The sequence below is a fragment of the Lagenorhynchus albirostris genome, chromosome 5, assembly GCF_949774975.1.
Source record: "Lagenorhynchus albirostris chromosome 5, mLagAlb1.1, whole genome shotgun sequence".
Classification (NCBI taxonomy): Eukaryota; Metazoa; Chordata; class Mammalia; order Artiodactyla; family Delphinidae; genus Lagenorhynchus; species Lagenorhynchus albirostris.
In genome coordinates this window covers 1,373,178-1,517,356 of record NC_083099.1, presented here as the reverse complement: position 1 = coordinate 1,517,356, position 144,179 = coordinate 1,373,178, and the positions used below count along the sequence as shown (strand labels likewise).

General features: G+C 43.6%; 1 protein-coding gene across 5 annotated transcripts; it reads left to right on the top strand.

Annotated features, from left to right (window-relative positions):
• Positions 1-37,083: 37,083 nt before the first annotated feature.
• On the top strand, positions 37,084-132,940 carry LRRC3B (leucine rich repeat containing 3B). 5 transcript variants are annotated; one of them, XM_060149099.1, is made up of 3 exons: positions 37,084-37,117; positions 63,691-63,941; positions 131,658-132,940. In XM_060149099.1, exon 3 carries the CDS (start codon positions 131,822-131,824, stop codon positions 132,599-132,601), a length of 780 nt encoding a protein of 259 aa, XP_060005082.1. In that variant the 5' UTR covers positions 37,084-37,117; positions 63,691-63,941; positions 131,658-131,821; the 3' UTR covers positions 132,602-132,940. The 5 variants fall into 5 exon arrangements, with proteins under 5 accessions (XP_060005082.1, XP_060005083.1, XP_060005081.1 ...); XM_060149100.1 differs by lacking the exon at positions 37,084-37,117 and adding an exon at positions 38,277-38,772; XM_060149098.1 differs by lacking the exons at positions 37,084-37,117; positions 63,691-63,941 and adding an exon at positions 38,277-38,772.
• Positions 132,941-144,179: the final 11,239 nt, after the last annotated feature.

Genomic DNA, 144,179 nt, shown 5'->3' with positions numbered 1-144,179 from the left:
ATCAACAGAACTTGAATGGCTTGGTTTCTGTTGATTTAGGGTAGCCTCAGAAAGGAAAAGATGTATTTTCCACTTCAAAATAAGGTCCCGTGATCTGAAACTCTGCATAATGTATTCATTCCTTTGGATTAATTTGTTGCTGCATGTGAGACAAACTTATCTGCAGTCATTTACACCATAGTGTGAGCTAGTTCACTAGCCGCTTTCTGATGTGACTGCCAGCTGTTATTTTATTTGGATCAGAGAGATTAAGATGTACAGTGCCATGTCTAGGATAGCAAATTGCTGTGAAGACACCAGCCCCTTGGGGAAAGGGCAGGAATTCCTCTGTAGCAGTTAAAGACTTGTGTCTGAAGCAGCAATGAAATAGGGCAGCCTGGGGCCAAGGAAAATGTTCCTCCAGTAGCACTAACAAATGATCTGAGATGCAAATGCATACCCTTAGCCTCTCTGTCCACACCCCTTAGCTATCAGCTGGAAGAAGAAAAAGGGTGAGCTCCTAAAATCCCCACATAGATCCCTGGGATTCTGTGGGTGAATTCGGAAGGTCCTTTTCCTCCTGGGTTTGTTTCCCTTCGACCAGTTTTCAACTGTTCAATAATCGTGAAGTGGGGAGAGGGCTGTAGAGTGATGGTGTGGGATACTACCCAGCAGGGTGAGGGGTTTGGACCGTGAGCTCTTCCCCGGGTCCTACTGGGGGCATCCTGAAGGTCAGAGCAACCTGAACATCAGCGGAGGAGCCCGGGAGAGGATGAAGAGACATGCTCAGAAGACAGAAGTGGAAACATCACCTGGTGATTTCTCTCTGTCACCGTGGTGCCCTCGTTTTCCCTCTCACCCAAGTTGAACCTCTGTAATTTTTTTTTTTTTTTTTTTTTTTTTTTTTTTTTGCGGTACGCGGGCCTCTCACTGTTGTGGCCACTCCCGTTGCGGAGCACAGGCTCCGGACGCGCAGGCTCAGCGGCCATGGCTCACGGGCCCAGCCGCTCCGCGGCATGTGGGATCTTCCCGGACCGGGGCACGAACCCGTGTCCCCTGCATCGGCAGGCGGACTCTCAACCACTGCGCCACCAGGGAAGCCCAAGTTGAACCCTTGTAAGGCATCTTAGATTCTTTCTTTGCAGTCAGTCACCAAGCACGATCCATCTTCCCTGAATATTCCAACAGTGGCGTCTCTCCTCCACGGCTCCACAGCACTACTCAGACCTGTGTCACCTGACACCTGGGCTGAGTTTTCTTCTACCTGATCTCCTGGCCACCAGCGCCCATCAATCTGCAGCTCACCATATAGCCAGAAAGATGTCCTCCAAGGGTAACTTTTCTTCCCCCCAATCCTTAAAAGATCTCCTTGTCACCCCTAAAGGGTTCCCCTGATTGGGGGACCCTTACCGCTGACAGCTCTGGGGATCCTTTTGGAGACTCGTGGTGACGGCGTCACCTCACAAGATTCCACATCACCAAGCCCGTTCCCTTTCCGTTTCTCTATCCATCTCCATCCTTCTAAGTGAAAAGTTTGCCATATGTGCTTGATGGCGTTCACACTCTTCGAAAACCTACTGATTTCCCTTTTTAGCCAAGAGACAGTAGGCTCAGAGCCTTTGTGGGCAAAAATGTCTAGCAAGAGTTTACTAAAGTATTTTGTTCTCACTTTACTTCTTTCATCATTATATTGATTGCAAATTATACTGGTTATTACTGACCATAGTAATAAAGTTTTTTTTAATAAAGTAAGTTTATTCAAGTTTTTTAAAAACGGTAAATCAATTTAAAGAAAATATTAGCTAAGAGTTACTGCATGACTCAGATCTGGCCAAAATTGTGAAGATGAAACTGACAGAAATTTGGAAAACACTGGCCCCGTGGAATCTAGTCCATCACTTACCATGCCACCCAAGGCCTCCAGTATCTGTATGTCTCCATGCCCCCCTCCAGCCATAACCTGAAAACCACCTCATCCTGGGGCACCGCACCCCTGCCTGGAGTGAGGGCTCTGGCTACTTCTCATCTAGCAATGACTTCTGTGTTCTTTGGGTCTCAGCTCAGTTTTCTGCTTTTCCGAGTCGTTCTCCTGCCATCTCCCCACCCCTCCCAGCTCCTCGTGTCCACCAGGAGAACTGGCCTTTCTGGATTTATTTATTCTTCATCTATTCTATGGCAGCCCCCTGTGTCTGCTCTGCCCCCTTCCCCTAGTGGGGCTGAGACCCTGTGTAAAGGAATGATAGGACGGCAATGTAGTGCAGTAACTACTATGATCAGAGTAGTTAATGTTTATTGAGTGTGTATTATGTGCCAGACATTCTGCTTATATATAATATATCTTAAGTTTTCTTCATAATAAGAGTACGACAAAGGAAGTACTATTAATATGGCCATTTTACAGATGAGAAAACTGAGACCTAAGGAGCTCAAATAACTTTCTCCCGGCCACAGAACTGCAGACAGTAAATAACAGTGCCAGGGAGGCAGTGGCAAGGAAGGGCAAGTTTTGGATGTGTGCTGTTGCTTCGAGACACATTTAAATCTAAATGCACCTGGATGCCACGGGCTCTAACATTTGCTAGGACACAGAGGGACAGCAAGGAGATCAGAGGCCTTGCCCGAAGCAGGAGCCAGCAGTGCCTGCAACGCTTCTCTTCTGCCCTGTATTTGTGAGGGGAACTTAACAGAGAAGCATCAAACAGTGTCTGCGAGCATCCCAACTGGACACATTAGGGCTCGTGATGGTAGAAGCTGATTACACTTCTCTGAGATTCTAAAATGACGTAGTTATCTCTCGCGCAGTCTAAAAGCTAGCAGTGGGTTTTCATGCATAAGTCTCCTTTCTGCTCACACCCACCCTGCCACGTAAATATTAGCCCATTTTACAGTTAAGAAAACTGAGGCCCAGGGAAGGTAAGCCCTTTGTCCCAGATCAAAGAACTGCTTCATGCAAAGAGGTGGGGCTCAAATGTGAATGGTTGGTCACAAAACCAATGCTTCATTTAGTTATTTTTATGGTACCATATCTGCTCCCTTAGTGAAGAGGTAAGAGTTTTGCTTGTTTGGATTCACATTACATCCGAAAATGACATGCCAGCTTGGAGGGGGTGGGGATGATTTCTGGTCTAGGGTGATGTGGGAAAAGAATAGGATTATTAGAAACAAATCCTAGACTTGATATCACAATGAATGTCACCAGCAGGATGATGGTTCCTCAGTTTTTGTCCTCTCAAAGAGGAAGAATTCAACCGAGAGACATAGAGCAGATTTAAGTAGCAACAGTTTTATTAAGCAGTGTGAAAGTACACCCTTGAGAAGGGAGGAGAGTGGGCTGTCTGGGAACCAGAAGCAGCCTCGCTGTGGGGTCGGGTTGGGTTTTTTAGCGTGGTGGTCCCTCCCCCTGTCCTGCGTCATTTGACTGACAAGTTGATTGACAACTTTAGGTTATATCACTTTTCTCCTAGTGTGCAGGTGCTTGCCCATAAGCACCCAAGTGAAACCCACGGGGGTGGGGAGGCAAAACCCTGATGCTAATTTATTATAAATAGGGCATAATGAACCCCGGGTTATTTGGGGTCACCTCTTAGATCTCCATGTGTCTGTGCCAACCTGTGCTGGCGGTTTTATCTTGCTTGGTCCTGATATGGCTGGAAACCTAGCAGTGGTCCTCGACCAGAAAAGAGAGGATCTCTGGGCATGTTCTGGTCACCAGTGTCCAGGTCGGGGAGGGATGAATGAGCCCTTCCCAGATGGGGTGTGACCTGCTCATGTCTGACTAACTACCTAACAAATTCAGTAAAGCACTGGCGCTCTGTGGAATGGTTGCGTCCAGGGTGGCATCGCTGTAGGGCACCATCAGTGTTGCCCACAGAGGCTAGAAGGAATACCTTCCGGGCAGAGCCGGGCACCTTCTCTTCTTCATGATCGGCCAGGCTCAGGCCTGAGGTTCAGCTCGTCACTGGTTCCTCTTCTGCTGCTCTTCTCCCATCCTCAAACCCAGATGGCTGGACCGCTTGCAGTGTCTACAGTTCCGTGAGACTGTTTTCAGACAGGGATGCAGAAACTCAGCATCAACTGTGGGCAAAAGACTGATGGGGGGCTTCCCTGGTGGCGCAGTGGTTGAGAGTCCGCCTGCCGATGCAGGGGACACGGGTTCGTGCCCCGGTCCGGGAAGATCCCACATGCCACGGAGCGGCTGGGCCCGTGAGCCATGGCTGCGGAGCCTGCGTGTCCAGAGCCTGTGCTCTGCAACGGGAGAGGCCACAGCAGTGAGAGGCCCGTGTACAGCAAAAAAAAAAAAAAAAAAAAAAAAAAAAAAGACTGATGGGGTAGCATGTTGCCAGTTCAGAGGTATCATAGGATGTGATCCTATGATATCCTATCCTATCCTCCCTGCCCACCGCCACCCTCTAAAGATGGGCTTGCATTTCCATCAGGTTGAGGATGACCGTTCTTGACCTTGACTCAATCCATCTTTTTGTCCCCAAGCTTTAGCCACACCAGACTCCTCCCCATTTCTCTGGGAGGTTCATGACTCTCATGCCCTCATAACCTTTAGCATTTCTTGATCTAGAATGACCGGCTTTATCTTTTCCGTATGTAAAACCCTGCCCATCCTTAATACTCAGCTCAAATACCCTCTCTATGGGGAAGTGCTCACCATTTCCCCCTCTATCCTTTCTCTGAAATTGCATAACTCCTTAGTTCTGATACCACACATCGCAGTACTTACAAGCTCTTGTTTTAGAGTCATATAGCTCTAGGCCTAAAATCTAGTTCCTCCAATTACTAATAACAACATTGGGAAAGTTATTAATTGCTCTGAATATCTCCAAATTCATCTCAAAGTAGGGATAATAATCGTAGATTGCTCAGGAAGCTGGTTTGGAGCTAAATGACAAGGAATGATACACATATAGCATGATACCAAGATGAAGACAAAATACTATAACAATTAGGGACTTCCCTGGTGGTGCAGTGGTTAAGAATCCGCCTGCCAATGCAGGGATCACGGGTTCGAGCCCTGGTCCGGGAAGATCCCACATGCCGCGGAGCAACTAAGCCCGTGCACCACAACTACCGAGCCTGCCCTCTAGAGCCCACAAGCCACAACTGCTGAGCCTGTGTGCTGCAACTCCTGAAGCCCGCATGCCTAGAGCCTGTGCTCCGCAACAAGAGAAGCCACCGCAATGAGAGGCCCGCGCACCGCAACGAAGAGTAGACCCCGCTCGCCGCAACTAGAGAAAGCCCGCGCACAGCAACAAAGTCCCAACGCAGCCAAAAATAAAATATAAATAAGTTTGTTTTAAAAAAATACTATAACAATTAGTTTTATTTCCTTTGCTACAAATAAAATTTTCCACTCCATCCTTTGTAGAGCAGTTACTGGGATACTGGTGTACACTGATCACAGCCTCAGTTTCCCCAGGGGTGCAGTCTCTGGGGACCGACAGGGAGAGAGTGAGGAAGGCGAAAATGACGAGTACAGGACAGTGAAGACAGCGCAGATTTTATTTGCCGTCTTCTGCCAGGGAGAAGGCTGCCATGGACAAAAAGGTCACCCCTGCTTCTCCAGGTTACAGTCACTTAAGCCAGAACATCTACAGATGGATGGATTTCTACGCACCACAGCTTCCCCTCTGAGATGCCTGGCTCTTGTCATTGCTTCCAGACAAAAGTCTGCAAATCTGGCTTTTCCCAGTGGATAGCAATAAAGATCCCTCACCTCATCTCTTGAAACCCTCTCAACACGTGCATCTTGGACCTCCCCTTTTAAGGACCCTACTTTTAATTCCCAAGACCCAGGAACATAACTGGGAGACTTTCCTGTGCAAAATTTTACTGTCTCTCTCCGTAGATAGAAAGAACTAATCCTCACGTAGAGCTTACTTATGCTAGGTATTCTTTCGAACCCTTTAATTCATTCAGCCATTTAGTTCCCATGATGATCATAGTGAGTAATTTCTATTATTCTCCTCATTTTACAGATGAGGAAATGAGGCAGCAAGAGGCTCACTTACCTAAGGTTACACAGTTAATAAGTGGCAGAGCTGGGATTCACACCAGAGCCTGTGATTGTAACCAGTAAGCAACACCCCTTTAATGGACAGATAGATGGAAAGTCAGTTGTATAGATATGCATCTAAAGATTGACTTAAACTCTCTCTTTGAGGCTCACTTCCCCTTAAACTGAATTAGCTACCCCCTTTTCTCCTTCTTTTATCATTCGGGATCTGCCTCAAGAGAGACAACGTATTTGATTTCTCTTTGCCACACCAGTGTCTATCATAGTGCCTGATACAGAGGTATTTGGTGAATGAACGAATAAGTGTTTGGGGCGATGTCTGTCTATTACATCTATGGGAATCAGTCGATAATATTCCACTTCTGGAAAGTAGGGCTTGTGCTTTAATAGTCTTAATATGCCCCCCAATGCTTAGCAGCTGTCTCATAATAAATGCTACCTAAAAGCTGGTGGAAGGAGTGAAAGAATAAAGCATTTTCTGGAACCCCCTGATGCAATCGGCCCCTGCTCCTTCCTGGGCTCTGAGGTTCGCTTGTCTAATGCTTTAGCCCCCTCAGGCTCCATTTGTGTAGCTTATTCATGTTTAAAAATGAAGATGACATTCTTCTATCCTAGAAATACTCTCAGCTCCAGTAGCTATTTTTAAAAGGACAAGTGCTGTAGTGGTTACAGAGCTATGTGAGGAACAGCGGGAGTTTATCATTCGTTGGTCTGTGGAACCATTCGAACATTTATGGTTCATTTCTCCGTTTCTTTCACCATTGGGTTTTCTTAGTTCCTGAGCTGGATTATGTCCTCCATGTTATGAGAAAAGCTGTACTAAATCTGATAGTGAGTCTGTGTCCAGGGAGTCTGGAAAAGTAAGCTCTCTCTCTCTCTCTTTCTGTCTCTTGTCAAAAATGAGTGTGTGACACAAACGATCTTCTTTACCAAACAGAAACAGACTTACAGATATCAAAAACAAACTTATGGTTACCAAAGGGGAAACATGGGGGAAGGGATAAATTAAGAGCTTGGGATGAACATACACACAAATACTATATATAAAATAAGCATCAAAGACCTACTGTGTAGCACAGGGAACTCTACTCAATATTCTGTGATAACCTATATGAGAAAAAAATCTGAAAAAGAATGAATATATGTATATGTATAACTGAATCACTTTGCCGTACACCCGAAATTAACACCACATTGTAAATCAACTATACTCCAATAAAATTAAAAATAAAAAATAAAGTAATATTGCTGGAAAGGGATTCAAAGTGTTTGAGGGTCAAAAACATTATGCTGAGTGAAAGGAGTCAGATGGAAAAGACTACGTATTATATGACTCCATTTGTTTTCTCCTTTTTTTTTTAAAGTTCTAAAAACTTTAAAAAAGTTTTTAAACTTTCTTAAAGTTTAAAGTTGGTAATTTTATTTAAAAAAATGTTATTGAAGTATAGTTGATTTACAATGTTGTGTTAGTTTCAGGTGTACAACAAAGTGAATCAGTTATACATATACATAGATCCACTTTTTTTTTTTTTAAGATTCTTTTCCCATATAGGCCATTACAGGGTATTGAGTAGAGTTCCCTGTGCTATACAGTAGGTTCTTATTAGTTATCTATTTTGTATATCATAGTGTTTTTATATATAGTAGTGTCATCTATTTGAATGTTAGGAAAAGGCACATCTATAGCAACAGAAAGCAGATCAGGGTTACCCTGGGCTGAGTGTAGGAACAGCATTGACCACAAATGGGCATAAAGATGCTTTTGGAGTTGGGGCAGGCATGGAAGGTTTCTAAAACTGGATTGTAGTGCTGGTTACAAAACTCTGTACATGTAATGATTTGTAAAAACCATTGAATTATACACGTAAAGCGAGTGAGTTTTATGATACATAAATTGTAACTCATAAAGGATCTCAGTAAAATAAAAAAAAGAAATGGGTGCGTGTGTGTGTCCTGAGAAGGGTTAGCTACCCTCAACAGAGCACACCGAGCTCACGCTATCCGAGGCACTGTGAAAGTTGTGAAAGAATGAATTTTAGAAAGTTTTCCTCTTCTGGTCTCCCGGTCTCTTATTAAGGAGAAGATGCCTGGGAAAACCATGCACCACCTTCTCCGTGTTGATATGCAGCTGTACAGACACCTGGAGCCACGGGGACTGTGGGTCCCTTTCATGTGATGACATCAATCTCTGGTAGGTAAGGAAGTCCAACATGCAAGGCAGCCCACAAGCCTGTCCCCCACCCGGGAGTCACAGCTTGCCCAGTGCCCTCATATTCTACCAGGGCTGGCCACTGGGACCAATAGCATCTTATGAAAAGAGTGAATGTCTCTTCTGAGATGCGATTAGACACGCCCTAGAGCTTTCATCTCAGTCAACGGCTCTCTCAGACGGTTCACTCTGACGAAGCCAGCTGTCAGCTTGTCAGCCACCCTTCGGACAGGTCCACACTGTGGGGAACTGGTGCTTTCTGCCGGCACCCACGTGCGTGAGTTTGGATCTTCTAATCCAGTGAAGCAATGGGACAACTGCAGCCCTAGGAAACATCTTGACCACAACTTCTAGAGAGACCTTCCACCAGAACCACCCATCTGACTGCTCCCTGACTCCTAACCCTCAGAAGCTGACATCATTAATCTTTGTTATCTTAAACTGCTAAGTTTGGGGATAATTTTTATGCAGAAATAGTTAACTAGTACAGCTTTGCAGTGAGATCAGGGACTTGATATCAAACAGACTGGGGCTGGAATCACCCCTGTCTGGCTGTGTGACCTCTGTGGGCTCTTTACCTCTCTGAGCCCCAAGTTTCTCATTTAAAATACCAACTTTATCTCATAATTCTGACCTCATAAAGATATGACTAAATGGGGAAAAAAGTATGTGGCACACTTAATGCTGGGATTGCCCAGTGTTAGTGAGAGTTTAGTGCTCATTAATTCATAATTAACTTAAAGAAGTACCAGATATTGATCTAAATATTTTTAAGAACACCTCCTTGGTGCCTTAAAAAACTAAAAATAGAACTACCATACGACCCAGCAATCCCACTACTGGGCATAGACCCTGAGAAAACCATAATTCGAAAAGAGTCATGTACCACAATGTTCATTGCAGCTCTATTTACAATAGCCAGGACATGGAAGCAACCTAAGTGTCCATCATCAGATGAATGGATAAAGAAGATGTGGCACATATATACAATGGAATATTACTCAGCCATAAAAAGAAACGAAATTGAGTTATTTGTAGTGAGTTGGATGGACCTAGAGTCTGTCATACAGAGTGAAGTAAGTCAGAAAGAGAAAAACGAATACCATATGCTAACACATATATATGGAATCCAAAAAAAAAAAAGTTCTGAAAAACCTAGGGGCAGGACAGGAATAAAGATGCAGACGTAGAGAATGGACTTGAGGACACGAGGAGGGGGAAGGGTAAGCTGGGACAAAGTGAGAGAGTGGCATGGACATATATACACTACCAAACGTAAAATAGATAGCTAGTGGGAAGCAGCCGCATAGCACAGGGAGATCAGCTCGGTGCTTTGTGACCATCTAGAGGGGTGGGATAGGGAGGGTAGGAGGGAGATGCAAGAGGGAGGGGATATGAGGATATATGTATATGTATAGCTGATTCACTTTGTTATACAGCAGAAACTAACACACCGTTGTAAAGCAGTTATACTCCAATAAAGATGTTAAAAAAAAACAAAACCCAAAACACCTCCTTAATCTACATTTGGTGTGCAAATAGTTTCTAATGGAAACCATTGGAGAAGACACATTGACTAGTAAGAATCCAATGGGCAGTACAGATAAGATGGATGGGAAACAGGTAAAAATGGTGGATGTCTGGTGACGCAGAAGGGGCCCCCTGGCCTGATTCACTTATGTATTAACATAAATCTCCACAGAGAGATTTTTAGCTTGCCAGCAGGACCTGGAAGGTTTTTGCATGATGGCCTGTATCCTGATGGAACGTCCTGCTCAGGCAGACGTGAGCAGTCTCTTTTCTCCTTCAGGACGTTGTGTTGTAAATTCTTAAAACTTCCTATTTTCCTGGAACTTCATCACTCCCACATTCAGGCTGTGAGAACCTCTCCCAGGTGACCAGGTGCACAGGGGTAGGAAGACTGGTCCCTGCCAGGAGTTCCCTTTCTTGCCCTTCCCTGCTGTGACCTAGTGACAGTCAAATGCAGCAGTGAGATCCCCTCCCGTTGGCTCCCGCCTCCACCCTGAGACCCTGGAAAGGCATTTGCCCCCAGGTCCTCACTCTCTCGGCTTCCCCCCTGTTTGATTGAGTCTGCTCCCTGGTCCTGAGGCAGGGGATAGATGGGCTCCAGGTCAGACATTTACAACCAGCCCCCTGTTTATACTTTGAGATGGAAATAACAACAGAAACAGGATAAACAGCTGCACTTTGTCTCCTGTGGACACTTTAAGATAACAGTTATGGCAGGAACAGAGAGGAGCTAAACGCTGCTTGAGTAAAAGATTGAGAAGTCACATATTTCCCATCCTTAGGGCCAGATAGATCTCGACTGCACATGCACAGAAAGACTCCTCAGGGGTCAAAAAGGGAGGGATGCCAGACCATAATAAGTTTCGCTAACTTCCCAAAGGCCCTTGTGCTGAAATCCATCTTGGCTAGAGGATGTGCACGCACATAGGGGAGCCCTGAGTCAACGAATAAAGCAAGATGATTGGCCAGAGGAAAACAAAGACCCAGAAGACTGCCCCTTATAAATGACTTAACCTTCCCAAAGGCACGACTCTTTCTGAGCTCACCCGTGTATCTGTCTGCATGTACAGTACGTCCCCTACATACAAACGAGTTCCGTTCTGAGAGCACGTTTATAAGTCCAATTTGTTTGTAAGTCCAACAAAGTTAGCCTAGGTACCCAACTAACACAATCGGTTATATAATACTACTGTACTATAATAGGTTTATAGTACTTTTCACAGAAATAATACATAAAAACCACAAATTTTTTTTAAATCTTGCAGTACAGTACCTTGAAAAGTACAGTAGTAACAGCTCCATCACCGCTGCTTTCACACTTGCTTCCAGACATCCTGGGCTTGAAACAAAGATACTGTACTACTGTACTCTGAACACTACTGTACAGTAAAGTACACAAAAGCACAACCACTTGTAGAGGATGCATGCACGTGACAGTGTACACCAGACACATGAACTAACTTAAGTGATTGGACATGCAAACACACATTCACTTCTTTGAAAGTTTGCAACTTGAAGGTTCGTATGTTGTGGGCTTAACTGTATTCTGCTTTTCTAATAAACACCTTACTTTCCTCTCTACCTTCCATCTCCTTGCCAAATTCTTTCTTCAGGGCTGACAAGAACTGGGGCCCAGACTCTAGCCCCTGGCCGTCGTGGTCTGGTGATTAGGATTTTGTACTCACTGCTGTGACCAGGATTTGACCCCTGGTCAAGAAACTAAGATTTTGTTTCAAGCTGCTCACTGCTATCTCTCCCAGACCAGTCCCTCCTCCCACATGGCCCCTGCATGGTATGCTGTGCCCCCTCTCTCGGACCTGTGAGTGTAACGAATGTCTCTCACTTTCTTACACCTCTCTTGTGTTATTTCATGTCTGCGCCTGACTGATTATCAAAAAAAAAAACAAAACCCTGTTTTAAGTAACATAATGATCATTTACAACACAGATGGTTTATCCTCAAGAAAATTTTTACTAGGGATGAGCAAATGGTTTCCCCATTGGACAGAGAGAAACCCTGAAGCCCTCTAGCTGGAGGTGCCTGGCTAGACATGTGTGGGCTGAGAAGTCTCATCCTGCTCTCAGCCTCTGAGTCTCTTATCTCATCTGTGAGATGCAAGGACACAGCCCAGAGCATCTGAGACACCTTCAGCCTCTTATTCTTGCTTCACCAGAAAGCCAAGCATAGCAACGTGTGCCCAACACTCGTTCAGTAGAACCCGGGCCAAAGGCATCACCTGGGACTTCTGCTCAAGGCTCTGCTTCTTGGTCTCCACGTTCGAAATGCAGTCCAGCAGAGGTCGTGCAGACAAACGCTCTGCCTCGAAGTGACCCTCGGGGGTTCCAGAGGTGGTCTCAGGCTGCTCGGTCATTTGGGGTCGCTACTGACATCCTGATGCTCCTGTGCTCTTGGGGACGTGCTGCCCTCCTCATGGCTCTGTGATGCAGCGGGGGCTGCAGAGCTGGGCACGGCTGCACAGCACTGGGGACACTGGCCGCGTCTTGTGGTCAGAAGGAGCTCGCTGGCAAGCACGGCTTCCCTGCGCAGTCAGTACTGGGTGGACTCCAGCCCCCCACACACCTTCTACACGGTGATCACAGCCCTACTAGGAGCTCAAGAGTCTGCAGTGGTAGCAGGTTTTGCAGAATTGGATCTCTCAGCTTGCCAGTTTCATGCAAGCCTTTTCAGTTATTTTCTCAGGTTTCTCAAACTGGGGTTCCACACCAGAGAAACTGTTAGATCGCAAGTCACTTTCGTAAGGGAGGGAACAGTTCTCCTCTGCTCTCTTAGGGTCCCTGGCTGGCTCTGAAAATTAAACTCACAGAGACGGATTAGGAGAAAAGCATACACATTTCCTTGAATGTTTACACGTACATGGGTGCCTTCACAAGAGAATGAGGACCCAAAGGAGTCCCCAGAGCAGGAAATTTCCTGCCTTTTAGACAAAGAAACAATAAATTCGTGAAGAATTGGGAGAGGGTTTGGGCCGTAGGTAGTAAGTGAAGAGGTCACGGGGAGGATAAGGGTGAGTTTAACATGGTTTCCTTGCACGGATTTCTGCCCCGATTCCCTGTCTCAGGTGATGAGACCATCTCCCTTCCGCCTGGTGTAGGGTGCACCTTTCACAGGGGAGATTTATCTCCTGCTTTCTGGGAAGAAGGGCAAGGGATGGGGGTCAGAGAGATATTTTGGCTTCTGCCATTTAAAAATGTCCTTCAGCTGAAGATATTAATATGCTGAGGCTATAATATTTCGGGGAGCGTGTCCTGGACCCAATAAATGACAACAGCATACTCAGAATCGGGGTCAGTTGAGGTCATTTTTCTTTTCGCTGGACTGGGGGACTCTCCTTGTTCCCAAGGTGCACTTGGGCTGGTCACCAGGGCAGCGCTTAGCCATGTGTGTTTCTTGGAAGCCCAGACTGCCTGACCACTTTGAGTTATTCCTTCATGGTCTGCACTCTCACCTCCTCAAGTCTTTACCCAAATGTCACCTTCTCAGTGAGGTCTTTCCTAGCCACTGTATCTAAACCTGCGGCTGTTCCCCCAATATTTCTCTTACCATCTCTTCTTTTCCCCGCAGGACTTAGCACCCCTAACAACCTAAATATTTACTTATTTTCTCTATACTAGGATGTGTGTCGAGAAATTGTTTTATTTACCTCATGTCCTCAGAGCCTAGAACCTTGTCCGGCACCTCGTATGTACTCCATAAATATTTGTTGCATTAATATTGGTAAAATGACAAGAAGGTACACACACCTTGCTTTGCAATGTTGTAATTCCCTATTATATTACAGCATCTTTTTTTAAAAATTTACTTATTAAATTTATTTTATTTTTGGCTGCGTGAGTCTCTGTTGCTGCACGCGGGCTTTCTCTAGTTGTGGTGAGCGGGGGCTACTCTTCATTGCGGGGCACAGGCTTCTCATTGCTGTGGCTTCTCTTGTTGCCGAGCACGGGCTCTAGGCACACGGGCTTCAGTAGTTGTGGCATGTGAGCTCAGTAGTTGTGGCTTGCGGGCTCTAGAACACAGGCTCAGTAGTTGTGGCACGTGGGCCTAGCTGCCCCGCGGCATGGGGGATCTTTCTGGACCAGGACTCGAACCCGTGTCCCCTGCATTGGCAGGCGGATTCTTAACCACTGCGCCACCAGGGAAGTCCTGTTACAGCATCTTAATATTTGCAAAATCTTCCCTACGCATTGCCACATTCTGACCCTCACCTTAGCTTGACATAGCCAGCACTATTGTAGCATAACCAAATTCGGGTCTGCTCCCTCGCGAGGTAAAGCCAGCCAGCCTACTGACACGGGGTTGAGGTGAAGGAAAGTGTGGCGTTTGTTGCAGGAGCTAAGCCATGAGTACAGGTGGCTCATGTTCAAAAGACCCGAACTCCATGATGGTTTTCAGGGAAGGGTTTTTAAAGGCCAGGTGAGGAAGGGGGTGAGATCAGCTCGTGCACAGTTCTCTGATTGGTTGCTGGTGAGGTAACAGGGTGGTGCCACAGGGGTCAACACCATCAATCCACAGGCTCTAGTAGGTCTGGGGGCTACATGCCCATGGTCATTATGCAGTTAACTTCTTCCATTTGGTGGCGGTTTTCGTATCTGTGAAACAACTCAGGAATGTGCATCAGACATTGTTATCCGTGTCCTTCAGGGAGGAACTAAAGATTCTGTAACTGCTACACGGTTGAACTATTGTTTCCGTTGTTACCCGTTCTCCTGGTCCAACTGCTATTTCTTATTATTTTTGGTTACTACACGTTCACATCCTTTCAATCATTAATTTTGAGCCAGCCTTTTGTGAGTCAGGGGAGACCTGGGAGACCACAGCTTTTCTACAAACAAGAGGCAGGCAGAGGGCATGGGGGTCTGTCCCAGGAAGGCCCCCAGAGAGTCCTGTTCAGTTTCACTATTAGGATCCTCACTTTGTGAAAAGTCAGGCTCAGAGTGGTGAAGTGATTTTCCTAAATTCACACAGCTGAGAAGTGTCACGGCATCCCACAGCAGTGTGCTATCACTCTTGAGTGTTTTCTTCTTACAGATGTGGTTAGTGATTTAGGGGAGATGCAGAGAAGAATTCTGAAAACATTTGATGTTTTTCAAAGAAAGCTTTGATATTTCTTAAAGCCCAAGCCTTACTCTTTCTCCCCTTTCTTCTGAAGAACAATAAATTCATCAAACAGCAGTTATTCTGGTAGGATCAACGATCAGATCAGAAACATTTAAAGAAAAATACTGCCTTTTATTCTTGTTAAAGAATTTCACATTTTGGAAAACATCCAGGTGGGAGCATGAGCAGGGTCAGGCTACAGGGTGGCTTGGGGGTTCCTCCTATCCTACCCCACAGGGTTTGTTTCCTTCTCAGCACAGGATTGTGGGGTGAAGTGAAGCTACGTACCACTGGATGGGGTTCCAGACGACATGTCCAACCTTGTTTCTCCAGAGAACCAGGCTGAATGCATTCAGAGACCTCCAGGAGAATTTTGTTAATTATAGCTGGCAAAGTGCAATGGCTGCAGACATACTTGGGTTCTGATCTCTGCCTTGTCACTTACCATCTGTGTGACCTTTGGCAAGTTAACTAACTTGTCTGAACCTTGATTCATACGAAAAATAGCATCGATTCTTGTGCCAGGCTGTCTGGCCTAGAACCCTGGTCCCTCTGCTAACCAGGTGCGTAAACTTGGGCAAGATAGTTAACGTTTTCTGTCTTGCTTTCCTCATCTCTAACAGGGATAATATCAATACCCAGATCTTTATGGTGATGTGAGAATGATATCATCACTATGTCACTGGACTCAGTTGTTTATTATGAGCGCCGAATGAAATATATAGGTTGTCTTGGGTTGGCCTCCCGCGGAAGCAGACGCTGTGGCTATAATTTGGCTGTGGACCGTTTGTCTGGGAGCGGGGTCTCAAGAGGCACTGGAAGGGGGTCAGGAAGCTGCAGAAGGAAGAGAGGCGGCTCCCAGGTGTGCACTGTGGCCAGGTTACCGCTGTGGGCGCAGGAGACGCCGACCTGGGGGCGGGGGGCTTTGGGAAACTGGGTCAGACGTGCCTGAAAGTTGTGTCTCTGAGGGGTGAGGGTTGGCTGCTGCCCGCGCGCTTCGGAGTTGCTTCGCGAACATTCAGTCTGAGCAGGGCTGAAGCAGCCTCCGTGCAGGGGCGAGGGCTGCGGGCAGGCAGACGGCGCGGTTCCAGATTCCAGTCCTGCGCAGGGCGCGCACCGGGCAGAGAACCTGCCTCCTTTTAAGTTTTCAGGGAATGTCTGAAACCTCCCCTCTGCCTTTTTAAAAAGTTTCCATGGCCCGATTCTCTCCTTCAAGTCTACTCTGGCTATATTGGCGATTCCCTCCAAGGAGTGAGACAGAGATGGAGCGCCAGTGGTTTACTTGAGAGGTGACACCACGCAGCAAGGTTAGCGTGGTGCGGGGCGGGGGAGGGGCAGGGAGAAGACAGCCCCCCGCGGAGGCTGCATCATCGTCTACCAGGGTCCCGGGGCGGGCGCCTGGGACTCAGCCCTTCGGGCACTCTGGAGCCTTAACAGGCACCTCAGAACCGTCTCTGCGCGGGGCAGGGATGCTGGGCGGCGTTTATCTACCAAGCCCCTGCCCCGTCACGGGATGATGGCTGCATTCTCTCTCCAGGGTGAGGGAGAACCGTGGCCCGTTATCTCTCTTTCCTATCCTATTTCAGTGCCTGGTTCCTAATAGTTAAAGCGCGGGCACCCAGGGTAAGAACTAGGGGTTAGTGAATTCTGCCAGCTCTCAGCCACGTAGCTTCTGTTGTATCAGAAAACAGTCTGAGCAAGTTCTGGGCTAGGACAGTACCTTTGGGCCATCACCTCACCATCCGCGTTAAGGCAACACCGCACTGGGTCTGTCCCTTCCTGGTGTGGCAAATGGAGACACGGTTGCCTCACCCTGCCTGACCCTGCACTGACACCTATGTCACCCAGACAGAGCATAACCCAGGCTCTCAGGATGTCTGATTTGGTGTCTCCCGTGTGCTGTTTGCACGCCATGTCTGTGTGGCAAGCACATCCCAGAGACTGGAATTGCAGTTGCTGATGCCAAACACATTTCAGAAATACTTGGGGGTTGAGTCAGGCTAGGAGTGATTTCACTGAGTGAAACGTGAAGCTGACATTTCTGGTGGCCCCGCTCTTCCAGGTTGGGTTACCTTTGCTTCATGATGGAAGCAGGACTTACAAGAGCCGGCTCGGCAGCTCCCAGGCTGGGGTGCTTACTGGGATGGGGGCGGGTAGACCACTCGTTCCATCCAACACCATTACTCCCTGGAGACTCTTTATCACAGGATGGTCCTGGCCGCAACTGGTCGGGAAAACTTATGGGGCACCTCAGACTTACATGCTAAGAGCCACAAGACATAGATCATACCTAGAGTTCTTCAAGGAGCTAGAAATCTATTTGAGGTGATAAATATAAACAGATTGGCAAGTACTCAGCAATTCTCTGCAGCGTATAGGTGTGCCAAAAAGACATAAATAAGAAAAATGACTGCAGGGTGCAGAGGAGAAAAAAGATAGAGCCTATCAGCTGATGTGACCAAGGTTAATCACCATTATAAGGTGGAGCCCAAGCAGAGCCTTGAAATTTAGGTAGGTGGGATTTAGGTAGGTCAAGAAGAAGAGGATAAAACACATCCACTCAGAAAGCACCCAGTAGCACAGAGCAAAGCCTGGACTTCTCAGTCTGTCAATTAGGGCCTCTCCTGTCCGTCTGGGTAGCCGTCTTGATCTACAGTCATGCAATCATTGCATCGGAACTTCTCAGCACTTACAGTCTCCCCTCAGTATTCCCGGTGGATTGGGTAAAGAATCTCGACAGAGTCCAAAATTCTGGGATACTCAAGTCCCTTATTTAACCTAGGCATATCTCCCCATATACTTTAAATCATCTTTAGACTGCTTATTATACCTAATCATACAATGCCAACCTATGTAAACTGTTGTCTGTACGTGGCAAATTCAAGTTTTGCTTTTTGGAACTCTGTGGAATTTTTTTCTGAATATCTTTGCTCTGCGGTTGGTTGAATGCACAGATGCAGAACTGGCGGATTTGGATGGCTGACTGTACTCTGCACAGGCGTTATTTTGTGCACTGCAGATACAGCAGTGAACCAGACGGGGTGGGGGGGTATGTGTCCTGGTGGCATAGACAGGTGATGGATATATGAATAGGTAAGAAGCCAAGGCGACGTTAGAGATTGTGGGTAGGGTGGTGTCTTTTCTATAGGTTTGTTGGGAACGGATTCTCTGAAAGAGACATTTGTGTTGAGTCTTGAATGAGGAAAGGGAGGTAACCACTCAGAGAATGAGGGAAGAACTTTGGCCAGAGGAACAGCAAGGGGAAAGCCCAGAGGAGGTAACGGCCTTCCCCTGTTCGAGGGACATAAGAAGGTCATAGGCCTGAGAGGGGAGGTGCGGTTAATGCAGGTGTGTTACGGTGAGGGCAAGATGGGGGAAGTTGTGCACGCCGGAGAAAGGGGTTTAGGGTTTTATAAGACGAACGGGAAACAGCAGAGGGAGGAGATAGCATGATTTCTACCTTGACCAACGTATGGAAAAGCACGCGAGCCAGGCCCTAAGGGTGAACGCAGAAGCAAGGAGGACCCACAGGAGGCCTTTGCAGCATTCCACGTGAGCGATGGATCCTGGGCCAGTTGGTGGACATGAGGACAAACGGGTGAATTCGAATTTCATTTGGAAGTAGAGTGTACAGGACCCACTGACCCCTTACCCTGTACCATTCCATCAGTAATCCATGTCTTATCCCAGCTCCTGCCATCCCATATCCCACACACACTTCAACCACAACAGACAAAGCTCTCCTCTTCCAGCCACATCCAAGCCTCATGATGGCTCTAAAATAGAGTTTACTCATCATAACTACCTCTCAAGTCTACTCTCATCCTTCAGGACGAGTCAGATCTGATCTCTCCAAAGGCCTCCCAAATCCTCCATTAGAACTTTCCTATTCATAGCCATCATGACAATCACTTTAAAGTGATTTATTAATATGATATTTTTTTCAGCTTTGGAGGTACCATTCCACTGAGTATCTCCCTTAATACTGCTTCGGATGCAGTAGACACTCAGTAAGTGTTATATTGCACTGAATTAAAGTGAATGACGTAAAGAGTAAAAGTCCAGTATTTTAGCGTGGGGAAACTCTCCAGGAATGATGATATCCTGATGATGGCAGCGATGATTATGAAGATGATGCTGTTGACAACTATAATGATGATATTGATCACAGCCACTATTCACTGAGCACCTGGGATATACTGGACACTTTGCTAAACACTTCCTACATTTTATTCTCACAGCAATCCTATGATGCAAGATTTATTATTATTGCCATTTTCCGGATGAGGAAACCGTGTGGTAGAAATATAAAGTAAGTCACTCAAGCTCATACAGACAGTGGGGACAGTGCCTTTACTCTTAGAAAGCCTTGCTGTAAGGAAGATCTCTAGGATGCTTGTACAGAAGATCAGGTGTAGGGAGATGGGAATAGAGACAGGAAAACCCGGTGGGAGACTCTTGTGAGAGTCTTGGCAAGAGACAGTGTTTGAACTTGTGCAGTTCCCAAAATGGAGAAGAGAGGATGGATTCTAGACACAGTAGTTGATGACTAATTGGATGTAGGGGGTGAGAGGGAGGTAGGAAGACCCTGTCAGGGTTTCTGTTGAGGCAGTTGGGTAGCTGTTGGCACCAATAGACTCTATGGAGAAAACAAGACTTGCAAAGAAAAATAGCTGGACATACTACGGTGTGATGTGTTGACACTGAGACATCTGTGAGGCAACAGTTCTGCTCTAACACTTATTTTGAAACCTTGAATTGGTTCCAGTGTTATTAACACATTAAGGAACAGTTTGAGAATAACAAAATTTTGTGTCTGCTCATGTGTGATTTCATCCACAAGAAGCACTAGGTGATACAGAAAAGAGAACTGAACTGGACCAAGCCACACAGGAATATCAGAACTCACATACTTCATACACACACAGATACATACTTCACACATCTACCAGCTACCTCAGGTCACCTGTGTTATGAGCCACTCCTACCCACATCTAATACTACACATTTCTTTTCTTTTCTTTTTTTCTGTTAAGCCTTTGACTATATGGAATCTACTCCCCAGTACTTTTTTTTTAATATTTGTTTATTTGGTTGCACCAGGTCTTAGTTGCAGCAGGGAGGCTCCTTAGTTGCGGCTCCAGGGCTCCTTAGTTGTGGCATGCGAACTCTTAGTTGCGGCATGCATGTGGGATCTAGTTCCCCAACCAGGGATCGAACCCCAGCCCCCTGCATTGGAGCGTGGAGTCTTATCCACTGTACCACCAGGGAAGTCCCGTCCCCCGTACTTTGAATTTTCACCAGTGCAGTGATAATTATTGTTAATAATCATACAATTTTGTGTAACTGCAAGTTCAGAAGTATTTCTTAAGTTATCAGAGACAAAATGATTAGATATTATTTATTAAAATGTCACTAGTAAGTGTATTTATCAGTTTTTAAATCTTTTGAAAATGAATACATATACATATAGCGTGTATGAAATTTTAGATGATTAAATAAAATTAAACCAACCAGGACATGATTTTATCCAACCATATTATGTAGTGAAGTGTTTGATATAATATAAATAGAAGAAAGTACTAGGGCTAATATTTTGTATCTACAATTTATATCTAGTTAACTGGAAATTAGAACATATTACTATGCTTCATGCCCCATGAATGCAATAGATATCTGACATGGTAGAGTTAGTTTCTCTGATTGTTCACAGGGAAAATCGTATCCAGCAAATCTGTCCTTTATGTATGGGTGAAACCACGATGAGTGATAATGTTTTGTAGTGCTACATGTTTCTGAATGATTTCACATATCCCTCTTTCCACCACTTCACAATAACTCACAAAGTACAGTGATTCCAAAGCACATTTCTACAGGCAAACTTCAGGTCTTTTTCAAGGTAAAGTGCTGTATTTATTGCAGTATTGTGTACTTCTTAACTGGTTAATATGTACATCGTAACATTGATTTTATTAGGTTTCATCTTTTTTTTTTTTTAATGTGTCATGAATAGAATTCTGGACTGTTGTTCCCCTAACCCTGTTTTTCCCTATAAGCCCTAGTGCTTTTATTGTGTAATTTTGCATAATGTTGCATCATAGCTGGGTCCTTGATCAGAGGTTGACAAACTATGGTCCACAGGCCAAATCTGGACGATTGCTTATTTTTGTGAATAGAATATTATTGGAAAACAGCCACGCCACTTTGTTTATATATTGGCTACGGCTGCTTTTGAACTACAGTGACAGACTTGAGCACCTGTGACAGAGACCCAGTGGCCCATAAAGCCTAATGTATTTACTCTCTGGCCCTTTACAGAAAAAGTCTGGTAATGCCTCACCTAGATCAAAAGGAACATGAAGGATCCAAATGAGGGTGTCTAACCAAAGTTAAGAGAGTGAGGTTAAGTTCTCCAATCCAAGCTCATAAACCCTTCATTCCAAAGTCAAGGTCAACATAACTGATACAAATTAAACACATTTGCAAGAGGATGAAAGTACTCATTTACCAGTACTGCATACCCAACAGACGTAATAAATACTGGGAAAATATTTTTGAAAAAATATGATATTAGATGTTTCCAAAAAATCATCATCATGGGAAAAATTAGAACTTTCTTGGGATTTCTTAAATTTATTTCATATTTTTAGTTGTTTTACTTTGAACTGCATATGGCATGGTTGGGGCGGGGGCGGGGGGCAACTCTTCCATACTTAGGGCCTACAAGGTCTTAATTCAAGGAAGAATTGTGTCTCCAGGACTGGACTTTACAGGCAGGATGACAAAGGGCTGTCAACATTTTGTGGCTATTTCTCTTCCCAAACCACCGTCTTTTTAGTAGCTGACCTGGCTCTTCTACTTTCCAATAGACCACTTCAGTACAAATTCCAGCCCCATCGTTTTCTGTTATTTGGGGGAAATTCGTTAAGTGCTCTCTGCTTCTTAATCTTCGTCTATACCTTGGGGATAGATAGTCGATAATCCATATAAAATGCTTAGAACAGTATCTGGTGCACATTTAGGTGTTCAGAAAATGTTAAATAAATGCCTGTTTAAACTCCCAATATACTTTCCCCCAAGAATGTTTAGTAAAACCTGAAAGGGGAGAAGTAGGTGTGGCATCTTTTCCAATTAGAAGTCTTTTCCCTATCAACCTTAGATCTTTGAAGTTAAACCGTTCTTCCTGTCCTAACTGGTATAAAATGGTCCTTCAGTCACTCTTTTCCCCATAAGAATGCAAACCACTTTTGAAAGTACTTTAGTCCGGAAGGAAAGGAAGAGTGGTGACCCATAAGGGCGGACATGCGAGGTTCTCTACTTAAATCATCACAACTGCACTGCAGGGGTCGCTTTATCCTCACTTCACGAGTGATTCAACCAAGGTTTAGAATAGCTCGTTAGCTCGCTCAAGACACATAGTTTCTTTGGCTTTATTGATGGTTCTCATCCAGGAGCAATTTTGTCCTCTGGGGGGCATTTGGCCATGTGAGGGGATGGAGGTGGGGCAGGGGTGGCACTAACCTCTAGTAGGTAGAGGGCAGGGATGCTGGTAAACATCCTACAATGCCCAGAACAGCCTCCAACTACCTGTCCCAAATGTAAATGGTACCGAGGTTGAGAACCCTGGGTGAGATCACACTGCTTCAGAGGTGTTTTTATTTGTTTTGTTTCAAGAAAATAAGTGAAAAGAAAATACATGCATATAATGAGACAGGCTGGGACCTGGGACCTGGGACCGTTTGCTGCAGGGCTTGCACCTGGACAAATATCTCCTCAAGCTACAAAATACAGAGAAACTATAAGGGACTAAAAATAACCGTGTGGATGCACGGCTGGGGCAAATTATGGACAACAAGATACAAAAAGACCAACTGCCACTTCTGAGGAGCCGGGAGCAAAAGCGGGGGGTCAGGAGAGAAAGCAGGGCACTGCGCATGCCCCCTGCACTCAGCACCACAGAGGGGTGGGCAGACCACCTAAGCCACACCTCTGGCCCCACCCCCTGGCCCCACCCCATATAAGGAACCAGCTCGACCCCCTTGGGGAGTGAGCGAGGGAACCTGTTACTTGTTCTCACTCTCCTCTGCCGCAGCAGGGGCCCCAATAAAGCCTTGCCTGGATTTCTTGTCTCCTCTTATCAATTTCTATTGATCGGGGAAGGCCAAGAAATCTGACTGGTAACAGTAAGATTTCTAAAGAACTTGCTGAAATGGTTTCATTCGATTATTATTCAATGTTGCTGATGAAATGGGACTCTTTTTTTTTTAATCTTTAAATTGGATGATTTAACATCTATTTTTAACCTCTTACACTGCTCTCTGAGACTAGTTAATATGGCTTTTTGTAAAATGCTTGGAACATGTCAAGGAGAGAGGGAGATGCTATTCGACACTGCAAATACCACGTGGACATTGCCCTACATTAGCAGAATTGCCTGAGAAGAAGCTCAAGGGGCCAGACATGATTCTTAAGGCTACTGTGAATTATGCTGTGCTAAGCAGTGATACTTAGAGGAAGAGTTCCGGGGTTTTTTTTTTTTTTTAAGCTGTGATTCACATCCCTTTGGGACTCTGGCAGACAAGAAGCAAATGCTGTTGGTGCCCCATCCCAGTCCGCTTACAAGATAGGGCATCCAGCTACTGTGATTTTTCGCTGCTAAGGACCCATGGCTGCCTCCAGAGAGGTCATGCCCCATCCTACGGAGCAGAGGCCCAAGATGGACTTGTTACTGACCAGGGTTCTCGGCTTTCCCCAATCAATAGAAACTGATCAGAGGCCAGACGTGAAATCCAGGCAAGGCTTTTGGGGGGCTCCTGCTGCAGCAGAGGGGAGTGAGAACAAGTTACATGTTCCCTTGCTGGCTCCCCGCTGGGGAGTGAGCTGATTCCTTATATGGGGTGAGAGTAGGGGCGGGTCCAGGGCTCAGGCCAGAGGCGTGGCTTAGGTGGTCTGCCCGCCCCCTTTGGTGGTGCTGAGTGCAGGGGGCATGCGCAGTGCCCTGCGTTTGCTCCTGACACCCTGCTTTTGCGCCCAGCTCTTCAGAAGTGGCAGTTGGTCTTTTTGGTCTTTTTGTATCTTGTTGTCCATAATTTGCCCCAACTGGACATGCACGCAGCTATTTCTAGTCCCTTATAGTTTCTTTGTATTTCGTTGCTGGAGGAGATGTTTGTCCAGGTGCAAGCCCTGCAGCAAAGGGTCCCAGGTCCCAGGTCCCAGCCTGTCTCAGACTGACAAAGGGCTGTGAAAGGATGGTCACCTGCCTGAAGGAAGACCATCTCCATGGCACACTTCATACTCCAGAGCTCTCCATGTGATCCGGTTGCAGCTGGACGCCAGCTACGATTTTGCTTAGATTTCTTCCCCTGTTCTATTCGATGCCCTACACTCCCTTTCTCCTGAGAGCAGCCCCCGATACATCACTTTCACAAAAGTACCCACTGGGGCTCTGGGTCTATGGAACCTGGCCCCAAAACACGTGGGGTCAGCAAATCCAAACGATGAGTGGTATTCCAGGTCCTTCTTCACGACACACTCTCTTCCCTCCACTACAGCCGGGGGCCCGAAGGAGATGCAGGGGACCCACCGGAACTCAGGCAGGTGTGGTCGGAGAGGATTCCAAGCTCTACCTGAGGAGCAAAGTGTTGCTGGGAGGTTGACTCTCCCAACCCAAACTTTTCCCTGAGAGAGCAATTTGTCTCTTGGGCCTGAAACCAGGCCCCAAGGCAATGGGAGCTTTGCCAGACACCCAGCTCCCATCAAGGTTAATGGGGAGGAATTTTTCTTACTTAACCATTCTTATTCAATTTACACATTTAAGATTATCCACACAAAGTAGTCTGTGAAACTGCATCCCTTAACAATACTATTAATCATGTCTTATGTGAATAGATCTAATTGAATGTTACTCTTTTCTTCCATGATCCCTGAAGTTCTAGAGAAATAGCTTGATCTATTTATACTCCTCCGTTCACAAAGACAGATTATGGTCACCAAATAATTAAAGTGACAATTAGAGCTATTTCCTGATCATAATTCTGCAAACAGTCCTTGGTGAATGCAGGATTTTTTTTTTTTTTTGGTAATGTCAGGTTCTTAAAATACACAGTCATTGAGTTCAAGGGAAATTTATGTTTTTTCTCTTTATTCTGACCCCAATTCCAGATGGACTTTTTTTTCTAAGTGAACACACACATTTATTTATTCATTCCTCACTTGTTAGTCTAATATCACCTGTGGACCGGGCACTGTTCTAGGTACTGAAGATACAAAGATGAGAATAGACAACAGACAGACAAAACCCTGCCCTCCTGCAGCTCACTTTCTAATGGCGAGACAGATAAGAAACAGAATACACTGATAAATATACAGTATATTATGATATCAGGTGTTGATAAATGAAAGGAAGAAACATTTAGCAGAATAACACCTCACCTTAATGCAGGAGATGATAATTTAGATAAAATTGTGACACCGTGTTTCTCGTCAGATGACAATTTCGCCGAGACCTGGATGAAGTGAGAGAGCCAGGCAGATGGGTTTGGGGGGAAGAGCTTTGAGTCAGGGAACAGTTAGTGCTAAATTCCTGAGATGCCAGCATGATTGGCAGGTTCAAGGAGCATCAGGGTTGCTGAGTGCAGCACAGATAGCACGATGGAACATGGGGTCGGCGAGGAGGCTGCTGTGTCTTACCGGAGGCGCCAAATAGCGTGGGCAAGTCAGTTCTTTTTTTAAAAATTTTTATTATTTTTTATTGAAGTAGAGTTGATTTACAATGTTGTGTTAATTACTGCTGTACAGCAAAGTGATTCAGGTATACATACACATATATTCTTCTTTTAATATTCTTTTCCATTATGGTTTATCACAGGATATTGACTATAGTCCCCTGTGCTATACAATAGGACCTTGTTGTTTATCCATCCTGCATATAATAGTTTGCATCTGCTAACCCCAAACTCCCACTCCATCATGTCAGTTCTTCATAATCCCTCCGATTACAGGACAACTGGCTTCCTCTGCCCCCGTTACTAAAGGCTAGTGACACCTTACTTATTATGACAATCAAAAATACGCCCTGCTGATTTCCAGTGGCACACTGGGATGTGGGATTAGTCCCAGTGAAGAACCAAGCTTTCCAACAAGGAAGTGACACGATCAGGTTCACATAGTTGAGGTCACTGTGGTGTCTGCATAGAAGACAGATCGAATGGGTGGAGAGTTGAAGAAGGTCAACCATTTAGATGGTTCTTACGGTGGTCCAGGTGAAAGACAATAATGGCCAGACTACGAGGTATCAGTGGAGGTGGTGAGAAGCAGCTAGTTTCGAGGCAGAATCTGAAAGTGGAGCTGGCGGGATATGCTGACGTTGGAAGTGTCCCGGAAAACGTTAAGGTTTGCTGTTGCCATGACTGTTCTTGTTTTGCTTATCATGTTAGAAATGATGCACATGGCTATTTTATCCTCTTCTGTGTGTCATTTGTGTGTGTGTGTGTGCGCGCGCGCGTGAGCTTGTGTGGAAGCCTTTACATGTGAGTGTCACTTCTATCCCTGGGTTTCCTCGCCTCGACACTACTATGTTGGAGAACTGTTCTGTCAATTGCAGGATGTTTAACATCATCCGTGACCTTTGCACACTGAATGCAAGAGGGCAGTATGTGCACATAGTACATTCCTCCTAGCGTGACAACCAAAAATGCCTCCAGACATTGTGCAATTTTTCTAGGGAGCAAAACTGCCACCAGTGGAGAATCACTGCTCTCAGCAAAGGTGGCACTGAAGCTGTCTCTACTGGAGTGACCTTGGGCAAGTCATTGAGCCTCTCAATTTTTTCCTTTGTGTTTATCATACGTGTGAGTAAGATGTCTGCTAACCCAAGCTGGAAACTGTATAAATTAGTTAACCAACTCTGTCTTTCTAAGGAATTAACTTCCACTAAATTTCAGATGAGCAGTGCCTCAAAAATATCTTAATAAAAACACAAAATTAGTTTTTCTTTTGGGAGTGAAAAAATGTCCCCACCAATTATACAGCTCATTTTCTCAATGTTGGCCAAAATGTGAACAGGGAATATTTGCTAATAGGCATTCCCAGATTCTGAAAAAGCATCTGCAGTTTCCAGGATAATTGAGGACTTATAACCTCAGCTGTCCATGTGTGGTTTTCTGTGGTCCTCATTGGGCAGTTTGGTCCAATAAAGGGTAGCAATGTGTTGACAATATTGAATTATGGCAGACACTGCTAGGGATTATTCTGTTACGTCACATCTGCTTCTTTGCTCAATTAGAGCTGTAGGTAATAATGGTACATTTTCTCTTATCTACCCTGACAGTTGTGATTGAGAGGTGTTCATGATCAAAAGGATGGCACTCATTTGAATAAACTGAGGCTGAGATGGGCTTGTGTCTCTCCTCTAAGCAGCGTGGAGTTGGAACCACAGCCTGGGCCTCTTCCTCTGAGGTCTGGCCTTTGCTGGGCACAACTGCAAGGTCTGCTTTTTTGCCAGATGTTGAGGAAGCAAGTCAGCACACAGATTTACCGTGGGCTATGAAGGTGTATTTACAAAACCATGGATACAACAGAAAGTCAAACCACATTGTTATATATTTGTGTATGTTTCGTAAGATGGCTGAAAGCTATTCTGTGTGTGTGTGTGTGTGTTCTCTATTTGGATGACCTATATGCAGGGTTTCTACTTTATGAAATCTACGGTTGCTTTTGACTAAATGAAAAAGACAAATCAATTTTCCATATGTAATGTCTGCATTCTAGCTTCTCTAAGCTTGGCCACTGCCAGAGATTTTTAAGGAAAGCAGAGTCAGCTGAATGTACCGGCCTCTTTTGGCTTTTCCTGAATTCTAGATGGCCAGGGATTTCTTTCCTGGCCATACTCATTTCTTTTCAGGCCATACTCATAAAGGGTGGATTGATTTGTGACATTGATTAAATTAAGCAGCATATGTACAGAGTGGTCCCAAGAGGACCGTATCTGGTGACTGAGAGGAGAAACCTTGAGATGACTTTCATTATTCTGACAACTAAGCTCTACGGAGACGGCAGTGATGTGGTCCACCGTGAAGAAGGCCCAACATTTATCGAGCATCTGGCCTCTGAAGAGCTCTGTCAATCAGCGTTCTACCTGGAAAAGTGGTTGAATAAGAAAACAGAATACATTTATAACCCAAGGCAGGTCGTCAGCCTACTGGAGAAGCCATTAGGTCTACTTATTGGAAGTTCTAAAAATTTCATTGGCCAGAGGAATTGCAAAGAAATGATTATTCCCTTTATTCTTTCCTTCAACAAATATTTGAACATTTGTTTTCACAGAGCTTAATGCTAGGCAGAAAGGGGAAGACAAACTCAATAGGACATAGGCCTTCCCTTAGGAGTTCATGAAGTCGTATGGTTCAGACTGACAAGGATAGTTCTCACTGGACTCCATACGCATGACAAAATAAAACTCATCCAGTGATAGAGGAGAGGTCACATATGCAAAATAACAGAAAAGAGTACAGTTAGTTCTAGTTATGAAAGGAGATGTGTTTAGTGAGTATCTTAATTTGGGGGCTTCAACCACAACGAACAGAACACTGTACGCAATTAAAAGTGGCTTAAACTGGTGCTGGGGATCTTGTTAACATGCAGATTCTGATTCATTATTTCTGGGGTGTTACCCAGGATTCTGCAGTTTTAACACGTTTGGAGTTATGTTGATATAGTTCGTCCAGTGGCCACCCTTTGAGCAGCATGGACTTTTAAAACAAGATTTTGTATTATCTCACATAACAAAAGTTCGGAGGGAGGTAGGTGATGACAGGGCTGATTTAAAAGCTCAAACAACATTCATAAGGACCCAGGCGCTTTCCATTCTTCTTCTCCCCATCTTCAGCATCATGGCTGTGTCTTCAGGCTTTTCCCTCAAGGTCTCGAGATGGCTGCCAGGGCTCCAGGCATCACACACAGGCATGACAAAGTGCATGAGCAGCAGAAGATGAATAGTGCTCCTCTTGTGATTCTTTTCATAGGAAGAAAGTCCTTTACTAAAAAATTCTTGGCACCAAGCTTCCCCTTAGTTTCCATTGACTGAAATCGTGTCTGATGCCCGTCCTTCACTGCAAAGGCTGCGGGGAAAGTGAGTCTGAAACCGAGCAGGACCCTGTGGGGCTCCTGGGCATGGAAGCCTTTCTGTGTCGCCCAGTTTCTTGTTTGTAGGGAATAGGCTTCAGCCTCCATGATCTTCCCTGAGTTCCAAAGGGCAGGTTCAAACAGTTGCTAATCAGGGAAGGGAGGGGATGCAGAGACAAGGGAGGAGAAGCCAAGACACAATAGCGCAGCCTTGGGGCAGGGCCCTGGTTCCCCCTCAAGGGATATACATCACAATATCTTTGAGCTGTTTTGCAGATACTGAAACCCTTTGAGGTGGGAGAAGTTAAGGTATGCTGCCCACAGGCATGTAAACCCCAGACGAGATGTAACCAGAAGGTTGATGATGCCGACTCCCACTTAGCTCCCCACTAACCAATCAGAAGAATGTCTACCGGCTGATCACATCCTTTTCTTTGAACCATTACTATAAAACTCCTCACTGCCCCTCCAGGTCGAGACACACAGTTTTGGGAGTATTTGCCTGCTGTGGCCCCCTTTGCCTGGCAAAGCAAGAAAGCTATTCTCTTCCACTTCACCCAAAACTCTGTCTCTGAGATTTAATTCAGAACTGGTGCTCAGAGGCTAGACTCCGGTTGCAAATGAGCCGCTACAGTGAGATACGGGCTCTGATGGCAGAATGCTGGGGAGGAGAATGGTCATTCTGTTGGGCAGTCAACTGCATTCATCAGTGGGGCTGGCGTTCTCTTGGCCATGGAAATCTTGCAGGGCTAGGAATACCCCGCTGAGCTGGTACAGGGAAGGGAAGATTGCCATCCATCATATCACGTGTCACTTAGATTACGTCAGAGCCATCTCTCTCTACGGGTGCACGCCTCACCCCCCTTTCTCTTGTCTACATTCAGAACACTAACCTTTCTCACCTAGAGGACTGTAATTGAGTCCTAAATGACCTCACTACCCCATCCCTCCATTTACACCTCTCTCCATCCTGCATAGAGAGTCAGAGACTTCTAGCCCGCAAACGCGACTGTCATATACCTTGTTCAAAATTCTTTAATGGTTCCTCATATCCTTCATGATAAATGTTAATATTAAAATATTAACTCCATAGTATAGTATAGTCTTCAAGTGTCATTGAAATTTCCTGTCTACTACTTGTCCCGCCAGCTCTCCCAACACTCTCCATTAAAGGTCAATGTCTTTGATGTGTGTGTTGGGGGGTTCCCTGGTGGCAGAGTGGTTAGGGTTCTGAGCTTTCATTGCCGTGGTTCAGGTTTAGTCCCTGGTCGGGGAACTGAGATCCCGCAAGCCACGCAGCATAGCTACAAAAAAAAAAAAAAAAAAAAAAGGTCAACATCTTCGACGTTAAAGAGAATACTGATTCTCTTTAGTATTGCTAGAGACCAACAGTTGCTAGGACCAACGATTAAATTCTTTGGGTGTAAAGTCATCTACTTAAGAATTCCTTTCAATATCTCTGCAGATCATGAAAAATGATTATTGGAATTCCCCTGATTTGGAACATCTACATTTTCTGATCTACTCCATGTGCTAGATGCTTAATTATCAAGGTCATCTTCAAATATGCCAGGAGGCTCCTGTGAAGACTCCAGGGTCTTTCCACTCACTGAGGGAGTCAGAGTCATTTGGAGTCAAAGTTCGTATTTCCTTAACATTACCCTTAGTTTGCCTTCCCTTCCATGATTGATTAAGTTCTACCCAAGACTGGAAGACTGTCCAGCTGACCGACTTTTCAATAGGCATGGTTTTTGTTTATTGATGTCTCTGCCCAGCCTCTCATTGCTTTTATTATTCTGCCAGATGTGGCTCATAGACTCCTTCCTTTCCCTTCCTGTCCCTCACAGCCCCTCTCTCCCCTACCAAATCCAACACGGAGCCTGTCCTATCTTAGGCGCCTAGGAAATGCTCTTTCCATTTTCTTTCTTAGGAACTTATTTAACACCTCTTATCAGGCTTGGTGCTAGGGGCTTAAAGACCCAACACATGGCTGCAGACTTTAGGTGATCACACGTGTTCTCCATGGCCATGTCTGATGATTGCCATATTGAAAGCATGTCCACGGAGCACTGACAATGGGGAGGAAATAGTTCTTAGGTCTTCCTGATGGGTTAGGAAAGACAATTTGGGGAGGGTGTTGGTGACAGAAACCTAAAAGCAAGGAGAACCTGGCTGCAGAAGTGGAGATGCCATTTCCCTAATGATTAGTGATATAGAGCATCTTTTCATGTGTTTGTTGGCCATCTGTATGTCTTCTTTGAAGAAATGTTTATTTAGGTCTTCTACCCATTTTTGGATTGGGTTGTTTGTTTTTCTGATATTGAGCCGCATGAGCTGTTTGTATTGTGGACACAGAGTGGGAAGGGGAGGGTGGGATGAATTGAGAGTGTGGCATGGACATATATATACACTACCATGTGTAAAATAGATAGTTAGTGGGAAGCAGCCGCATAGCACAGGGAGATCAGCTTGGTTCTTTGTGACCACCTAGAGGGGTGGGATGTGGAGGGTGGGAGGGAAACGCAAGAGGGAGGGGATATGGGTATATATGTATACGTATAGCTGATTAACTTTGTTCTACAGCAGAAAATAACACACCATTGTAAAGCAATGATAATCTAATAAAGATTATATTAGGAAAAAAAAAAAGTGGAGATGCCAGGCAGGATCCCAGTGAGAGGCACACGGGTGTGGGGCATTTGAAAGAACCGTGAGCCGCTAAGCTTGGCTGGACCTAGAAGAAGCGGGAGTGGTAGAAGGTGAGGCTAATGAAAGAAGCAGCAGATCATGAATTTGGAGGCTGTATGGGAAGTGCAGACTTTTATCATGAACCACTGAAGAATTTTGAGCATGGCATGTCACAGTCACATCTGCAGGCTAGAGGGTCACTCCAGTCGCTGTGCTGAAAGGGAGGGAGGGGGAGAGAGCCTTTCAGGAGGGAGTTCAGAGTTCAAGTGAGAAATGACCACGTTCCGAATCAAGGCAGCAGCAGAGGGCGCCTGATAGCGTGGTGTGGACCATTAGAGAGCTATTTGGGAGGTACACTTGGCTCTGTTAGGTGATGCATATGCAAGAGAAGAATATGCCTTCCAGGTTCCTTCATTCTGAAGAGATCCCCCCTCGCTGGAATTGCTGCATGACTTCTTGGGTACAAAGTTGTGTGCCACACATATCCAGGAGCCTGCAACTGTAACGCAGGCTTGATTCCTGGTCAAACTCTCTAGCACACGCCTCTCCCCGCTGAACTCTTAAGGAATTGAATAGCATCGCTCACAGAAGCAGAACACTGGCCATGTGTGAATATTGCACTTTTCCTCTTGGGTATGATCTCTATTTTTATTGAACAACTGTCAGTAGACCATGCAGCATTGCCAAAAACACACCGAAAATAGAATGAGGCAATTACCTCAGCACAGATTAACACAGAAAGTAAAATTGCACTTATGTAATGCTCATCCTCCAGGTACCGAGACCAGCCTGCCGCTGATTTCTGTGTGTCTGTTTAAGCATCACAACAGCACCATCCCTGACCACGTCGGAGGGACCGACTCTCTCCAGGATTCCCTCTTCCTGTGTTCTCTAAGCCTTTTCTCAGAGCAGACACCGGAACACCAAGTTGCTCTCAGGGATGAGTTCCCATCGAGACGCTGCAAACACAGAGGGATAATAGTAGCTAAGAACATTTCAGCACTCCTCTGGTGTTTGGGAACTACTTGTCAGTGAACTTCAGGAAAATACTTGTTTTTTTGGAGAACGTCAGGCCTGAGAGGAACTTTGCGGATGACTTAGGCCAATCCTCTAGTTTTCCAGAGGAAATCACTGAAGCCTAGGGGATTAAGTGACTTGACTGTGACTTCCTTTGTCCCTTGAGTTTAGAGAGAGGACTGAAACCTCAGCCTCCAACCCAACAAGGGCATTTCCCCTACACCCCTGGCTTCTTGCAAAGAAACAGGGACGATAGGAAAAGCTTCCCTGTCAAATCCCTAACACCCACAGTGGGTGGAGAAAACTTTAATACAAAAGAAGGAAATCAGGACTTCCCTGGTGGCGCAGTGGTTGGGAGTCCGCCTGCCGATGCAGGAGACGCGGGTTCGTGCCCCGGTCCGGGAAGATCCCACATGCCGCGGAGTGGCTGTGCCCGTGAGCCATGGCCGCTGAGCCTGCGCGTCCGGAGCCTGTGCTCCGCAACGGGAGAGGCCACGACAGTGAGAGGCCCACGTACCGCAAAAAAAAAAAAAAAAAAAGAAAGAAAGAAGGAAACCAACCCCATAATTAGATACAGCACCGACTCCAGACCAACTAGCAGATATATTGCGCTGGCTTCCATGAGAGCTACAGAAGGAGAAAAGAAAGCCTGCATCAGCCACTAGAGCCTCACATGTGGGTCTGCTGGAATGATCCCATTTGCATAAAATCCAGCTAATAACAAAGATAGCTACAACTAATTGCTAAGGAGGGCCACTTGGGCGTCTATTGTTAAGGTCACCCTGCTTTTTCCCCCCCAAATCTCTGGCATTGCAAACTGAGCTGGCTCATTGCAGTCTATTAAACTGTAGTCATAAAATGATTAACCTCACCGCTGGAACTCTGACCACACCTTGTCAGGCCGAATCTTATAGCAGAAAAGTAACAGGGGGGCGTGGAAGATAACAGAGATCTTAGGAACAAATGGGATACCTGAGACACCGTGATGATTCTGTCCTATGCACCTAGGTCCCTATTATTTTAGTTAGAGAGAGAGAGGCTGTTTGCCAAATACATTGATGTCATATACACTATCTCTTGATGTCATATACACTATCTCAATTAATTCTTAAAACCGCCACATGAGAGGATTATTAGAAAATGTTGTCCCTTATAAGCAGAGAAACTGAGTCAGAAAGGTTTTGAACCTCCCCGTTTGGACCTTCGCAAGTTTAGACCCACTTAAAAAAACTATTCTGCAATCATTTCATACTTACAGAAGAGTTGCAAGTTTAAGCCAGAGCATTCTCATAGACCTTTTACCCAGCTTCCCCTAATCTTAACATTTAGCATCACCAGGTGGACCTAACTTTGACAGGTTTTTTGAGACGTAACTCACATATCATATAATTCACCCGTTTAAAGTGTACTGTTCAATGGTTTTTTTTAGTACATTAACAGATATGGGTAACCGCCACTAGAGTCAATTTTAGAACATTTTCATGACCTCAAAAAGAAACCCTATACCTTTTTTTTTTTTTTTTTTTTTTTTTGCGGTACGCGGGCCTCCCACCGCTGTGGCCTCTCCCGTTGCGGAGCACAGGCTCTGGACGCGCAGGCTCAGCGGCCGTGGCTCACGGGCCCAGCCGCTCCGCGGCATGTGGGATCTTCCCCGACCGGGGCACGAACCCGTGTCCCCTGCATCGGCAGGCGGACTCTCAACCACTGCGCCACCAGGGAAGTCCAACCCCATACTTTTTAGCTATCACTTTCCTTCCCCATCCTCCACCCCAACCTTAAGCAACCACTAATCTGTTTTATGTCCCTATAGCTCTCCTGGCCATTTCATATGAATATGATTATACAATATGTAGTCTTCTGTGACTGGATTCTTTCACTTACCATAATGTTTTCAAGGCCCATCCGTGCTGTAGCATGTACAAGTACTTTATTTCTTTTAATGGCCAAATAATATTCCACAGTATGGATATAACATATTTTTCTATTTGTCCCTTGATGTATATTTGGGTTGTTTCCACCTTTTGGCTTTTATGAATCACGTGGACCTATTCTAGAATCAAACATAGAATCAAAATGTCTACTGTATTGCTAACAAAGCTGATTGGAGAACATGATTTTAGATCTATAAGGACCTGGAGGGTGTCCTAGTATATCACTCTTGAATTAAATTCACTTATCCATCCAGATGCTAATTAAAGACCTTTCCTTGAGGGCAAGTCCTCAAACACATGGCACAGGGCAGTCCAAACACGCATGGCCTATGGATTTACCATTACCAAAAGGGGGGAATGTAATGGATAATGCTGTTTCTTTCTTCAAATTCATCAAGTCGGTCATTTGACCTGCTCCTCTAGGAATCAGTAGGGGCCAGAGAGATGACTTAGGTTACCCCAGAAGCAGACCCTTGAGATAAAGGTGAGAGTTCAGTTTCTTTGGAAAGTTCTATTAGAGGTCCAGGAAAGTGAAACAAGGAAGCCAATAAAGGCTTCACTTTTGAACTAGTTAGCGTTGCGGATAATTGGGGCACAGTGATGCTGAGGGCCTCTGGGAGACAGTGTGGAACGTGCCTTAGAGTCATAACAGCAGAGGAGCTGTGTGGACTCTCTACCCATCAACTCCCATCAGTCAGTGGGGGAGAGGCAGTCAGACTACCTCTAAACGAGTTAAACTGAAAACACCAGTAAATCATGTTTGCCTCTGTATTTCTGTAGCATTTGTAATAGACACAGGCAAGTTTTACGAAAGCTCCACCTCCGACCCAGAGGGCCCACTATTGTAGATGTGAAGGTCACAGACTCTCATGGCCCTTCAGTGCCAGGCTTTCTTCTCCGATTCACTAATCAAAAGTTACGAATATAGCTTCTGATCCCTTCTCTCTCCTCTGCTTTTTTTATTGGCTCTCAAGATAAGGCAGGGGCAGCAACCAGTCAGCTCTTCACATTAAGCAGCATATTTTGCTGAGCTGGGACTTGACTCCTAGTTGCTACAAAACAAATCTAAGTTTATATGAAAGGTGACAAACTCCATGCCCTGTCATTTATTCTTTTTATAGCATGCGCGATACCAAGAGTCAGCAAGTCTTGTTGATTACGTGAATCGACTAGAGCAGAAAGCATCCTAGTGTAGAGATTTCCTGTGTCCATAGTTAGAAATTGTTTGTTTTAATTAAGAGAAAACTAATTCCACTGCTTCTGATTACTACATACATTTTTACAAAGAAACCCATAATCCCAGTATTAAGAGAGATAAACACAGTTTATCTCTCAATACTGGAGTGCATATTACTCTAGACAGGAGTCTAAATACATATAGATGTAGTAAAAAATGTATTATACTTTAAACTCATTTTTAAACATTTAACGATTGCCAAAGAAAAACATATGGAGATTTTACTATGCCCTAGGCACTGCACTAAGTTCTTCATAAATACTATTTCATTTAAAGTACAACACTATGAGATAAATAACATCAACCCAATTATTGGAGGTCACGGTCACGGCAGGCACGTTGAAATGTCTGACTCTAAACTGAGATCTGTCCATTCCAGATTTTAATTTTCACTATTCTCTCATCCCTGCAGCGGATTTTTTCAATTAAAATTGTATTATAACCATCATTCCTGACAATATTCATCTATCCACTAAAACAACTGTTGAATGTCTAATACTCCATTTATAGTTCTTCAAAATATTTCACCATTTCTCTCTTGTTAAGACATTTGAGTTTGGTTTTGTTTGTTTTGAATTTTCTACTAGTACCAATATAAACAACGGCAATAAATACCCGGTAGGTAAATCTTGTTGCACATCCTTTATTACTTCCTGAGGATGAATTTCTAGAAATAGAGTCATCGGGGCAATGACATACAAACATTTTATGCTTTCAATAGTAAAATTTCCCTTCAGAAAAACTATACCAAATTACACACCTGCCATTTATTGATCTGTGAATTCATTTAAAACAAAACAAAAAAACCCCCGAATAAACAAAACTACAACCTTTCCAATCTCAGTATCATCTTAGAAATAGAAAAGATCTTACGAGTCTTTTTTTTTTTTTTCTAATCTCCTACACATTATGGACCTTTTTCACAGTGCATACCTGGTCTGGGGTATCTGTCCTATAATTCACAGAAAGTGGAGACAGAGAAGAATGATTTAAAATATCCCTAAAGCACAAACAGTCAGCAATGAAATACTGCTCTAACAGTTCAAAAATGCATCCAGAATAGGAGAGACTCATGGGGAAATGAGGAGATCGTGGCGGGATTCCAACATACTTGACACAGGTCACAAAATGATAACGATTTTTCTGGTCCTTCTCCACCTGGAATGGGTTTGCTCTAGGTTTTGGCAGCTGAGTACATACCACTTGCCCTATGCAGTTGGGCAACAGCTCGGTTTTCTTTGCCTTTGGAGATTCCACAAACAGAGGTAGGGTGGTCAGTGGGAGAAGAAGATTGTTTAGAAACAAAAATGAATTAAAGAGTGTTACATTTCTAGGTCATAGGGGCTGTGAGTTTAACTTTTTGTGTCTTCTCTTCCACCCAAACTCTGAAAAATTTCATCGCTGAGTCCCTTTAATTTTAGAGACACTGGGATTTAGCTGTGTTTGAAGGAGAAAGTGACCTTCCGCTGGTTAAGCTTTCCTTGAGTACGTTACCCATTAGATACAAAACATGGCTGGATGTTGCAGTGGAAAAAAAAATAATAATACAGGTCAGTGAAGCAATAGAAATCTATAAAAAAATCTATAAATATGTAAATTCTGCGAATGATTGGCAAATACAACTGTGACAGCAAAGAGGAGGAAAGATTAATTCTACCTGGTGAGGGGATGAGGATAGCGGTGGAAAAGAAGGTTGTATCTGTAGACCGTGGCAAGGCCGGGTCCTATGGACCTTTTTTTTTTTTTTCTTCTTTTGGTGTAGATCTGATAAAGAATTGAAATCATGAAACAGTAACATTATGAATACCAAGAATTTGCTTTAATCGTACACACACTTTCTTCGGGGACATACAGACTCCATTTCGGCTGCACGTTCAAAGTCATCCTGGAAGAGGAAGGAAAAATGGAAATTTCTCACACCTCCTCTGCTTTGGGAAACTGGATTGATTGGGGGTAGGGCTCAGGGTCCAGGACTCAGTCCCAAAACTTTGGGCTTCAGGAGCTGCAAGGGACCATTCCGGGGTCTATCTTGTAGTCTTCGGGGCGGGGGTATCCCACTTTATTCACCCTACCGCAAAATCGCCTAGCGCAATACTTAGCACCCGGTTAAGCAATGGTTTGTCCGAAGGATTTCATGCATCAGCCTTTTTCCCTGTTAGAGGACCATTCCCCTATCAGCACGTTATGCATCCTCTGCCAGCTCGGCTCATCTCCGATCTCCAGAGTTAGAAAAGCAGGGAAAGCATCGGCCCGGAGTACCCTGAGAGTGGAGCTCTGCCGGGGGGCGGGGGGGCCGGGGGAGGGAGGGAGGGCGGCGAAGGCGGCGGGCCGAGCGAACACTCCCACCTCAGCTCCCTCCCCCCGCAGCAATCGCCCAACCCCCGCCCTCTCTCTCCATCCCGGACCACCGCCCGGGAGGCGGGAGAGTGGCGCCCGCGCCGCCGAGGCTGGCTCCGGCGGTCACGTTCGTCCCCTGCAGCTTTTGCAGTCCCCTCCTCCCTCCTCCCCGGCCCGGGTCTGGAGGCGATTCCCCTCTAGCGACTGAGCCGAGCGTTTCTGGGCGAGCGGCGCTTCGCCCCCTCCCGGCTTTGTCTCCTCCTCCGGCGAGGCTCCGGGCCCGGAGCAGGGTCTGCAGCGGCCGCCGCAGCGGCGAGAGCCCAGCGGTGCCTCCCGGCGCGGCCGCCCGGGGCCGCACCCTCTCTCGGCGGAGGCGCCGGAGGACAGCGGCCCAGCCACGCACCGCCCGCGTCCCGCGCACCAACGCCGCAGCCGCCGCGGGAGAACCAGCCCACCCGGCCGGCCGGGTCCGAGGCCGGCAGCCCCGCTGGCAGTCGGGTGGGGACGGCGGCTGCTACGGGTCTGGCAGTGCTCCCCGCGCTGCGAGGATGGAGCAGCCACCCCGGCCGCGGACCGGCGCAAGGTAAGGTGCAGCCGCCTGTTGCTTTTCGCAAAGCGCGGCATCGTCCCCTCGGCCCGGGCGCCTAGGCCATCCCTCCCGGCACCGGTAGAGGACAACTATCACCCCATTTCTGAGCCTTGTCCAACCCCCGCCCCCTCCCGGTTCCCTGGCGCAGATCCTTGGAGAGATTCCCTCCTGGCGAGTTGGGGGCGGGGGTGGGTGGTCTACCCTCTTCGCTCGCGAGCCGCTGGCTGCAGTGCAACAGTCTGCAAACTTTTGTGCCCCCTCCCTGCGTGCTGCTCAGCCAGTGCGGTGCAAGTTGCGTGTCCAGTTCTCGCTTGCGCCCTTCCCCCACTCCTCTCCCCACCCCAACCCCGAACCTCCCCTCGCCCTAGGCATCTGCCTGTTTCTCCGTGCGTTCTTGCCAGTCGACTTTTCGCTCCCTGCAGCTCCCGCTAGAGAGGCGAGGGTTTGGGACCCAGCGGGGCTGATCCTGCCTGTAGGGGTTGAGTGGGAGCGAAGATGGAGAGGTAGTATAGGTGGGACGTGGGGGAAGGCTTCCCCCGCCCCTGGGGCTCCGTCCGGCGCGGCGGGAGTCGGCCCGCTCTTCCATTTGCCACCTCCAGCTCGGGAATGAACCCCCTGGAGTGGCTCGAGGCTGTGCGCCGTGGGAAGGCAAGTGCAGCTGCGGGTGGGTGAAGTAAGTGGTTAGGGGAGGGACAGGGTGCTGGTGAGGCGGGGGGAGGAAGCTGAGGATGGGTACAGATCTGGTTGAGGGTGGACCAAAAGGCTCTGCTAAAGGGGGCGAGGGGCCGGCCCCAGGCCGCCTTCAGACGTGGAGGAAAAGGAATTTGAGCCTTGGGTGGGGGGGCGGGTGCGTACAGACAGATGGCGGAGGGGTTGATACCTGAGAAAAGCAGAGGGGCAGACCCGAGCCCTGGAATGCCGGGCCCCGGAGGCCTTGGGAAGGCAGGCTTCTGGGTGCCTGGGATGGGGCGACCTTTCTCCCCGGGAGAAACAGACCTCCCGATTCTGTGTACGTTGGCATCTTGGGCGGTGACTGAGTGGTCAGATCAGGGACCAGGGGAGCTTTTCCCTGCTCGAAGAGGACCCCCGTGTCCCCTCCTTTCTCCGACACCGGCTTCCACACCCTTCCACTTCCCACGCCCACAGTCCCTGCCCCGCGCCGGGGAGTTAGGGATGTTTCCACGGCCGCAGGGTGGGAAGGGGATTCCGGTACTCCGGCGGCAGGCTTGGGTGGTGGGTTGGGGATAGTCCCAGCGCCTGGCGAGTAGACCTCGGTCCCAACTGGTTGGAGGACAGCGCAGGGGGCGGAGGCTGCAGTGGGAGCCTCTCCCGCCCCTCCCCACCTCGCACCTGGGCGGAGCGAGGGACCCGGGGAGCCCCAGACGCCCGGGAGGCTCGGTAGCGCGGCACGGAAGGGCGTGCGGCGAAACGCAGGGCGCTGGGCTAAGGAGTGTGAGCATCGGGTGAGGGGAGGCCTGGCTCTCAGACCCGGGGCCCCAGGCAGAGGTGCGTCTGCCCAGCTCTCAGCCCCCCAGGTAGATCCTCTGGTTGTTGCAGACGCTTTGGCGGATGCGGAAAGGCGAGGCGCTTTCCTCCTTTGCACCCCAGCAATCTGGAAGGGGGCCTAGACTGCTGTGGCGAGGCAAGGGCAGTTCCTGGGATCCACTGATGCTGGCGGGGAACACCCCGGGCTGTCAAAGGCCTGGAAGCACCTTATTTAACCTTTCTGTCTCTGAGGAGGTGCACGCCCCTCTCAAAGTGGCGCCTTGGGCTGAGAATCCAATTCCCGGCTGGTTCCTCCTGGCTCCATAGGAGGCGAATTTGGAGGTTGCGTAGGTCAGGAGCCCCGTAAATCCCTCTGGTCCTTCCTGTGCAGCTCTCCCACGTGCAGGCTTTGAGGGGCACCACCGGCTCTGCGGTTGCCCTGCGGACATCTTCTGCTCTCCGGACCCGAGCTGGGAGAAAGCAGAGCTCAGCGCAGTCCCCTTTTCTGGGCCCTACGCCCTGGCCAGACCCTTCCGGAAGAGACGTCGACTGGCCAGGGCTCCGGAGGAATCCTGAGTTCGGTCACTCCCATCCGGGCCCCCCCTGCAGCCGCGAGCTCCCCGTCTCCCCACAGCAAGCTCCAGAGTCCCAGGCAGCGGAGCGCAAACTCCACACCCTCCCAGGCCAGGCGTCGAGGGGGATAGAGCGTTGGCCTCCTCCGAATTCCCTGGATAACTGAGGTAGGATCCCAGAATGAAGCCCCTCACTCGGCACCACTGAACTTTGGACACCCGAGGACCTGGTTCTTTCTGGGTGCTTGTCGCCTGGTTTTGTGCTTGGGCCACTTGCTTTGCCTGTAGAAACAGATTGGAACGTGTCCCTTGGCGACTCTTGAAGGAAGACTTAAAATCCACACCAAGGTGGTTTTTTTTTTTCAGATTGCTGAGCTATTCTGGGGAGACAGGTAGTAATAATAACCACCAGCATTCGCATTTACTCTGTACCAGGCTCTAAAGATTTCATTCATGGGCACTAATCCTCACAACAACCCTGGAAGGTAGTTATTACTCCCGTTTTATTGGTGGGGAAACTAAGCCATGGAGAAATTAATTTCTTTGCTCATTGTCACCCAGCCAGTAAGTGGTGGGACTGGGTAGAGAACACTGGTGTGTCCCCTTCTTTGAACCCCATTTGGTACCAAAGAACCTTTGTCCCAGGGAAGCAGGGGTGAGGCCCCCCGTTTTCTACTCAAACCCCAGGCCATGCTGGCAGTGCCATCCTTGCACTGGAGGCCCCTGTAGCTGTGACCCTGGGGAGACGGATGGTGCGTATCCCCCCTCAGAGCCCCACGGGGCGCACCTCCAGAGGATGGGATCCTGGCACCAGAAGCAGATTTAGGGAATTGGCTGCTGGCGCTGGATTTCTTTTCTGAATCTTCTGGAGGACATTCCCTTTGTAAACGTGAGGAGAAATGGAAGGGGGATCCGAATGTGAGCAGGGCTCTGCTCTAGGGACACACGCTGTAGACGCAGTATTCTGCAAATGAGTCCCTTTCTAGTGACTGAATCACAGAACATTAGAGTCGGCTCAGGTATCACCCATCCCAATCCAGAAGCCGGGAGGGGCCTTCTTGATGTGGTCAGGGCCACACGGTGTGTTTCTGGTACCACTAGTACTAGACCCACTGTCTTCTGACCCGTGGTCAAAATAAGCTCTGTTTATGCATGTCTAGATTAGGTTCACTGTGGCTGTTTTCAGCATCTTAGAATTAATTCATGAAAATTTAATTAGGGAAACGCTTGTTTATTTAAAAAGTAGACCCTTTTGCTGATTTCTCATAAATGCCTCCATCTGCATAACCAGAAAAAGCCGCTATCATATAGTGGGTAAGCCACCACAAATGTGTGTCTTTTGCCAAACATTGCAGTATGCTACTGATAAGCCTTCTAATTAAAAAATTAACTAACCATGCAACCCTTTAGATGATTCTAAACAAAATTTAATGGATTCTCAACCATTTTAGCCAAGTCCTTCTGTTAAGTTGAGTGGCTCTTTCCTGCCCCAAACCCAATTATTTGTGAAAATAAGAAAATGTTGGGGCTTCCCTGGTGGCGCAGTGGTTGAGAGTCCGCCTGCCGATGCAGGGGACACGGGTTCGTGCCCCGGTCCGGGAAGATCCAATATGCCGCGGAGCGGCTAGGCCCGTGAGCCATGGCCACTGAGCCTGCGCATCCGGAGCCTGTGCTCCGCAACAGGAGAGGCCACAGCAGTGAGAGGCCCGCGTACCACCAAAAAAAAAAAAAAAAAAAAAAAGAAAATGTTGGACCTCAGAGGGAAAAATCCTTTTGCATGCAATGAGATGATTTGGTGTTATTTCTTCGGGATTTCTGACCATTGCGTTAAACTTTAGGCCGATGTCAATTTGAGGCAAAATCACATCTTTCTAGTGGACATACTTGAGGCTCAGAGAGGGGAAAATAATTCTTTGTCCCTTTCTCACTCCCTGAGTCCCTTTAACAAGGGGACTTTCTCTAGCAGTTTAGGGATTCCATATGCCCCTAGGCATTCTTGTAGGACAGAATTCTGATTTCTAAGAGCATCCTGTGTCTTTTCTCTGTAGCTACAATACTAGGATGTTCTCCCCCTGGAGCTGAACCAACAAAAAGTCAGTAAACAGAGAGGGGAATTGGGAAAGCCTGTTTCTCAGAGTCACATTGTGTGTGTGTGTTTGGGGGGTGGGCGGTAGCTAAGAGTTACAGGTGGAGGGTGGAAATTTGGTGCCTTTTATGTCACCTGAAATAAGATTTCCGTCCCTGATGCTATGCTAAACGAGGACAGAGGCCCTCGGGCAGTGATGAGTAGGTTTGGGGTGAAGGAGGAAGAGGTGAGGATGAGGGGTATGGAAAGGAGGCTTGGCTGATGAAGGGCCTTGGGGTGGCAGAGATGACCCCGGAGAGCCTGCACTGAGAGATGCTGTCCTTCGCCCCTTCCCCTCCTACCCGCCTCCTCAGTCCGCCATCTGTGTTGGGTTGACTGATCTGAATCCCAGCGTCCTCAGTTATCTCAGGGGAAGCGTTCACTTTCTAGAGAATTCATTAGAAACGCATATTGTTTTTATGTAAGGAGGGAAAAATGTGCACAGATGCCTCAGTCCTCAGGGAGAGCCCTGAACCTCAGATCATCCCAGAAGGGTGATCTTCTGAAGGTGGGGATACCGCTTTAGTTGGATTACTGCAGTGTTAGAGAATAAAAGATGTGGCATTGAAATCAGGTGTGACAACGTCCCAGAGAAATGGTTTCTTTTTTGGGAACCTCAGGAAGAAGAATTCTTTTGCACCTGGGCAGACATCCTGGTTTCCAATTCCTAGCTTTTCAGGGGTGTCAGGGAGTGCTGTATCCTTATCCCATGAGTGTGGTCTATACCCCCTCTACTTACTTACTCGTTCCTGTGTGGCCCACATAACACTTCTAATGGGGCAGTTGGTTGGGGGTGTATTTATTTTAATCATATAAACACAAGTTTGTTGACAGAATAACAATTATTATTAAGCAACAGGCTCTGGGAAAAGGTTATTAAAAAAACGAAACCTTTTTATTCAGAACACAATGAATAAATATTTGTATGCAATACACAGTAAGAAGTATTGATAAGAGTTTTGGTTTTGGTGAGATACTTAAAAATAAAAGAGAATCAAGAACCAGAGCATCTGAACTTGACCAATTTTTAATAACAAGAGAAGCCAAATAATAAGGATCTGTGGGATTTGAAGAGGACAGCAGGGGGAAGAAAAGAAAAAGAAAACGTAAGCAAGTAGAACCTGAGAAGCTATTCCCTCATGGATTTTATTTTAAATAAAAACATAATATCTTAATCTATGTTTAGATTTGAATAATCCATAGGATTAATAGCGTTAGTATTTTCTCTTCAGATTGTGGCTTCCATGAGCTTTATTCTACAAGTGACTGGGAGCCATGATGGCAGCCCTTGTACCTGCCATACTAGTATCTACCTACCTGTGCTTTGTAAAAACCTGGTGAATTAATACATCACAACATGACATATGAAATGACCATTTGATATAAGAATGAAGTCTGCAACTGTCTCAAGAGCTGACAGGCCTGGAACATATTTTCCCAAAGTGAATAAGCTAAGAGTAAGGGCTGTATAATTCATTAAAAAAAAAAAAAGAAAAAAAACAAGAATACATATTGAAAAAGAACCACCGGGATAAAAACAAGATTTTTCTCTTTCAGAGGATAAATTAACAGATAAGTTTATAAAATTTTTGGTTTCAATTTCTCCTAAGCTCTCTGAGATGCCTTTTATATTAATACTTGTCCGGTGACAGTTTTTGAAAAAGGATTTAAGACACTTTTTGAAAAAGGATTTATGCCTTTTTAAAAAATTTATTTTATTTATTTATTTTTGGCTGTGCTGGGTCTTTGTTTCTGCGCGCGGGCTTTCTCTAGTTGCGGTGAGCGGGGGCTACTCTTCGTTGCGATGCACGGGCTTCTCATTGCGGTGGCTTCTCCTGTTGCAGAGCACAGGCTCTAGGCACGCGGGCTTCAGTAGTCGTGGCATGTGGGCTCAGTAGTTGTGGCTCGCGGGTTCTAGAGCGCAGGCTCGGTAGTTGTGGAGCACGGGCTTAGTTGCTCTGCATCATGTGGGATCTTCCCGGACCAGGGATGGAACCCGTGTCCCCTGCATTAGCAGGCAGATTCTTAACCACTGCGCCACCAGGGAAGCCGTGTGCCTTTTATTAGAAGTGAAATGGAAAACAAATATAAAAAATAAAATATTGTGAGTCATTCTCAAGCATGGAATAATACAAATTTAGATTGGTTTCCTTCTTTCTTTCTTCTTCTTCCTCTTTTTTTTCTTTTTAGGTCACTGATAGAATTTTCATTCTGCATGTAAATAATCAGTACCTTGCTGGCAGAGACAGCTGGACAAATATTTCCCCTGGTAGCAGCCGGAAGAAGGCACAGGGCACTTGTATATTTGTCCAGAACTAAAGCGCGAAGGTCCTGGCTTCCCCTCTAGTTTTTTAACCTCAGTTCTGGTCTAGGAAAGCAGTCCTTGCATAGGCCTGCATACAGCGGGCTCACCCCGGTAGCAGTGACTAAGCAGTATCCCTTCCTTGGCTACACTGGGAATTTAGGCTCTGAGAAGGATCCTGGTCCAGCTTGCTGACCTTCCCTAGACATCTGGTCATGAGCAATTACCAAGCAGGAATGTTTCCCATCCTTTCTACAGATGATATTTAAGCTTGGGTTGGCAAAGTCGCGTCATTTCCTGCCGTGGAGTGTTTTGTAGTCATTTATTTGGGTGGTCGGTCTGTATTTTAGTTGCTTCTCAAAAACACTTCCTACCAACAAAATTAATACCCTTCCCCAACGAAAGGTATAATGTAGACTCTTGGTGCTCAAAGCATCTGCTACAAAACTCATGAGAGAGGGATGGCTGAGAGCCAGCCGGGTCAGGAGGCCCAGGAGAGAGGCCACAGAGAAGCAGTGGGGGGGGGGGGGTGGGTGGGTAGGAGAGAAAGGGGGTAGGAGGGGCAAACATCAGGGGAAATGGGCCACCCAAAGGAGGGGGGCCCAGCGGTTAATACAGGAAGACTGAGAGATACTTGCTAAAAGCCAAATCCAAAGGATAAGGAAAAAAGGCATAAAAATAAGAGAAGATGAAGAAAGCTAATGGGTGTGATAAAGGCCTGAAGAAGAGGTGTACAAGTTATTAATAATGCACCTAAATAATTCCTTAAGGTCTAGACCAACCCAAAGGCAAGCTGAGACCTCAGCCAGAGGGCAGGCTGTCTTTCCCACACTCCCTGTCCTTGGTAAATGTGGCTTCTCTATCACCAGGCCCAGGGCTCTTAATCTTATTTATGCCATGGCGCCCTTTGGCAGTCTGACACATTTAGGGAGCCTAGAATGATGTGTTTAGATATATAAATGGCAGTACATAAGATTATAACACGAGCCGTGTAAACCATTGTGACCTACTAGTGTACGCACAACAAGATCTGACGGTGGACCCGTGGGATGAGTATAATGCTGCTGTGGGTGACTGCAGACCTGCACCGTGATAGGAGAACATCCCACCTGTATGTTTGGGTGGCAACCTCACCGGTCCCGGTACTGTGCTCAAGGCTTGTGGCCTGCATTTATAATAGAGTGAAACGCTAAATTGTAGTTTAACATTAGTAAGCAAATTCATGACTTTCGTCCCATTCGGGTTCCTGGATTGCTTGAATCCACTTGATAGATGCCTGGAGGTCTGCGACTGGGGTGACCATATCATTCATGACCGGGATACTTTTGAGAGTAAAAGGGAGTATAGTTGTTCCTCGAAGAAGTGGGTGTGAATTGGGACGGGCCTGGGCAAATTGTAGCACAGGGGCCCTCAGCTGTGGAGACCTCCTTGGGGTCTGTCTTCCCAGATGAGTTTTCACTTCTCTGGCCCAAGGAATTGGCATTATCCGCCCTATTCCTAGGGGTCACCCTTGTAGATTCTGATGGGCATTGGGAAGTGGAGAACAGCTCTAGGTGAAAGAAGCCACGTGTCAGGGCCACAGCCGGGCGATGGGATGCCTTTGTGAGAACTGGAAAATGGGCTTCCTTGGAGCAGCTGTGGCTTCTGGCTCCTGGCTGGGTGAACACTGGCCTGCATTTCATTTCCCACTGGCTGTCTTGGCCGCATGTCCTGAAGCCTCGGCCAATTTCTCCTGAAGTGAGGTTGAATTATTAGACTACAGTGCATTTCAGCCCACAGTTTCAACTTCTCCCAACAGTTTTTTTTTTTCAAAGCAGAGCTGCCACAATGGCTTTTCAAGGTTCACTTCCTGTCCCTACCCACTTCTTACTCATCAGGAAGTGGCGTCAGTGTGGGCAGGTGGATGGAGACCCATGGGAAGAGGCCAGGATCTGGAGAATTCTTAAACTGGATCATAAGGCCTCGAGTGACGGAGACGGACCGAGGTCACGGAGTGGTCCCTAAGCACGTGGTTCATGTTGTCCTGTGCTGGGGGAAGATGACAGCAGGTCCCTGAGCCTGGGGATCGCCGTGCGTCTGTCTGTACCGACTGGTGAAGTGGAACCTGCTTAGTAGAAAAGAAGTCTCTTCTAAGAAAGCCTTTGACTCTGCAGGGGGGATGCAGCATCTCAGGAACCTTGTCTTTATGTGCATGTAGAGCATTTGGTCAGGAGCCGGGCAACCAGCTTTGGCCCTAACCAGCTTGGTGGTGATGGGCTGGTTAGGATGACTGCTCTCTGCTCCCTTTCCTCAGACAGAGGACGCTTGCAAGCTAGATGGTTTCTAAAGCCCCTTCCAGTGCGGTGGTCTGCGAGGACATTTTTTAATTTATACTCCATTCGCTGGCCTTCCTCTTTAAGCGGGTCCAGGCTCACTTTCTTGCTTAGAGCTTCCAGACCTTACGTACCACAGATCCAACAATGACAGATGGAGACACTCCGCCATCCTTAGGGTCTGTGACTAGAGTGAGGGGATGGGGGTGGGAAGAGTAGCTGGGAGGCAAAGGGATAGAGTAGGAAAGCAGTGGACCAACTGATAACTTTGCAACAATAATAATCGCTCAGGAGAGATGGAGGGAAGATGAGTTCCTAAAATTTTGACTGTGTGTTCATCTGTGTCTAACTCTTTATAACCATGTAATCATGTCAGTCCCTGCTAAACACTTTTCAGTTCCTCCTGGTCGTCTCCAGGAGGATTACATCCTTACGATGGTTTAATAGGTCCTTCGTCACCCGGTCCTGCCTGTCTCTCCATCTGTCATTTTCCTGGGCACACCTACGCCCTGGTGTGTTCGAGCTGGTGTGTTAGTACTAGTTAGCAGTGACAAGGCTTCTCACTTCTTCTCTGAAACTCTGCCCTTGGTGATGCCACACGGCAGCCTGAAATAGGCTACGGCAGGGGCACCTACACCACAGAAACTGACAGGCATTATAAAGCAGTGCTGTTTTCCCAGAGAGTCCCTTGTTAAAACTTGACTAGCACACACCACTGCCCCTGCCTCGCCCAAAGACTTGCACTTCCTGCCACAAAAGCTTCTCTTTCCCCTCTCTCCATCTGCTCTTCCGGACTGCTGACAGCTCATCTGTCTTTCTTTCCTTCTCTCTTGCTTTCCCTTCTTCTTCCCCCCCCCCCTCCTTCTAAGCGTCCATCCACCTCTCATACAGAGGCTGCCAGACTCTGTTCTCATCCCTCTTCTGCCACTTCACAGTCGAGTTGAGTGAATCTGGCAGAATTTCCTAACTTTTAATGTGCCTCAGTTTCCTCTACGTAAAATGGGTATAATCATTGGTCATTGTGAGGCTTAAATGAGTTAATACGTATAAGGTACTGTGAATAGTACGTGATAAGTACCATTTGAAAGTCTCTCAAGCATTATGGATCGCTTGCTACGTACCCGGCACTGAATATTGCACATAGGAAGAGAGGTTTAACAAAACAAGCACAAGACAAGGTTTAAGAGCCTTGAGCAAAGCCTTCTTCCAGGCATATCAGAATGGACTTCATGGAGTCAGCGGCATTGAAACTGAATCCTGAAAGACTGATGGCAAAAACCCACCAAACTGGCAAGACAGACAGAGGCATCTCAGGAGGAGCAGAGTCACATGAGCACCTGCACACAAGAGGGGACAGCATGGTCTGTTAAGTCTCTGTGTAGCTGAGCGTGAGGGCATGGAGGGAGAGGGGCTCTGATCGTATCTGGGTTATGGTAACATCCACCGGGGAGTCAGCTGCGGTCTCCTCTTATTTCTGCCTTTCTGTTGCCTGCAGCAGTGCGGGTCTGAGCTTCGGATTTGCCCAAAAAATGTCAGACGTCCAGATTTCTATGCGAAAGCTCGTAATGGTAATGGTTAATGGTAGAACGCATTCAATCAAAAAATAAACAAAATTAACAAAACAAAGCCTACCCAGAGGCTATATCCAGTCTCCTCTGGGAGAATGGGACTCTAGGTCCTCAGGCTGTGCCACGATAAGGTCTGCAGTTGAATACCTGAACTTCGAATGTGGTTCTGCGAATGTGGTTCTGCTCGGCGCTGTGTGGCCCACAGGTGAGAGTGCCTCAAGGTCTCAGAGCCCTGGTTTTCTGCCAAACGGCCTCGCCGCCATTGCAAAGAACCTGACACGCGTTAGAATTTTTCCCAGAACCCACGGACTGTGGCAGAGATGTCCACTCAGTAGAGCCCAAGCCTGATCTCAGTCACCCAAAGATACCCGGATAGCCTTACCTGCCTTTTTAATTTTAACAATAGATGGGGGAAGAGAAATGTAGGAGTATTTTTTTTCCCCTTCATTCTGTTAAAAACATCACAAGGAACTTGACATTCCATTTTGGAAGGCTGGCTGTCACAGATCCAGCTGAGAGCGATTGATTGCTTCTGCTTGGATCTAAGATCCTGGGGAAAAGGTGCACTCAGCTTCTATGCGGTGTGTGTTGATTGTTCCTTCGAGGTGGGGGAGATTCTCTGAGCAGCAGTCAGCCGCGCTAGGTGTTAGTCGGGGTCCTGTCAAGATCTGCCCTTACGTTTGTGAAATTTCCTGTCTTTTTTTTTTTTTTTAATTTTATTTATTTATTTATGGCTGTGTTGGGTCTTCGTTTCTGTGCGAGGGCTTTCTCTAGTTGTGGCAAGCGGGGGCCACTCTTTATCGCGGTGCGTGGGCCTCTCACTGTCGCGGGCCTCTCTTGTTGCGGAGCACAGGCTCCAGACGTGCAGGCTCAGTAGTTGTGGCGCATGGGCTTAGTTGTAGTTGTGGCGCACAGGCTTAGCTGCTCCGTGGCATGTGGGATCTTCCCGGACCAGGGCTCGAACCCGTGTTCCCTGCATTGGCAGGCAGATTCTTAACCACTGCGCCACCAGGGAAGCCCGAAATCTCCCCTCTTTTGAGTACTTTCCATTCCAGGCTGGCTTTGATCGAGCAGGTTTTAAGAAAAATGATCAAACTTTAGAAGAGTGGAATTATTTCTAGTTGAGGGAGCTTGGTGGATGCCGGCTTCCGCGAAGTAGAGAGGTGGCTGGGCCACCAGCCTGCTTCATCAGGCCTGATGAAAAGCACTCTGTAATTGCAGCTTCGTGATATAATACATTGAATCCTGGTGGTATTCTGATTTTGTGTTATCCGTATTGGTTTCCTTGTATTGTCTGATTGCACTTGATCACGAGAAGCTTTGGAGTTGCAAGCAGGCCTTGGAGTAAGGACACCTGACTTACAAAAGCACATCAGAGGGCTTCCAAGCCCTAAGCCCCCCCTGGGCCCTCAGGACTGAGGGGTCTGTTGCTGCTGTAGCTCTCACCCGCTGTTGGTGTCTGGGGTCCTGTCCCATACCAACCACTTCAGGAACCAAACCCCAGAGAAACCAAGGTCCTACTCTTCTGAGGTGGATTTGAAACACTTAAGTTTATTGAGTTAACATTATGGGTCAAATAGCACATTTGCTGTGACGGAGGTGTTGGAGGCCTAACCCCTAATGTGATGGTGTTTAGAGATGGGGCCTTTGGGAGGTGATTAGGTTTGGGTGAGGTCAGGAGGGTAGGGCCAGACACCACCGGAGAGCTTCCTTCCTGTTTTCCAGTTACACACACCCAGGAAAGGCCACCTCAGGATACAGCAAGAGCATGGCCTTCTGTAACCCAAGGAGAGGGCCCTCATCAGACCCTGACCATGCTGTCACCTTGATCTTGGACTCCAGTCACTAGAACTGAGAGAAATAAATTCCTGCTGCACCCGGTCTATGGAATTTATAACAAAATTAACAGGCAGCCTGAGATGACTAATATAGGAGGTTACTATAATTTAGCCTGGCACCTAGCCACCTTGTGAAACATATCTGGGCAAAGATGTGCCTTTTTTATACCGTGGTATCTGATGCTTACCACCAGCCTGGCACTTAGTAGGCACTCAGTAACTTCCTGTTGAATGAAAGAATGAGTGAACACTAATGAATGGAGGGGGAAACGTCCAATTTATAAACAAACATTGAGAAAACGGTTAATTTGAGTGTTGGAAATTTCCTGCAACTGTGGTTTGGAGATGAAGGAAACATAAATTCTTTTAGAGAAGAAGCTGTTAACACCTTGAACTTTTTACTAGTTCACCCCACATAGGGTCTCCTGGAGCAGTTCTCCGTAAAGAGACGCTGAGTTGAGCTGCTGGCCTACCAAAAAAAATAATTAACTTAATTTTAGTAAAATAACAAAGAAAAGTCATTTCTTTATAAATGAATCATAGAACCTCAACATTGGAAAGGACTCGTGAGGTCCTTTTTCATTTTAAATACCCAGTGGGCAGGTTGCCATAGAAGGAAGTGATTTTTTTTCTGACAAAATCGTGGCTTTCGGGGTCTTTCTTTTTCCTCTGAGAGATCCTTCAGACACGAGGAGGACTTGCTCCATGGCTTTTGCAATTTGAGAATGGAGATACTGTTTCCTCAAGATGCTATTCATCTTTATTCATATCTGGGTGCAGAGGAGTTAAGAATGTGTGGGTGTGGGATTTGAAGAGTGACGTGCTTAGGTAACAGTTGGCGTGCTAGTTGTATAATGAAGAATAAGTATTGACAGTGTTAAATTGTGGCTGAATCTTGGTTTTGGTGTTTAAAAAAAAACAAACAGAATAAAATTTCTAAAAGCGACAGCGTTGTTTCTATGCCAGGGGTGTTTTCTAAATGTTGGGACAACAGTGCTGAGAAATGTGGACCTCCCATACGTGTCACTTTCTTCTGCCCAGCCTGGTTTTACTACTACCCGCATAACTTTCTTTTTAATTGGCAAGGGTTGTACTGTTTCTAAATACACATTTGTGTTGTACTCGATGGATGGAGGGAAATAGCTTTGGAAATAGGTAGAATCTTAATTCGCTTTTCATATTGAAGGTGGAAGAGCCAACTGGTTTCTCAGGAAAATTAATGGCATTTTATTGAGTTACTAGGTAGTTACTGTTTGCCTCCCAAGCTCCAAAAACTCTGTCGTCATCAGCTTCCAGGGCTTTCTCAGGTGAAGCTGTGCACCATTACTTCTTTAAGAAGCAATGTTCCTTTCTCCACCTTTTCTGTGTGCCGACAAGAATAGAGACAGAAATACAGAGAGACTCACTTGTGGGTGGAGTAGGCAGTGTGAGTGTTACCTGACGGGCGCTAGGTAACGTTGTGGATTCTACTGGATACAGGTGCCTCTAGTTAAAAAACACATGGATATTCAGAGTCCTGGATTAATAATGTAATGCTTAGGTCAGGGGGTTTTAACCATTTATCCTGCTAAGTATCCTTTTGGCAGCCTAGTGAAACCTATGTATCTCTTCTTATTTTGAAAAAATTTTATTTAAACAAATTAATATGTGTTTACATAAAAGGTAAAATATTAAAATTAATATTTTTAATTTGTTTAAATAAAATGTAAAAAACATTTTTAAATGTAAAAAGTATGTAGGATTACAAAGAACAAAAAAAATCCACAAACACACTGATTTTCACAGAGCTTACAAATGTATGCATGACCTATATCACTGCCCAATCTATCAACAATATCTTAAAAATTACTTTATTTATTTATTTTTTTAACATCTTTATTGGAGTATAATTGCTTTACAATGGTATGTTAGCTTCAGCTTCACAACAAAATGAATCAGTTATATACATACATATATTCCCATATCTCTTCCCGCTTGCGTCTCCCTCCCTCCCACCCTCCCTATCCCACCCCTCCAGGCGGTCACAAAGCACCGAGCTGATCTCCCTGTGCTATGCGGCTGCTTCCCACTAGCTATTTACCTTACGTTTGGTAGTGTATATATGTCCATGCCTCTTTATCGCTTTGTCACCGTTTACCCTTCCCCCTCCCCATAAAATTACTTTAAATAACACACTTTAATAGTTAGCTTAACCATCAGATGTGTCTGAACTTGCCTGTTATAGACTTGCAGCCCACATGCCTCTCATATTTCAAAAGACAGTGTTAACTTACGAAGAATTAAAAATTCTCATTTGAACGGTCCAGTTGTGCGAAACTCTAACAAATAATTTAAATGGCTGATTTCTTCCCACGTATTCATGAAGGACAAGCATGTGTAGATACGTAAGACTATACAGCGTCCTAGTTGTCTGGTCGCTAGGTGGAGAATGCACCTTCCCTGTTTTGTAGCTGAACGATGACCAGATTAGAAATTGACTAAGAGTTGCCTCTGTATAGTATGAGGGGCTATAGTCAGGAAGAATTAACTACCATAAAGTTATGATGCACATAAACGATATTTCAGGATTTCTGGAACAACTGTGTGGTCGTGTGGAAAAAAGCTGTGTGATTTTTTTACTGCTCATGTCACAGGTACCGATACTACTAATGTACTTTGTTGCTTGCCTTGAAATTGGAAGGAAAGCTAAATTCCAGTTGGAGATCAGTGGAGAAAAAAAATCAGAAAAGACCTTCCACGGTTGTGGATCCCTTGTATTCTAGCTATGGCCACAATATAGGGAGGGGTAGGGCATGGACCCTGAGTTAAAAACCTCTGTCTCAAGGTGTGAGTAAACACCTGTAACAGACAAAGCAGTTTTCAGATGGATGAAACCCATTAGAAGGGATTATAAAAGAGTGTCATTTTCTGTTTGGTAGTTTATTTAACAAACATGGCTAAGGAGTGCGGCTGGCCTCATAACTGGTCCCTTCAGAGAGACACGCCATTGATTTGATCTAAAATAGTGTTGGGTCTTCTTTGAGAGCGGGGAGTATAATATTTTGAATATTTTCATCAGTGTTAATTCTTAAACCGTTTTGGGGTGGTTTGAAATAAGCCAAAGTTGTTTGAAGTAAGGCTGTTGAATGCAGAGGGTGGTCAAGGTGTGTAGACACCAGACTGGGACTTGAAAATCCCAAGGCTTCTTTTCAGAGGGGACTCGCCAGCTACCCTGAAGGCTGCTTCATCACGGGTGGAGGTGGGGTAGGGATGAGATCCAGAAAAGACTGTGTTTCTAAAATGCTAGCATTTTTGGAGTCAGCCTTTGGTCCTCTGGGGTGACAACTTTATACACGCACTTCGCTCTATAGAGTAACGTTCCAAGACGGTTTCAAAATACTTAGTGACACTATTCAGTGTCACAGTTTACACAGTCTTGACTAGAACTGCACTGTCCAGCAGAAGCATAATGCTAGCTACCTATGCAATTTCAGCTTTCCAGTAGTACACTACACGTAAAAAGAAAAAGGTGAAATTAGTTTGAATAATATATTTTACTTAACCCAGTATCTCCAAAAGTATCATTTAAACTTAAATCCAAATTAAAACTCATTAAATGTTTTCCACACCGAGTCTTTGAAATCTCGTGTGTATTTTATACCCACAGCACATTGCACTTTGGACACTGAATTTTCATCAGAAACACTTGACCTATATTTAGATTTCATAAAGGTACTGTTGAAAAATCAGATTTACGTATCCAAGTTGTAGCAGATATACTTAAATGTTTTCCAATACCTGAATGAGTATTTGTTTTTAAACTTTAAATAAATCACAATTAAAATTCAACCTTTAGCTTCTCAGTCTTGGAGGCCCCATTTCCAGGGCTGAGTGGCCACACGTGACTGCTGGTTATCGTACTGGATGGTGCAGGTCAAGACTGTATACAGTCAAGTGGGACCCACTGTATAGCACAGGGAACTCTACTCAGGACTCTGTAATGGCCTATATGGGAAAAGAATCTAAAAAAAGTGGATCTAGGTACATGTATAACTGAGTCACTTTGCTGTGCACTGGAAACTAATACAACATTGTAAATTAACTATACTCCAATAAAAATTAAAAAAAAAAACAACTGTGTGGGACACCACTGGAGAGAAATCCACAGGCACCAAGCAGACAGTCAAAACTCATTGGCAAAATTATGGAGAGAGGCTTGTCTTTGCAGTTGTCTGTCCTTTCTGTGAATCAGTCCTATTAGTCTTTTTGTTAATCCAGTATTTTTCCAGAAGCTCCTGATCTTTTCTTTAGAATCTTTCATATGATCCCCGCCCCCCCCCCGCAAAGGGCCTTTTCTTAGGACTGTTGATCTCCTCCATCCAGGGGCATCCTATGGCTTCTGCCTCCCAGAAGAAAGTTTCAGGGATCAGGGTAGGTGATTAGCTGGAGACAGGAAGCTCATGCCTCTGCCCCAGGTTCTCAAGACTGAGAGTACAGTTTTCTGACTCTGAGCCCCACTGGATGTCCAGTACCTCTGAATCTGATTCTGAAAAATTGGAGTGGAACCCAGGAAACTGCATTTTTATCAAGTCTTCCGTGCTCTCCCTACCTTCCCCCACCAAGTGACTCAGAACAGCTTAGTTTAAGAACTGCTGACCTAAGCATCCCTCCTCCCACGATTCTTTTTGCTAGTGGTTCATAAGTTGTGTTCTGAGGACCCTCTTCATCAGAGGGCCCTGTGTCTCCTTAAACTGAAGAGTTGTAGGCCCTGCCCCAAACCAGCTAAATCAGAATATCTGAAGGTGTGACACTAGGAATTGACATTTTTAACAAGCTCCCCAAGTAATTCTTATGCCTACTAAAGATTAAAGACTTTAAACCTTATGCATTGTGACCACCTAGAGGGGTGGGATAGGGAGGGTGGGAGGGAGACACAAGAGGGAGGGGATATGGGGATATATGTATACACACAGCTGATTCACTTTGTTATACAGCAGCAACTAACACAACAGTGTAAAGCAATTATACTCCAATAAAGATGTAAACAAACAAACAAACCTTATGCAGACCTTCCCACTTAGAAATTTGGAATTCTTCAGTTCCATCCTTTCTCATTCACCCTTCCCCCGTGTCTGACCTTTAGAAACCCACTTGCCATATTTATTCTACCTCCCCTGTGTTAGGGTTATTTAACGAATATGCATTTGTTCCAGGGACTGGGGAAAGAGAAATAAAGATCGTGAGATCCTGTCTCTGACTGCAGAGAGCTTGTAGACATAGGAGGGAGAGGCAGATTTATGGAAAACTGAGGTCATAAAGCACTACAGGTGGAGCGCCACATATATGTGCTGGGCACCTTGAGGACACGAAGAAGACAAGAGTCATATAGGCACCTGGGTCGGGAGTTGATGAGAATCGCTTCAAAAGGGCTTCAGAGACCTGCTACCAACCAGGGTTCTGGGCCTCCTTAATCAGTAGAAATTGATCAGAGGCCAGACAAGAAATCCAGGCAAGGCTTTATCGGGGCTGCGGTGGCTGCCAGAGGGAGTAAAAACAAGCAACAAGTTCCCTTGCTCTCTTACCCGGGATGGGGGTGGGGGCGGTGAGCTTGTTCCTTACATGGGGGTGAGGGTAGGGGTGTGGCCAGGGGTGGGGCCGGAGGTGTGGCTTAGGTGGTCTGCCCGTCCCTTTGGTGGTGTCGCGTGCAGGGGGCATGCGCAGTGTCCTGCATTTGCTCCTGGCTCTTCAGAAGTGGCGGTTGGCTTTTTGGGTTTTTTTTTTTTTTCGGTCTTTTTGTATCTTGTTGTCCATAATATGCCCCAACTGCACATGCCGCAGAGCTGTCCAGTCTGATGCTGTAGCTTCACTTCCGCTGCCATGGTTCACACAGATTTCTGCTGTGGTTGACCTTCCCTTGAAACCCACAGGCAAGGGAACTCTGGAGAACAAGGCCAAATGAAGCAAAATCAACCCAATACAAAACCACTGCAGCTCCTTGGGACACCTGTGCTGGGGTTGGCTGCGTGCAGGAGGGAGTGAGGTGATGGGTGGGATGTCCAGCCTCGAGGGCCCTGCTGAATCCATAAGGACTTTACCTGTGGATAGCAATGGCTTATACATTGGAGGTGTGACCTGATAAATGAATTTTCTTTACGAGAATAACTCAGACAGTGGTTCTCAAATTTCTGGCATTAGACACATTTTAGAGTCCCAACCATGATGGAGGATCCCAAAGAGTTTTTGTTTACATGGGTTATATTATCCATATTTACCAAATATGCTAAATTAGAAGTTAATACTGAGAACTTAAAAAAAAAGTTTACTAATTTATTAAAAATAACAATAGTAAGCACATTTTGTGTTAACATAAAAGCAATTTTTTGTGAAAAATAATTTATTTTCCGAAACAAAAATTCAGTGAGGAGAGTGGCATCATGTTACGTTTCTGCACGTCACATTAATACCTGATTCCCACACCTGCTTCTGTGTTCATTCTGTTGTGATAGCCCATGGCAGAAAGCCTTGGGAAAACCCCAGTCCACTTGTGATAGGTGAAGAGTAGAAAAGGCAAGTCATGTCTTTAGTGTCGTGTCTGTGGTATTATGGAAATAGTCTATATCATAACTGGAGTCAAGTCATGTCTACAGAATTATGGAAAGAGTCTTATATCCTCACCGATCCCTGGGAAGGGCCTCAGGAACCCCCCAGGAGTCCCTGGACCATGTTTTGAGAGCGTTGGTGAGGAGGGTGTCTTGGTGAGCAGGCAGTGTGACCAGGATACGGGGAGGAGACCTCATAACAGTGTTGGGGGAGGTGAGGGAGGGCCTGCATCAAGGTGTATCAGCGGGGATGAGAAGGGAGGGTGAGCGAGAGATGCTAAGGAGACAGATGCCACAGAACCAACCAAGTGGATGTGGGGATGAAAGAGGGGAGAGGCCCTGAGGATGTCCTGGGTCAGTGGAGATCCACCAGCTGCTGGTATCCAGCCCTGAGCTGGCCAGGCCTCTGCTCCTCAGGATCACAGCTTAAGGGGAAGGGAGGTGTCGGGTCCAGCCCTAGAGTAATTGTCTGCAGGTCTAAAGCTGCCTTCTATGGTATGATAATACCTTGGTAGGAATGTATCTTTTAGGATGGGCAGAGTTCCTGAAAGCCTTCCAGGCTGCGTGGTTCATGTATGCAGGGATACAGGGAGAGAAGGCTGTTTGGTGAGTAGCAAAGATGACAAGGGTTGAGGTTTGGGGAACGCCCTTCTTTTTGGGACTGGACGCATTTGTGGTGAAAGAGCGTTCACAAGGCACTCAGGAAGTCAGAATGTGGTTTGACACAATGTAAGTGTGTGTGCGCATGTGTATGTGTGTTCTATATATATGTGTATAAATACGGTTTTATATATGTATATGGTGTGTATGGTTTTATATATAAATAGCTATAAAGGCTCAGGGAGCTGCGTGGGGCAATTCTGGGGGATGGAATGAACTGGCCTGGGCATCTGAAGCTGTGGATGAAGGTCCTGGTTTACCACCGACTCCCAGTGTGACCCTGGACAACCCACTAGGCATCTCAGGGTCTCGAGCTCCTTGTCTGGGAAACGTAGAGGGTGTGCAACGTAGGAATCGTGTGATCCAATCCAGGTATTTTACAGGCCACAAAGAGTGATCTTCTGGAGGACACAGCGATTCCATCAGCGTCAGCATTTGCTCAAGTAATGTTTTCCTGGCCCCGTTTTCAATCTCACCTGCTGAGGGGTTGGGAAATGAACAGAGAAGCAATCCATTTGGTGTCAAGGGACAGCAGCTGTGTCTCTCAGGAGCTGCAGGTCTTGTCATTGGTTTGAATGTGGTCCCCGGCTTGGCCTGGCAACCTGGCTCCCTCTTGTTTCCTTAGTCCTTGAGAAAGCCTTTTGTGCTAATTCTGTCCACACGCATGTGCACACAGAGCAGTTTGACCCTACTCTGCTCAGTGATTCCCCAAGTGTGCAATGGGAGGTGGTTTTAGATGTGCACAGATGGTATTTATGTATACTTTGATAGTATAGAAAAATACAGGAAGCATAGCAAAACCATTTATATTGGTATTATTTCATAGGCTAAGAAAGAGTTTAAATAAGTAAATTGAATTTTAAAAAGATTGCATAAATGCTAATGCAGGAAAAACTCGGATGTAACAAAATTCTTTTTTTTTAAATTAATTTATTTTTGGCTGCGTTGAGTCTTCGTTGCTGCATGCGGGCTTTCTCTAGTTGCGGCGAGCAGGGGCTGCTCTTCGTTGCGGTGTGTGGGCTTCTCATTGCGGTGGCTTCTCTTGTTGCGGAGCACGGGCTCTAGGCGCCCAGGCTTCAGTAGTTGTGGCACGCGGGCTCAGTAGTTGTGGCTCACGGGCTCTAGAGTGCAGGCTCAGTAGTTGTGGCGCATGGGCTTAGTTGCTCCACAGCATGTGGGATCTTCCCGGACCAGGGCTCGAACCTGTGACCCCTGCATTGACAGGCGGATTCTTAACCACTGTGCCACCAGGGAAACCCTGTAGCAAAATTCTTGAAGGTAGGATGTGAGTGACTAACATGTGAGTAACATTAACTTAATCATATTAATGAGGCTTTCAACAAATTCAGAAAAGGAGACGGTCTTATCACGTGATCCCTGATCCTGATACCTGTGTCAGAAGTGTTTTTATTTTTCATGGGTTTGGTATGTCAGCCTAAAAATTCCTTCTGGGAACCTGAGCTTTTTATATCTACTTTATATTGGTCATGTTGAGTACTTAAAATGTTAGATTTTAACCCAGATTTAACTAAGGGAAAGAATCAGGCAAATTAAAATGAAGGGAAATTCTGTAAAACGACTGACCCTGTACTGTACAAAAATGGCAATGTCAGAAACACCACCCCTCTCCAAAACAAACAAAAAGAAAGCCATGGCTTGGGGACCATTCTAGACTAAAGGAAACTAGAAGTTTGACAACTAAATATAATGCGTGATCCTTGATTGGACCCTGGATCAAAAAATAAGAAGTTATAAAGGACATGTTGGGACACTTAGGGAAATTTGAAAATCAACTGCTTATTAGACAAGAATAGAGTTATCGATTTTAAATTTCCCAAGTGTGATAATCGTTATATAGGGGACTATTCTTGGTTTTAGGGGACTCATGGTGAAGTACTGAGGGATGAAGTACATTAATGTCTACAACTAACTCTTAAGTAGTTCAAGCCAGAATATACATACATTCACATATACCCACATGCACACATAATGCTCATATACACACAGATACATACACACAAAAACACACTTACGCACATACATAGACATAGACATGTAGACATGCATGCCCAAATACACACAGATAAAAACACACAAAGACACACTTATGCACATACATGGACATAGACATACCTGCCCATATACATAGACACACATGCCTACCTTCACACATACACACTCACATATGTGCAAGGAGAGGGAAAGCAAGTGTGACAGAAAATTAACAGTTGGTTCATCCAAAGTGCCCATTGTGCAATTCTTGTACCCTCTTCATAGATTCAGACTTAAATTTTTTTCAAAATAAAAAGTTGCAGAAACTATTAGACTTTGTGAAGTAGAGAAATCTCAGCGATAATCTAAGACGTTCATCAAGTAGATCAAGACGTAAGTGTTGAGAATGTGGATAGCAGTTTCTCGAGCTTACTACTGTTAGCAAACCAAACTTGGGTCCACTCACCCGCACACAGTAAATCCAGCCTACTGACACCAGGTTGTGGTGAAGAAAGTACAGCATTTATTGCAGGCACCAAGCAAGGAGAACAGGCAGCTCTTGTTCAAAAGACCTGAGCTCCCCAGTGGCTTTCACGGAAGGGATTTTAAAGGCATTGGGAGGGAGGGGGCTGTAGGCGCGTGATTAGCTTGTGCCCAGTTCTCAGACTGGTTGGCATCAAGGTGAAGTTTCAAGAATCACTGACCTTCTGGTTTCAACCAGTCTGGGGTCTCTGTTCTTGCAGTCAGCAGTTTTCATCTGGTGGATTCTGCTTCCTGTACAAACAACTTAGGAAGGCGTGTCAGGCCTTTATCTATAGCTTTCAGGGAACTGGGAGTTCGGTGACTCTGCTCTGTGGCGGATTTATAGTCTAAAGTGTTACCAGTTCCCCAGCCCAACAGCTATTCTTTGTTTCTCCATCTTCACGTTTCCCATCATTAACTCTCGATTCAGCCTTTTACTTCAAAAGACAGGGAAACGGGCTTGTGCACGGTTTCACTAAGGCACGTGCTTCCATAGTGCATAGACATACAGCTGCTCCACAGCTAAGATTCCCTCCTCCAAGTAACCATTAGACATAGTCTGTCTCTGACCACCAGAGCCAAGGTGGTTCACGGTGACTGCCTGGATTCTAGTTTGCACAGGCTTTACTATGACCGCTGATCAAACACCACTGTTACGTACAGAATAGCCTCTGGTATAATAAGAATTTTGTGAATTCAGAAGTCCTTCGCTAGATACTCATCAAGGACTTCCACGCACCAGGCATTGTTCCTCGGGGCTCACGGAAGACCTTTGAGATCCTGCTTCTCATGGAAATTGCGCTCTGGGTGGGAGGGATAGAAGTAGCTAAGCAAGGAATGAGATGGACTGGGTGATTTCAAAAATTGCTAAGTCTTATAAAGAAAAAGAAAATCATGAGGGTAACAGGACAGAGAGTGATGAGGCAGGTGCGACAGGATAGTCATGATGTGAAGGCTTCTCCGAGGAGGTGACCCATCATCAAGCTCACGAGGAAGAATGTTTTACTTTACATGTCTCTGTTACTGACTCCTCATTCCGCCAGCCTTCAAGTTTGCCCTTGATGTCAAAGTCAAGGATCTTCTGAAACCTGAGTGCCTGCCGGGCTGCCATGGGGTCTGTGCGTCTGGTTTATCCACGCCAAGTGACTGCAGGGTGTGCTCGTTTCCTCGTTCTCTTGTTTGATGAAGGCGCATGTTCTCCGTGCACTTTTCATCTTTATGATGGACTTTTAAGAAAGTTAAATCTAAAAACCACAGAAAGCCCATCGTTTGCTCACACTGACACATGGTGATGAAAGTGAGTTATTGTCTCCGAATAATGCTGCAGGAAGTCTTCCAACCAGCAGTTTTCAGGAACGACGCAGTGGCACCCCTCTGAATTACTATCTGCTTTTGCTAATTCACTATGACAGGTTTCTAAAGCAATTCAAGTTCATGTAAAAGCGGTGACAGAGAGATTATTCAAACTTGCGTAAAGGAGGGTGGAGGAAAGAACTCTATGACATTCTCCTTGTAGCACCAAGCAAGATCCATTGAGATTCATTTCCTGGAAGCATTAAATATGTTTTATTTTTTCCTTTTCAGCCACCTTTTCAGTTTCATCTGATAATTATATTCTATCTGCAGTGCTTGAATTTATCCCAGAGCATAGAATCAGTCAGCTGATTCTCTAGCCCGGAGGCCGCCAAGGACAGGAAGTGAAGACAGTATTCCTAAGCATTAGAGAAATTCCAATTTTTAAAATTCAGGCCAAAATTATGTCCCTCATATAAAAGCACTCAGGAGATAGTCTGGCAGGTAGAAAAGATCCTACGTAGGATTCAAGATATCTGTGTTCCTTTATTTCCCGTTTCCACCTAGGTGAACCAGAGCTGGCCTTCCGGATGGCAGGGTGGGGGCCATAGCGCAACACATAAAGGATCTAGAGTCCGAGAGCCTCGTCCGAGGTCCAGCCCCTCCACTTACAATTGTGAACTTGGATCGAGGCCTGGCCCAGAGTAAACACTCTGTAGACATGAACCTGCTTTCCTCCTTCCCCCCCGTCTTGTTTCTTTTGTTTTTGTTTTTGTTTTTTTGCGGTACGCGGGCCTCTCACTGCCGTGGCCTCTCCCGTTGCGGAGCACAGGCTCCGGACGCGCAGGCTCAGCGGCCGTGGCTCACGGGCCCAGCCGCTCCGCGGCATGTGGGATCCTCCCGGACCGGGGCACGAACCCGCGTCCCCTGCATCGGCAGGCGGACTCTCAACCGCTGCGCCACCAGGGAAGCCCCCGTCTTGTTTCTTTATGCCTGGTGGCTCACACTCCCACCCACCTTTCACCATCCACCCGCTCAGCCCCGGCCAGTCTGCTGGCCTTCGTTCTGTTTGTCGGAGACGCTGAGCATGTTCCTGCTCCAAACCTGCTGAGTTTGCACTTGATGCTGCTCCCTGGGTCCCCCCTTCAGCTCACCCGTGGCTGCTTCTCATGCTTAGCTCTCAGCTCAGACGTCACCACTCAGAGCAGCTCCCATCCTCGATCACACCAACACATTACCCTGATGGGTTTTCCTTATGGCTTCTCTCCCTCTCCTGAGTTATCTTGATGCTTCCTTTGCTGGTTTTGATGATCTTTCCACCCTGAGCTCTGTGGGAGCAGTGGCCTTGACTACCGTGGGTGCACCAGCCCCCGGCATATACTAGTTGCTCACTAAATATTAGTTGCATGGGAGTTACGGGGGACTCCTTGCGAGGTGGAGGGGCCTCGTGGAGCCGGTCTGAAGGTCAGATGGTACGAGGTTTCTGAGAGGACTTTAGAAGTTATAAAACTCTATGCAAATAACACATCGTTCAGTCTTCCCTCCCATGGAAGCACCCCTTTCCCATTGCCCCAAACTAAGGCATACTCTTCATATTCTTGCAGCATGTTCTGTAAAGACCTGGCATTTCTGACACATGCCTTAACTCCTGATACATCTCATTAGCAGGAGTTTCAAATGAAACTCGGAGGAATTTGAAGCAAGAGGAAAAATCCTTCGGCTTGGAAATTGGTCATCAGCAAACCGTTCCCAGGTGCAGCTTCGGTGCCGGAGAGCACGCAGAGCCTGCAGCATTGCAGTGATGCCCAGCATTCAAACTCCACACAGCTGCCCTGTGCCAAGTTTGGCTTCAAGATCACGGCATCCTGTGCCTGGTTTGGGGAGGAGGAGACAAATGCACAGAGTTCAGCTCAGAGGTGAGCACAGCCCTTGTTCCTCACGTTCCTTCAAGACAGCAGTTCTGTGATCCAGGAGGGCAGCACTGATCATGAGCCTCTAAGCACATCCTGCCTGGGTGCAATGTAAGGACTTTTTTTCCCACATCTACCTACCTTTGTGGAAAATTTTCAACCTTTACCATTTATAACCTTTTCAGGCTTCAATCAAGATGTAGTATTTAGATTCCATATATATGTGTTAGCATACGGTATTTGTTTTTCTCTTTCTGACTTACTTCACTCTGTATGACAGACTCTAGGTCCATCCACCTCGAGACGAAGTGAGAGAGTGGCATGGACATATATACGCTACCAAATGTAAAATAGATAGCTAGTGCAAAGCAGCCTCATAACACAGGGAGATCCGCTCAGTGCTTTGTGACCACCTGGAGGGGTGGGATAGGGAGGGTGGGAGGGAGACGCAAGAGGGAAGGGATATGGGGATATATGTATACGTATAGCTGATTCACTTTGTTATACAGCAGAAGCTAACGCACCATTGTAAAGCAATTATACTCCAATAAAGATGTTTAAAAAAAAAAGATGCAGTATTTTGGCTTTGAAAGAGCTTCATTTAAATTGTGGAACGAAAAGAAGGGGGTTTCCGAAATATCAATCCATGATTCATGTTTAGAAAGATGTGTTTTTCTGGAAATGTGACGATCATCCTGAGAGAGACTGGGTCAGGCAGTGAACAGCGCTGATTTTGGATGGCCAGAGCCCTCTTGGCCACCTCGTTGTAGATACAGTATGCAAGGGTCCTGTGCCTTTTCCTCTCTCCACTCCCTCTCAGGTTTTCCAGGAAATGAAAAGGGATTCAAGTTTCGGTGGAAATTGGAATCTCTAGTTTAAGAAAATGAAAACAGACCTTGAATTTGGGAAAAAAATGACTTTATCTGTGGCTCTCAAGATGGATAGTCTCCCTCTTTATTGAAGTGTAAGGATTTTGGTTAACTGGGTCAGAAAAGGAAATTGCACATCCACTCTGTTCCTCTCCCCTCCCCAGAGGACCAGATACTGTCCACCTCCTGGGACATGCAGTTTCTTTGTCAAACTCCTCACATAAATGTCCATATCTACTGAAAAAAAAAAAGTATATAGCACAAGGATGTTGAGGCTTGATGCAAAAATATTTTAATTATTCTTTTTAATTTTTAATTAGAATGAACAATGCAACGTGAAATTTCTTTTTTAAGCAAAAATTTCCTTAGCTGTATTGAGATATAACTGACATATAACATTGTGTAAGTTTAAGGTGTACATTATAATGATTCAATATATGTACACATTGTGAAATGATTACCACAGCAAGTTTCTTTAACACAGTCATCACTTCATATATTTATAAAAATTTGTTTGAGAACTTTTAAGATCTACTGTCTTAGCAACTTTTAAGTATACAATACGGTATTGTTAACTATAGTCACCAGCCGCACGTTACATCCCCAGAATGTTTTCATCTTATAACTGGAAGTTTGTACCCTTTGAACACTTTCATCGATTTTCCCTATACAATGAGTAAACTTGAAGAATGGACAATATCTCTTCTTAGAATTGAACTTCATTTTAACAATATCTCGAGCCTAACTTATCTGTAATAAATAACTGAGCATAGGAGAAGTGACTAAATTTTTTTATCAGTATCTAGAAATAAATACTTGAACCTTTAAATTTGCTTGACAAGAACCACGCTTTCATCTCCTCGTAAGTAGAGGCTAAGACTATTACAGTTTATAGATTTTGTCTTACAAACATTATACCATTAGACAGGTAGACTGCTAGTGTTAATGAGAAGCTAAGAGTATCCAGGGGCGTTGAAGATCATGGCCACGGCAACACCGAATTTCTAACATGGACTATGCCTTAAAATCAGCAAATTATCTGTAATAAAGATAAATATAGTTTATAAACTCTTAAATTTACATTCCTCCCTTAAGTCAACTCATAAATAAGAATGGGGTACTTTTCTCTTCTGGAGAACTTAAGGATTCTTATACGGAGTTTTAAAGAGGAGAGTTGAATTAATTAGCACAGAAGCCATCACAAATTAAAACAGCTCTGAAATACGGCTCATTCAGAGGATTAAAACACACCTCTTTTTTCAATTGAAGTTACGTATGTTTTCAAGGAAAGAATTAGAAACAGAAGGTAGATCCTTAATTCCTAAGGGACTAAGGGTTTCACATCATCTGACTCTAGGCCAGGTTGTCTTGGGTGAGGCCAACCACCAGACAGAATGTTCCTGAACACTATGTAAGTGATCCTTTTGCTTGTTTGCTTGTTTTGGAGGATGGAAAGCTTTTTACTGGCTTTTGTGGAGAAACTAACATTTGAGCTCTAACGCTCAAAGAAAATTCTTTGTTCCTCAGACTTCTCTGTATTGCTTCTCCGGGAGCCTTTAGGTCAGAACATTTCATCTTTGATTCAGAATACTGCATCAACGAATGGAAAGGAACTTTCCTAGATGCCAGTTGTGGGACTATTTTCCCCATACCCTTATCTTCATGGTCTCCAAATTAAAAATAAATTCAGACTCTGAGTTTGAATCTGTGGTGTTTGATCCCTTGTCTAATGTCATATATTTCCATTCTATTTGAAGGAGGATTTCCTCAGTTTGGGCCTTTATCAATTTTTGCCTTTATGTATGCAAATTTGCTCCTTCTTTACCCCCTTCCTCAGCTCAGTTCTTACTTTATATTTTCACCAGATTCGTTTTTTTTTTTTTAAATACCACTTTGAGTGGGTTACCTCTTTGCTTAAAGCATTTAATGACTCTCAGTCGTCTATAACGTCAGATTCCTAAACCCGGCATGCGAGGCCCCCGTGGCCCTATTTTACCCTCCTGATCTATTTCATGGTGCATCTCACGTTGGACCGTCATCCAAACTGTCATTTGACTGTGTAACACACTCTGCATCTTCTCTCTCCTCTTCCTCTTTACTTATCCAAAGCCATTGCATCCTTTTGAGACCTGGGTCAAACACTAATGCAGAAGTTTTCCTTCCCCACCCCTGATTAAAGTAATCCCTCCTTTTAAATAAACTTCTATCTCTTGAATTTATTTGCTCTATGTTTTTCGCCTTTCATAAGCTGTGTCCGAGACTATATATGTCTTAGGGTCCCAGACCACGTCTCATAACTTTGTGTACCCCCATTCACTGCCTATCTCACCAACTTACACATTATAAGTATTCAGTAATATCTGTTATTTGCTCTCAAAAGGGAGGTAGTGCTCTTTCTAATAAACAGGAAGGCTGGGTGGCTTCCGTTTTGAAGGAGTCCCATGAGCTTTTCTGTTGAGCTTCAACAACCATGTCAGATCACTTTACTTGCAGGATGCGGGCTGCTGTATTCCAGGTTCTGAAAGGTCCATCAAGGAAAGTGTGAAACGTATTTGGAAGAAGGGATCCTGCTAGATCTGGAAATGAGGAGAGAGGGGTCACCCATCTCAGCCCATCGGTGGCATCTCTAGGGGGGCAGTGGGAGTGGCAATCCTGGGGGCAGGTAATAATAGCAGGCACATAGAGAATTTAAAACTAATGTGAAATGGACTCAGTTGTTTTGTTTCTTATCATCACCAAACACTAGCGTATCTGAATAATGTCAGTGATAAAATACTCTTTCTTCCCCAAAATATGTGTTGTTGTGGTTACTGTTAAATTTTAATAATATACGTAAGCTCCAAATTAGCACATTGTTACTATTTAATAAAAGCTGTAGTCTACGCGGAAGTTAATTCCGGGGGAGAAGTCCCGGCTACGCAGACCGCTCTCCCAATCATCCCGTGTGTCCCAGGACACACCCGTTCTGGGACCTTTCTCCTGCTTCAGGCACAGCTCAGGTCTCCAGAACCTTTGATATTCTTGCATTTAAATAGTAGCTTTGGAATAAGCCACAAGAACACAATGATTATAAAAGTGAATAAACCTTGAGTTACATGCATTCTGTCATTCTCTGAGGCCACAATTCTGTCATTCTCTGAGGTTTTTATTTGTGTTTATCATTTGGATACTTCACGTGTGTGATTTCGTTTGGTGAGGGCGCATTTCATGACTATCACTGAAAATCACTTTTTCAGATAGAGGAGGGGTATGTTAAAAACGAATTACCCTGAGAGTACTATAGAGTAAGAATTTCTGTGTATCAGTTGTGCTCCTTTTACTGAGAACGGTTTCCAAAGAGGTCTCCAGAGAAGGCTCTACACAAATGTCAGAGAGGCTTTTTCTATCCAGCATCTGCAAGATGTGCTCACTCCTCTACCCTCTCCTGCCCGATCTCTAGGATTCTTATCCCCGTGAGTTTTTCTCCATAGCACTTATCACCTCCTGATATATTATACATGAGTGTGTGTGTTCACTTGTTAGTATTGTCGGCTCTGCTAGTCTCAGGTTCCATAGGGTCAGGAAATTTGTTTTATCGATGCAGTATCCCAGGCGCCTGTCAGATGGTCTGGCGTGTGGTCGATGCTCAATCCATATTTGCTGAGTGAATGAATAAATGAACGAATGAGAGAAGTGTCAGAATAAATCCCACAGAGGCCTTTCGTTTATTTTCTTCTCTCCGGAGCCCATCTGAAGTGGGGAGGATGGACAGACCTTCAGACGGGTTCCAGAAGTACCTTTTGCCCATCTTAAAGAACGTGGTTTTCTTGAGGTAAGTGGAAAATTGCCTCAGCTTCCCTCCACATCCGTTTAACCCGTAAACCTAACTCGGAACGTGGCGGTATAATAAAAATGACCATATATTGACAATGTACTATAATTAGGCCCTTTAAAATGTCTTATCTCAATGCATTCTCAAAAAGCCATTGTACAGATGAGACAATGACGCCACCAGTGTGGTCATCTGGGCCTGCCCCGTCCCCACGTCCCCAGGACCAGGGACCGGGAAGGAAGAGCAGCTGGGGCCCGCGAGGCAGAGCCCGGCCCTTCGCGGGATCCTCTCCATCTCTCACAGCCTCTGCTGCTCTGGCGCCGGCTCCCGCCAGCATATGCTACCGCGAAGTGTTAGGTGTCCGCGCATCACCGCACAGCTGGGAAGTGGGGCGGAAGAGAGAAGCAAAAGGAAGAGCACAGCAGAGCCGGGGAGCGTAGTGCAAGGCTTCAGAGAGGTGGGAGAGCGGTGTCAGCTCCAATCCTGCAAGAGTACAGAAGACGGTCCTCTGGGGAAGGATGTGTAATGAAGCCTCGATCCCAGAGCGTCATTGTGCGCAAGGAAGACGGGCCGTTTCGAGCCTCCGCGTACTCAGCGAAGTCTGCCTCTGCAGAAGTTCTCGTTATCTTCTGTCTCACTCTCTGAATTCCTCACCCTAGAGCCCTGCTTTTTTTTTTTTTTAACACTCTATAAATGTTTTAGAGATAAGTCACTTTTTTCAAAAGTGCATGCTTTTTTTAATTCCAAAGTTGAAAATTCTACTAACACAGTGATAGCAACACTAGGGAAAGTAAGCAAAGCATCTACACACAGCACTACAAAAGATTTTCCATTTCTTCTGGACCTTTTCCTTTCCAGTCGTTGTACATATGCACTCCCGCTTTTATTATGGCATATGCTTCTATCTTTAATGTGCTAGGATCTGTTTCCAGACGGAATTGTTTCCACGGCTACCAGTACAAGCAGGGCGTCACCGGGGCCAAGGATGAACTGAAGGGGTGAGAGCACCCCTGGTAGATTCACACTTGAGGAGAGGTCTCCCCCAAACCAGAGGCTGAGCTTGTGAGATTAAAGAATGAAGGAGGTGTCGGAGAAGATTCTAAGGAAGAGAGAACAAAAGGGCCTAAAAGACTGAATACAAAACATGGAACGTAGGTGGGGACAGAGAAGAATGAGGGGAGGAGAAGATATTAGTGGGAATTAATGAAAGGAAAATGACTTGCATCTCCCTGACATTTAGCTCGGCTGACTTGTACTAGCCACAGTCTCTATCTGGACAGCTTCTCCGTGAAATCCAGAAGGTCTGGCATTTTTCTACAGGCAGAGTAATGAAAATGGCAAAGAATGATTTAAAATATTCTCCAAGATGTGTACTTGGATATACACGTGAGTTCAGATGTTGCAGACCTTGGTCTGTCATTAATAATGTTTTAGGAGAAACAGACATGCCATTTCTCACTGATTTCAGAACCTGGGAGGCTGAGAGAGATGGAGTATAAAGCGAAACCTGTAAACTGTCAGAAGAACTCACAGAAAAAAAGCTGACAGTGTCTTTTAAACAGCAGTAAGATAACCCGAAGTCTGGCAGAGATTGTGAGAGCTCTCGATCATGTTGGGTATTTTAGGCTCTTAAATCATTTCTCTGGTTACAACTCGCGGCCCGGTGTTAGACTTTTCCGTGACTTATAATGGCCCCCATTTAAACTCATTCTGAACTGTCGCTTCCGGAGAACGGACTGTCCCCACCTGTATGCCCTGAGGGAGTCAGGCACAGCCACACTGAGAGACGCCGTATTGAAAACAATGCTTTCTCTAATCGATAGCATTTAGTTTATAGAGGTGAATTATATCATGTGGAAATCGGAGAGAAAACATTTCAGGGTCCATACTTGGTGGCCCCAGATGGCTATTGGTTTTTGCAACCTAAATTAACAACCTAAAATAGCCTGCATGATACTTTTCCTAGATATGGAAGCAGTCCAGTGCTTGGCTGAATTGTGCTGCCTTCCTGTTCCTGGTGGGCTGTTTTTAATAACGTGTGCAATAATGTAATAGAGTCATGATTGAAAAGCCATCAGAGATTTGGGTGTCCTGGAGCCAGACCAGGGAGGACTTAGCAAGCCCAGGCCCAGATGGGTTCAGGACACTGGAATGAATGCTCAAGCCTTTCTCGGCCATTCCATCCATTACAAGGTGAGCAAATATGAGACTGACCATCCGGTTGCAGGGGGCCTGGAGAAGATCACAAGTGTCTATAGCAATGGTTCTCAGACTTTGCTGCAGGCCGGAGTCTCCTGCAGAGGTTCTACAGTCCTCCAAGGCCTGAGCTCTACTCTAGAAACCAGGATTTCTAAGGCTGGCGCTAAGGCGTCAGTAGTTTAAAATATCTCCCAGGTGGTTCTGATACATGGCTATAAAAAAAGTAAGGTACAATAATGCTCATGAGAAATGCAGGTAGCTCAAGGAGTATTTCAAAGAGAAATAGCGAAGACTTCTTTGGCAGGGAGTAAGGAGGGGATGCTAGGTGGAAGGTACAACCTGGGCAAAAACAGGAATAAGAAAGCAGGTAGTGGGCCGGTGTGAAGTTCCTGTTGGCCAGAGCATGGAAGCGTAAAGGAAGAGCAGGGGAGAATGTCGGGGAGCCTCAGAATATGCTGGAAAGGGGGTTGGATGCGAGGCTGATACCATCTTAGTGGAAAACTGGTATCACTATTCATACGTAGAAGTTTAACCTTAGGGACCAGTACCATAAAAATAAAGTTGTTTCATGTTGGATACCATCACCTGCCAATGATTCTGTCTTTAGCACCTTTAACTCTTTGCAAGAGGAGATTTGCAAGCGGTGTTAAAGATGGAGTAGCCCTGAGTGGGGTGGTGGCAGTGAGGATGGAGGGGCGGGGCTGGGAGTGAGACAGCTCAGGGACAGACACAGCCGGGCTTTGGCCAATGACCCTTGTTGACTCTGCCCGGGGTGATGGGCATTTCGTCAGTGTTGCCCCGGAGAATGCAGAGCCTGCCGTGTGTCAGCTTGAATGCTGAGATACCTACAAGGGGTTGGCTGAGAAACATGGTAAAAATCACAACAGCAAATCTCTGAAAGTGCTTTCAGATCTAATCATCCCCTTTTATTCTGCCTGCAGAAAAGGCAGCTCGCAATGGTTTGATAATCCCAGGAAGAATGTACTTGTTCTCACTGTGAATGAACTGAGCTGGTAACATGTAATTTAACTCGACATACTTGGATTTAGAGAGTGTCATTTTTAAAATGCAATATTGAGTAACGTAAGAATTTGAAATGTCATGGAATTTGAAAACCGTGTACTGCATGGCTCTTGTTTTTTATGGGCAAATTTTATTTTGGTGATGGTTGGATTAGGTTTGAAACAATGGGAAAATTGTTGTGTCCATATGTGCGTGAGAGATGGTCACGAAGCACTAGGGTAAATGGGAATTTTCCAAAGTAAAGTTTTGAAATGACTAGCCAAAGAAAGTAATGAAAGAAATAAGCCTGCAGTCATAGAACAAATATTATGACCCTATCTTTAAAGTCAGTGGCCAAGAGATACGGAGATGTAATTCTCTCTAACCCTCTGGCGTTCTCTTAAGGACTCTGAGAGGTGTAATCATGTCTGTATTTGGGTCACATGCTGCTTTGATTACGTAGACTATTAGTAAAACCCAATCCACAGCCCCCTACGATGACGTGACTAAGCCATTTTGCTGATCGTAGATCTTACTTTGCACGGTGACCTAGAATTATTAGTGGAAGCCGGTAGTACTGGAGACAAATACGCTTCTGCTCATTTCACTAACTCATCTGTCCCCGTGGCATCAACAGCGCTTACCTTTACCTTTTTAATTGTCTTCACTGTCTTTGGTAGCTGCGTCCTCTTTAGAATAACAAATGAAGAGCTGCAGTCTCTACTCCTCCACTATTAGCCACCCACATTACCCTCAGCTACAATTCTACTGGTGTTGTGGTGACAGAAAAGCTCAGCAGTGCACAAGTTGAAGATGAATAATGCCTCCTGGTGACCAAATATCCTTTATGTACCAGGGTCTGTGCCGAGCATGTCACTCAAGTCATGACATAGCTTAAAATTCACCGTAACATTATTGCTGTTTAGTATCGCTATGTTACAGATGAGGAAACCAAGACTCAGAGAGGCTATGGGAGCAGCCAGGATTTGCGTAGCTAATAAATGATAGAGCAGGACTTCAAACCGAGGTGTGTTCACAAAGCCTGGTCTCTTCTGCTTCTCTGCACCGCCTCCAAATGGCTCTGCCTGCTTTGCTCGGATCCCCGAATGCCCTGAAGCGTCACAGCAGGGATGGATTTGATAGTCTCTGAAGTAGAGCAGAAGGCACAGAGCTGCTGCCCCACTGAGCTGGCATTCACTACAGCTTGGGTATCCCAGCCAAGAAAATCCATAACTGATCCACCAAAACGTGTCATGACTCAACACAGTGAAAGTTTATTTCTTAATCACGTGGTTGTCCAGTTTGAGGGCAATTTGAGGCTGGTGGTGAGGTGGGAAGGGGACTTTGCTCCACGCATGCAGGGACCGAGAGGGACTGTGGCACTGTTATCATCAATACGTAGCTTCCAAGTTTGTCACTGTTGTCTCCATTGCACTCAGCCAGGAGCAGAGCAGGCTTAGAGGTGTGTACCTGGGAGACTTTGACGGACCAAGCCTTGGAAGAGGCATACATGCCTTGCACTCCCATTTCATTGGCTAGAATTCAGTTGCGTGGCTACCGCTAATTGCAAAGAAGACTGTGAAATGTAATCAAGCCAGGTATGCAAGAAGAAGAGGAAATAGATTTTAGAGAGTGTTCATACCAGGGAAAAAGAAGAAAGCTCCCCTGTCAGGAATCCAAAGATTGAGGTTTCAGTCCTGATGGCCCATTGTAGAGCCACTCGATAAGTTTTTCATCTGAAAATCAGAATCACCGTCCCCTGCTGCTTTCTACTCCATAGGATAATTTAAGATCGAAATTAGCATTAAATAAAATATATGGGCATGCTTTATAAGCAACTTAAGACTTAGCATGGGAGAGCAGACAAAGTTCTAGACTGGGACATGGAATCCAAGTTGATATTCCTTTTTCCACTACTCCGTGGCCGTGTAAGCATGACTCACTCATTTGAGGACTCTGAGCTGGGAAGCCTTTTCTGTAAAGTTAGAAGGAAAAGCACTTACCTTACCTTCTTTATAGGGATCCAGAGCACATACAAATCAGCAGCCTGTGCAAAAGTGTTTGAAACTCATTACATGTCAAATTTTTGTTTTTGATATCACTGGGGACAGTTTTACTTGGAGAGGGCTTTCTGAACCCAAACTCCCTGCTTTATCCTCTCCTCCTGACTGAATGAAGCAGGACATTTATGCACAAAATAATATTTTTTTCAAAAAATCGAAATAGATGTCTCAGCACACACCATGAGTGACCATAAACTTCTGAGGGAACTGCCTGAATCACCTCCATGTTTGAAATTCCCATCATGCCAGGTGTGTATAGTCCCTGCCCAATTGATACTCACTGAATTACATCCAAGTTTCTTTCTTTTTTTCTTTTTATAAACAAGTCAAATGTAAATAGTGTGTCTTTTTTGTTTTTTTTTTTGTATATTGGAGTACAGTTGATTAACAATGTTGTGTTAGTTTCAGGTGTACAGCAAAGAGATTCAGTTTTACATATACATGTATCTAGTCTTTTTCAGATTCTCTTCCCATTTAGGTGATTACAGAATATTGAGTAGAGTTCCCTGTGCTCTACAGTAGATCCTTGCTGGTTATCTATTTTGAATATAGTAGTGGGAATCTAAATTTAAAAAATTAAAAAATGATACAAATGAACTTATTTATAAAACAGAAACAGACTCACAGACTTAGAAAACAAACTTACGGTTACCAAAGGGGAAAGGTGGTGGGTAGCGGGATAAATTGGGAGTTTGGGACTGATACATTCAAGTTTCTTATTTATTTATTTATCTATTTATTTTTGGCTGCGTTGGGTCTTCATTGCTGTGTGCGGACTTCAGTTGCAGCGAGCGGAGGCTACTCTTCGTTGCGGTGCACAGTCTTCTCACTGTGGTGGCTTCTCTTGTTGTGGAACATGGGCTCTAGGTGCGTGGGCTTCAGTAGTTGTGGCATGTGGGCTCAGAAGTTGTGGCTCGTGGGCTGTAGAGCGCAGGCTCAGTAGTTGTGGCGCACGGGATTAGTTGCTCTGCGGCATGTGGGATCTTCCCGGACCAGGGCTCGAACCCGTGTCCCCTGCATTGGCAGGTGGATTCTTAACCACTGTGCCACCAGGGAAGCCCCTGAAGTTTCAAATAGACTATCTGGCCAAAGACAAAGCGACCAAGGGGCCAGCACAGTAATAGTTAGTGACACTGGCAGTAATGTGAAGCTCTCCCCGCTGCCATTCAGTCTTTGAAGGGAGGGTTTATCCTGACTGATCACATTCCAACTTTCTTATTTGCTAAGTCACTTCTCTGAATATGATAGCAGTCACTTACACAGACTCATACTTTCTTTCTGCATTGAGTGGTTCCAGAATTAGAGTGATTCATTCAGTTATCTTCCTTTCCCTCTTTTACTTCTCTTGTCGGAGTCTCTTGAAACTTCTGAGTTCCAGCCAAGGCGCTGATTTCCTTCCAGGTTGCCTTCTGAGCCGAGTCGTGCAGAGAGATGATCTGGCCTGCCTTCTCATTCACTTCTGGGCTCAGTCAGCTACGAACCGACAGGCAGAGCTTGCTCTGCAAATTGTGGCGTGGGATGATTCACTCTTCCATTTTTCTGGGTTGTTGCAGGTGAGGCTGCATCTGCTTTTTTCAAGCTTTAACAAGTAACAAGAGACAGTAGAGAAAATCAGGGAGGGACTGGCTGCCTTTAGTTCTAGAATGGTTGCCGAAGTGTAGCACTGACGATCCAACTTAGGCTAATCTTGACTTTATCCCCTCACGGAACAACTAGCAGCATGTCGTTCTGTAAATGGCCCCTCCAAGAAGAGAGAAATGGCAAATAAAGCACTTGCAGAGAGGGAACTCTGTGCTTCTTAAACTTTCATGTGCACAGGAATCACCTGGGATTTGCTTACCATGAAGATCCTGACGCATTCGACCTGAAGTGGGACCAGGGGGTTGGCATTTCCAACAAGCTCCCCAGGGATGCTTCGGTCCAGCTACCATACTTTGAGGAGGCGGAAGAGTTGTTGAGGAAGGGCCCATACATACCAAGGCCTCACTCTTCATACATATTTTCAGATGATGTAGTTTCTGTAATAAGGAGTAATATCCAGGCTGCACTTGTAGAAACAGATAAGAAATTGCAATCAGGAGGAAAGTGGGATCTTATGCCTTTTCAATCTACAGTATTTTACAGAGTTCCTCCTCTGGGTCATTGTGAATCTGCATAAGTTAGGCAGCTCCAATTGTAAGATTGCATTTACACTGACAGTGAACAGGAAGGTAACATCCCGTTCCATCTGAGTGATGGTATGGGCGTCACTACCACTAATTACCCGGCGGAAGGGATCCTTAACTATAAAAGCAGGGATGTATCAGGATCACAGGAAATTAAGGATCTGGGTTGGGTTCAGATGCTAACTTGCTAATGATTTTGCACAGACATTGGGAGTTTTGGGATATCCAAAAATAAATGTTGGGAACATGACTTTACAAATATATTTGTATGTTTAAAAGAGGAGGTGGAACCAGATACCTGTACTTTATTAATAACAGCCACATGTATGGTGCTTCCTGTGTGCCGAGCACTTTGCAAATATCAACTCTTTTCATTCTGACAACAACCTTATGAAGTAGGTACTGTTATTGACTCTATAGATAAAGAAATTGAGTCACAGAAAGGTGAAGTACATTCTCCAAATCACCAGTGTTCAGGTTTTGAATCTGGGTAGGCTGGCTCTTATCATGCTTTTCCTGGACTCACACACCGCGAGGACACGTGAGTTCAAGTTCAGACTCTGCCATTTGTACTTGCCCTTGAATAAGCTCTCTAGTCTCTGTCCTCATGATGCCCTGGGAACCTCTCAGGACTGTTGAGAAGTTGAAATAAGACAATGCATGTGAAATGTTATAAATTATATACAACTGTACAGACAGATTCAAAGATTAGATGGATGCATTGGATTACTATTGTTATATTTTGAATAGTATTGTGTAAATAGCCAACTTATGTTTCTTTAGTCTCCATGTTTATATTTCTGCTGCTTCCTTGGAAGAACTAGTTTTGCCGGGACCCTTAAAAGAAAAGCAACAGCAACAAAAAATATTTTTGGATTTGTTTTCTTAGGTTTTCTGAAAATAGACTATTCTGTAGAGGCTAAAAACCAGTTGATGGCCTCTCAGCTGATTTCATTCACTCCTATTTTGTGATATTATTCCCTGGAGGTACTTCTCCGAAGTGTTAGCCCATCTGGATTGAAATGATTTTCCAACACCTCTTGCATTTACTTCATTTGGAAAGGTGTTTTCGGATGAAATCAGTTTCACCCTAGAACTTTGCACTTGGACGTGGATCATGGTTATTTTGTTACCTTGTCTCATCCCAGCACAGTTACCATTCTTCAAAAACCCTCACTTTTCTTATAGTTTTGATGTTCCAGATGCACACATTTTTCTCCCTCTGAATCTTATTAGGAATTAATATAGGGTTTCCCCCATCATTGTATTATTACATCCCCCTCAGCCCAAGAATTCAGGGGACTTATGAAAATATGGAACTGTGAGAAGGAAGGATGACGGGGGTTTGCTTGTGTTGCTGGGGCCAGGATTTCTATGTCTCTGGCTCCTGGATGCAGGTGATGGAAGTGCCTCCTAATTATTAAATTATGAAAATTATAATTAGAGGTGAATTTCCTTTCTTTTTGTCAAATCCATGGAAGTAAATTATTTTTTTATTTTATTTTATTTTAAAATTAAAAAATTTTTATTTTATGTTGGAGTATAGTTGATTAACAGTGTTGTGTTAGTTTCATGTTGTTAGATTCTGTTTGCTACTATTTTGTTGAGGAGCTTTGCATCTATATTCATCAGTGATATTGGTCTGTAATTTTCTTTTTTTGTAGTATCTCTATCTGGTTTTGATATCAGAGGGATGGTGGCCTCATAGAATGAGTTTGGGAGTGTTCCTCCCTCTGCAATTTTTTGGAAGAGTTTGAGAAGGGTGGGTGTTAGCTCTTCTCTAAAAGTTTGATAGAATTCACCTGTGAAGCCATCTAGTCCTGGGCTTTTGTTTGTTGGAAGATTTTTAATCACAGTTTCAATTTCATTCCTTGTGATTGGTCTGCTCATATTTTCTATTTCTTCCTGGTTCAGTCTTGGAAGGTTATACCTTTCTAAGAATTTGTGCATTTCTTCCAGGTTGTCCACTTTATTGGCATAGAGTTGCTTGCAGTAGTCTCTTAGGATGCTTTGTATTTCTGCAGTGTCTGTTGTAACCTCTCCTTTTTCATTTCTAGTTTTATTGATATGAGTCCTCTCTCTCTTTTTCTTGATCAGTCTGGCTAATGTTTTCTCAATTTTGTTTATCTTCTCAAAGAACCAGCTTTTAGTTTTATTGATCTTTGCTATTGTTTTCTTTGTTTCTATTTCATTTATTTCTGCTCTGATCTTTATGCTTTCTTTCCTTCTACTAACTTTGGGTTTTGTTTGTTCTTCTTTCTCTAGTTCCTTTAGGTGTAAGGTTAGATTGTTTATTTGAGATTTTTCTGGTTTCTTGAGGTTGGCTTGTATTGCTATAAACTTCCCTCTTAGAACTGCTTTTGCTGCATCCCATAGGTTTTGGATCGTTGTGTTTTCATTGTAATTTGTCTCTGGGAATTTTCTGATTTCCTCTTTGATTTGTTCAGTTATCTCTTGGTTATTTAGTAACATATTGTTTAGCCTCTGTGGGTTTGTGTTTTTTACGTTTTTTTCCTCTGTGATTGATTTCTAATCTCATAGCATTGTGGTCGGAAAAGATGCTTGATATGATTTCAGTTTCCTTAAATTTACCGAGGCTTGATTTGTGACCCAAGATGTGATCTATCCTGGAGAATGTTCCATGTGCACTTGAGAAGAAAGTGTAACTGCTGTTTTCGAATGGAATGTCCTATAAATATCAATTAAGTCTATCTGGTCTATTGTGCCATTTAAAGCTTGTGTTTCCTTATTAATTTTCTGTCTGGATGATCTGTCCATTGGTGTAAGTGAGTTGTTAAAGTCCCCCACTATTATTGTGTTACTGTCGATTTCCTCTTTTAGAGCTGTTAGCAGTTGCCTTATGTATGAGGTGCTCCTGTGTTGGGTGCATATATATTTATAATTGTCATATTTTCTTCCTGGATTGATCCCTTGATTGTTATATAGTGTCCTTCTTTGTCTCTTGTTACATTCTTTATTTTAAAGTCTATTTTATCTGATATGAGAGGTGCTACTCCCGATTACTTTGGATTTCCATTTGCATGGAATATCTTTTTCCATCCCCTCACTTTCAGTCAGTGTGTGTCCCTAGGTCTGACTTGGGTCTCTTGTAGACAGCATATATATGGGTCTTGTTTTTGTATCCATTCAGCGAGCCTGTGTCCTTTGGTTGGAGCATTTAATCCATTCACGTTTAAGGTAATTATCGATATGTATGTTCCTATTACCATTTTCTTAATTGTTATGAGTTTGTTTTTGTAGGTCCTTTTCTTCTCTTGTGTTTTCCATTTAGAGAAGTTCCTTTAGCACTTGTTTTAGAGCTGGTTTGGTGGCGCTGAATTCTCTTAGCTTTTGCTTGTCTGTAAAGCTTTTGATTTCTCCATCGAATCTGATGAGATCCTTGCTGGGTAGAGTAATCTTGGTTGTAAGTTCTTCCCCCTCATCACTTTAAATATATCATGCCACTCCCTTTTGGCTTGTAGAGTTTCTGCTGAGAAATTAGCTGTTAATCTTATGGGACTTCCCTTGTATGTTATTTGTCATTTTTCCCTTGCTGCTTTCAATAATTTTTCTTTGTCTTTAATTTTTGCCAATTTGATTACTATGTGTCATGGTGTGTTTCTCCCTGGGTTTATCCTACCTGGGACTCTCTGTGCCTCCTGGACTTGGGTGGCTATTTCCTTTCCCATGTTAGGGAAGTTTTTGACTATAATCTCTTCAAATATTGTCTCGGGTCCTTTCTTTCTCTTCTCCTTCTGGGACCTCTATAATGTGAATGTTGTTGCATTTAATGTTGTCCCAGAGGTCTCTTAGGCTGTCTTCATTTCTTTTCATTCTTTTTTCTTTATTCTGTTCTGCGGCAGTGAATTCCACCATTCTGTTGTCCAGGTCACTTATCCGTTCTTCTGCCTCAGTTATTCTGCTATTGATTCCTTCTAGTGTAGTTTTCATTTCAGTTATTGTATTGTTCAACTCTGTTTGTTTGTTCTTTAATTCTTCTAGGTCTTTTTTAAACATTTCTTGCATCTCCTCAATCTTTGCCTCCATTCTTTTTCTGAGGTCCTGGATAATCTTCACTATCATTATTCTGAATTCTTTTTCTGGAAGGTTGCCTATCTCTTCTTCATTTAGTTGTTTTTCTGGGGTTTTGTCTTGTTCCTTCATCTGGTATATAGTCCTCTGCCTTTTCATTTTGTCTGTCTTTCTGTGATTGTGGTTTCTATTTCACAGGCTGCAGAACTGTAGTTCTTCTTGCTTCTCCAGTCAGTAATTCTTCTTGTCTGTTCACTCGGTGCCAGCCCTTGTATGCCAGCTGTTGTACTGCACTACTGTACCTTTCAAGGTACTGTACTGTAGGATTAAATATGTCTTCTTTATTTTTTGTGTTTGTTTCTGTATTATTTGTGTGAAAATTATTATAAAGCGATTACAGTACAGGACTCTATAGCCGATGGTGTTAGTTGGGTACCTAGGCTAACTTTGTTGGACTTACGAACAAATTGGACTTATGAACATGCTCTCAGAATGGAACTCATTTGTATGTAGGGGACTTACTGTAGCTTTGACATTGTCCACACTGATTGGTTTCTGTCTCTATCTTAAGATAGACAGGTGTGTGTGTGTGTGTGTGTGTTAATAGCACCCTTTGCTTTATTCAAATTGGAATTTGAGTCTGTAACTATAAGTTTCTTGGAGAGAATCTACCTACTCTGGTGGTAGTGATATCACTGATTCCTACCACTGCCTCGTGCTTTTACTCAGTCCTTTACTGGAAGCCTTTTCTCAGATTGATGGTGGGTGATGAGGCCAATTGGCATCTCCATTATTTTTAGGAAAGCCTGAAACTGGCCTTTCCTGTTGATATTTCCCTCATTTTGAATACCAAGTAGTTGAAGTCAAATAGAGCAGAAAGGAAGATGTGAGTGTGTGCATCTTTGTTACTCCAGTGGCCTTTCTAGGAATCAAGAGACAGAACAGTTGGGCAGAAGGGGAACTGGACTCTTGCTCCGGCTCTGCCATTCTGTCCCTTTTCCTCCCAGGGCATCAGGTGCAAGAGGACAGGGTAAACTGGGTTATGCTGTGACCCCTCCAGGCACAGTGACATCAGTAAACAACCTCTTCCAAGCCATTTCCCCAGGCTTCCCCCTATTGGCAGCAGCATTTGGCTTGATCGGGTTCTGTCTCTGACAAAGGGGCACATTTAATGGTTAGTCTTTATGAACCACAGTTAGGGTTAGGGATAGGGTTAGGGTTAGGGTTAGGGTTAAGGTTAGGGTTGTGTTTTGCTTCCGTCCAAATAGGAATCTGTGGGACTCATTTTGCAGTTTGCTTGTTGACAGATCACTCCGATTATGTTTTTGCTCCCCACCCATTACTCTTCATTGTACCGTTTCTTCTTCTAGTAAACTTAAGCAGGTCTTTACGTCTACTTTTATCAAGACTTAGAATTTCATTAATTAAATACTGAAAAATTTCATAAACTTTCCATTTAAAGTGATCATCCCTAAATTGTGTTTAACTGAAAAGTCTTGTGTATTAATTGTGCCTGGTGTTTTTGTTGATTAAGCAATTCTGTACCAGCACTAATGAGAGCTGCCTTATGTCTTTCAGCACTGAGGAGGTTTGGCAAAATAGAAAAGGTTATGACTCTAAGTTAATTGCAACACTCAAGCCAGAAACCTGGGTTTGTCCTTGTCTCACTCCTCCCTGTCATTTACTACTACATCTATTCAGTTGAAGTCCTGCCAGTTTCACCTCCTAAATCTTTCCTGGGTTCCACATTCTCCTCAAGTTCAGGCGCTTGTCATATCTTTCCTAGACTATCACTGTAGGCTTTGACTTGGTCTCCTTGCTGACAGATTGCCCCCTTAATTCAGCCAGGAGAATCCTTACGCTGAAAACCCATCATGCACAGAATAAAGGCCCCACTAGTTAGCAGGGCATAGCAGTCTTTCTGTGTCTCTATGTTTTTCAACTTCATCACCTGCCTCTCTTCAATTTGAACTTAACACCAGAGGAATGCCAAGTGATGCATGGTTTTCTCTGTTCCTCACTTCCATGTTTTGGTCCATGACTGTGGCAAGAATATTTTGTTCACTTTCCGTATCCTAACTCACTGATCCTCAACCACACTTCAGCAGTTAGCTTGGCCTACTGCCTCTTCCAGGAGTTTTGGGGGAAATGTTTTCCCAGCACTGTTGAGAATTTCAATGTTGTTCTATTGACAAGATCCATTCATGTGTATGCTCTGCACCACGACTCCACTAGCCCTAAGTGCTGTGAGGTCAGAGAGAGTTCTAACCTTGTTATCCTCAGACTCTAGTTAGTAGCTAGTGTAGAAAAAATTGCCAGGACACCAGGCTGTAACCAATGAAGTTGAAGTTTTCACGGAAAGAGGTATGTTTGGTTTGGTTCCCTAGAAGCTGACTCTGAGCTGAAGATTCCTGTGAAATTGATTGATTAGAAAGTGGTCCTAGGAAAAGCTGGTGGGGGAGTGGGAAAGTGAGACAAGGAGTTGAAAGGAAGGAGGCCAGGTGAGGTTGTGCTATTGAGAGAGTCCCACAGAGGGTAACTGTGGCTCAATTCTGCAGGGGGTTCTGGAAAGAGTCAGGGCCCTACCAGCAGTGAGGCAGAGGGGTGTTGATATACCCACTGTTCCAGCATTGGCTCAGGGCAGCCTCTCCCCAAAATATAAACTCCCAGTCGCTCAGCTGCCCATGTAGATAGATCAGTGGGGCTCAACATTTAGCATGTATCAGAAGAACCTAGGGGGCTTATTAAAATACAGTTTGTGGCACTATTTCACCTTTTTATGGCTGAGTAATATTCCACTGTATATATGTGCCACATCTTCTTTATCCATTCATCTGTCGATGGACACTTAGGTTGCTTCCATGTCCTGGCTGTTGTAAATAGTGCTGCAGTGAACATTGGGGTGCATGTGTCTTTTTGAATTATGGTTTTCTCAGGGTATATGCCCAGTAGTGGGATTGCTGGATCATATGGTAGTTCTATTTTTAGTTTTTTGAAGAACCTCCATACTGTTCTCCATAATGATTGTATCAATTTACATTGCCACCAACAGTGTAGGAGGGTTCCCTTTTCTCCAAACCTTCTCCAGCAAATCTTCTACAAATCTATTGTTTGTAGATTTTTTGATGATGGCCATTCTGACCAGTGTGAGGTGATACGTCATTGCAGTTTTGATTTGCATTTCTCTAGTAATTAGCGATGATGAGTATCTTTCCATGTGTTTTTTTGGCCATCTGTATGTCTTCTTTGGAGAAGTGTGTATTTAGGTCTTCTGTCTATTTTTTGATTTGGTTGGTTGTTTGTTTGATATTGAGCTGCATGAGCTGTTTATATATTTTGGAGATTAATCCCTTGTCAGTTGCTTCATTTGCAAATATTTTCTCCTATTCTGAAGGTTGTCTTTTTGTCTTGTTTATGGTTTCCTTTGCTGTGTAAAAGGTTTTAAATTTCATTAGGTCCCATTTTTTTCTTTTTTTTTTTGCGGTACGCGGGCCTCTCACTGTCGTTGCCTCTCCTGTTGCGGAACACAAGCTCCGGACTTGCAGGCTCAGCGGCCATGGCTCATGGGCCCAGCCGCTCTGTGGCATGTGGGATCCTCCCGGACCGGGACACGAATCCGTGTCCCCTGCATCGGCAGGTGGACTCTCGACCACTGTGCCACCACCACGGAAGCCCTATTTTTGTTTTTATTTTCATTAATCTAGGAGGTGTGTCCAAAAAGATATTGCTGCAATTTATGTCAAAGAGTGTTCTGCCTATGTTTTCCTCCAAGAGTTTTACAGTGTCTGGCCTTACATTTAGCCACCCCACTCCTAGAGTTTCTGATTCAGCGGGTTTGGGTGGGATCCACGTTTGCATTTCTAACGAGTTCCGCCATGATGTCGTTGCTGCTTGTCTGTGGATCACACTTTGAGGAGCACTAATTTAAGTTTACAGCAACCCAAGGGTCATCCTACAATAAATGTATGCGTGCAGGCTCTTGGGAGTGAAACACAGCAGAAGTGGTCATCAAGGGGTCCACAGAGACAAGGGTAGAGCGTCAGCAGCACCTGCTTCAGGGGGTGGGGGCTCTGACTAATGTCCAAGAGGATTCGAGCTCTCGAGAGCAGAGAGCTGCTGGCCCCATTTATAATCCAAGTAACTCAGCTCCCAATTTGCAGGACTGACTCAGCTGAGTATCCAAATTCAAACCAAACTTCACTTTGCCGTGATTGAAAATCACACTTACTAAACTATTTCTTTTTACCATCTTTGGTCATCTTTTATCCTTCCTCATTCAGTTCTGCCAAAAATATTTCCTGGAGGCACCATTGCTTCATCTTATTGACATGTTTTTCTTCCCAGTTGAACCTTTGTGTGTTCTTTTATTATAATTGACCAAAATTTCAAAATGTTGTTATTAGAAAAAGAGTTCAGTCCTGATAAGTACAGAAAAGAGAGTTGAGACAATAAATCATAAAAATATGTACAGTGAAAGAAAGAAATAACCAGATACCAAAATTGCTAAATGAGCAAGAAAGAACCTAGAGTAAAAGAAAGTTGTTGATTTGCCAGACATTCTTTGGAAATAGGGAGGAATTTTTTGGCAATTGTGGGAATTATGGTCAAACCTTAAGGTATGTTTTTATTTTACTAAGAGAGTTTCCATCGCCTTTTCCTCCTGGTTGATTGAAAGAGTTCATGGAGCTCCCAGAGTCACCTAATGTTCACAAGAGGAGCTCATGTACTGGAAAACCTGTCTAACTTAGTGCTTTGAAATAAATATGAAACAGCTAAGTGTTCCGTGTCGTAATTAAATCTGACATTATGCTGGAATGCTTGCAAAGGTAATAAATCATTCAAAAATCACGAAACGGTCCTTTCATTATACTTGGTGTTCAGTAATTTAAATCAAGTTCACAGAAACATACTGAGAACCTACTCAGTGTAAAACTTATTCTGTCATGCCTAGAGTGTGGTCACATCTTCATGGACCAGAAGGGAGGGGGGATCCCCATGGAGAAAAGGAACTTTGTCCTTAGGACACTTCTTATGGGACTTCCTTGGTGGTGCAGTGGTTAAGAATCTGCCTGCCAATTCAGGGGACCATGGGATTGAGCCCTGGTCTGGGAAGATCCCATATGCCATGGAGCAATTAAGCCCATGCTCCACAACTGCTGATCCTGTGCTCTAGAGCCTGTGAGCCACAACTACTGAGCCTGCGTGCCTAGAGCCTGTGCTCTGGAACAAGAGAAGCCACCACAATGAGAAGCCCGTGCACCGCAGTGAAGAGTAGCCCCTGCTTGCTGCAACTAGAGAAAGCCTGCGCACAGCAACGGAGACCCAACGCAGCAACGGAGACCCAACGCATTGAAAGACTACAGAGAGAAGCCTTCAAGGAAGTTTATGAGGAAAAGCTGACAACAAATACCTTAGTCATGGTGGAGAAGGAAAGGGCTGGAAAACATACAACCCATCTTCAAATTCGTGAAAGTTTATGACAAGAGGGTAAGTTGTTCAGCCAAGACAGAAGTACATGTCAAAGAATGTATCTGATAAGTTCAGTTAAATGATGAAATAAGTGGTTTATCTTGCCCCAGTTAGATTACTTTACCACTGATCCGATATTTTATCCATGGATGAAAACAAATGAAGTTCCTTACATCAGGTAGGAGGGAAGGGGGAGTGAGTACCACCTGGCATTCTATCAGGGTAGTTATTGGGTGATTGTCTGCTGAGTCTGAGAGGAAGTTAACCAATTCTGAGTCTTACCATGAGAGAGGAATTGAGCTAAGAAAAATGTTCAAGTAGGTATGCGTGTATGCATAATTTCACGTACTGCTGGATAGATATGGACTCAACCCCATAGGTCATAGTAAACCGTATTTTTGAATGATACATGATAATGATAAATATTTAGTTTATGAAAATATCATCTCAAAACTATTTTAGGGCAAAGAGTTTGCTTTGAGGGAGCGTGAGACTCTGTCTTGGGATCATATGCTCTTCTACTAAAAGAGACCCAATTTAAAAAAAAAAACAAACAACAAAAAAAGAATTTATCTAATAACAAGTGGGTTGGTGGGATTTTAAGGGTTTACTTGAGAGGAAGTATATGAACACTTACCGTATTCCTTCTACAAGCATTTATACCTATTATCTCAACCAATCCTCCTGACTATTTAGCAGTACATATTGCTAATTTTTTAAATAAAAATTTAAAAATTAGAATGATTGTAGACATACACAAAGTTATAAAGATAGAACAGAGAGTTCTGTGTGCCATCACCCGTTTCCCCTGTTGTTCACATCTTACGTTAGTTTGGTTTGTTCATCCCAGTTACAAATATTGGTGCATTGCTCTCAACCACATGCCAGACATTTTTCGGATGCCGCCTGTTTTCCACTACTGTGCTTTTCCAATCCAGGATCCAGATTATCTTCCACTTTCCTGCCACCCTCTCTTCTGGTCTGTGATGATATCTCAGGCCTCCCTTGTGTTTCATGACCTTGACAGTTTTGAGGATCACTGATGAGCTATTTCATAGGGTGGAAATTGCTATACTAATAGAAATATATCGACTGCAACGTTTTCATCAAAGATAGGAATTTCAGCTGAAAAGAAGTTTCACTACTGTAGAAAGGAAATTGAAAGTCCCCAGTCCCAAACAGAGGAGTTAACCAGAATTAACATCCGCTAACTTTTTCTCATATAACCTTACAGAACTTTGCTATGGATATAATAGTCTACATCTGACCTTCAGAAACAGTGCATGCAGCTGGGACTTCCCTGGTGGTCCAGTGGTTAAGACTCTGTGCTTCCACTGCAGTGGGTGCAGGTTTGATTCCTGGTCGGGGAACTAAGATCCTGCATGGTGTGGCCACTAAATAAATAACTAGATAGACAGATAGTTAAATAAAATAAAAAATAGTGCAGCAATATACAAATATTGAATCATTATGTTTTATCCCTGAAGCTAATATAATGTTATATGTTAATTATACTTCAATTAAAAAATTGTAAAAGTGGAAAAGCAAAGAGGTATCACTAATAACTTTTGCCAGCAACAACATTTAAAACTAAGAATGAACTGGTTTGTAGCAATGCCTGGGCTCCTGGAATTCTGGGAATTCTCCCTCTGTGATTTTTTTTCACTGCTAGTAAAGGCTCCCTTCCAACAAAAAGAAAAAAGCCTCGGTTTAGGCAGGTATACCCAATCCCATGGCCTTTCAGCCCCTGGGAGATTTGCTGAGGATACTAACCTTCTAAGTGACTTCTTAAGGATCACTAACACTTGTATTCACTAACTTAACGTAGTGCATTATTCAGTTTATTAAGGGTTCTAATTCTATATTCTGCTAAAATGCCTGGTGTCAAGCAAAGCTCCATATATTCTATACGATTAGGTTTGGCTGCAAGTAAAAAGGCCTGAAAACAAATTGGCCTGCAAATACAGAGACTTGAAGAAGGAAAATGTTTATTCTTTTCTCACCTAGGAACAATGCATAGTAGGCAATCCAGACCTGGAATAGAAGCTACAGAAATTACCTATTTAGGGACTTCAGCTCCTTCTGGCTCACTGTTCTGTCATCCCCAGGGTGTGGCCACATCCTCAGGATCCAGAGGGGCAGATAAAACTCTGGTCATCACCTCCACATTCCATGTAATAGGGTTTGGAGCAAGAAGACGGTGTGTCTTCTCTCTAATAAGAAGACTTTCTGGAGGTACAGCATGTTGCTGCCTCTTTATAGCCCCTTACCCAAAACCTAGTCACATGGGCACTCCCCAGCACAAAGGAGGCTGGGGTGTATGATTTTCATGGTGGGGGTCTTGTACCTGGCAAAAGGGAACATCTCTCACCAAAGATGAAGATGAGACTGGAAACTGGGAGATAAATAGTTGTTGCTACCACACTTGGCAACGCTATTCAACCCTTCATGCACATATAGACGCAGATGACTGGTTTACTAAGAGTTCTCAGTGCGCCATCCATGTTGGGTCTTTGGACTCAACATTGCTTTGGACCTCTCAATTTTTGCATAAACAGTGTTTTGGACCTGTAGTTTTCCAATAACTAGATGATGGGAACATATCTGGGTTGCAGTTAAATCCTAAAGAAAATGTATTTGCTGTCTTTGTAGTGTGTCCTCAGAATGCGAGATGGCTTTCTTTCTCCCTGCAAAAAGGAGCTCTGGTAGGAGAACTGGGGAGCCTTGCTCCAGAGCACATCCTCTTCCAAGAAGTAGCAAGTAAGGTGGTTCTGACAGATCCAGGGTTGGTTACTCAACAGAATGGTTAAGTATGAGGCTAGAGCGGTTAGTAGGACAGGATCAGGCAGTTTGGGGGACCATGGTGTTACCTTAAAAGTTAATGGGGTGAAGGACTTAAGCAGACGCGTGACAGGATTACTTGTGCAACGACAAGGTAGTTGTTCTTGCTAGAAACTTATTTTTTGTGGAATATGTCGTGATGGTAGCATGAACATTACAGTTTCTATAATTTCCTATGTCACTTTGTAGAAATGGGTCCCCCGGACGACTGGGAGCAGATATTAGGGACACTTTCCAAGAAACTGAGTTTTTGTTTTTTTAAAATTTTTATTGGCGTATAGTTGATTAAAAAATGTTGTGTTAGTTTCAGGTGTATGGCAAAGTGATTCAGTTATACGTATACATGTATCTATTTCAAATTCTTTTCCCATTTAGGTTGTTACATAATATTGAGCAGAGTTCCCTGTGCTATAGAGTAGGTCCTTATTAGTTACCTATTGATATTTTATATATAGTAGTATGTATATGATAATCACAACCTCCAAGTTTATCTCTCCCCCGCCCCCAGTAACTATAAGTTTGTTTCCTACATCTGTGACTCTTATCTCTCTTTTGTTAAGTTTACAGACTACTGCTGGGGCCTCTCTGATCAAGTGGCATGGAGCCCTTTTGTTGTTTCTTTGTTTTGCTTTTTTGTTGTTTGTTTTTACTACAAAAGGGATGAATAATTATTCCTGAGAATTTGGAAAGCACAGCAAAGCAAATAAACCTCCCTAAACTATTCTAGTCAGCAGGGAATATTGTTCATTTAAGCGTGTGATATTCCGGTTCTTTATTAATGCATATAGGCTGCAAATTTTTGCAGGATAACATGCTGGAATACCTTCCAAAGTCTATTTTTAGACCATGGAGTCTTTAGTAGAAGAGAAGGATTCAGTAGTTCTCGTCTGGCAGCTGAAAATCCTGGGGAGCCATGGATTACTTTCTAAGGGTCTTCAAATCCACACGCTTATCAAACATTGTCTGTAGATTGAACAACTTAGTATGTTGCACACACGTTCGACCATTGGGTAAACATACAAATATGCTCTTCATTGAGATTAATACATGCAAATGCATTCACAAGCCCCACTGAATTTAGAGTAGCTTGTTGCCATTAGTTATTTCTTTCAGTCAATGAATATTAAATAACTTCAACGGTTTTATGGGCCACAGATGTGCTGATGTTCCAAAGGGGTTCTTGTGCTTATAAAGGTGAAAACAAAAATGCGATGAGGGAAGGAGTGCAGAGTCATTGCTGTTTCCACCATGTCATACTTCAGCCCACGCTCTTTTGCGTGCACACGTCTTTTGCCTTTGAATTTACCATTTAGATCCTTTCATAAGGATCTAAATGTGCCCAGGACACCTCTGTGCCCAGGACACCTCTTTTGCCTTTGAATTTACCATTTAGATCCTTTCATAAGAGGGAGCAAATTGCTCATATTGTTGGGTGATCCTTCTTCCACAGTTGGATTAACTTCAACCGGCTTAGCTAAATCCAGAAAATGAAAGATTTGATTATCGAAGCAAAAATATTGTATAAATATACCATTACTTGTAAAATACGGAGATGGTGATTTTTACCTTTTTGCCCCACGGTGACCCCAAGGATACTATGGCTGAACCCCAACCTTTGCTACTTACTTGAAATGTAGTCTCAAGATTTACTCTCAGTACAATCTGTCCTATTTGAAGAGAGCAAACCAATAACTTGGAAAATGAAAGGGTTTCCTATTTGCCATTCTAAAGAAAAAACTATGTCACACTTCATTACTTTTCTTTCTCCAAAGTTGACTCTTAACTTGAAATCATACGGTTGCTGGTGAAAGATGATTTCCTGAATTTTCCATAAGCAGGATGTGTTAAAAGATACCCCTTCCCAGCCAATTATTTTAGTTTAGTTTGTTTTAGTTTGGTTTGGTTCAGTTCTGTTACTTAGGGGTGGAGACTGGCCCCCAGGTGAAAGATAAAGCTCTCCTCTTCCACTCCAGTAAATTCCAACTTTAAGCACATTTTTTAAAAAAACATCTTTATTGGAGTATAATTGCTTTACAACGGTGTGTTAGTTTCTGCTGTACAACAAAGTGAATCAGCTATACATATACATAGATCCCCATATCTCTTCCCTGTTGCGTCTCCCTCCCACCCTCCACATCCCACCCCTCTAGGTGGTCACAAAGCACCGAGCTGATCTCCCTGTGCTATGCGGCTGCTTCCCACTAGCTATGTGTTTTACATTTGGTAGTGTATATATGTCCATGCCACTCTCCCACTTTGTTCCAGCTTGCCCTTCCCTCTCCCCATGTCCTCAAGTCCATTCTCTACGTCTGCGTCTTTATTCCTGTCCTGCCTCTAGGTTCTTCAGAACCTTTTTTTTTTTTTTAAGATTCCATATATATGTGTTAGCATATGGTATTTGTTTTTCTCTTTCTGACTTACTTCACTCTGTATGACAGACTCTAAGTCCATCCACGTCACTACAAATAACTCAGTTTCATTTCTTTTTATGGCTGAGTAATATTCCATTGTATATATGTGCCACATCTTCTTTCTCCATTCATCTGTCGATGGACACCTAGGTTGCTTCCATGTCCTGGCTATTGTAAATGGTGCTGCAATGAACATTGTGGTACATGACTCTTTTTGAATTATGGTTTTCTTAGGGTATATGCCCAGTAGTGGGATTGCTGGGTCGTATGGTAGTTCTATTTTTAGTTTCATTGTAGTTTTGATTTATATTTCCCTAATGATTAGTGATGTTGAGCATCCTTGCATGTGTTGGTTGGCAATCTGTATATCTTGCTAGGAGAAATGTCTATTTAGATCTTCTGCCCATTTTTGGATTGGGTTGTTTGTTTTTTTGATATTGAGCTGCATGAGCTGCTTGTATATTTTGGAGATTCATCCTTTGTCAGTTGCTTTGTTTGCAAATATTTTCTCCCATTCTGACGGTTGTCTTTTCATCTTGTTTATGGTTTCCTTTGTGTGCAAAAGCTTTGAAGTTTCATTAGGTCCCATTTATTTATTTTTGTTTTTATTTCCAATTCCTCTAGGAGGTGGGTCAAAAATGATCTTGCTGTGATTTACATCATAGAGTGTTCTGCCTATTTTTTCCTCTAAGAGTCTTATAGAGTCTGGCCTTCCATTTAGGTCTTTAATCCATTTTGAGTTTATTTTTGTGTATGGTGTTAGGGAGTGTTCTAATTTCATTCTTTTACATGTAGCTGTCCAGTTTTCCCAGCACCACTTATTGAAGAGGCAGTCTTTTCTACATTGTATATTCTTATCAAAGATAAGGTGACCATATGTGCGTGGGTTTATCTCTGGGCTTTCTATCCTGTTCCATTGATCTATATTTCCGTTTTTGTGCCAGTACCATACTGTCTTGATTATTGTAGCTTTGGAGTATAGTCTGAGTTCAGGGAGTCTGATTCCTCCAGCTCCATTTTTCTTTCTCAAGATTGCTTTGGCTATTTGGGGTCTTTTGTGTTTCCATACAAATTGTGAAATTTTTTGTTCTACTTCTGTGAAAAATGCCATTGGTAGTTTGATAGGGATTGCATTGAATCTGTAGATTGCTTTGGGTAATATAGTCATTTTCACAATATTGATTCTTCCAGTCCAAGAACATGGTATATCTCTCCATCTCTTTCTGTCATCTTTAATTTCCTTCATCAGTGTCTTATACTTTTCTGCATACAGCTCTTTTGTCTCCTTACGTGTGCTTATTCCTACGTATTTTTATTCTTTTTGTTGCAGTGATAAATGGGAGTGTTTCCTTAATTTCTCTTTCAGATTTTTCATCATTAGTGTATAGGAATGCAAGAGATTTCTGTGAATTAATTTTGTATCCTGCTACTTTACCAAATTCATGGATTAGCTCTGGTAGTTTTCTAGTAGCATCTTTAGGATTCTCTATGTATAGTATCATGTCATCTGTAAACAGTGAAAGTTTTACTTCTCCTTTTCCAATTTGGAATCCTTTTATTTCTTTTTATTCTCTGATTTCTGTTGCTAAAACTTCCAAAACTATGTTGAATAATAGTGGTGAGAGTGGACAACCTTGTCTTGTTTCTGATCTTAGAGGAAATGTTTTCAGTTTTTCACCATTGAGAATGATGTTGGCTGTGGGTTTGTCATGTATGGCCTTTATTATGTTGAGGTAAGTTCCCTCTGTGCCTACTTACTGGAGAGTTTTTATCATAACTGGGTGTTGAATTTTGTTGAAAGCTATTTCTGCATCTATTGAGATTATCATATGAGTTTTCTCCTTCAATTTGTTGATATTGTGTATCACATTGATTATTTTGCATATATTGGAGAATCCTTGCATTCCTGGGATAAACCCCACTTGATCATAGTGTATGATCCTTTTAATGTGCTGTTGGCTTCTGTTTGCTAGTATTTTGTTGAGGATTTTTGCATCCATATTCATCAGTGATATTGGCCTGTAGTTTTCTTTCTTTGTGACATCTTTGTCTGGTTTTGGTATCAGGTTGTTGGTGGCCTCATAGAATGAATTGGGGAGTGTTCCTCCCTCTGCTATATTTTGGTAGAGTTTGCAAAGGAAAGGTGTTAGCTCTTCTCTAAATGTTGATAGAATTCACCTATGAAGACGTCTGGTCCTGGGCTTTTGTTTGTTGGAAGATTTTAAAACACAGTTTCAATTTCAGTGCTTGTGATTGGTCTGTTTATATTTTCTGCTTCTTCCTGGTTCAGTCTCAGAAGGTTGTGCTTTTCTAAGAATTTGTCATTTTCTTCCAGGTTGTCCATTTTATTGGCATAGAGTAGCTTGTAGTAATCTCTCATGATCCTTTGTATTTCTGCAGTGTCAGTTGTTACTTTCTTTTTCATTTCTAATTCTGTTGATTTGAGTCTTCACCCTTTTTTTCTTGATGAGTCCGGCTAATGGTTTATCAATTTTGTTTATCTTTTCAAAGAATGAGCTTTTAGTTTTATTGATCTTTGCTATCATTTCCTTCATTTCTTTTTCATTTATTTCTGAACTGATCTTTATGATTTCTTTCCTTCTGTTAACTTTGGAGTTTTTTTGTTCTTTCTCTGATTGTTTTAGGTATAACGTTAAGTTGTTTATTTGAGATGTTTCTTGTTTCTTGAGGTAGGATCGTATTGCTTTAAACTTCCCTCTTAAACTGCATCCCATAGGTTTTGGGTCGTCCTGTTTTCATTGTCATTTGTTTCTATGTATTTTTTGATTTCCTGTTTGATTTCTTCAGTGATCACTTGGCTATTTAGTAGCGTATTGTTTAGCCCTCATGTGCTCATATTTTTGACAGTTTTTTTCCTATAATTGATATCTAGTCTCATAGCATTGTGGTCAGTAAAGATACTTGATACGATTTCAATTTTCTTAAATTTAACAATGCTTGATTTGTGACCCAAGATATGATCTATCCTGGAGAATGTTCCATGAGCGCTTGAGAAGAAAGTGTATTCTGTTGTTTTTGATGGAATGTCGTATAAATATCAATTAAGTCCATCTTGTTTAATGTATCATTTAAAGCTTGTGTTTCCTTATTTATTTTCATTTTGGTTGATGTGTCCATTGGTGGAAGTGGGGTGTTAAAGCCCCCTACTCTTATTGTGTTACTTTGATTTCTCCTTTTATGGCTGTTAGCATTTGCCTTTTGTATTGAGGTGCTCCTATGTTGGGTGCATAAATATTCACAATTGTTATATCTTCTTCTTGGATTGATCCCTTGATCATTATGTAGTGTCATTCTTTGTCTCTTGTAATAGTCTTTATTTTCAGGTCTATTTTGTTTCATATGAGAATTGCTACTCCAGCTTTCTTTTGATTTCCATTTGCATGGAATATCTTTTTCTGTACCCTCACTTTCAGTCTCTATGTGTCCCTAGGTCTGAAGTGGGACTCTTGCAGACAGGCTATATATAGGTCTTATTTTTGTATCCATTCAGCCAGTCTGTGTCTTTTGGTTGCAGCACTTAATCCATTTACATTTAAGGTAATTATTGATATATATGTCCCTATTACCATTTTCTTAATTGTCTTGGGTTTGTTATTGTAGGTCTTTTCCTTCTCTTGTGTTCCCTACCTAGAGAAGTTCCTTTAGCATTTGTTGTAAAGCTGGCTTCTTGGTGCTGAGTTCTCTTAGCTTTTGCCTGTCTGAAAAGGTTTTAATATCTCCATCGAATCTGAGTGAGATCCTTGCTGGGTAAAAAAATCTTGGTTGTAGGTTCTTCCCTTTCATCACTTTAAATATATCCTGCCACTCCCTTCTGGCTTGCAGAGTTTCCGTTGAAAGATCAGCTGTTAACCCTATGGGGATTCCCTTGTATGTTATTTGTTACTTTCCCCTTGCTGCATTTAATATTTTTTCTTCATATTTAATTTTTGAATAGTTTGATTAATATGTGTCTTGTTTGATTAATAGTTTGATTAATATGTGTCTTAATATGTTTCTCCTTGGATTTATCCTGTATTAGACTCTCTGCGCTTCCTAGACTTGATTATTTCTTTTCCCATATTAGGGAAGTTTTCAACTATAATCTCTTCAAATATTTTCTCAGTTTCTTTGTTTTTCTCTTCTTCTTATGAGACCCCTATAATTCAACTGTTGGTGTGTTTAATGTTGTCCCAGAGTTCTCTGAGACTGTCTTTAATTCTTTTCATTCTTTTTTCTTTATTCTGCTCTGTGGTAGTTGTTTCCACTATTTTATCTTACAGGTCACTTATCTGTTCTTCTGCCTCTGTTATTCTGCTATTGATTCCTTTTAGAGAATTTAAAATTTCACTTATTCTGTTGTTCATCATTGTTTGTTTGCTTTTTAGTTCTCCTAGGTCTTTGTTAAACGTTTTTGTGTTTTCTCCCTTCTATTTCCAAGATTTTGGATCATCTTTACTATCATTACAATGAATACTTTTTCAGGTAGACTGCCTATTTTCTCTTCATTTGTTTGGTCTGGTGGGTTTTTACCTTGCTCCTTCACCTGCTGCATATTTCTCTGTCTTTTCATTTTGCTTCACTTACTGTGTTTGGGGTGTCCTTTTTGCAGGCTGCAGGTTCGTAGTTCCCATTGTTTTTGGTGTCTGCCCCCAGTGGGTAAGCTTGGTTCAGTGGGTTGTGTAGGCTTCCAGGTGGAGGAGACTGGTGCCTGTGTTCTGGCGGATGAGGCTGGATGTTGTCTTTCTGGTGGGCAGGACCATGTCCGGTGGTGTGTTTTGGGGTGTCTGTGAACTTAGTGTGATTTTAGGCAGCCTCTCTGCTAATTGGTGGGGTTGTGTTCCTGTCTTGCTAGTTGTTTGGCATAGGGTGTCCAGCACTGTAGCTTGCTGGTCGTTGTGTGGAGCTGGATCTTAGCGTTGAGATGGAGATCTCCGCGAGAGCTCTCGCTGATTGATATTATGTATGGCCGGGAAGCCTCGGGTGGTCCAATGTCCTGAACTCAGCTCTCCCACCTCAGAGGCTGAGGCCTGACACCTGGCCAGAGCACCAAGACCCTGTCAGCCACATGGCCAGGTACGTGGGGAGTTTCTTGCCTTTTGGGAAGCCTGAGGTCTTCTGCCGTCACTCAGTAGGTGTTCTGTAGGAGTTGTTCCACAGGTAGATGTATTTCTGATGTATTTGTGGGGAGGAAGGTGATCTCCACGTCTTACTCCTCTACCATCTTGAACATCCCTAAGCACATTTTTTTAAGCTTAATAAAATGCTCTTTACCCCCTCTACACCCTGCTTAGCTTTCTCTTTGTAAATTACTTGAGTTAATATCCCTGACCCTCTCTGTGCCTGAGTTTGCTATCAGTTTAGAGCCTCATCCGCATCATTTCTCTCCTTTGTCCCATTCATTTTTATTCTGCATGTGCTGTTCATTGCTTTCATCACAGGAGAAGTGAAGGTGGTTTAGAGAATAAAGGACATTTCCTGGAGTATGCTCAGCTCCAAGGAGAAGTCATTTCATCCGTTTTACTTTCAGCATTTAGAGATGGGAAGCAGTCTCCTAGAATGTGGAGACACAGTGTGTTACTCAAAATAACTCAAGGGATTTGATTTTGAGGCCCATCGCCTCCTTCCTACTTGCTAGAAGGGCACAGTGGTTGATACAGGGAATTTTCATTCTGTTATTATTCTGAAGGCTTGAAGTCTTGTTTCTTCTTTCTGAGCTTTTTTTTTTTTTAGCCCCATGGTATATGTGGGATCTTAGTTCCTTGACCAGGGATCAAACCTGGGATGCCCCCTGCATAGGAAACATGGAGTCTTAGCCACTGGACCGCCAGGGAAGTTCCTGAGCTTTGAGCTTTTTAACCTATAAAATGGAGCTAATGTTATTCCCAGGTTGTTTGGGTATGAAATATCACATGTGCTATAAAAATATCAGGAATTGTTACTGCATCAAAGATTTTATGAGAAAGCTGAAGGCAAAAGCCATTTATTTTATTTTATTGAGTGTTTTTTAAAATTTTTATTTTATATTGGACTATAGTTGATTTACAGTGCTGTGCTAGCTGCAGGCATACAGTGAAGTGATTCAGTTATACATATACATATATCTATTCTTTTTCAAATTCTTTTCCCATTTACGTTATTACAGAATACTGAGCAGCGTTCCTTGTGCTATACAGTATGTCCTTGTTGTTTATCTATTTTATATATAGTAGTGTGTGTATGTTAATCCCAAACTCCCAATTTATCTCTCCCCCTCCATCTTTCCCCCTGGTAATCATAAGTTTGTTTTCTATGTCTGTGAGTCTGTTTCTGTTTTGTAAATAAGTTCATTTGTATCTTTTTTTTTGTTTTTTCTTAGATTCCACATATAAGTGATATCATATGGTATTTGTCTTTCTCTGTCTGACTCACTTCACTTAGTATGATAATCTCTAGGTCCATCCATGTTGCTGAAGTGGCATTATTTTGTTCTTTTTTATGGCTGAGTAATATTCCATTATATATATATATACCACATCTTCTTTATCCATTCATCTGTTGATGGACATTTAGGTTGTTTCCGTGTCTTGGCTATTGTGAATAGTGCTGCAATGAACATTGGGGTGCGTGTATTCTTTCAAACCATGGTTTTCTCCAGATATATGCCCAAGAGTCGGATTTCTGGATCATATGGTAGCTCTATTTTTAGGTTTTTTAAAATTAGTTTCTTCATTGTAGAAGGAGATCAGGAGTCCGGGTATGGATTCCCAGCCATACTAGCTCACTATATGACCTTGGGCAAGTTATTTGACCTCTTTGTATCTCAGTTTCCCTGACCATAAAATAGAGATAATCGTAGTAACTACCTCATTAGGTTAGGAGAGTGGAAAGCAACAATCCACGTAAAGCATTCGGTGTGGTATTGGGAGAATAGCAAGCTGCACTTGAGGTGAGGTGAGGTAAGGATGCTGGGTGGGAGGTGGGCTAGTTACTGTCCAAAAGGTCCACTCACCCAGCCTCACAGCACTTGAGATTCCAATTCTAGCCTCAGCTTCTGTCGATGTTGCCATGTGAAACAAACCTTAGCGATCACTCCTGAATTGTCCAAACAAAAGTGTGCTGTGGTGGTGAGCCATCATTTCTGCACATATGTCAAATCAAAAAAAAAAAATCAAAGTGTTCATAGGTTGCTTTCATTTTTTTCCTAGAAGTCATAACTTTAAAAAAGAAACCAAAAAAAGAATGTGAATTGTCTAAAACTGAGCTTACACTGTCTTTTATTTCTCTTAGGCTAAGGTTTTCATTTCAAGCAGTAACTGCAGTGCTGTGTCTTTAGATGTCCCTGTGTGAGATGAAAGCCCATCTACATGGAAGGGGGCTTGTGGAATTTGTAGATGGGGAGAAAAACTTGGCACCAGATTGGCACCAGGTTTGAGCCAGAGTACAATGAAAGTCTCCTTCTGTTAAGGTTTTTCTCAGATGCCTGGGGTGGTTTTGAGGGGCAGTCTTAGGAAATGGGGTAGCTCCATGGGGTGGGGTGGATACTCAGACCTACTAGTGAGTGCTTGCCTGTTCCATACCTAATTCCAGCCTGTAACACAGCAGAGAGAAGAACCCAGTTGTCCTGGTCCCCCAGTGTGGGGTGGGTGGGAGCAGCGCCCTCAGTCTTTCTTCCTAGTTTGCACCTCTCTGGCTGCTCTTCCTTCTATGGTGTCATAGGCCCTGTGACGTCTTGGCCACCATCTCCCTGAGAATGTCCCCATCCCTGTTTCAGTCCTCGGATAGCATCCTTCTCAACCTTCTTAGTGAAGAGTCACCAGGTCTGACACCTGGGTGTCTGCCTAGACCAAGACCTAAACCTAGACCATCGTCCCTCCTCACTATTTATAGGAGACCACGTGCTCAAATACAATTTAAAATGGATTCAGAGTAGTTTATATAGGCTCTTGTGTTGATGTCCCATGACTTGAAACAATTGGAAACATCCTGGGATTTCCCAAGCAGAAAGGACAAGAATCCTCCTCTCATCATTTTCTAGCTTGGATGTATGTGTTCTGTGTCCTGTAGTACGATGACTTCCCTGTGGAGTGCTTTCCCACCTGATTTCAGATATAAAGGTGGATGAACTCTGCTAGTGCCAAAGGCATTTTCTAAACACAGCCACGTGACTTGGTGAGTGACACTCACCCTTCTCCACTTTACTCTTCTGAATTCCTTGTTCCTGGGTTGTGTACCACATCAGAAAGCTAAACAGGCTGCAGGAGACCCAGTCTCATCCCCTGACCTTCTGTAGATGGTACATAACAAGTAATAACAAATAACAAAGAAACAAATAGATCTGCTGATGAGGGGTTTCTGAACTAAGTCAACTCCATGATTTGAGAGAAGTCATGTAAACCACTCGAATTTTTAGAGCAAGCATACTCTGCATTTTACAGGAGAGGTTACGTTGAGTTAGTTTTTGAATTAATGGCGGAGCACCGTCAGAAATGTGGCTATGACGTTTACCATATCCCAAAGTTAATTGATGGAGAATTTTCTGAAGTCTGTGGGACGTTAAATATCTCCAATTCAACAGGTTAATTATGCACATTTGGTCAATATATGTTGTCATGCTGTCACAGCAAAAAAGCAAACGCACGTACTGATGAATGAAAAATATTAAGCTGGAATTAAATGGACCAAAATAAAATGTAAGCTCTTGACTAATGTAGCTATAGATCAAAAGAAGAAAAGTAAAATATGGGATTATGCAAATTACAGCACTTGGCTTCTATTTCTGTTTTCTCATAAAAAAAGAACGAAGGATGCTCTTTAAAATTTCCAAATGAATGGTATATTTTAAAACAAGTTTTCTCAAAGAATAAAAACATGCTCTCAGCTGACAGACTGGCGGGGCTGTGAGTCTGGCTGGGGCCCTCAGCCCTGGGTCTTTGCAGTGGCTCTGGGTACCACATCCCCCTTCTTTCAGCACTTGCCATCGTCAACCAGATACACAATCTGCCAACTACCCACTGCCTTCCTGGCGCTCCAGAGAGAGAGATGGTCAGAAAAGCAGCTGGTGGCGTGGCAACAATTAATTCTCAACTTCTTTGTTTGCCTAGAATATTCCAAGCTGTTGTGAAAAAGCCCCAGTGAGGGTTGTTTCCATTTTTGCCAAACAGAAATGAAACTGGAGGTTTGATAATGATAAGGGTAAAAATAAAGTTAAATGGAATAGTTTTCCTTACCTTGTTGAATGTATATGTATATATATTGTATGTACATATCTATAGGTACTGAGATTGACAATTAATAATTATATACAAAGCGTACAGGAAAGTTATTTTAATTTTTCTGCATTTAAATTCAAAAATATAATTTATATTTTAAAAGATAGAGTGATATAAAATGCTTTCATGGTTGTTTCTTAGGAAAGGCTAAGCTCTTACTCTTAAGTGTTCCCCTTCTCATTTTCATGGTGAACATGTCACTTTTACGAAATAATGGTGGTGACTGGCTAGGCAAAATGTAGCAACCCTATGTCAGTCCTTGGTCTGCTTCTTTTCCAAATTGTACACTGCTGTGAACAGTGGGCTAGAAGCGTGGTTTTGGAAGGTGGCGGTCTAGGCTTCATTGTAGGCACTGCCCTGGATTCACATGTAGAACGGAAATGTTTGCCATGCAGAATCACGGTATAAAGTAGGAGCTGGGTAAGGTGTCGGAGTAGACTAGGAATGACACTAGTCTAGGGGTCAGGGAGCACGGATTCTCATTCTCGCTCCATCACTGATTGGTCATGAGAAAAATGTATATTTTTCTTATCTCCCCATTAGAAACAAAGTGAAAACTAGAATTCCTCTTCCATAAATATTTGGGTGGACTTTCTGTTGACAACATGTCTGCTGGCCTATAACACGTCCAAATAGATTTGATGAGAAAAGAGTTTAATGAATATGGGATAACATTGGATTCTTGGCCTTGGGTAGCCAAAATCTGGACCACTAGAACCATTCATTGGCATATTCATTCAGTCATCAAACATCTGAACAGGAAGGCACAAAGTCCTCAAGGATGGACATTCTGTGGTATTGTAGGTTTTTGTAGGAGAGATGATGGCAGGTGGTGGCCTTGGTGAGATCACAACAGCCAGCGTGACTTTTCTAATGAATAAATCAGACCATCTTGCTTCTCTGTGTAAAATCCTCCAATGGCTTTTTATCATGCTTAAGATAAACCCCAGCCCCCTCCATGTTCTGTGAGGACATCCGTGGTCTGGCCCCTCCTGACCTCCCTAAACCTCTCACTACCACCCTGCCCCTGCCCACCTGGCTTCGGCCACACTGGGCTTCTCACTCTTCTCAAAGAAGCTGAGGGTGTCTCAGGGTCTTAGCACATGCTGTTCCTTCTGCCTGGAACACTGTTCCCCCCACCAGCTTCATAAATCATTCCTCTGCTCAAAAGTTACCTCCTTGGAGAGGTTTCTACCAACTCTTCCATCTGAAATAGCACCCCAGAACACTTCTTTTATTCTGCTTTATTATTTTATGGAAGAAATGTCAAATATGCTTAAATAGTCCATTTTTTTAAATTGAGAAGGGGATGCCCAGAGCTTTAGTATTAACTGAAATTGATGGGGGAGCCTTAGGTTGTTTCCATAGGAATCTGAATCTCCTGGTTCTTGCCATTTCAATTTTTTTTCTTCTTATATGAGTCCAAAGGTATCAATAAATTGTGGCTATTGTCCCAAAGTTTCAAGAACTTTCCCGGTAAAAATATTCATGGAGAAAAAAATGACATGCATAAATGCTCTTTTTGAAGTTTCTATGTTTAGGAATCCTGCTAAGTTGCATTTTGAAATGTATGTCTTCTTAATTTAGGGATTGACTATGTCTTTATTTCTCAAATAAATAAAAAGAAGTTCTGATGGGAATTTCTCCTGGACGAGGTCTAATGCCATGGGCAGAGATTGTAAATTTCCCAATGGGTCTGGGACATAGGATTTTACATTTTATCCGTTTGCTGGAAGGTTATCCCAGAAATGTCACACACACATAAGGGAATTTCTGTAGTTTCCTTAAGCCTCTCTCACCCCAACTCACAAAAGCGCAGTTTCTACTCCACAGCTCAGAGCTGTTCAAACAATTGACCTTTTACACCTTCAAAGCGAATGCCTGCCTAAAGCCTATGGGTAATATGCAAACATCCTTTGGGCTTTGCGTTTTGTAGAGGAAACTATAGCCGGCTTCTCCCTCTTGGTCTCCAAGAACTTTTATTTCACTGTGATCAAAAGAATCAAAGTATGTTCCAGCCCAGAGAGAGAACCTATTTTTGCATATCTCAAAACACAGATTTCCAACAATTTCAGACAAGTATCCTAATCTAGAAAGATGACTTTACCTTTCCTACTGCATTATTAATCATCGCGTTTTCTTTTGGAAGCTAAAACCCAGAGGTATCATTGGACAGATAAGAGAAAATCTGTTCTTTTGTTCTCTCAGAAATGTGTTTTTGTCACTTACGTGCTACACAAGACAATTGAAATACTGTGGTCTAGATCAGGCTTTAAAAAAAATAGCTTTTAAGGGAGTGAGAAAGTAGGGAAAGATTGGAAGGTGAGATATTAATATATAGTTTCTGTTCTCGTTGGCATTTACTTGTTCTTTTTATTGTTCTTTTGTGTTTCTGGAAGAAGTTCTTTTCAACAGGTAATCTGAGATCACAGTAAATTGTGTGAACAAACAAAATTATAGGTGTTGCTTTTATGGTTAAAAACATGTAATATTGAATACGTAGTTATAACAGGGAAAGCAATTTGAAAAGGAAGGCTGAATTAAATGTACTTATGAGAACATGGTAGCACGTGAAATCTCTCTTCCTCACAATCGAGTAGGCAAGAATAGATGTAAACCGCATCAATTCCACTCAGCAAGAGATGATATTCCATAATGTTGATGAACCCAAGATTATGAACTGGCAGATACGGGTCAAAATCGAGGCTGTGCCGCTGACTCAAGCAAGCTTTTCTGAGCTTCCATTCCTTCATCTATGAAAGGGAAGACGGTGGTTCCCACCTCTCTGGGTAGCTCTGAGGGTGGGATAGGATGATGCAATGTGTATAGAGCATCTGGTCCAAAGTAAGGGCTAAATAACTGTCAGCCACCACAATTATAATCATCACTGTCATCACTATATTATCATTAATGTCAGTCACTGTCTGATACTAGAGTAGAAACCAGATGGCTGACCAACCTGGTATAAACAAAAGTATTTCTGAAATGGGCAAAGGCTCTTGAAAAATGTAAACAAAATGATTCATTTCATAAACCAGTCTGTGCAGTGTGTTTACGAGAGTTAGCAGTTAACCACACCCATTTTACGCCATGGCCAAGTTATACAGTTAATACCGAATCCCTTCTCACTCGGGACTTGGCAAAAGTTTTGTAACCACTCCCTCCTCTTTGTTCAAGCCATTTATTTTATGTTCATTTTGTTTTTCTCACATGCTACCTAGAATTTAGATCCCTCTGGACATTACCTGTATCCAGGTATCACCACCTTTCCCTTGCAGACTCTAAATGCATTCTCTTCTCCTTTGCTCCCCTCGCAGTGTATACACACATGTCACCTGCAGAATAGAACTTCTTTGGTTGCTCTTCCGTCACCTGGTTTTCTGCATGACTAAATTTCCTTTTGCTTTTTTTTCCTGGTGCTGAGGAAGAGCTATTTATTTTCCCCCAGGAAGTCCTGTCCTTGAGATTGGGAAAATACGCTTCCTGGCCGAGCACCTCTGGAAAGACAGTCCCCAGCCTGGAGAAAAAGCAGACACCCCCTTTGGTGGTGGCGTCGTTCACTCTAAAGCACCCCTGGGCCCGTGCACTGCCCCCACTCAGGACACTCACACCGGACACTCAACGATGGGGGCATCGTTACCCCAGTGGGGTGGGTCTCCTCTTCCATTGCAGTTGCACGTGGTGTCCACCCGCAGAATATCAGCATCAAAAGCTTGCTGGTTTTACTCCTTCTACATCAGTTATTTCCTATTTCCCTTTTCCATTGTGTTTACCGCAAACAATGCAAAATCTGAGATTTCCTAATTGACACCCATGTTTCTCTACACAGGCGTTCTGCAGCATGTACGAAGAGCGGCACACTAAAACAATTCTGGCTGCATTTTTTGTTTATACCAGTTCAACCTGGGCAACTCAGTTCGGGAGATCTTTTATATTCTCGTCATGCTTAGTTCCCAGGCATGCTGAGGAGTCAGCTGCACCTCTGGGAAATGGGGGGAGGTTTGGAAAGATCAAGTTCTGGGAAAGGGAAACTCAGGAGGCTCTGAGGCTTCTCTTGGCCCATCCAGGAAGGGGACAGCAGCTCAGGCCACACGTATAATAGGGGCATGGCAGACACTGGCTTGACACAGGGTGGCATTAGCATCACAGCCATCTCGTCTGTTGGGTAAGTTGCAGCACAGGCAGCAGCTGGACTCTCTAACCTCTGGCAAAGCCAGATTTGGGCACTTGCAGCACCTCAGTTCCTGGGGACCCAGCAGAAGCTCTAGCAAGATCTAGAAACATGAAGAAGGGGAGGGACAAGCGTATTCCGGGGGTTGGATCCCCAAGGAGCCGGGAGGTTCCCGGCAGGGCTCCCCCCAGGGTGTGTAGGACGCAGATCAGGAATGAAAGCGCAGCCATTTTCAAAGGTCTGGTCCAACGTGCACGGGCTGTGGCTACGTGGACTCATGGGTGCCAGAGGTCTCTGCCCGTTGAAGCAGTGGATACCTCCCGGACTACATTCATAAAATCCTGCCCACTCCAAGCCGGTTGCTTCTATCACCCCGTCCAGCCCAGTGGTCACCAGTTCTTCTGGGCCAAGAGAGAAGCCACTCAGGCTTCCATTTTGTATCCTACTGCTTATTTTACAGCGTTGGGATGCTCAGTTTTCCTAAAATACCTGCAACAGAATTTCTGGGGAATAAACCTCTGTTCTTACCTTATGACACTTTGCCCGACAAATCTTGGTGCCGGCTCTTTTCTGAGTGTCAGGCATGGTGAAGTCTGACAGAGGCTGATCCTCTGCCCACATGGCTTGTTCCTCTCAGTATTTTCTCAGGATCCTTCTAGCCAAAGCGCCTGCCGTGGCCTTGTCCCATTTCTGCTGGTGAATCAGCCAGTGTAGACAGTTTGCCTAAGTTATTCAGAGGGATCATGGCTGGATGAACAATTCCCTTGGGAGCTCCCGCCAACCTTTTAAAAAAGAAAGTTGGGAAAGTTCCAGCCCTCTCTGTGAAGGCTTTGCATTTTCTGATAGTGGCCAAGGAACCAAAGGTGAAAGCAGATTGCTCGGAACTGGTCAGTGGAGCTGGTTCCCGCGGCATCAAGTCAGAGAATCATTCTACGTGCCGTTTAAAAGACCAGGCAGTGGGCTTCCCTGGTGGCGCAGTGGTTGAGAATCTGCCTGCCGATGCAGCGGACACAGGTTCGAGCCCTGGTCTGGGAGGATCCCACATGCCGCGGAGCAACTAGGCCCGTGAGCCATGGCCGCTGAGCCTGTGCGTCCGGAGCCTGTGCTCCGCAACAGGAGAGGCCGCAATAGTGAGAGGCCTGTACATCGCGATGAAGAGTGGCCCCCGCTCCCTGCAACTAGAGAAAGCCCTCGCACAGAAACGAAGACCCAGCACAGCCAAAAATAAATAAATAAAAAAAAAGACCAGGCAGTGTCAGGAATTGTGCGAGTTGGTAGGAAAATCTTGATGGTGTCCTGGCCTGGAGCAGGATGTGTGCTGCATCCGTCTTGACAGTTTTCTCTCTCTTTTCTGACAATTTCCAGTCCTTTGCTCTAGCTTTCTTACTGACTTGCTATAAACATTTAGTTCAGAATGAACTCGATATTCATGTGGAATTCAGAACTCTGATTTTCCCTGTCAGCAGCTCTCCATTCCCCACACTGGAATATTTACAGTGGCTCAAATGTACTCTTTTGCCTTCTTGACTTTGCTGGAGAGTGTGTGTGTGTGTGTGTGTGTGTGTGTGTGTGTGTGTGTGTGCGTGTGCGTGCGTGTGTGTGTGCTTCCTAAAATGATTCCTCTCCTGAGTCTCTGCTTGTCAAAGGGCTTCTCAACTTACTAGCCTGTGTCCGTGGACAAATCATTAAGCTTCTCTGAACCTTAGTTTCTTTATCTGTAGAAGGAGGATAAGCAATTTACAATGGTGAGGATAAGCTTGGTAATGCTGCACTAATAAATGATCCCCAGATCTCAGTGGCTTAAAAGGACAAAAGTTGGGGACTTCCCTGGCAGTCCAGTGGTTAGGACTCTCAGCTTTCACTGCCTGGAGCGCAGGTTCAATCCCTGGTCAGGGAACTAAGATCCCACAAGCCACGTGGAGCAGCAAAAAAATAAATAAATAAGAAGGACAAAAGTTTATTTCTCATTCATGCTATGTGTCCAGTCTGTATCAGTGACAGGATCTGCTTTTCCCAGTTACTTATTGACCCAGGAAGATAGAGGAGGGGATTAAAAGGGTCCTTAATTCTCACCGAAGTTCTGCTCAGAATTCATTCACCAAAGTGATCACATGTCCACAACTAACTGCAAAGAGGGTGGGGACGTGTAGCCCTCCCCCTTCCTCAAAGAGTGCTGATGATTTTCTGAAGCACTGTGATGACAGCACACCTCCATCAAGGTACATGGTAAACCCTAGAATATCATACAGCTGTCAGGCGGAGTCACTGTACTTCCTCTTTGCAGGGGCCAGTGTCAATCTGGAGATGAGAGAGAGACAGAGCACACACACACACACACACACACACACACACACACACACAGATTGAGAGAGAGAGAGAGAGAGAGACAAAGAAGTAGCTAGCAAGAATTCTACGCCAGTCCAAATAGTACCTTAACCAGTTACTGACTCTGTGATCTTGGGCAAATTAACGTCTCTGAGCGTCAATTTCTTCACCTGGAAAATGGGGACAGCAGTTGTAAATTCCTCTAGAGGTGATTATGCATGTTAAATGTTAGCGATTGTGAAATTATCAGATGGAGTACCTGATGCCATATATGTATTTATTAAATGGAATACAACTGGTTTTCCGTGTGTATGTTTGTGCATATATGTGTGTGTATTCATCTTGTTTTTAAAAATAGCTACATACTATTCTGGTTTTGGGCCATATCTTAATTGCCGTTCAGTTGATTAAAACTTCCTGTAGTACAATTCGAGAAGACCATGGTTTCACGCGTCTCCATTCATTGACCTGTTTCCTGCCTTACCCGCCTCAGATGTAGTCTAAAGACTGTGTCTAATGCCGTTTGGTGGGTAAGTATGTCCAGATTTACTGATAATTTAGTCCATTCTCTCTGTTATGACATCTTTATCTTGTGGCAGACATTCTCTTATGGTTGTATTGCCAAAACTTCCCCTAAATAGAAAGTACCATGTTCTTAGGTTTGGCCCCAAATGGTCACTTTCCCATCAATGGACTCAGCTGTGGTGTAGGAGCCCCACAGACTCTACCCCTTGCCCTCACCAGGTGAACGCCACGCTTGACCCCTTCGCTGTTCCCTGCAAAGCCTGGACCTGATCTGGGTGCCATAACATTTGCCGAATGATACAGCTGTGACTTCTTAATGCTCCCTGTTCCTTAGAGTCACTTCACCTGCTTCTTTTAATTTTCAATTGGAAGACCGATCTCGTTATCCTGTTTCCATTTCACTCATGCATAGCCTTTTTCTCTCCTGCATCCCCCATCTCCCCGACTTATATTTCTTGTTTTCTGTGCTTTATAGCTTCTCCTGTATACACCAATGTCATAAGCAAAAGTAAATCTTTTAGCTCAGAAAAAAACGATCAGCTGTACATCCCAGGCAGGATGGTCCCTTGTTGAGCTTTCAGGGGAGAAGACTCTGGAAATGGGACTCTACATCCAAGAGGTTTATTAAGAAGTACCTTTGGGCTCAACATTTGTGGGTGAGATGGGATGGGCTGGAGAGAGGAAGAAGTTTAACTGTGATGCAGGCCCTGCCGCAGCCTCAGCCAGCCCCATAGCTGCTCAGAGCTGTCCCAGATCGGGCCACCGTGGCCAGGACTTTCTCTCCTACATTGGCCAGTCATTGGATGTAGGCTCTTCCTGGGAGGCAAAGTCACTCTGCTATGGATACAGTCCCCAAAGGGGAACCTGTCCATTGGCATCCCAGTAGCTGGGACAAGCCCTCCACTGCAGGGCCATGTGGGTGGCACATCACAGGGTCCACTGCAGAGCAGGACAGCACATTGGGAACCAGAGTCCAATCCTTTCCTCTTACATAAGCTCAGAGAGAAGAGGACATTCCCCGCCCTCTCCTGCCATCCTACCTGTGTGGGTGATAGCAGGGTTAAAGGTCTTTCATACAGTCCTTACTTGTTTCTGCTTTTGCGGTCCTTGCCATAATCTTTTCAGAATACTTTCTTTTTGTTGCTATGACAATCCGTGCATCTTCTGTATTATAATTGCTCTCAATATGGTCTCAGCATCCCTTTTCCTCTAGCTCTGAGGGGATGAGTCCAAACATGAGCTTGTTTAATAAAATTCGGGCCACTCTGTGTGACACCCTCTCCCTTTTCTTTGAAGAAGTTGCTTTTGGAGTGGGCGTTCCCGCTGCCTTTCTTCTGTCATCCCACAGATCATCTCCATCCTTCCCACTCAATATTGCCTGGCAGCAAGGGGGACGGGAATAGCGCGGAGAATGGGAACCCACAGAAGGGCTGCAGCCTCCTCCCCCTTGTATGCTTGCGAGCTGAGCTGCTAACAAGTGGCAGAATTGATTCGCTTGAATTTCATCTTCTTTCATTTCCTCTGCCTTCCCTCTGGTGCTGGTGATAATAAAGGGTGAAAAATGACCTGGGACCCAGGAGGTAGATGAAAGAGAGAACCGGGATTGAGAGAATTCAGAGTCTGACTAATCAAACATTAGCCCTTGGCTCCTATACCCTCCCGCAGGCGTATCACCTTGTGGCCACGGAGCAGAGCCTCCAAACAAGGAGACATTCCCAAAGCCGTCTCGGGAAGGATGCCTGTCAGGGTGTTAACACTATAGAGACATCTCATTGAAGCCTCCATCCTGGTCATTGCAGAAAGAGGCTCAGGTACCCGAGGTCACCTGGGAAGACATAACATGGAAGTTTTGTGATAGATTAAGAGGAAAGAGGTCTTTAAAAATATGTCCACAGGGGCTTCCCTGGTGGCGCAGTGGTTGAGAGTCCGCCTGCCGATGCAGGGGACACGGGTTCGTGCCCCGGTCCGGGAAGATCCCACATGCCGCGGAGTGGCTGGGCCCGTGAGCCATGGCCGCCGCTGAGCCTGCGCGTCCAGAGCCTGTGCTCCGCAACGGGAGAGGCCACAGCGGTGAGAGGCCCGCGTACCGCAAAAAAAAAAAATACGTCCACAAACAGATACCCAGGCGTCTGCCCTTCTCAAGTCAGCAGATAAGAGTAATTCTCCTCTGCAGAGGATAACAGATATACGTTTTCTTTATTTTATTTTTTATTGAAGTATTGTTGATTTACAATGTTGTGTTAATTATTGCTGTATAGCAAAGGGATTCAGTTATACATATATATATACACACATATATACATTCTTTTTATATATATATTGTTTTCCGTTATGATTTATCACAGGATATTGAATATAGTTCTCTGTGCTATACAGTAGAACCTTGTTGTTTATCCATCCTGTATATAATAGTTTGCATCTGCTAATCCCAACCTCCCACTCCATCCCCTCCCCCAGCCCCCTTCCCCTTGGCAACCACCAGCCTGTTCTCTATGTCCATGATTCTATTTCTGTTTTGTAGATAAGTTCATTTGTGTCATATTTTAGATTCCCCATGTAAGTGATATCATATATTTGTCTTGGTCTGACTTACTTCACTTAGTATGATAATCTAGGTCCATCCATGTTGCTGCAAATGGCATTATTTCATTCTTTTTTATGGCTGAGTAATATTCCATTGTATATATGCACCACATCTTCTTTATCCATTCATCGGTTGATGGACATTTAGGTGGTTTCCACAGACATACAGTTAAAATAAAGGATCACAGAAGGAAGGGTGCTTGCTGCTTTATTGTGGTGGGGGAAAAGTCAAGTCTCATCAGGGAGTATCTGCCAGCATCAGCAGAGAATAATGACCTTTTCCAAACCACCCCAATCATCACTGCTTAGAGTAGACTTTTCAATCACTCTCTCCTACCTCTGCCTACAGAAAGGCAAGCACAGCCTCTGCCCTGTATAATTGCTGATCTGCTGGAACACATCTACCTGGATCCCCAAAGAGATAAGAATCTATTACGTGGATACTAGAAGAGTCTGCTCTTACTGTGGTCAAGGCCTTGGTCTCCCCATCACGGGATGAGTGCCATCTGTTTCTGCAGCTGGAGGGCACTCGGTGTCTCAGTCCTGCCAAGGTTTCCTTGATTCTGGGGAATTCCCTGCCGCTGAGCACAGGAGGCCTCGTAGACTCATAGACCCTTCATCTCCCTCAGGGTCGCTGATTAGGCGAGACACGGCACAGGCAAAGAGGGAAATGCTGCGAATTTAAAGTGAAAAACACAGTTGGTACAGATTCAGCCTCTGTCTGCCACTGCTTCCCCATAAATATTTTACCTTTGTGTTTTGACTATGTGTTTCTGAAACTCATAGGCCAGGCCAATGTCACAGGCTTGATGACAGTGTGTCTGGGAGACTGGGCCCCACCTCGACGTGTCAAACACAGTGAGCCCTCCCAGGGCCCGACCTCCTGCGACTGTGGCCGTGCCTGGTTGTCTGCGTCTTTATTCCTGTCCTGCCCCTAGGTTCTTCAGAACCATTTTTTTTTTTTTTTTTAGATTCCATATATATGTGTTAGAGGCTGGTTTTCCTGAATTGGTCGCTGTCTTCTCCCTTTCCTCAGTGTGAAAAGCTACCTGTTTTCATTTTGAGCCCAACTGCAAGAGAAGCATCTCACACTTAACTGTGCTCTCTCTCTTCCTGCGTTTCCACATGGGTTGCCATCTAGATGAAAGCGAGGGAAGAGCCATCAGGCTCTTCGGTTCTTGAGAAACTTCCGCTTTGTTTTCAGCCATTCACTGAGCAAAGGGGTCCTGAGCACCTGCTGTGTCATTGGCCCCAAGACAGCCCTGGGAATGCTTACACCCACCCACACCTGGGCATTTGCTCTACCCTGTCCACCCTCCCACCTGTTACTTTAGGAATTGCTGAGGCGGAAAGGGTAAAAAGGAAAGAAGTGCTTGGTATGTGGAGGTGGGGAGCGGTGTCCCCCTCATGCTTAGATCAACTGTTTCTACGTCAGGGAGTTGGGAGACCAGCCCAGACTCACGTCCCTCCCATTCTCACATCCCGAGACTCTATGCAAAGCAAAAAGCCACAGGTGGGGTAAAAAGAACACACTGTCACCTGACCAATCATTATTTCAGCTGAATATGTATAAAACTTGGTTTAATGCACTGTGTAAGCATTTAGAGGAGACAAAATGGGAATTTGTTATCTTTTATAAGAGTGGCTTTCTCTTCTCTGCTTGACTTTCTTGTCTTCGCCTGGACTGATTCTTACCTTTTTTACTTACGTTACCTGGCTGGTTGGCTCCCCAAGCTAGAGTGAATGCTAGGATGGAGAACACAAATTCCGTTTCATTTACATTGGCATCCTATGTCTGAGCGAGGAGATGGGGAAGTCTTACTGCAGCCTGCAGACAATTAAATGAGTTTGGAAAGTTTTCATTTGGTTTGTTGTTGACAAAAACTAAGTCCCTGGATGGCTGTTAATTTTTCTGGGTGATTCCCAGAGGAAAACCAAGCCAACACAGGGCCCTGCATTTCCCTATGGAACTTCGGTGAACTACGTAGTATGGAGATCTCAGTTCTGATTTCCGTGTTTTGTTTTGTTGAGTTTCCTTACGTAAAAGGAAGTTTTGGGGAAGAAACCTATGTTTAACTGAGAAGATAAAGGACTCAGGTGGAGAACAGGAAGAGGTAAGAACAATTCTAGACTAGATCCAACCCACTGATCTAAAAAGCACTGCTTCATTAACCCGTTGGCGTAATTTCATAAGGAGGAGGCGGCCTGTCTGATGATCTTTCTGTTAGAGTTCAATTGTCATCAGTAATATCCAAGCAAGTTCTTTGTATGACTTTACTGATATTGGTTGTTTTTTCCATTCTATCTTCTTCTTTAAGGAGGACTTAAGTTTTTTTAAAGCAGATTAGCATATTTATTTATTTAAAAAATTTTAAAATTTTATATTGGAGTATAGTTGATTCAAAATGTTGTGTTAGTTTCAGGTGTACAGCAAAGTAATTTAATTATACATATTCGTATATCTATTCTTTTTCAGATTCTTTTCCCACGTAGGCCATTACGGAGTACTGAGTAGAGCTCCCTGTGCTACACAGTAGAGGACTTAAGTTTTTTGAAAAACATGTATCACAGGATAAAATTAATGAGGAAAAGTTACGTATTGCATGATTCCCCATGTGATCACTGAGAAGATGAAATTTGAAAGTAGGGTACTTAACAGTATGAAGACTCTAAGTCTGAAATCAAAGGCAAATCACATGAAGATTGAGGATGATTTATACACCACTTGGTTTTTGCTAACAGATTGAAGGGGTAGCAATTCTACCTGGTTTGACAGACAGTCATTCTGGAAAGGAAAAATTATGAGGTTCTAGAAAGAAGGATAATCTGAAGGCAAACGAGTTCTCTGTTCACCTTAAACTGAAATCAGGGTTCAGGTGTCAGCCCCAGGTTATCAGCCTGGATTATTCGGTGACAATTTATGTGAAGTCACCAGGTTGGGTGAATGGCCAACGTGAAATTGAAGAAAACAGTCCCTCGGGGTTCTACCTTCAGGTGTCTGTAATGGAGAGCAGGTTTCATTGGATGGGAACCTTTCACAGACAAACAATAGGTGAGAATCTCAGAGTAACTCTATGCTGGCAGTAGCTCCTGAATTAATAAAACATTATTATTTCAGTTCTGTTTCATCACGACTGTTAAAACATGACATTTAAATTCTTCACTGAATCTCTAGGAACTTTGGTTTCCCTGTAGCTGTCTCTTTGATATCTGTCTCTGTGTCTGCATGCTAGTTTCTGAAGCCTGGCAGAACAGGCAAGTGCTAGGATGGCTATAACAGAAATGCCCAGAACTACCATACAGGCTCCTTCTCCAAGAGTAGGTTTCAAGCAGAAATCACTCAACAAAGAGAAATAACTAACATCTATTGTGCACTGACTTTGTGCCAGGTACTATTTTAACTGCTTTGCCTAAATAATCTCGATCCACTACAAATAGAAGTAACTATTGCTTTTATCCTCATTTACAAATGAGGAGACTGAGTCAGGCGAAGTCCTGGACAGAACTGGGGTTCCATCTCAGACAGTCTGACTCCTGAGCCCCTGCTCGTCGCCGTCGGGCTACACACAGAGCACTGACTTCATGCTGGCCACTGAGCCATAGGCACCAGGGATATGGGAGCAAACAGTATTGAGACGTATTGTTCAGATTTGACCCTGGCCTTGGATGGATATCTTTCATCTATGTATCGGTTTTCCTGGGCTACTGGGAGGATCCCATAACAATTTGGAACATTATTGATGATCACGGTCAGCAGATAGAATTAAATAACTTGGTTTCTACTGATAATGTAACTGCTAATGTCCTTCAGCATTGAGCCATCACAACATTCTTGAATGAGGTTTCTATGAGACTTTAAGAAGTTTACTCTTCTAACAGTTGTTGGTACAAATCTGTTAAACATCCATCAGGCCTTGTGATGATTAACATAAATATGTTAGCTTTTTAAATGGTTAAAATGGTCCTGCGTATCAGCTAGCTTTTGCGACATAACGGTGTCCCCGGACTCGGTGGCATTTATCGCTTACAAGTTCACGAGCACCTGGGTGGCCCTCTGGTCTTAGCTGGGTTCGCCCATGAGTCTGTGGTCAGCCGCAGGTCAGGGCGGTGGCTCTGAGGATCTGGCTGGGCTTTCTCACATGCTGGGAGTGTGTCTGGCTCTAGGCTGGGACAGCGGGCCTCTCCTTCACAGGATCACTCATTAGCCAGTAGGCTAGCCAGGGACTGTCCCTACGGTGGCTGGGGAGAGCCCACGAGCAAAGGCCAGAGCGTGTACTGACTCCTGAAAAGGCCTAGGCTTAGAACTGGCATAACGTAACTTCTTCCTCATCTATGGTCAAAGCAAAGCCCAAGGCCAGCCTAGATCCGAGGGGTGGGGAAACAGACCCCACCTCTTGGTGTGAGGAGCTTGCAGGTTACCTGGTGAAAAAGCAGGAACAACACAAGGCAGGGGATCATGGGAGCCATTTTTGAAAACAACCCACAGCAAAGTAATCCGTTAACTCAGAGTTTCCCAAACATACCTGGTCCCCCTGCCAAAGGTCTCCCTTGCCCCGTAGTTTTTATAGCATAACCACCCACAGAATATGATATTTGCTAAATTCAGATTAATTAAAGAACATTTTCCATGAAAAATGAGTAGTAGTATGCCCATTTTATAGAGGGAGAAGCTGAGGTTCAGAGCTAAGTAACATACCCTAAAAATCGTAAAACTAATAAGTAGTAAGTTACTAGCATTAATTAGTATCTAATAAGTTGTTGAATGTCAAAGTTTGACAAGCTTAGGTAAGTCTAACTCCAAAGCCCTTTCTTTGAATTACCACTTTACAAGGTTTTCAAGGCCTTTAAAGGTCACGTTATTAATGATTTTTTCAAAAATGAAAGTGGTGCCTGAGGATGAGGAAATAGGAGAGGAGAAAATTCAAACACAATAATAGCCCATTTGTTGCAGTCTATTTACAGGCATGAGTGTTTTAATCAAGGGGCATTTCTTTCACTAAAAAAAATGATCCTTTGTGATAGCTATGGATTATTAATTTTTTCATCTCTTCCTGCAATAAATATTTGGTGGTGGTGGGTGTTTCTGTATGGTAATATTATTTGGCTTGAGAAGGGTCGAGTGCAAATAGAATTCTCATTTGCAAAACTTGTCACCTATATTCCTTCAGAATATTTGGGGAAAGTAAGAGTAATAGCAGCAGTACAGGTAGTATTAAATGTTCTTTAATTAGATCTGAATTTACCAATGATCATATTCTGTGGGTGGTTATACTATAAAAACTACGGGACATGGGAGACCTTTGGCAGGGTGACCAGGTATGTTTGGGAAATTCTGAGTTAACAGGTTACTTTGCTGTAATTTCTCAGAATCTTACGTAGGCTGATGACCATTGTAATTCTCAATGAGTCCATTTCTCAGACTTCCATAACTGCAGAATATTCATTTATTTGGTGCCACTCACAGATGCCTAGTATTCCGTAGAACCCTTGGGAAATCTGACCTTGATTCTGATCCCTTTGAAGGTATGTTTGGAGTCAATAGTATTTTGTCAAGCATCTGCTGTGAGAGAGGCGCTATTAGAACCACATCAGAAACCCGTGAAATAGGTATTACTCTTATTGATAGTTGAGGAAACTGGGACTCCAAGCAGTTACTCTGTTTGCTCAAGATCTCCCGTCTGGTACCAAAACTGAAAGTTGACCCTAGTTTTATCTAACTTCAGGCCTAGGGTATGTCTTGTAGCCTTTGCTGAGATTCAGAAAGTTTAAGTGACTTTTTAGGATGACTCAGCTGGTCAGAAGAGACACCATGTCTTACATACTTTTGTAGTTCCTGTAGCTCCTAAGAGAAAATAGCTTATCAGTCAGTACCTACAGGCCAATCCCTTTTTTTCATTACCTAGTTATTATTATCCTCATGCTCATGGCAAAAATTGTAATAGTAGAGAAGAGAATAAGGTAAAAAGTAAAAATTCTCCATACCATCAGCACCAGAACCATACTCTAAAGATAAGACTATTATCCATTTTGTATATGTTCTTCCATAACATTTTAATTATACGTGTGTGTGTGTGTGTGTGTGCATCCTTCTGTTTTGTTTTACACAGATGAGATCATATATGTACATTTTTCACTTAATATATCTTTGAAACCTTTTATTAAAATATAATTGATGGGGGCTTCCCTGGTGGCACAGTGGTTAAGAATCCACCTGCCAATGGAGGGGACACGGGTTCGATCCCTGGTCCGGGAAGATCCCACATGCCACGGAGCAACTAAAAGCCCCTGCACCACGACTACTGAGCCTGCGCTCTAGAGCCTGTGAGCCACAACTACTGAGCCCAAGTGCTACAACTGCTGAAGCCCGCGTGCCTAGAGCCCAAGCTCCTCAACAAGAGAAGCCACCGCAGTGAGAAGCCCACGCACCACAAAGAAGAGTAGCCCCGGCTCACTGCAACTAGAGAAAGCCTGCACACAGCAACGAAGACCCAACACAGCCAAAAATAAATTAATTAAATAAATTAAATATATATATATTTAAGTAATGTGTAACATTATTTCAGGTATACAACATTGATTTGATAGTTGTATATATTGCAAAAAATTGTTATAAGTCTAGTTACCATCCGTCATCATGTATAGTTACAACTAGTTGATTTACAGTATTATATTAGTTTCAGATATATAATGTAGTGATTCTATATTTTAATAGGTTATACTCCATGCAAAGTTATTATAAAATATTGGCTATATTCCCTGTGCTGTCCATTACATCGTTGTATCTTATTTTTTTTAATACCTAGTAGTTTGTTACCTCTTAATCCCCTTTCCCTATTTTGCCTCTTCCCCCACCCCTCTCCCCACTGTTAACAGTTTGTTTTCTGTATCTGTGACACTGTTTGTTTTATTATACTCATTTGTTTGTTTCAATTTTTTAGATACATACAAGTGAAAACACACAGTATTTGTCTTTCTCTGACTTACTTCACTATGCATAATACCCTCCAGGTCCATCTATGTTGTTGGAAAAGGCAAGATTTCATTCTTTTTTATGGCTGAATAATATTCCACTGTCTACACATATACCACATTTTATTTATCCATCCTTTATGCAAGTGTTGATGGACATGTAGGTTGTTTCCATTTCTTGGCTATTGTAAATAATGCTGCTGTGAACACTGGGGTGCATGTAGCCTTTCAAATTAGTGTTTTCCTTTTCTTTGGATATATACCCAGGAGTAGAATTGCTGGAAGATTCCACTACCATATGGTAGTTCTATTTTTAGTTATATGAGGAACCTCCATACTGTTTTCCATAGTGACTGCACCAATTTACATTCCCACCAGCAATGTACTAAGGTTCCTCTTCTCTAAATCCTTGCCAACATTTATTATTTATTTTTTGACAACAGCTATTCTGACAGGTGTGTGGTGATATGTCACTGTGGTTTTGATTTGCATTTCCCTGGTGTTGAGCATCTTTTCATGTGCCTGTTGGCCATCTATGTATCTTCTTTGGCAAAATGTCTATTCAAGTCTTCCCTGTTTTAATTGAGTTGTTTGTTTTTTGATATTGGGTTGTATGAGCTGTTTTTATGTGTTGAATATTTACCCCTTAATGGTCATATCATTAGCAAATATCTTCTCCAATTCAGTAGTTTGTCTTCTCATTTTGTTAATGGTTTCCTTCACTGTGCAAATGCTTTAAGTTTGATTAGGTCCCATTTGTTTACTTTTGTTTTTATTACTTTTGCCTTAGGAGACAGATCCGATATATATATATATGGCTACAGTTTATGTCAAAGAGTGTTCTTTCTATGTTCTTTTCTAGGATTTTTATGGTTTCTGGGCTTACATTTAGGTCTTTAATCCATTTGGGGTTTTTTTGTTTGTTTGTTTATCCTGTGAGAAAATGTTGTGATCTCATTTTTTTTTTTTTTTTTTTTTTGCTGTACGCGGGCCTCTCACTGTCGTGGCCTCTCCCGTTGCGGAGCACAGGCTCTGGACGCACAGGCTCAGCAGCCATGGCTCACGGGCCCAGCCGCTCCGCAGCATGTGGGATCTTCCCAGACCGGGGCACGAACCCGTGTCCCCTGCATCGGCAGGCGGACTCTCAACCACTGCGCCACCAGGGAAGCCCCTAAACTCATTTTTTACATGTAGCTGTCCAGTTTCCCAGCACCACTTATTGAAGAGACTGTCTTTTCTTCATTGTATCTTCTTGCCTCCTTTGATGTAGATTAGTTGACCAGAGGCACATGGGTTTATTTCTGGGCTCTCTACTCTGTTCTGCTGAGCTATGTGTCCGTTTTTGCGCCAGTACTATAGTGTTTTGATTGCTGTAGCTTTATAGTATAGTCTGAAGTCAGGGAGCATGATACCTCCAGCTTTGTTCTTTTTTCTCAAGATTGCTTTGGCTATTCAGGGTCTTTTGTCGCTCTATAGGAATTTTAAGACTATTTGTTCTAGTTCAGTGAGAAGTGTCATGGGTATTTTGGTAGGGATTGCATTAAATATGTAGATTGAGTTGGTTAACATGGATATTTTAACAATATTAATTCTTCCAATCCATTAACACAGGATATCTTTCCATTTCTTGGTATCATCTTCAATTTCCTTCATCAGAGTATAGTTTTCAGAGTATAGGTCTATAACCTCCTTGGTTAAGTTTATTCCTGGGTGTTTTATTCTTTTTGATGCGATTTTAAACTGGTTTGTTTTCTTGCTTTCTCTTTCTGCTAGTTCATTTTTAGTGTATAGAAATACAACAGATTTCTCTATGTTAATCTTGTATCCTGCAACAGTCCTTTGGTGGAGACTTTAGGGTTTTCCATATATAGTATCATGTCATCCGCAAATAGTGACACAATATTTTTTCTTGGGAAGAGAACTTTTAAGATCTGTTCTCTTAGCAACTTTTAAATGTATAATGCAGTGTTATTAACTATAATCACCATGCTATACACCCTAGGATTTATTTATTTTATAACTGGAAGTTTGTACCTTATTTGGCATCATTTTTATCAGGATTTGTAGATTGTTTCTTTGTTTTGTATCGATGTACCATATTTATTTAATTAGCCTTTGTGTGATGGATTTTTAGGTTCCTTGTAGGTTTTTAATTTATTCATTTATTTATGTATATATTTATATATTTTTGCTATAACAAACAGTGCCTCAATGAAGAAACAATATTATACATATATCTTTGCACAGTTATGTTTCTAATGGAAAACAAAACCAAAAAATGCAGGGTACTGTATCATAGAAAAATAGTGTACTATTGCCAAGAAAATATTATAGGAACTGTAAATAAGCAGGGTTTTTTTTAATACACATTTTTTGACCAAGAAATAGTATCCTGTTTATCTGGTGGGCTGGGCTCTTACCAGGGAGCAAAATGACTGAGCCACTGGTCCCATTAGGTGCCTTTATGACCAAGATCAATGATGGCTAAATGAGGAGAAGCCAACTTAGCCTCCTGGAGCTGCTACCTTCCCCACTGGACGGCTCTGCATGGTTTGTTTTTGATGCTGTAGACACAGATGCAACACACATTGGGCAGATGCAAGCAACTTTTTTTGTCATTTTAAAGACATTGCTCATTATGTTACACAATGGCCCTTTCAATGATGCAGACCATGAACTGAATTCAGATGACAAGCTGAGAATCCTTTAACCCAATTAATCTCACCTCTAGGAATTTATCCAAAAGAGATAAATGTGTTGATGCAAAACATTCTTTTCAATTCCACATTGTTTATGAGAACAAAAATGGGGACAAAACCCCAAAATATCTAACAAGATTATAATTAGCTGTTAGATTTAACATATAACCCCATTCACTGGGGCCTCTTTAGCTTCAAGCATAAGGTGAAATTTAAAAGATATTATCCCTTATGCTGTATGGTAACCCTTTCACAGGACCTTCTAAAAATCCTGAAATTTGAAAAAGTTTATCTCTGCCAATAACCAGTCATCCTTCACTGTATTAGATAATTACCATTTTGTAATGACATCATTTATCTTCCTCTGGCTACCTGGAAACTCAGAGCTAAGCCAGGTACTTAGTTGCAGCAAAAGTCCTTAACCCGGTGTAATGGGGAGTCAGATAGAATGGACTTCGAGTTCTGTTTCTCACTTACTCTACTGTATTGGTTTCCTATGGTTGCTGAACAAATTACCAACAACTTTGTGGTTTAAAAAAAGCACATGTCTCTTATAATTCTGGAGGCCATAATTTTGAGTCAGTCTTTCTGGACCTAAATCAGTCTGTTGGCAGGGCCACATCTCCTCCAAAGGCTCTAGGGAAGAATCCATTCCCTGATGCTTCCAGCTTCTGGTGGTGGCCAGCATTCCTTGACTTGTAGCCACATCACTCCAAGCTCTAACTCAGTAGACATCATGCCTTCTCCTCTTCTGTGTCAACTGTCCCTCTGCCTCCTACTTAGAGGGTCACAAAGATTATTCAGGATAATCTCTCCATCTCAAGATCCCTAATTCAGTCCCATCTGCAAAGTCTCTTTTTCCTAAAAGTAACATTCATGGGTTCTAGGAATTAGGACCTAGATATTTGGGGGGCATCTTTTAGCCAACTACAACCTACCTTATGGCCCCTAAAGATTTATATTCATCCCCATGCAAAATATATTTATTCTACTCCAACATTCCCCGAAGTCTCAACCCATTACAGCATCAATTCAGAATCCCAAATCTCATCTAAATAGCATCAGCTTTAAAGTCCCAAATCTGATCATCTAAATTATTCAAAGTACATATGGGGAGACTCCAGGTATGATCCACCCTGGGGCAAAATTCCTTTTTATTTTTATTTTCTTTTGCGGTACGCGGGCCTCTCACTGTTGTGGCCTCTCCTGTTCGGAGCACAGGCTCCGGACGCGCAGGCTCAGCGGCCATGGATCACGGGCCCAGCCGCTCCGTGGCATGTGGGATCTTCCCGGACCGGGGCATGACCCCGCGTCCCCTGCATCGGCAGGCGAACTCTCAACCACTGCGCCACTAGGGAACCCCTTCTCTTTATTTTTAAAGTAAAGCATTTGGTTCAGTGTCTTGCATGTAGTAGAAATGTTAGCCACTGTCAGAATTATTCCCTTCATTGCATTAAGGGGATGGTAACACTTGTAGCCTCCACATTGCCCTAGCAGAGAGACGACAAGATATAAAAGGATGATAATGATAACAATAACAGTAGTAGTAGCAGAACTGGTGGTAGCAGTAACTCTCGCTGAGAGTTTTTCATGCAACCGAAGCTTTAAGTTTTTTTTGTTTTTAATTTTTACTGGAGTATAGCTGCTTTACAATGTTGTTCTAGTTCCTGCTGTACAGCAAAGTGAATCAGTTATACATATACATATATCCCCTCCTTTTTGGATTTCCTTCCCATTTAGGTCACCACAGAGCACTGAATAGAGTTCCCTGTGCTGTACAGTAGGTTCTCATTAGTTATCTCTTTTATACATGGTATCAATAGTGTATATATGTCAATCCCAATCTCCCAATTCATCCCACCCACCCTTCCCCCCTTGGTATCTGTAAGTTTGTTCTCTACAACTGTGTCTGTATTTCTGCTTTGCAAATAAGCTAATCTTTACCATTTTTCTAGGTTTCACATAGAAGCGATACCATATGGTATTTGTTTTTCTCTTTCTGACTTACTTCACTCTGTATGACAGACTCTAGGTCCATCCACGTCTCTGCAAATGGCACTATTTTGTTGCTTTTTATGGCTGAGTAATACATGTTATCTAAATTAATCCTCATGAAATCCCTTTGTGGTACGAACTATTATTATCCCCATGTTCATTTGAGAAAACTGTGGGATAGAGAGGTTACATAATTAGTAAGGAGCCAAGCCATGATCTTCATGCTGCCCAATTAAAACTAGGTCCTCCTGACACATGAGTCTTATGTCAGCGTGCTCTCCTTTTTCTAGTCTTGATATTCATGAAATGCAGTTTTAAAGAATCGCTGCTCCTTTCACCTTGGGTTTGCATTTTGTGTATCTCTGAAGACATAAGTCAAACTCTGATTAGCATTCCTAAGATTCTCCTGATTTACCAGGAAGGGGTTTCTTCTCCTCTTGAAGTTCTTTTTTGTTGTTGTTTATTTATTTATTTTTGCAGCACGCGGGCCTCTCACTATTGTAGCCTCTCCCGTTGCGGAGCACAGGCTCCGGACGCGCAGGCTCAGCGGCCATGGCTCACGGGCCCAGCCGCTCTGCAGCATGTGGGATCTTCCCGGACTGGGGCTCGAACCCGTGTCCCCCACATCGGCAGGCGGACTCTCAACCACTGCGCCACCAGGGAAGCCCCTGTTGTTTATTTTTAAAACATAGAATCTCCCCTCCAAATTTTCATTTGAAAAAATTCAAAACTTTCAGATAAGTTGAAAAATTGGTACAATGAACACGTTCATCCTATCACTTTCCATTTACCAATTGTTAATCTTTTGCCACTTTTGTCTTTTTCTTTCTACATATAAATATAGTTTTGTTTTTGCTGGACAATGTGAAAGTTGCAGTCGTCGTGACTCTTGACCCCCAAATCTTGTACTTTCAAAGAACAAGGACTCTCTTCTTTCTACTTATATCATGATAAAACCAAATAAATTTAAATTTGATACAATAATAGCTAACATTGTTTTTATGCAAAATTTCCCCTAATCGTTCCAAAAATGCCCTTTTCTAGCATTTTTTTTAAATCCAGGGGTCAATCTCTCACAACACCTTTGTTACCAAGGCTGTTGCCCCAGAATCATATCCCTGCCCCTCCCTCGAATGGAAACCAATTACTCTTACTTAAGTTTAAGGAGGAAGCTGCAAAGAGGAAAAAACAAGAACTGGATGGAACCTACTGGACCCAAGATGGCAGAGAATTTGACTTCCAATGGGTTTTGATCCTCATTATACGCTCGTTATATTAGCTAAATGACACTCCCACCGGCAACATGACAGTTGACAGTTGCCATGACAACAGCCAGAAAAGCCCATATAAGGACTGAAAAGGAGTGTTGCCTCAGGTCCTAACCATACTCCTGTTCTCAGATAACTCACAAATATTCTTCCCACTCTTTCCAAACCCCTCCCTTTACTGTGAATCTCCTATATATTTGCTGTCTCCAAATAAATATACAGGAGAAGTTGACTTGCGAACGAAGTTCCTGCTTCTCCATTCTTGGCCATTGAATAAAGTTTGTGTTGTTCCAGCCTCAGCATTGGTTTTGTTATTGGCTGTGCGAATCTGATCAGAAAAAGAACCTCCCTGGCCGAGACAAAGGGTCTCAGCCCAGGCTAGGACCCCAGTGTGGGTTCAGGCAACTAACTGGGTAACATTTTTAGTTGTCACGTCTCTTTTTTCTTTAATCTAGAACAGTTCTTCAGCCTGTTCTTATTTGATTTTGGTTTTGTTCGTTGTTTGTTTTGTTTTTTCGCTTCAGTGACCCTTTGAAGAATCCTGATCAGTCACCCTGTAAAATGTCTCGAGTTCTGGATTGGTCAGGTCGTTTCCTCTTGATTAGATTCAGGTTAAATATATTTTGGCATACTGTATCTACTGAAAAAAAAAAAAAAGCACAACATAAAAGCTGAGATTTATGTTTTATTTGCGGACAACACCAAGGTCTTAAGCCTGGGAAACAGCCTTTCAGATCGTTCTGAGTGACTGCTGTGAAGCGATCAGGGGGCAGCCAGGATATATAGGAGTTTCTGCAACAGACACCAGGTAGTTGGAACACCAAAACATTACTGTTCATTAAAGAAGACAAGACATCTCAAGTTAGGAATTTAGTGCTTTTCTGTGTATGGGAAGATGCAAGACTCTGGGCTTGTTCAAATCATTCCTTTGATATGCACCTCAGCTTTCTGGGACCAGTATCCTGTGTGTCCACATCCTTGTCAGGGTGCACAGTGTGTGTGTGTGGGGGGGGGTAGAGGATGGCTGCAGCAGCTGGTGGCCTGATGGGAGGCGTCCAGTTTCTATCCTGAGTTCCCTCAGGGCTCACCTGGCGGCTGTAATGTGATGTCTGCAGCATCCTTTGTTTACTGATGCGGCAGCAACATTTCTTCATCGACAACTGTATAAGTGATGTGAGAACTATTTCATAGTTGATTATGCTTAAGAAAAATAAATGGGAGGCTCTGGAAAAAATGATGATTGATATTTGAGAAAACCAACTAAATACTGAAACTCAGACCATAATCTTTGAACAGTCATTGACAGTTTCTGAAGCACATTTCACATATATTTATTTTATTTTATCCTTATAATTATGAGACCAGTGAGGTGGATATTATTGGTCATAGTCCTAAGGCAACTAAGGCATGGGTGTGTAAGTGAGTCCGTAACTTCCTAGAATTCAAGGAAGCTGGACTTTGAATCCAGTTTCTGGACCTTGGGTTTGGACCTGAATCCTATACTTTTGCCACCAAGTCATTGGCTAGGGTTAAGTAGGATAAGTTTTTTAAAAATGGTGACAATCATTCACCCCGCTCAGAAGTACAACTGAATACAGCATGTTAGTGCTATCTAAAAGCAGCTTTCAAGTTGCCTCTGGACCCTGGAGCATCTTTGGGACCCTACATTTATGTAGATTATGTAAGAGTTTGCAAAGCTCTCATGGTTGTAAATGCCTTAGGCACTTACGGAGAAATAATAACAGAGAAGCAGAAGGAAACTGAGACAGATGGGTTCCCACTCAGCCTTCCTATAAACTTGCAGCATGTTGAATAATAAATACAGATATTAGCCAAGATATAATCTTATCTTTAATCTTTGTTAGTACCCAGGGAGGGATAGATGCTGGGTTCAAACAAAAGGTGCTGTTTATTTGTTAGTGTCGACTGGAAAAAAAAAAACCCACAACCTAAAAGTTTCCAGTTAAGTTTTATTCGGGGACCTTACTGAGGACTACAGCCCAGGAGAGACAGCCTCTCGGGTAGCTCTGAGGGACTGCTCAGAAGAGGTAAGGGAGGAGCCCAGATACGTAGGAGTTTTTGCTGAAAAAGAACAAAAAACAAACAAAAAAACCCCAGGTAGTCAATCAAAAGATTACTGTAGTCACAAACAAACAAAAACCAGACATCTCAAGTTAAGGATTTTAGTGCTTTTCTATATATGGGATATGGTTTGTGGTAGAAGAGAGGTCATCGGGTGGGGTGGAAGGGTGAAAATGATTTTGCTTTTAGGGATGCCCAGTTTGAAGCCCGGTGGAATCTTTTGCTGATAGATGTTACGGAGTCCAAGCTCCCTCTGCTCGCCGCGCAACAGGCCAATAAATCAGGAGACGAAGTGTTGAGGCAAGGAATAACGACCGTATTCGGAAAGCCGGGCATCTGAGAAGATGGCGGAGTAGCGTCCCAGAGTACCATCTTATCGGGGTCTGGATGCCACTTTCTTTTATAGAACAGAGTGTGGGAGGAGGTGAGGAAGTAAAGTAAAAAGGCCACGAATCTTGCGAAATATCTCCTGGTTTTGGCCAGCCTCAGGGAGGGGATGTGTTAATTTCTTCTTTTCTGCAGCCATCCACAGGTGGGTGGGGTCCGGGGGTTTCCCTGTGAGCTGAACGAAGGCACTGCGTGTAACATTCAGGCAGAGGGGCAGGGCTCCCTGAGGCAGGCCATTATGTATGCCTATAGCTATAGACAGAACAAAAGCAATGGAAAGCAAAGGTCAAAGTAAAAGAAACAGATCCACCATGGGACCACATTTTGTTCTTCCCTGTTACAGTAGGTGTCTGTGGATGGAAATGTAGAACTAAAGTTCAAGGCAGGGCTCTGTGCTAAAGATGTGGAATAAGGCGTTGTACATACAAACGCGGCCTCCAAGAGCAGTGGCGAAAACAACCTCTGCAGTTCATTCACCTGAATGATTCAGGTCCCAACTCACTTCCTCTAATTTTTGGTCAGGAGTTATGCAGATTGATGGCATATGCAACCCATGCTTAGTTGATAGAGAATAAAGAAATTGGTATATAATTTCTCTAATAGGTTGGAAAGCTAATTTTGGAAATGTGGCATTGAAAATATCATGTACTCAAACGTTAGTCTTTTGGAAACGAACGAAAACTGACCAACTGAGAACAAGCAAAGGCTATTTATTCAGCGCTTTCTGTAGCAAGGGTGTCAACCACCATCTTCTGCATTTGGCAGAGATTCAAATGAAGGCAGGGGTGTGTAAAAGGTTTATAGTGGAAAAAAAGAAAACCTTCAAATATGCCCTGATAGGAGGCTCTTGGCGTGGGCAAGCTAGAGGTGGGCAAAATAGAAGCAGAGCGTCCTATGTGATTGGTTATGGGAGCAGATTTGGTTTTCCCTGGTTTGGTCCTACGTTGGAAGCAGGGACAGAGATCAGGGAAGCTGGAATTATTGATCAAATCCTGGCGATTTTGGTACAAACTACAGGTCATAGTTTAACTTTCCAGGCTGGTTGCTGCAGGTTGTGGGTTAGGGTTCTCTTTTTATATAGGATCTCACCACTGTCCCTTTGTATATTCAGTCTTTCTTGTTGAAAATGTTCAGCTTTTCAAAATTTATCATCTTCTCATTTGCCTGTCCCTCTGGGCCACCATTGTTTAACTCATGGGCTCAAAACTTGCTTTCGGAGGCATTACATTTGGATTGCTTTTTTATTAAATCAGTTTTAATTTTGGTCCTTTTGTATTAAATCAGTTAAATCTTTTGTATTAAATCAGTTAAATCTTTATTGTAAAACAAAATCAAAAGCAAACAAAACACCTTTATACCATAAGAAGTTAAAACCGTACAGAAGGGTATAAAACAAAAAAGACAATTCCTCTTCTCCCCCTACCAGCCCCTGAGTTCTACTATTCAGAGCTAACCACTATTAATAGTTTCTTATACATCCTTTCAAAAGTGATCTATGCATATGTAGATGTATAAATTATATACCTGTGGTTTCATATTTACCTCCTCTTTATAAAAATTTTACACAAATGCAATTATACTATAATCCCTTTTCTATTAACCCTTTTTCAAGCTGTTTTTGGAGGTCATCTTTGGAGATCTTTACATCAGTACAAGTCAATCTAACTTGTTCTTAAATTTGAAATAGATATTCCTAAATTGCTCCTACAGAAAGAGTGCCCCATTTATTCCCTCATCAAGTGTCTGAGAGTGCTTTGTTCTTCACCCTTTCACTGACACTAGATAGTCTTCCTAATTTTAACCAAAATGAGAGGTACTTTAACTTGAATTCATTTTACTGTCAGTGAGATCAAGAATCTTTTCATATAATTTATTGTCCATTTGTATATATTGTTTTTCTGTCCATTTTTATATTGGATCCATTTCTTATTCCTCTGGGAAGACCTTCTTTTTTTTTTTTTTTTTTTTTTTGCGGTACATGGGCCTCTCACTGTTGTGGCCTCTCCCGTTGCGGAGCACAGGCTCCAGACGCACAGGCTCAGCGGCCATGGCTCACTGGCCCAGCCGCTCCGTGGCATGTGGGATCTTCCCGGACCGGGGCACGAACCCACGTCCCCTGCATCGGCAGGCGGACCCTCAACCACTGCGCCACCAGGGAAGCCCAAGACCTTCTTGTATATTAGAGAAATCAGCCTTTTATTTTATCATTGGTCATTTCACTTTGTGTATTTGCCATACTGAAGTTTTAATTTTAAGTACTTACTTTTATGGTTTTTTATTGGTTTGAATTTTATGTCCTAAATTGAAATACCTTCCTGTTTTTCCATTTTTGGCCTTTTAATCAAATCCTTCTGTTTGGCAGCAGAGTTGCATGGAAGAAATTGGTGTGTCTGGTATCTCTCTCTGAATCAAGGCATATAGCTATCTCCGAAGAGTTCATGAAGCCCTGAGTGTCCCTGGGTATCCCCTAATGATGAGAAGAAAGAAACAGGAAACAAGACAGAGTTTTTAATCAGCCACTGAAAGAACGGTCTTCTCAGGCAGGCTGCCAAGTGAATTTTTTTTTTCTTCTGGAAACAGCATTTGATGGTTGACACCCAATCCCAGCATTAATTGCTGTAGCTCTGAAACTCGTGTGACAGGGAAATGGGAGCAAGACATGGATAGAGGGGTAAAATGGCCCTCTTTGGGGGCTCAGCTTAGACCTGAACAACACATCCAGAAATCCTGTAGCTTCTTGGTTGCTCCAGACATATTTGAAAGGAATGAGGGTATGAGGATAGGGTGGTATAATGAGTTGAGAAATTTGAAGGGCGAGTCAGGAGGTAGAAAAGATGCTGTTTAATTTGGGCTCTCCTCTTGGTGGGTCTTCTTCCTTTCCAGGAGGGCAGGCGGGAATTGCTGCCACCACTGTTGCATCACCAGTGTGACCCCAAGCCTTCACTGTGTTCCACCCGCTCGTTCTGAAGTTAGCAAGGAGGCAGTTTTTCCACCAGCAGTATGGCTTGTTTGCTCCTTTGGGTTTGCGGGTAGACCTGATGACGAACAGAGCAGGAGGGAGCTTTAGGTTTCCAGGCTTCTCTTTAGCTCTGTCCTCTGCTGGATGATCACTGATTTCTGCGGAATGCCCGGTGTTTTCCTCTGAGGCACATCTCCCCACGGCTTCCTTTCCTAGGAATCACTGTTTACCTTTCCAGTACTTTAAGGCAATGCCAAGCTGATAATCCCTTTGGAAAATAGTAATTCAGCACAATAGAGCAGAGAGGCAGCTCTTCTGTCCTTCCTGCTGAAGATAACCTTGATTCGATGTATTTGGACATCTAAGGGCTCAGCTCTGTACATCCTGCAACTTTTGTCACTTTATACTGGATGACAGTGGAGGCTCTAGAGGCTGTCATGGCAACCCAGTGATCCGGCCAGACCCAGAAGATTTTATTCCCTTTTTATGAATCATAGAGAGAAAATGAAATAGTTTGAGTCCAACCTCTTTGAATGCAAGGAATATTCAGTATTTGTACACCCAATAGGCATTCCATCCGGTGTTCAGGTGGACCATTTGGTGCATGAAGGATTTCATCTCAAGAAACTTTGCACCACTTCTTGTCTGTGACCATGACCATTGGACTGATCATTCTGGAGAAACAATAGATTAAGTCTAGAGACGTGTACTGGGAAAAAGTTCTATTCTCCAAATAAGAGCGTGCATTTGTGATTTTTCCAGAGGCCACCGTTTTGACATGTAAAACCAACAGACATTTGATGAGCCAGTGCTTACGTTCGAGGTAATAAAAATAATTACCATAGGGAAGAAAAACCACAGCTAGATTGCTCAATACTTCATTGGTTCATTCATACAATAGATATTTATTTAGCCCTTCATACAGGCCAGGCACAATGCTAGGAGTTCGGAACGTATCTGGAAAATAATAATAACTCTAGCTAACGAGTCTTGTGCACTTACTATCTATCAGGCATTGTGCTAAATGCTTGACATGGATTATCTCATATAATGCTCAAGTCAACATTGTTATTAGATGCTTTTATAATCTCTATATGAAGAGAAGGGGAGTGAGGTTTAGATAGCATAATGCTCATCAGGATTAGTTGAAATACAAACCCAGTGTACTTTTTCCTTCTTAATGGTTCACTATTGTCTCTACACAAGGTAGAAACGAGTCCCTGCCCTCCCAGAACTTAGAGTCTAAATTGGAGAACACTTCCCTCCAGGTAGACTTGGAATCAGTCTCTGGAGAGATGTGGAGAGTCCTCCAGAGAAGGCGTTCCTTCTTTCAGCACATACTCAGGTCGCACCTACTCAGGTGATGGAAGTCGCTTGATGACAGGGACTCCCTTTGTTTTCTCTAATCACACTCATTTCTCCCATCCCCTGCGTCCTTCTCATGTCCTCCTCACAGCCACATTTGCCTTGTCCTACTGCTACACTCTTTCTTCTCTGAGTGTCCCCCCCTTCACACCTGTTCATGCTTTTTTTCTCCCATCTAGACAATTACTACAGTCCCCAGGTGATATGCGATGAAGTTTTGAAGGAAGGAAAACATGGAAGGGAGGTAAAGTTTCACTGCAGATGAAATGAGCTGTTGACACACGGCTTAGTACGCCTAGGGGTTCATCTCTAGCATCTCTGGCATTGGAGGGATTCAGGATTCCAAAAGTACATTCATTGCATTCTGCTGTTGCTAATCTTACTTTTTTCCATGATGAACAACCCAGTTCATTATGTTTTCAGCTCACATTAATCTTCCTTTCTGTGAGTTTGGTAACATTTGGAGTCATTTCCCTCTGTATTTATCCATCTGGGATCTTTAGAAAAGACAAGTTTGCAGAGAGTCATTTGTTGCTCACTGCTGTAAGAGGAATGAATGCTCTCCTTGTTTCTCAGATCCTGAGAGACAGTCCTTGGAAGTCAGGCATGGATCCCCTCCACAAGGCAGAGGACCCCCTTCCTGGGATCCGATGGGGTCCTCAATGTGGGATAGAGCAGCAACGTAACAGCATCGGAAGTTACAGCAATCCCTGGATTCTGTTTGCCCTCATGGAGCAGATGGAATTGGGAAAGAGGGGTAAAGAAAGAATTGTGGAAAGAATTGTGAGATTAATGAGTCAGAGCAAAGTCTTTGGCTTGATTCCTTTCTCTACCACCTGCAAGCTATTTGACCTTGGACAAGTCACATAATCTGTCCAAGATCCACTTGCCTAACCTGTGAGGATGCCTGTCCTCTTTACATGAGAGAGTAGTTTTGAATGTTCACTTATGTTCTCATCTCCATTTTGGGGTAAGTTCATAACTTTGCTCATATCACTAAAGTTTTGCAATTACTTTTGGCCTTTTTCCAACACTAATACATGTGTATATATACGACTAGAAAGAAAAATAAGCTATTGAGGAAGTCTTAGAGCCTAGTATTTCTTTTTTGGAGGGGATTTAAATTTTTGTTTAATTTTAGAACATTTCCCTAGAACAGATTACTTGAAAGAAAATTACAATGTCAAAAGATATATATATAGAGAGAGAGAGATGTATATGTATATAAAATTTAATGTTCTCAATAGATTTTGCCAAATTTCTTTCCAAAACATATTCTCAAAAGATGTGTTAATGAGGATGCTATATTATACTATTCTTATAAGCATATGGATGGTATTTTCAAAAATTATATTGATAGAAGAAAAACATTCATATCTCATTTTATAGTTGCATTTCTTTGGCCGCTAATTACATCATTTTTTTCCAGTTTCATTGACATATAATTTGCATACAGCACTGTATAAGTTTATGGTGCACAGCATAATGATTTGACTTACATATAAGAGGCTCGTATTTCTTAATTCTCTTTCTATACTAAAAAAAAAAAGGCTTGGATGTGTGTGTCATATTTAAAGATCTATTAGAGAGGGGATACATTGTTTAGAAAACAAAGAGAGAATCCTTTGGAAGTTCAGTTAAGGACATCCTTCCGGGTATAATGTAACTTAAGAGGTCAGAAAGGAGGCAACCCTTTTGGAGATTCCATGCTGTAGGTCCTTAGCAACATTTTGTTGTGAAGGTTGGAATGCACTCCTACGTTCCATAGTTCAAGTAAGAGATTTCTTTACAGAAAAGATTCCAAATTGGGCATCCATTCAAAAGCCATGAAAGATATTGTTGTCTATGGTCATTAATTGTAAAATATCGGTATGATTTCTCACTGCTGCCCAAGGGAAGGGCTCGGTTGCCTTGATGCCTCTTGGTTGCAGGAAGAAGCAAAGGGGTAATTAAATCTTATTGCTGTAAAATTCACAAAGGGTTCAGGATGCGGTGAAGGCCAGTAGAAATGAGAGAAATCTGGACTGTCTGCTCTAATTCTGCACAATGAACAACAAGTCAACATCCTTTGGAAATGTCATTTATTGACAGTCCTCTCCCCCGGGACCTGGGATTTGAGCAGGAGACTCCCATTACACAGATAACTCCCAGTGGTGTTGACGGAAATTACCTGCATAACCAACTCTCCTGCCCACATAAAATGCCAGATGCCTGAGAGCATTTTTAATTGCAATGTACCTCCCTTTGCAAAAGAGCTAATTGCATCTGCTTTCCTTTCCTTTAGGTACCCAAGCATGGACCGGAATAATGAAGGGATACGTGTATTAGCTGCAGCCCTTTGAACCACGCAAGAAGGAAATCAACAGTGGGGACAGGGCTGGAAGCGTTACCACACCTGCTTGTTGGAATAAATGAAGAATGGGCTTGTGATTATGCTGACATCCCAGCATGAATCTGGTGGACCTGTGGTTAACTCGTTCCCTCTCCATGTGTCTCCTCCTACAAAGTTTTGTTCTTATGATACTGTGTTTTCATTCCGCCAGTATGTGTCCCAAGGGCTGTCTTTGTTCTTCCTCTGGGGGTTTAAATGTCACCTGCAGCAATGCAAATCTCAAGGAAATACCTAGAGATCTTCCTCCTGAAACAGTCTTACTGTATCTGGACTCCAATCAGATCACATCCATCCCCAATGAGATTTTTAAGGACCTCCATCAACTAAGAGTTCTCAACCTGTCCAAAAATGGCATTGAGTTTATCGATGAGCATGCCTTCAAAGGAGTCGCCGAAACTCTGCAGACCCTGGACTTGTCTGACAACCGGATTCAGAGCGTGCACAAAAACGCTTTCAATAACCTGAAGGCCAGGGCCAGGATTGCCAACAACCCCTGGCACTGCGACTGTACGCTCCAGCAAGTTCTGAGGGGCATGGTGTCCAATCACGAGACAGCCCACAATGTGATCTGCAAGACCTCCGTGCTGGATGAACACGCCGGGAGACCGTTCCTCAACGCTGCCAATGATGCTGACCTTTGTAACCTCCCTAAAAAAACGACTGATTATGCCATGCTGGTCACCATGTTTGGCTGGTTCACCATGGTGATCTCGTATGTGGTGTATTACGTGAGGCAAAATCAGGAAGATGCGCGAAGACACCTTGAATACTTGAAATCCCTGCCGAGCAGGCAAAAGAAAGCCGACGAACCCGACGATATTAGTACAGTGGTGTAGTGTCCGCACTGACTGGCATGGAAAAAGAGATCCGTTTGGGATTGCAGTAGAATAAGTGGTTTACTTCTCTCATCCATTGTAAACATTTGAAACTTTGTATCTCAGTTTCTTTTGAATCCTGCCACTGTTGAACTTTTAACAAACATGACAGCATAAATCATTTTCGTTTCGGTAATCCACCCCTCCGTTGTACTCCTGGTGGTATATTCCTGAGTCAGCTACTTCCCTGAACCTTAGTTCTATCCATCTCAGTATTTAATAATGAAATTTATTTTTTTAATTTGAAACCAAATAAAAGCCTAACTTTGAACCATGAAAAACAGAGTGACTTATTGGTCCCGAAAACAGTACAGTCGTTCCATTGCTTTAAAGAGAAACAGACAACTCTTGTGAACCTAAAGAATGATCACAATGAGAGATGTTATTAAGTTCTATTGTACACTGGGGCGCCATAGCTGAGTTATCAGCCGAGTAAAATACCTGTCAGACTTCAAAATACTAAGCCTTAGCAAACTTAAGTGACAATACATAGCATGGCAACCTGCAGAGGCGTAAATTGGGATGTCTCTAGGTGTTTGCTACCTAAAAGTCGGTGTGTTTAGCAAAACACACTACTTCTACTCTATGCTAGACACATGGGAAAAAAAAAAGGAGCACATATTCTGTCCTCAAGGTTACCTTCTGGTGGACAGAGGTGTGTGACCAACATAGAAATAGCCATGCCAAAAAGGAAGGTCTTAATAATCACGTAGCATCAACTGTGTGCGAGCATGGTGCAAGGCATTTGTATACTATGACTCCAAACCCTGACTCCCAGAGGAGAAAGTGACAACCACCCCATCTGCGAGGAGGAAGCAGTGGGCGAAAGAAGTCCAGTGACCTGCCAAGTAGAAAGTAACAGAACTCAAACTTGAGCCAAGTCTCCCTGACTCCAAAGACTGAGGTCTTCTCATTATGTTCTGACTGGGTTGGCTGCTAGAGGTATAATTTGCATATTAAAAAATGCACCCGTGTTAAGTGTACAGTTCCACATATTTGACAAATGCAAACACCTGTGTATCAAGATAGCCTGTCCCTGATATTGTTCAGAGATAGGAGAAAGCTCATTTGGTGCTTGGAGGAGGGAACTGTGTTTCTTTGGGTTTAAGCTGCAGTTAAGGTCATCCTTGAGACTTGGGTGGGATCTCATCAGATGCTGTAGGTGAGGAAGGTAAAGGAAGCAGAACACAGGGATAAAAGTAGGGAGGTGTGGGGGACGCAGGGTTCTATGTAACAGGAAGCGAGAAAAGGGCTGGGGCCACGGCATGGGGACTCGACCCCAGACTAAGGAATAAAAGTAACTAATACCGTTTATGGAACACTTACTATACAGCAAGCACTTTCTTTGGGTTGTCCTGGTTAATCCTACCATTTACCCTATGAGATAGTCTTCTGTGAATGACGAGTCAGAGACGCAGGAGTTTAAGCAGTTAATTCAGGATGAGGATTATTATAGAGAAGTATTATAAGCTTGTAAGAAGTATTGCAGATATTGAAACCCTGTCCGTCAACTGCAGAACCAGCGGACCTCTTAGCTGCTATACTGTATGCTTAGCAGTCGTAGACTTTTACCACTTCAAGTTGCTGGTTCGCCAGACCTAGAGGTTTGCAGACTCCCAAGTGATGGTTTCATTAAGAAATAATAGCAAAAATAGCCCTTTGAGGGGATTAAGTAGGAAGGAACGATCCTTTGCCATTTCGACGGACATAGCCGTCTCCAGCTCATATGAGGTTACCTTTGGGCCTTCAGGAATCACACTTCTGCCCTTGGAAAGCACCATGGTTTCTATCCATAACAATAGTGTCTTGAAAAGTTTAGCAGTGTGAACCCTGAGGATCAGCCAGCCCAAGATTTGCCATCTGACATTCAGAGCACACGGCTGGGCTCGTGGCATGCACCTCACGGCCACCGGCTTTTCATGCCTGCGTTAGCCTTACTAAAAAGTATGAGGTCTCGTGTAGAAGCCTGAGATGTGAAATTCAGGATGTGGGCCCTAGAACTCCTGCATCCCCGCGAGGAGGAAGCCACGTTGTCTGCCTGTGCTAACTGGATTTGAACGCCTTTCAGCAACACTGGAGCTTTGCTGAAGATTTAACACCCCCTGGAGGACAACCTTATAATATATCTCTGTGAGTATTACCATGGAAAGATGACTAACAGAATACGCTTTCTTTTCTCCCTAAAGAGTAGAAAAATCAAGGCTTTGCTAAGATAACCTTTAAAATAGTCAATAAATTAATTGTGTTTATCCGAGTGTGTGAAACACATTCATTTTAGAAAATCTTTCATAAATCCCAAAATCCATTTCAGATTGCTTCTTCCAAAATAATCTGTATATTCTTAGGAATAAGAACTTATTTTCCTACTGCCCAATTACATTAGTCGAGTGAAAGTACCTGTCAAGGGAAGAAAACCTCTGAAATGTGTTGACGTATAGTCCTGGTCTTGTCCAGATGTGGCCAAGTTCAATGCCCACATTTTAGTTTGTAATTCTCCACATACGTAGAGTTAAAAGCACATCCTAGGTTAAACCCTTTCCCTGCCTGTATATTTCCAGTTAACAGTGCCATAAGTGCAAGTGCTTAAAAAAACCTAATGTTTTAAATTGCCATGAATTGGAATATATAAACCATTGGAGGAGAAAATTAATTCTTCTTTTTTTACACAAATAACAGGCTACAGGACCCCTTCAGGGCCAAAACTGAAAGGAAATACTCTTCCCATCAGCCTATAGGAATGATGCCAGGGTGTGGAAAGAGCTTGCTGAAGCTCACGGCTGGCTATATAGAAAAAGGCCCAATGTGCACACTCTGGTTTTGATCCCAACATGCTCTTTAATTTCCAAACCCTTGCACATGTTTACGTTACATGGAGAGCAACTTATTTTAGAGCTGTAAGGTTTTTGAAACGAACTATTATCTGAGGCACATGGCATCTTCCCTTCTAAATATTCTACGTAACAGCTTCTTTGCTCAGCTCTCTCCTTTGGCATCACTCTTTTAACTTCAACCTTTATTTATTTATTTATTTTAATTTTTATTTTATTTTGGAGTGTAGTTGATTAACAATGTTGTGTTAGTTTCAGGTGTACAGCAAATTGATTCAGTTATACATATATAAGCATCTGTATACGCAACAAAATGCACTGAGGAAAAAAGGAGAGATTTGAGTTACACAGTTTTACAATGTACAGGGTTGGGAACAACTCAGATCAAGTCAGAAAATTTACTTTCTATCATTAAATGTCTGGAGTTTGTTGAATGAATGGACACTCTCTCCAAACCAAATTTCTTCCCAGAATTTAACTTAAACTAAGGGAGTTATAACGTGAAGCTTTTCCTGAGGAGCTTGGTTGGAGTACTGGAAGTTTGTTTGTTATGCAGGAAATACTTTTATTTCTCTCTTGCATCTGCCGGAGGAATGGGTTGACGACGCACAGGCCTTCATAGATCTGTCAAAGCTCATCTTGCCCGGGCTTAGAGACTCCCTTCCGTATGATCTTGGTCAGTCAGAGGGGGCCACCTAAAGGCTATCACAGCATCAATGCAGCCAGCAGAGGCGACAGATCTCTTGCCTCTATCCCCCAAACCCACTAGGCTTCTGCCTTTCCCATCTTGAAGTTCCTGGAAACTCCCACTGCGTGTCGTGGGATCGTCGTTCAAGCCCAGATGAGAGGGTAGCCAATTTTTGCATTTCTGGAAGATACCTGGCAGAAGTGGTCAGAATGAATTGTCAGGAGTGGTAGGATGATCGCGGATGAAGAGCCCAGGTATTTATTGCACCAGATCCAGGTAGAACACGCTGATGAATTGGGCAGAGATGTGGCAGTGGAGATGGAGTTTCAGTGACTTGGAGAGACGTTAGGGAGATGATCGTGGTCACCGTCGTCATGGTCACTATCGTCATCATAGTTGTTACTGCTGGGGTCGTGCTCCAATCCTAAAGTCGAATGATTATACATGAAAATAATGGAATCAATGAAGAGGCCTCAGAAAACCAGCCTAATTATCCTAGCCGGGCCACATGATTTCACTGTCACGTTCAACCTGATGTAGCCAAAAATAGGTTTGATTTCAACTGCATCACAGATTTAATGGTCTTACATTTTTCCTGTTTGTCATAAAAGGATGAAGTTCATTTCGTTTGAAGACCTCTTTTAATGAAGGCTTTAAATCAAGAGCTGTAACTGCTTGTCACCTTGCAGGGAGATGACTGAGCTCTGGCTAACGCAGTTTATTAAATTCCTTGTCTAACAAACACTTGACCTGAGAGCTGCAACCAGCTGGAATCTCTGTCTTTTTAGCTCCTACCACACACGTGGGGACCTGCTTCTTGGGAGACCTGGGCAACCTCGGTATTTCATTCAGGACAGTAGAGTATGAGATGCCTATACCTTCACCTCACCCACGCCACTCAAATGGCATCTCATGGAGTCAAAAAGGCCAATAAAAAAATGTTCTATTATAAAGGTAAACCTAGTTGCCAAAAAATAAGATTAACTGCAACGTTTTTGAGACTCAATATAAGAATATTGTCCCTGGGACCCTTTTGTGTTGCAGAAATTTAACATTTACCATAAGGTAATGGAAATTTATCACTGTCAGCTAATAACATTTATTAAACAACTACTATGTGCTAGGTATCATGCTGAGCACTTCCTGGCCTTCCTTGGTTACTCTTCAGAGCAAACTTCTGAAGTAAATACTATTTTTTAAAATTAATTAATTTATTTATGGCTGCATTGGGTCTTCGTTGCTGCGTGCAGGCTTTCTCTAGTTGCAGTGAGCAGGGGCACCGTTACGGTGCGTGGGTTTCTCATTGCGGTGGCTTCTCTTGTTGCAGAGCAGGGGCTCTAGATGCGGGCTCAGTAGTTGTGTCACATGGGCTCAGTAGTTGTGACACATGGGCTTAGTTGTTCCAAGGCATGTGGGATCTTCCGGGACCAGGGCTCAAACTCGTGTCCCCTGCATTGGCAGGCGGATTCTTAACCACTGCGCCACCAGGGAAGTCCCTGAAGTAGAAACTATTATGGTTCACATAATAGTTCACAACAGCAGCATGGAGAGAGCAATTAACACACTGAGGCCACGACTTCTCCAAGGTACAGCAGGGATTTCAGTACCATGATCGGACTCCAGCGGCAGCCTCACATTACTGCTCCCTGCCAGGCGAACATGTGTCTCCATGTTTGTCATCCTCATGATAATTAACACGTGGGTTCATTCTTTTAAGCCTGAGAACCTTATATATAATTATTATCCTCATTCTCTACATAAGGATTTATACCCAACAGCCTTTAGTGACTCACCAGGTCCCACGATTGAGTTAGGCAGAATAGGAACCATAACCGCAGTCTTCTCATACACAGAGGGCTAGGCTGCCTCTTCTTGTATCAGTATACGTCATTCCAAGCCTGTGTTGTCACTCTTGAAATTAGCTACCGCCTGTCATGGGGAGGCCTAGCTGGACATTTTGTGAATTAAGTGACATTGGACTTTATCCAAGTTAACAATTTGTATGTCTTAACCAAGCTGCCAGGATTTAATAACTCTTGTCCATCATAAGGAACAGACTATACAATTTAATAACTACAGGAATATTTGATTTTCACCTATATTACAGTACGTGTCAGTACTGAGAAACTGCCAACCATTCTGAGAGTTGACAGCTGGAGTTAAGGTAAAAGGTCTTAAGATAATAAATTACAGTGTATTACATTGTGGGTACGTGCTGAATCCCAATTTATTAATGTTCCAATTGCTCTTCTCCATGACAGATTGGGTGCTGTTAGACATAACACACACTCTTTTCCTTGGGAAAGTATGTAGTAAATTTAGTTTCTCATTTTTCCTAAGCAGGAGAGATATCGTCAAAACACAACTTAGTGATCCATCTAAAAAAAATCGAAAGTAAAAAAAATAAGCATTTTGGGGGATGAAGCAGTCCCTGTATGATTTTAGTCTTCCTTTTCCTGGAGTTTTAGCTCTGCCTAAACTAAATGACACTTTGAAGTGGCCTTTCATATACATAATATATTATTCAGAAGGCCCAATTTAAAAAACCAATAGGAAGAAAACAAATACTCCTGTGGTACATCGGACCATGCTACCGTCACATCTCATCTGTGGCCATGTGACCAGCACTACCTCTTTCTGGAAAGAATGAACAGTGTGCTGATTTAGTCTAGGCCTTAAAAGACATCAAATACTTGCACTCACCCTCCTGTGCTCTGGCTACTCATCATGAGAAAAACATGTGTCAGGTAGCCACTGGCCCAAAGAAGATGAAGCAGACTCCCTAAACTTCCTGAAGCAGATCTTCCAGTAGCTTAAAGCAGAGTCACCCCTGCTGACTGTCAGAACTAAAAGCACGAGAAATACATGTTTCCTCCTTGTCTTAATCTGTTCAGCCTGCTGTAACAGAACACCGTGGACAGGTTGCCTTAAAAAACAAACACAGTTTGTTATTCCTCACAGTTCTGGACTCCAGGAAGTCCAAGATCAAGGTGCTGACAGAGTCAGTGTTTGGTGGGAACCCACTTCATGGTTCACAGATGGCCATCCTCTCGTGGTATCCTCACATAGCAGAGAGCAGAGAGAAGCAGGACCTTTCAGGATTCTTATAACAGCACTAATCCCATTCGTGAGGGCTTGGCCCTCGTGATGTCATCTGATCCTATGTCCCAAAGGCCCCACCTCTTGATACCATCACATTGGGGGTTAGGGTTTCTACATATGGATTTTAAGGGGACACGATTCAGTCCATAACTCTCCTTTAAGGCACAGATTTTTGGGTTGTTTGCTATGAGGTATTATGTCACTATAGCTGACTACTACAAACCCTAAGAAACAATCCTAAAAGTACACCAATAGGGATGAGCAAAAACCTGCCCTAAAGGAATCTGCCTACTGCTATAAGTGAATGGTCCCCAGGATCAGTGGGGAGAAATAGGTCAGTTCTACTGTATTCTAAGACTGGAGGACACACTTCATTTCAAGGGGAAATAAACTATGCGTGTGTTGTGCATAGAAAAAAGCCATGCCCTTACTTTGTAAAATTCTTTGGGCAAACCTTTCATCAATATCAAAATGTCACTCTACTGTGTTCAATCTGATTCTCATGTAAAAAGCAAATAACTGTAGGTATGAATATCAGTAAATATTTAGCTCATTTCCAAAATTCACCATAGATAAAGTTGATTAGAATCATTCCAAGTCACGTGTCTACATTTTAAAGTGTCTCCCTGAGATTGGCCTGCAAACTTCATAAAACTCAGAGGACACTGAACCCATGGGGAATGGAGTGGAGGTTTTATAAGATAATTAGCACTTTGCTTAAGGACCAAGGTATTCACTGTATCCAAAGGCTTCCCATCATTGGGGCTGCAGCTCCCTGAGAAGACATTATGTACATGGCAGAAGCATCAAGGATCTCCCCTTCACTTTCTCGTTCACATCATGGTGTCAAAATGTGTTCTTGGTTGGAAGTATGGCCTGGTATTCCTTATTAGCAAAGAATCCCTCAAAGCTGTATCACTGTATATATCACAGCCGTAGTGTAATATCCAGCTTTGAAGCTTGGATTTTCCATTTCCTGAGAAGTCACCTGAGGTGACTTAAATTCTATGAACTTCAGTTCTTTACTGTAAACTAAGAAGAAATAAGAGTAACTACAGGAGTTATTATGTAGGTTAAATGAGATATTGTGTGTCAAGCTATAATACTGAGGTATAAGACCTAAGAATAAGTAAATTTCAATATTATGTGCTGCTTTGACAGCTGGTGAAATTGGGACGGGCATGAATGGCTTAACTACTCATTCCCCTCCCCACCACTCTGCTCCCATGGATGAGTTCCCCAGGCCAAACAACTCTCCTTATCTCGGGAGCCTGTCACGGTCCTTGCTTACCCCTGAATAGCAGGCTTCAGTTTCCTGCCAGCCCACAGAATTATTCCTACAAGCCAATCACTTCTTCCTGTGGGAAGCAGGGGTTCCCCACCTTCTTGGTGATAACAGCCAGGGTTCTTGGCCTCCTTAATCGATAGAAATTGATGAGGCCAGCTGAGAAATTCAGGCAGGCTTTATTGGGGCCCCTGCTTCAGCAGGAGGGAGTGAGAACAAGTAACAGGTTCCCTTGCTCACTCCCCAAGGGGAGTGAGCTGATTCCTTATATGGGGTGAGAGTAGCGGCGGGTCCAGGTGTCAGGTGGGAGGTGTGGCTTAGGTGGTCTGCCCGCCCCCTTTGGTGGTGCTGAGTGCAGGGGGCATGCGCAGTGCCCTGCTTTTGCTCCAGTCTCCTCAGAAGTGGCAGTTGGTCTTTTTGTATCTTGTGCATAATTTGCCCCAGCTGTGCATGCATGCAGTTAGTTTTAGTCCCTCATAGTTTCTTTGTATTTTGTTGCTGGAGAAGTTTGCCCGGGTGCAAGCACTGCAGCCAAGAGGCCCAGGTCCCAGGTCCCGGCATGTCTCACTGGTACTACAAAACCTGCCTCCACAGCCCTTGTCTGTTTACTCTGTTCTTAGTGCAACCCCTATTTAACTCTGCACACATGCAGTGTTCTCCTCCCTGGGCTGTGAGTACATGTGACTAATAAATATATGTCAACCTGATCTGCCCATTGTTGGATGTCTTCTGTTTGGCTATCCCTACAAGGTAGGAATTTCTCTCCACAATGTGATAAAGAGGAGACAATGAAAACAAATACCTAGCACACTGCAAGTAATAAATGGTAAATAATGTCATAGTTTTTGAGAAAAAGAAACCCTAGAATTGCTCTCAGCCTCTTAGAAACCCCTTTAATAAAGTTGCCCTTCTCTAAGACATAGAGGTGCTCATCCTCTATCTGTCATTACCCAGAGCTGACATTTGAATACTGGGGCCAAAGGAGAGGAGTGAGCACCACATTTGGGGAGAAATCAAGGTGCCTGCATGATTGATTCCTCCTCGACGTGACCCATAATGTAAAGGACACAGGAATGAAAAGTCAGATTCCATCCATGATAATTATCTCAACATTTCTAGGGCGTCTTGCCCCACTGTGATCTGATAGGACCACACCCACATGCCAGGTTGTGTCTCAGCGTCCTGACACCTTCCTGCTCTGTGAGCCTGAACTTATACCCCCAGCGAGCTTGAGTGTAAAGAGTTCTTAGAGGACAGAAGTGGAGATGGTACATCTCCTGTTGCTGGTTGCTACAGCTCCCTAAGGGATACTTCTTCCTGAAGTTTCAACCATTCTACTAAATAAGATGTAGGGACTGTGCTGTCTCCTGTTGCCTTCACTGTACTTAGAGGGATGCCTCACATTCAGAGGACTCTCCACAAACATGTGTTGAATGAGTTATTGATTCAATGCAAAAGTCAACTGAATTTGCCGTGTACCTAACACGCTGTAAGAGTATGAGAATTATGAAACAGGGTCCCTAAACTTCAGGAGACTACAGTCAATGTGAAGAGACAGTAACTGGGAAGGAAGAGCTGGTGATGGCTCCTTGAAGAAGGTGGGGATTAGACTGAGTCTGAAAGGGGAAGGAGAGGAAAGCAAGGAGTCAGCCAGGAGTGAGGAGGGTGAACTGACTCCTGTGCTATCTCATTGGAGGCTGGCCTCCACATTTCTTGCACCCTGTTTCCAGAAGAAGGAAGCAAAAATGTGGCTGAATGGGTCTATGTTGTCATGCAGGAAATGCTTGTGTGCCTTTAAAACAAATTGTCATACTCAAAGAATGTAAATTAAATCAAAGGATTCTTGCAGAAAGAAAGAGACAGCAATTTTTTCCCATTTAACTTTCTTTTGAACAGAAACATTATCAATTTTCATTGTTCTCAGCCATGGAATTTACTGTACCCAGTGTACTACTAAAATATCATTGATATGATGTACATGAATTCCAGCCCCAGGATAAACTCATGGAAAGTGTCAATTCTCCCTTGATGTTTTTTTTTTTCATTATGTACGGAATAAAAAGGGAGCCATGGTGTAATGAAGGCTTGACAAATATCTGTGACATAAAATATGATCACTAGAAGAAAATAATGGTACCTTTCAAACTTTCCCCCCCAAATCCCATTATAGAAATAGGAAACCAGGAGTCATGCTTTTAGGAAAAGAATTGAAGCCAAATTCTTTCTCTCCTACTCTGGGAGTGTGGTTCTATGTCAAAATATTAGGATTAGAAGTTGAAATATAGTCTCAAAAGCCTGGATTAATGGACAAGATCATATTACCAACCTAAAAAGAACTGCTAAATTTCAAAATAAAATAGTTACATTTTGAGATTTTATCCCAACTCTATTGTAGATAGGAAAGATATAGGCCATTTACTGATATTTTTAAAACGTTTTATGGCTGATATAAATAGCTTCTGAGTATCAATGTTTAACATGCACAGACATACATACACAGAGTTCCTCAGTTATTATTTTGGAATAGAGGTTTCATTTTTAAGCCAGACTGACAATGTTATCTGTTTATGTCTGATGTGTTTGTGTCTCAGTATCTCACAATTTCCAGATAATCTGAAGCATGTAATTCCTTCCTTTAGTTAGAAACTCTAGATGACTAACATTCTGTGGTGTTGACTGAGCCTCTTCCAGGGTTTAGGGATTTGTGATTTGGGTTTAGAAAGTCTCATTGTCATGGTAACTTGGGATGCTTTTCAATAGAACTCAGGGAAAGTGGTAAATGGTTTCTTAGGAATTATAAGTCAAGCTATTAGTTCATAAGAAAGAAAGTCAAAGTTAATATGAGGAACAGTTGTGGGTTTTTTGTTTGGTTGGCTTTTTGGGTTTGGTTTTGTTTTGTTTCATGTTGTCCGGACTTGAGGATCCAGGAAGGAAATTAAACTTTGCAGTCATGTGGTGTGTTTGAATTTAGATACTCCTGGAGAGAACCATCCATTTCTTGGAGAAGAACAACCTTCTCATTCTTTCCCTCCCCACTTCTGTACTTCCCCACCCTGAATGCATGGGAGCTGAGATCAACCTCTTTGCGGTGTGAGTCTTGGACACCAAGACCAGAGCAATAGCAACTAGGCAGAGGAGAAAAAGGACTGACAACCAATGTCCAAATTATAAAGATTATAAAACTTACAGGACACTAGGAGAGAGAGATGTGGGGAGAAGGGATAAATTAGGAGCTAGGATTAACATACACACGCTACTATATATAAAATAGATAACCAACAAGGACCTACTGTATAGCACAGGGAACTGTACTCAATATTTGGTAATAACATAAATGGGAGAGGAATCTGAAAAAGAATGAATATGTCTATGTGTATAACTGAATCACTTTGCTGTACACCTGAAACTAACACAATATTGTTAATCAACTATACCTCAATAAAATAAAATTTTTTAAAAAGGAGAGAGAGATGGAGACTAAGATTTCCTCATGTTCTTGGTAAATCTGGTGGTTCCCAAAAGAAAAAAATGGACAACGGGGACATGAATGAAAAAGTGTAGGAAAAGTTTAGGGGAAAACGTTTAGGAAGTGGGAAGAAAAAAGCAAACAAGTAACAAGGGGGTCCATGGCTGCCA

Bases quoted from the DNA above. Each gene is read 5' to 3' on its own strand.
- LRRC3B (XM_060149099.1), top strand. From the start codon at position 131,822: ATGAATCTGGTGGACCTGTGGTTAACTCGTTCCCTCTCCATGTGTCTC.